This window comes from Ochotona princeps, chromosome 7 (genome assembly GCF_030435755.1).
Source record: "Ochotona princeps isolate mOchPri1 chromosome 7, mOchPri1.hap1, whole genome shotgun sequence".
Taxonomy (NCBI): domain Eukaryota; kingdom Metazoa; phylum Chordata; class Mammalia; order Lagomorpha; family Ochotonidae; genus Ochotona; species Ochotona princeps.
In genome coordinates this window covers 75245110-75389288 of record NC_080838.1, presented here as the reverse complement: position 1 = coordinate 75389288, position 144179 = coordinate 75245110, and the positions used below count along the sequence as shown (strand labels likewise).

The window sequence follows — 144179 nt, the reverse complement described above, 5'->3', positions numbered from 1 at the left end:
GTAACTCTAGGAAAGTAAAAATATAAAAGAACAAAGTTCTACAGCATTTTATTCAAATTAATGGTGCCAAGCAAGCTAAAATATTCATGTGTTCATAGCGTATTAATTACTGACGTACTATGGTAATTACTCAGTGTTAAACTGGGCAGCCAGTCATTTTAATTACTTTAGTAAAGAGGGGATATATTGTATAAGTGTTATCCTTTGAACAGTAAACTTGCAATATCTCAATATCTATGGGAAAATAAACAAAGGAGAATTTTTTTATAGACTTGGATTAATTTGAGCTTTGCTTCCCATCCTGTTGTCCTCTGAATTTATTATCAGTGACACATAATTGTCAATAATCTCAGTCTAGAAGCCAACTAATAACACAGCCTCCTTTCCTGATATATCTTTAAGGGCATTTAATTAGAACATTATGATGCAATAAAAAAACAAATGGAAACACTCAAAGTCACTTGAGAACTTCTCTCATGATGTCTTTTCATATAACACTTTCCTGAGAACTAAAGTCTATCCCATTGACTTCAGATCAAGTGGGTTTTAGTAATTAAAGACAATAGCAAGTCAAATCTAGTATCAAAGAATAATGGCGATCAATAAAATTGTTCTTGAGTTAAAGTGGTTCTATAATATTGTCAGTTCTACAGTAGTACCCAAGATAATGCATGACTGTGAGATAGTTTGCTTTAAAATTATGCAATTTGAAACATTTTTTCATAGAATTGCTTTATACTATGTTTCTTTGTTCTATGATATTTGTTTCTTTTTATTATTTTATTGTGATTTTTTTCTCTTATACACTAATATCCTTGTGTTAGGAATGTCGTTTTATTAGCTTATTGACAATCATATTTATACAAATGTTGTATTTGTTATATTTTTAGTGGATCTTCATTTCCAGGAACTCCATTCAAATCCCCTACTTGCATGGTAAGCTGGCAATCACACTGAATCATCACTGCTACCTCTTTGGATGTGGAGCCAAGCATCAAAAATAGACACCTAAGACAGGATACAGGTTCTTAACAGGTGTCTCCACCAATGGAACAAAATCCTGAATCTGAAGAGTATGTTATACATACTCTTCAGTTCTTTCTACTACATAGTACTTTCTACTTTCTACTATATTTTGATGATGTGGATCAGAATGAATGCTTCATGATTTTTTTGACATTTCAATTGTGTGAATGCACACAGCAGAAACCATACTTTAAATTTTGACTTTTTGCATTTTCTAGGCCTAGCAATATAGGACATGACTCTGCATCATATGGTGCTTTCATAGGCTGATGCATCTTTTCTGAGCATGTCTAAGACAGGCACTTCCAAGCCATCATTTTATATACATCAGATATGTTAAAATCATTTTCAATGTATCATATTTCCAACATGAAATGGCTTTATTGTATATAGAAGCATTTGCAATTACAGAGAATAAAGATAAATATTGCAATATAGCAACTTCAAATAGAACTATAATGGTGAAAGCAAAAACATGAACTATATGTGATAATTATAATTTTTATCTCTATGTATAAGCCTAACATAAAGTTCTTATCTATTATCCCTACACACACACACACAAACACACACACATTATTTCATGCAACTTGGACCTCAGCTTGAGTTCCAGTCATAACAGATGAGAATAATAAATACAGTATTCAGTTAGAATTTACCCCATTGAGAACCTATTGCTATTCTTTCAGTGATGAACAGTGACAGATTTTTTTTTTTCATTAAGAAAAGCAAAGTAATTTGTTGGAATTTTTTGTCTGCAACACCATCAGTTAACAAATGAACTGTGCTGTCAAGCTGGATCATTTATTTGACATGCATGACCAATGGATTTTTTATCATTGCAAGAGCCGTTGTATAAATTTGATACATAAAATGTCAAACAGGTTTTGCAAAGAGCTGTTTTTATCTTTCAGTGGTTATACTGGATTGGATTTACCATAACTATAATATACACATAATATACAGTTATACCAGGACTTCCGTAAGCTGTCCTTGAGATAAAATTAACAGCCAGCTGCTGCCTACAGTCTTGATACTATAGCTACTTTCCATGCCCACTTTTCCACTGCCAATCTGATAAGCTTTGCATTGTTTATCTCATTGCCGTAAGATCCTAATGCCCTTTCTCAACGTAATTAGTGTCCTCTTCCAATGACAAAATTCATTGCTTATAGTTCTTCTTCCTGTGGTGAAAAAATTGCAGAGATGTTTATGTGATTATATTTTCCTGATACAGGCAGTTTTCGTTGACTTTGCAAAGGCAGCGTTCTTCAGCTCTGCTCCAGCGATATAAATAAAGAATAATGAAAACTTTCACATTTTGTCTCAACCAGCAGGAAACGACGCTCAAACCCTGAGGGTGGACTGGGAATGCCGGGCTGCTAGCCCCTGGGCTGCTGGCCCAAGAAACACAAGGACACAAGTACTTGGTGGAAGAGAGTGCCCCCTGCCCTTTATTTTACTCCTCATATATATACCTTCTTCTCTAGGGGAGGAGGGAGAGGGGACGGGTTTTCTGGAACTAATTATCCTCATTGAAACAGGGAAGGAACTTATCATCTATATTGAAACAGGGGAGGAACTAGTTATTTGAACAGGAACAAGGGTAGAGGTTCTGCTCTGCTTGCCTTGCACGGATATTCTGGTTGCAATATCCTGCTTGCTGTGGCCCTGCTTGCCCAAGGTAGGTCTTGCAATGCAACAGGTTGTCAGGTAGGCCAACTCTAAAGCCCGTAAGTCTGTGGCTCCTAACAACATTTAATGTTACTAAAATTTTCTGGTATTTCATTCTCTCCGGATATCATCAGCATACAGTATGGCATCTCAACAGATTTAAAACTCAACCAACAAGAATTGTCCTTGCAAACTGTCAGCTGAAATTACAATTGCAGGTTTATTTTTAATTCAGCTAATCTGGATAAACACACATGATAAGAAGAATATTCTGTATACTGAATGTATTGTAATTTAACCCTTTATAAGACCAGAATGATATTGTCCCTTGTTAGAATACCTGGCTCTGTCTTCTGACTCCGTGCTGCTGCTCATGTGGACTCTGAGTGGCACTAGGTGATTATCGAAGATCCTGAGAGCCTCTTAGTAGCACTGGAGACCTGGGCACTGAGTTGTCCAATCCCAGCTTGTGTCATACAATGTGCTTATGCCTGACCTTGTCCTATTTAGGACTTTGTGAGTATTTGAGGATTAAATTTTTAGACTAAGTCAGCAGGAAACAGCTTGCTTACTCTTTCAAATAAATTTACATAATATTTCCAGAAAAAATAAAAGAAGCACTCACCCAGATCATCTGTAACTATAGACTTTATAGTCATAAGCACAAGTTATGAGAAAAAACATTTTGAACACTTACTGCCCCATTTGAAAAACAGAGTTATAGGGAGGATGAGAGAATTTGAGAAGTACCTTCCATCTACTCGTACACTAACAGAATGGCCAGAAAATCAGAACTGGGAAATCATGAGGTCAAGAGTTTCATCTCATTCCCATGTGGCAAGGTGGCAAGGTGGCAAGGGCCCAAGCACAAAATTAACTGGGAAATTTATCCAAACCATAAAGTACAGGAAATAAAACACAAAATAGATGAAGGGCATGACATTTAACTATGAATCTTCTGAATAGCGTAAGAATCAACAGAGTGAAGAGATATCAACCAGAGAAAATCTGTGTAATTATCCGTCTGACAGGGGGCTGCTAAAACATGAAAAAGACAAAGACACACATCACTGACAAGGATGTAGAGAAAGAGAAATTATGTACACTATTAAGGGGAATACAAATTAACGCAGATATTTGGCAAATGATATGGAACACCCTCAAAATAAATAAATAAACCCTCAAAATAAACTATCATCCAATCCAGCATTCCTACTACTAGGTCTGTACTTAACAAAAATTAAATCCATCGGTCAGAGAGATACTGGTACTCCCCTGGAATGTCACGGGATTATTATGCCTAGATGCCAAGAATTAGAATCATCTATGCATTGATAAACTAATGACTGAATGAAGAAAACATGATTTATACACACATTATGAAGCCCAAAAAGAAGGAGTGAAGTGTTATAACTCACAACATGGATGGAGTTAGACACCATCATATGAAGTCATGGAATTCAAGCACAAAACCAAAGATGAGTGCTGTATTGTCTTATATGTGAAATGTGATAACTGAATCTGGCAGGAATTGTAGTTGACAGAGCGTAGGAAGAGAGACAATTGGGTACATGGTACTTATTAGGTTCTAGGTGATATTTACCTGTAACTAAGTCCTGATATTGTATTGGATGATAATAGGGTCACTATAAATAATGATAATATCTTGCATGTTTCTCTAAAAGTAAATTGGAGGAACCTGTTTTGACTGATTGCCTCCAAAAAATTGAAAGTGTGAAATGTCTGCAGAAGTGTGTCTATCCTAATTGGATGCTGTACAATCTGTACATGTATCGAAACATCATATGTTATCTCCTAAATACGTGTAATTATGATGTTCCTGTTAAAATGAAATAAATGAAAACAGTATAAAGCAGAAACAAAATCTTCAGGAACATGAACACTAAATGGTTCAGTAAATTAGGTGTATGATATAAAATTTGTTTCTTTAGTTATATTTAGCTTATTTTAAAAAATCAAACAGCTAAATGTGATATATCCTAAGGTTGGAAACTATGTTTTACATATTTATTTGAAGAGTGGTTATATCTGTAACAGAGATGCCACCAAATTTAACATTTTTATTAATTTGATTTTATACATTTGAGTAATTACTTGCTATGTTTGCATATTCTCCTAGTAGAACTCCCATGTTACAGGAAGTTAAACCAACAATACCAGGGAACTATGTTATAACATATTCTATCAAAATACCATTCTCCTTTTCAAATCCATGTTTTTCATTAAGCAATATTTCTGTCATCTAAGTATTTAAAGCAAAACCAAGCGAAAAATAACAACAGTAAAGAAAAAACCTGATTCGTGATTCTAGCAAAAGGCACCAGAGTATAATATTTTCACGCAAATGATGATGTAAAATCACACACACACAAATACCCTCTGACCTCAAGTAACAAAACCAAAACCAACAGGAAATGTGCGGCTGAAGTTTCTCGCAGCTCAGCAGAGAAAGGTGATGTCAGGTTACAGTGACTTCTCTGGTACCTGAGTGCTTGACCACGATTTTTCCAAACTCACCTTCACTCCCAGCTCCTCAGTGATGTCTTCTTTGAACTTTGCCTCAGGAAAGTATTACGATATTTCATGTTGTTCAAAGTACTTATAATCTGAGATTGCCTAATTAATCTCATAATTATTGTATCTACACAAAGATGTTGATGTTTAGAGAGTATGACTGATTGCAGGCAACAGATCTAAAATTTATCAGTGTGCTCTTTGTGTACAAAATCTCTAGTGTCAAATGAACAATTAATAGCTAAACAAGTTGGAATGAAATTAATAAATGCAAGCTATAAAATGCCACTTGTTTGAAGATAAAACTGTTTCAAAATAATATCTAATGTTAGCTGCTGTAAGTAAATAATATTTATTATCTCATTCAATTTTTACAATGGCCAAATAAGTGAGGAACAATTGATATTCTCACTTTATCTATTCAGAAATGGAATGATAACTTTAAGATGTTATTCAAAGTCACGATTTGTCTGAAGTCAAAGGCAATAATAGCTTGAATTTTGATTTAGATAGATTTTTTTAGCCATTTCCTATTACTTTTTTCTCAGTTCACTATCAATAGGATGCATTTTGAAAACATTAAGTAATATTCTAGATTATGTGGAAATAAATCAGAATGCAATAAACAGAATAAAAAAGTCAGATAAGGAATGGTCAAATTTGGATTCAATGACCAAATGTTTTCAAAATAGGGCTGTGTAATGTGATGTAGTGAGCTAACTGCTGTTTGATCCACCAGGGGCTAACATGGCTGTCCTAGTCAGAGTTCCAGGTTGCTCTACTTGCAATTCAGGTTTGGGGTATGCTCCAGCATCCATCTGGGGTACCTGGATATAAGTGCCTGGCCCCTGATCTTAACCTAGCCCAGCACTGGCCTTTGTGGCCATTTGGGGGTGAATCAGCAAATGGAAAATTTTTCTCTCTCTCCCTTTTATTCTAATTCTGCCTTTCATATCAATAGAATAAATCTTTATGAAGACTAAAGGAGAAATTATTTTAATGACATATAACCATAAAGATTGAGTACTTGAAAATACATCAAATTCCATGCAGTAAAAATGCATTATTCATCAAGACATGAAGTGAATATAAGAGAAGCAAATTAAAAAGCAAAATCTTTATTGTGTTGACACATAATTTTGCTGAACTTGGTAGATTTTAGAATAATCTATACTGGCTTATAACTCTAACAAGGCCTTTGTCAACAGTTGAGGTGCAGAACAGTTTTAGGAGGGGTGTGCAGAGAAATCCTCCATCCCCTAGTGAGGGGTAACCAATCGTTGTGTTCTATCTAATAAGGTATATGTGACTTAATTTGAACTGTGGTAATGCAACAAGGTGGAGGAATCCACCGTGGGAGGAGGGTACAGGGAGGGGATGGGGGAATCCCAGAGCCCATGAAACTGTGTCACATAATGCAATATAATAAATAATTTTTTTAAAAAAGCAAAATCTTTTTGGGCTCATCAGTGAATGGCTCTAGTTAGCAAAACAGCACTGGGTCTTGAGCACTCAAAATGAATATACTTTGTACTTCTAAGCAGCTGTATTGGTAGAGCTAAGTTTCTCTACTTTGCCTTGTGTTGCCATGGTGATCCTAGATAATTTGAAAAATGAAATTGTTCTTATACCCAAGAATATTGTACAGCTGAAGGGTCTCCAAAGAGGTAATAAAAATGTGTACTATGAAAAATATAAAAGGGTTCAAAAATATTACCTTCAAACTACAATTTTTCACTTTATTTGACCATAAACATTCAGAAGTACTCTTGTGTATTTGACAGATGATATTGTTGGATTAAGAAAGGGCCCATTTGTTTTGACAATTTTTTCTTCCAAACTACTTTCACTTCTGAGGGGAAAGAGTTTACAATGTGGCTGCTAGGTGGTAGTAGGATTGTATATGGGAAGGAGCATAATTTAAATGGGAATGAGCCTAATTGAATGTGGACATCACAAAATGAGAATTAACTGTTTAAAAAGAGAAAACTGGGCCCGGCGGCGTGGCCTATCGGCTAAAGTCCTCACCTTGAACGTGCCGGGATCCCATATGGGAGCTGGTTCTAATCCCGGCAGCTGCACTTCCTATCCAGCTCTCTGCCTGTGGCCTGGAAAAGCAGTCGAGGACGGCCCAATGCATTGGGACCCTGCACCCGCGTGGGAGACCTGGAAGAGGTTCCTGGTTCCCGGCTTCGGATCGGCGCACACCGGCCGTTGTGGCTCACTTGGGGAGTGAATCATTAGACGGCAGATCTTCCTCTCTGCCTCTCCTCCTCTCTGTATATCTGACTTTGTAATAAAATAAATAAATCTTTAAAAAAATAAAAAAATAAAAAGAGAAAACTAAAATAGCTTGATCTTTGTTCATGATCGGATTATTTAGGTTGAGCAGTTGAATGTTCAGAACAAGACAATTTTTGGTTTCATGGATTTGATAGTCGCAGCCTCTTTTAGTGACAAAAAATAAGATTAGATTTTGATGAACTTTTTCTAGATACTTTTAGTGGTTAGTAGTCTTGTATAAACAATCCGTGGAAATACTTGTGAGGTCTCAGGAGTTCTGTTTAGGAATGAATCGTTAAAGGAAGATTTGCATGCATACTTGCCCCAGGAGGGAACTGAAGTAATACCGTTACTATCCTTCTATCGGGAAACAAGTCAGTCATGATCCCTCAGCCCCTGCAAGGATAGGTAGGCTTGGTCATTCTAGGAAAGATGGTCTTATCAATGTCTCTTAGTGAAAATATTGACACATAATCCTGTAATGAAGACAGCACAGCAATTGTTTGTAAGTGCCATTCCTAAAACTCTTTAATCTAAAACTGTCCTACCAAGTTCATTGCTTTATAACTATTATGCCTGTGCGACTTTTGGTATTAGTATAAGAAAATGAAGTTCTTCACTTGACAGTTAGCTCAGACAATGTTATAGTAAAAAAGTCCAGTAGGTGATAAGTAATAGAATTTAGGAGCATTTTTTGCATGTCTTAAGAAGACATGTTTATATTGCACTTCTTTCTTAAAATTCCTGTCATATAAAAGGGGGAGCAGGTGGAATTTGTTTTCCTGTATCTAGCCTGCTTCATACAAAATGATTTTCTCTCCCAGTTGCTCTAATTTCCATGCAAATGACAGAATCTCATATATATTTGTGTGTATATATATTTGTGTGTATATATTTATGTGCCAAAATTAAGAATCCTTTTACTTTTATTATGTAACTATTTTGTTTCAACACACATGGGGGCTTTCCACATGACAGATTCTCTCAAAGGCTTCCCATCGAGAAGTTTGTGCTAATGTCACTACTTGTTATGGAGAATACAGAAGCTCACATAGCATTGCTCCTGATTACACTAAGTGCCAACATGGATGCTAATTCCACGTTTCCTAACATCAATAGCCATATAGTTAGTCATATTATTGAGCTTCCTTGATTTTCTGTATGTAAAATGTAAAATGCTAGTTCTTTTCAAAATCTACCAAAATATTCTAATTACTGGTTACAAAATGTGTTTAGTTAGTTCGTCAATTTTCACTACTTATTGAAATTGTATAAGTTTCATGAAAACTCAAAATTTAATGTAGGATAGAATGCATGTTACCGTAACATTTATTTAAAGCTGCAATTTCATAACCACAATAGTTATTTTGGTTATGCATTGCTTATGCCAGCAGTTATCTTTGGTTACCAATAGTTGAGGAAACTATGAGGATTATTTTCTAGTGTTCCTGTCACAGACCTATCTTACATAAAAGTCTGCCTATCTTTAAAAACTTGACTTTGAGCTTTTCATCCAATATTTTTTTTTCCAGCTGTTGTAACTCATTGAGGAAGCTCTTGACACTAGAATTCTCTCAGGAGTCAAATGCCTGACTTAAAAATGACACAGTATTACACAGAGTAAAATAGTTTTTCAGATAAATGACATTTATGCATATCTCAGCATAAATGCATTGTTCTAAAGCTTTAAATAAGAACATCAGAAATGCTGTGAGAATATTATAGAGTAATTGTGAAGCATTTTAAGCTACATTATTTTAATTAAATACAATTTTATTGATTGCCATATTCACTTAGCTTTGTATCTACAGATTATTTATTAAATATTGCCCAATTAGAACTTCATTTCAGAGGAACGCTGTGTAAAATGTGTGAAAAACGTTTAAGTTTTTAAATATGAGTTTTGGTGTATCTCATTTTGTTTCTTACTGCTTTATTTTATTATTTTATGATACAGTTCCATAGACCCTGGGACTTAAATTCCTCTCTCCCAAACTTCTCCATCCCCACACAAACTAATTTTCTCTATATCTTTACAATAGTATTCCCCCTTCATAAATAGTTATAAGTTCATCATCAAGCTATTTAAATGTAACCTGACATTGTGGGTATAGACAATGGCAGAGAGTCTAGCATGTTATCGTCAAGATATATTTAACAGTTTCAATGGGATTACAACTTTGATTTGGAAACAGAGGTGCATACTGTATTGTATTTTTATATCTGGATGTGATAGTCTCTAAAATAGTTATTATGCATCCCCTTAAATGTAAAATCATGAAATAAAATCAACAACAGGAAGAAAAATAGAAAATTTACAAGTTAAATAGCTGAAAAAATAAAAAGAAAATTAAAAAATCTTGAAAAAAATAATTTTACTGTAGGACCTATATTTCACTGAACAAATTAATTTAAAAAATTTTGAAGACATGAAAATAAAACCAAAAGTATCACCTATGAGATGTAGCAAAAACACTGTTGAAAGGGATATTATTAACCTCAGGTACTTAAAATATATCAAAGTATCTCAAACATATAATGTAATAATGTATCTCAAGGACTTATTAAAACAAAAATGCAAGAAGCAATAAAAGATAAATATCATGGCAGGAATAAACGGAATTCAAACTAGAAAAGTACAAATAGCAATAAAAGCCTTTTTTTAAGAACATCAGCAAAACAGACTTTTAGTCAGACTAGCAAAGAAAAGCAACAGAGATAAACCAAGTAAAAATAGAGGAGAAAAAGAAAACATTAAAAACTAGTAAGATCTTGGTCGATGGATTCTTTGAGCATTATGTGCCATTATTCATCACTTTCAATGTTTTTCATGTCTTATATCTTATCTAAGATTATGTAAGGTCTCCACACCTGCTCGTTTCTCTTTTCCATTAGCCTGGAATAACTTTCTCCTTCCTTTTAGTCTCTGAATATCTTTGTTATTGAGATGTGTCTCCTAAAGACAACAGATAGATAGATCTTGTTGTCACAGCTCTGCTAATCTACGACTCCTGATTGATGAGTTTAACCCATTTACATTCAGAATTTATACCAATAAGTAGTAATTTGATCCTGTCATTTTAGCAATGGGTTGTTAATCGTTTGATTTACTCTTCTGTTATTTGATAGGGACAATTTCCACATTTGCTTTTGATTTTCCTAGGTGCTGTACCTTTTCTTTGTCAATAGAACATCTTTAAGTATCATTTGTAGGGCAGGTCTGGAAGAAGCAAATACTTTGAGCTTTTCTTTGGTTTAGAAGAATTTTCTTTCATTTTCAAAGACAATGAATGATGGATACATTTTTTTTAACCTTTTAGAATCTGGAATATGTCACTCCATTCTCATCTGTGGAATTTCAGCCGTGAGCTTCCTCCATATGTTAATTGATTTATTTAATGTGCATATTTAAGGATCTTTGTTCTGTATTCAACTAAAGAGAGCTTGATTATCATGTGTCATCACTAAGATCACTTTTGGTCAACCAGATTTGGAGTTTTGTGCCCCTCCTGCATTTTGTTTCCCAATTCTTTCTCCTAATTACAAAAATGTGCCTTTATTATTTCACTGAATACAATTTTAAATTCAGCTTTTCTTTTTGTGCCTTCTGGAACTCCCATAACCCTTATATTCAGCCTTTTAATAGTGTCACTTAATTCTTGAATAATTTCTTAGGTTGATCAGTTCCTCTTCCTGCCTTTTGATTCTCCCCACCCACGTTGTAGAAGGAAATGTCATCCAGTTCTGAATGTAGGTGGGCCCAGTGACGTGGGCCAGGAGAGCCAGACCCCTCCAGACCCCTACCCCTGGGATTCATGGATTCAACACCCACTGTGCAGGTGGGCCCAAGGACCTGGTCCAGGATACCCAGGTCCTGGCAGAATCCCCACTCTTGGGGATCATGGACTTGACACCCACTATGTATGTGGGTCCTACAACCTGGCCCAGGTCATCGTTTGCTTGTCCAACGTTCTGTTCTCCATTCTCTGCTATAGTACTAGATGTTCTTTGTACCAAATGGGCTACCATGCCCTCTATGTGTACAGTATTGAAGGTATAGCTTCCCCTTTTCCCCACTCTTTTTCCCTCCCCAATTTCCATTTCCACCATTTCATACTGTAATAGTAATAGAGTCAGTAATATCAGTCTGTAATTCTCTTTTTCTGTTGTGTTCTATCCGACTTTAGAATGAAAGTGAAGTCGGTTTCATAGAGTTTGAAAGAATACCTCTCTTTCTATTATTCTGAGGAGATTGTGGAGGATGAGGTATGTGCTTGGTTGGATTTGGTTGGATTTAGCAACAAATACCTCCAGTCCAGGGATGATATTTTGTTAGGAAAGATCAAATTCCTGATTCAATCTCATTCTTTTTTATAATTATATTTGTATTTCTAATTACCTCGAAATTCATTTTTTGTAAATTGTGTATGTCCAGAAACTTATCATTTTCTTCCAGTTCATTCAGTTTTGTTTGCAGATAGTTGCTTATAATTAATTCTGATTACTTTATGTATATCTTAGTGATCTGCTGTTATACTTTCTGTTTTTTTTTTCTTCTTTGCAACTTTATTTTAGGTAGAACAGGATTTTGAAAAGCATGTCCTAATATCACATCCAATATCAGGAATAGTCATATAAAATACAATGAATGAATTTCCTGGACATATTCCCAAAGTTGACCACATCTTTCACATTCACACTTAGGAACGCTGCTTTGAGGGGTGGCACTCAGTGCTGGGCAGGATTCTTACACACACGTTAAACTGTAGGCAGAAATCTAGAACAGCAAGTGACTGAAGCTTAACATAAGGCTGGGAATACTCAACACAATGCTCAATCTGAAATTCAGGTTAATTCAGGTAACTACACCCTGGGCAAGTATGAAGTGCTCTCATGAGTAGGAGCATTGATGTGGATGCAAGATTCTAAGCTAGTCTATTAAAAAAAGCATGCCTAAGGTTCACAAATTTCAAATGAAATCTCAAATGAAATGTTTTCAATGCTAAACAATCTAGAAAGCACAGTGAATTTAGCAAACACAATGATGTGATAAAATCACAGTAAGATCTCCAGAGAATGGCACCAACCTTTTGCTTGGAAGATATCCTGATTATAGACTGTATCTGGAAATGAAAAGTACTGAAAGGCTATAATGAAATGCCAGGTTTGAGCAAAAAGAAAATATCATCAACTTTAAGAACATGACTGAATTCTCTTAATGAAACAGAACATGTGAATCATTCAATGATAAAAAATTAACTGAGATATGGCCAAGTTGTGGGGTTGGGTTGCACATCTGAAAAGCCAGTTTAGGTTGAGGAACAAAAGTCTTCAAAAGTTTGAATGATGAGAGGACCTTTCTATTTCTCTGCACGGAGGAGGGAGGGTAACATTTGGCCAATTCCTCCTTGAGCAATAGCAGCCATTCTCAGATCCACAGGCCAGCATAGTTTCCATGGAGATTAAAAGAGTTAGGTAGGCCCCCCAGCACAAAGAGTTTTATCTCTGGCCAGTTGTAGCAGTGGGTGTACAGGGAACTTGGCAGTAGGTCCACAGGTACGTTTGAGTATCCCGGGGGGTATCCTGGCTGATCCAGCCCCTGCTACAGATGAGTTCTAGTATTCTGCTCCCAGAACTTGTGGAAGAGCCCTGACCGATCTCACGGATGTCCTCTAGGAATTTCAGGGCACGGACATCATAGAAGAGCAGGGAGCCATTCTAGGTTCCAAAGGTGATAATGTGCTGGTAGAAGCTCAGTGAGGACACACTGTTGCCAAATTCCCTGCCATGCAACAGCCAGCACTTGTATTGTGGCTGGTGTGGATGCAGTAGAAAAACATAGGTACTGAAACCCATAGCATACAGGGAGAACTCATCGCAGTAGGTCATGCGTGCACTTGTTATATAGTAGGGCAATCTGAAGGAGAACAGCTTGGACAGGTTGCTCTGAGGTTTCCAGAGGTGGAAGTAGCCATCCAGGGAAACTGATCCCAGCTCCTGGTTCCTGCTGCTGAAGGCCAGGGCACAGACGTGGTGGTGACTGGGAAGAGGGCTGTATATAGAGGTATCAACCGCATCTGCTGGATGGATGTGGCCATACATTTGAACGTCGCTGTTATTGTTCCAAGCAATGTTATCATGGAAAAGTTCAGGGTCCAAATGCCATAAACCCAGGGTGCCATCATGGGAGCCGCTCACTACCACATTGTCACTCACCCGGGCAATGGCATTGATTCCCTTGTGGCCTTGGATGTCACCCGGGCACACAGGGTCCATGGTGGGCAGTTGGTACACGGCCAGGCTATTGGGGTTCTCGCCTCCTGTGGCCAGAAGTGTCTTGGAGGGATTCAGCTCAATGGCATGGATGCCAGAGCCAGGCAGGCTCCCGGCTGGTGCAGGCTCTCTGTCCACCATCAGGGGGCAGTGCGTGATCTGGCCCGAGTACACGTCCAGCCTGAACAGCTTGTTGCACTTGGTGCCACACACCACCTCTCTGCTATTCAGCCATTGCGAGGCAAACACTGTTTCATTTGTTTAATCTCTGACTTTACTATGTCTTTGTTCTTGTATTTACAGTTCTGTTATTGAGCTGTCAATTTGCTTGATTTATTTTTGAAGGAACCAGCTCTTTGATTCATTGATTGTTAGTATTGATTTTTTGTTCTCTATTTGGTTCATTTTTATCTTACTTTGATTATTTATTTTTTCCTGTAAATCTCTGAATGCTTTTTAAGGATTTATTTGTTTTTACTGGAAACGCAAATTTGCAGAGAGTAGGAGAGACAGAAATATCTTCAATTCACTGGTCTACTCCCAAAGTGGCCAAAATGGCCACAGCTGAGCTAATCTGAAGCCAAGAGCCAGGAACTTCTTCTGGGTCTGCCACATGAGTGCAGGGTCCCAAGGTTTTGGGCCATCCTAAATTGCTTCTTAGGTTACACACAGAGAACGTCATGGGAAGTAGAGCATTTAGGATATAAATCAGCACCCATATGTGATTCTGGTATATGCAAATTAAGGATTTAACCACTGAGCCATCATGCCAGGCCCGATCTTTGGATCATTTCTGTTGCTTTTTCAGCTCCTTCAAATATATAGTAAGCTCATTTAACAGGTACATTTCTGGTTTCTTGACACAAGCACTGATTTCAATGAAGATTCCGTTTATCACTGCCTTGCCTGTGCCCCACAGTTTGATACACTGTGTTGATGCCTTCATCTTTTGCAAGAAAATTTTTAATTTATTTTTGGATTTTTTTCTATGACCCATTGTTTATTCTATAGCACATTGTCTGGTTTCCAAGCATTTGCATGTTTTCTTGATTGCTTTTTAGTTTTATTTATACCATCTGGTCCCCAATCTGAGATGTACAAATTGATTTAGAATTTTGAGAAAATTGATAAGACTTGTTTTGTGGCCTCTGATGTGATCAGTCCTGGAAAAGTGTACGCATACTGATGAAAAGAAAATTTCACTGTTGTCATAGTCAAAACTCTGCCATATTGCAACCAGGGACAGTGCTAGGGTGCTGGGTTGCAGACTGCACCCTGTTCCTGTGTGCATCTGCAGGGGCTCCACGGCTTTGATTTGGTTCACAAATGGACAGGACACACACTTTTCTAGGACATGCAATTCTATGGCTTGATTCATCCCCTTCATTCTTGGTGGTCTTTCTTTTTAACCTGTCTACCAGTAAGGCTCTGACTGCCACTGGAGTATCTGTTCTCTGCAGTTCTGCTCCACTGTCTCAATTGCTTTTCCATACCCACAGGTCCCTAGGTAGCTCTTTGACATTGGCCTGCCCACTTCTATTACCAAGAATCTTTTCCTTTCTGCATCTCCTTTCTTGTGTGTTTTAACATGTCCTCACCCTATTCTGCAATCTTGCTCTCCTATATGTCTTTCAGAAAATAAAATTCATTTGCTTTTATAGAAATAGCAAAATGTCAGCTTAATCTATTGCATAATTTGCAATGTAGCAAGGTTAAAAATTAGCAGTTATTTAAATTATGATATTAATACAATGAACTTCCAGTATCATATTTAATAGTTAAAGAGCTTAGAGGTCAACATCCATAGCTACTAAAATAAACTGAGCAAAATAATATTAGACTAGGGCAGACCAAGGCAGCTGACTAGAAGTACCTAAAACACATGCAAACCCCAGAAAATGAGCAAAACCATGAAAAGACAGCTGTATTTGTATTAGATTGCGTGGAAGAGAAAGCTTCAATATAGAAGGCATGTGATGAAGAATCTGTGTTGCAAGAAGACTAAGTGAAGTCACAAGAGAGAACAATGCATTCTTCTGCCACATCAGCTTTCTGGAAGAACAAACCCAGAGCAACCAGACAACACTTTCCCCTGGAAAAGAACAATACAAGGAGAAAGCTTTCAGTAGCATTCAATAATGCCTGAGTCATCTTGAGTCTGTCTGGGAAATCCTACAATTGATTCCAGGTCTTAGCTTAGCTAACAAACTACCTGACCCCAACCAATTATAATCTCCAACAGAAGGAACACAAATTTGACCTTGCCCAGTCGCCCAGGTTTTAGTCCTGTTCTGAGAGCCAATTGTCTTTGTATCACTTTATTCTTAAATGATACAGCATGTGACTATGTGGTATACAGTTATAATGGCCCCAATAACTCAGATAAAATGGGGAAAACTTCTTCTTCCCATTGAAGCTATGTGGGGATGCCTGTCATTCCATACCCACATGACTGCATCACCTGATTCTAATTACAGAGCCCAGGCACAGGCTCTTAGAGTTGCAAGGATCACTTTCCATCAAAAGTACAAAGTCACACATCTCTGGTAGTATTAAGACAGTCCATTCTATCACACAGTGTGGTGGCCATGGTCAATGATAATGCATTGTGTATTCCAAAACAGCTGAAGGAGAGACTTTTCTTTGTCCTTATCCTCAAAGAGTGACCAATGTTTGAAAGGATAACTGTGTAAGAATTACGATTGAATCATGACATGATGAATTCATGAGCTGAAACATGGCATTGTGTCATTTTGTAGTTCTTTGTATATTCTGGAGATTAGCCCTCTATCACCTACATAGTGCGTGAAGATCTTTTCCCATTCTGTGGGTTGCTTTTTTACCTTGTTGATTATTTCCCTTGCTGTACAGAAGCTTCTTAGTTAGATGAGGTCCGATTTGTTTATTCTGGTCTTGATTTCTATTGCCTTTGGTGTCCTTTTTAGGAATTCGGGACCTACCCCTAGATCTTGCAGAGTATTTCCAACATTTTCTTCCAAAAGTTTGAAGGTTTCTGGATGTAGGTTTAGATCTGTTATCCATTTAGATTTGATCTTAGTGTATGGTGAGAGATGTGGGTCTATCTTTTTGTTTCTGCAGGCTATCAACCAGTTGTCCCAACGGCATTTATTGAACAGACCTTCCCATTTGTCTGGATTGTCATTTGTCTTTTTGTCAAAGATTATTTGGCTGTATCTGTGTGGGTTCCCTTCTGGTGTTTCTATTCTGCTCCATTGATATTCCTCTCTATCTTTGTGCCAGTACCACGCTGTTTTGATAACCACTGCCCTATAGTATGTACAGAGGTCCGGAACTGTGATTCCCCCTGCTAACTTCCTATTCTTCAGGATGGTTCTGGCTATCCGTGGTTTTTTGTGTTTCCAGATGAACCTTTGGATCATTGTTTCCAGTTCCATGAAGAATGTTTTGGGCAATTTGATTGGGATTGCGTTGAATGTATATATTGCTTTTGGCAGTATAGACATTTTAATGATATTGATTTTACCCATCCAGGAGCATGGGATGTTACTCCATCTTTTGAGGTCTTGTTCAATTTCTTTTTTAAGTAGTTTGTAGTTTTCTTCAAATAGGTCTCCTACATTTTTGGTTAGATTTATCCCCAGATACTTCATACTTTTCTCTGTTATTTTGAATGGTATCTTGCTGGTTAAGTCTTTTTCCATCTTGGGGCTATTAGCATACACTATGGCTGTTGATTTTTGTTCATTAATTTTGTACCCTGCCACTCTACCAAACTCTCGTACAAGTTCTAGCAGTCTCTGTATTGAGTCTCTTGGCTCTTCTACATAAAGAAGCATATCATCTGCGTATAGTGAAAGCTTGACTTCTTCGTTTCCCATTTGGACTCCTCTGATTTCTTTTTCTTGTCTTATGGCCTCAGCGAGTACCTCGAGGACTATGTTGAATAGTAGTGGAGAAAGTGGACATCCCTGTCTTGTTCCAGATCTCAGTGGGAAAGGTTCCAGTTTTTCTCCATTCAGTATGATGCTGGCATTGGGTTTTTCATATATTGCTTTAATTATGTTGTGGATTTTTCCATCTATGCCTACATTGGTTAGGGTTTTAGCAGGAAGTGGTGTTGGATTTTGTCGAAAGCTTTTTCTGCGTCTATTGATACTATGATGTGATTCTTGTTTTTCAGTTTTTGGATGTGGTGTATCACATTTATGGATTTTTGAATGTTGAACCATCCCTGCATTCCAGGGATGAATCCTACTTGATCCAGATGAATGATCTGTCTGATGTGTTTTTGAATTCTATTGGCTAGGATTTTGTTGAGAATCTTAGCATCAATGTTCATCAAAGAGATAGGTCTGTAGTTTTCCTTCTCTGTTGGTTCTCTGTCGGGTTTTGGGATTAGGCTGATGTTAGCTTCATAGAATGAGTTTGGAAGGGTTGCTTCCTTTTCTATTGTTTTGAAGAGTTTGTAGAGGATTGGGGTTAGTTCTGTTCGGAATGTTTTGTAGAATTCTGTAGTGAAGCCGTCTGGGCCTGGGCTTTGCTTTGTTGGGAGGTCTTTAATCACTGATTCAATCTCTGCTTCAGTTATGGGTTTGTTCAGGTCGTTTGTTGCCTCTGGGCTAAGTTTTGGCAGGTTGTGTGAGTCTAAGAACTTTTCCATTTCTTGGTGGTCTTCTGATTTGTTGGAGTACAGTGCTTTGTAGTAATTTCTAATTATGTTCTTAATGGTTGTAATGTCTGTTGTTATGTTGCCTTTTTCATCTTTGATGCTGTTAATTCTTGCTTTCTCTTGTTTTTTTCTTTGTCAGTCGGGCCAGTGGGGTGTCTATCTTGTTTATCTTCTCAAAAAACCAGCTTTTTGATTCATTGATTTTGTGTATAGTTTTTTTTTTTATTTCTATCTGATTGATTTCCTCCCTTGTTTTGATGATTTCTTGTTTCCTATTGTGTGTGGGGCTCTTCTGCTGTTGTTTTTCCAATTCCTGGAGGTGTGTGTGTTTAGTTCCTGTGTTTGGTGCCTCTCTTGGGCCTTCACATGAGCTCCAATTGCGATGAGTTTACCCCGTAGCACTGCTTTGGCAGTGTCCCACAAATTTTGGAATGTTGTGTCATAGTTTTCATTGGTTTCCATAAATTTCTTGATCTCATCTTTAATTTCTTCTCTGATCCATTGTTCGTTTAATAGCATATTGTTCAGCCTCCAAGAGTTTCTGTATTTCCTGGAGCATTTTGAATTGCTGATTTCCAATTTCATTCCTTGGTGGTCTGAGAGGGTACATGGTATTATCCCTATCTTTTTGAAGTTATTTAGATTTGCTTTGTGTCCTATCATGTGGTCGGTCCTGGAGAAGGTGCCATGCACTGCTGAAAAAAATGTATAATCTGTGGCCTTAGGATAAAAAGTTCTATAAATGTCTACCAAGTCCAGTTGTTCTATTGTTTGTATGAGCTCTGTTGTTTCTTTGTTGAGTTTTTGTTTTGTTGATCTGTCTATTGTTGTTAGCAGGGTGTTAAGATCACCCACTATTATTGTGTGCATATCTATGTCTCCCCTTAAGTCTGTAAGTAATTGCTTCACGTAGCTAGGTGCGTTTGAATTTGGTGCATATATGTTCACAATGGTAATTACTTCCTGATGGATCAGTCCCTTCACCAATATATAATGTCCTTCCCTGTCCTTTTTGATGTGTGTCAGATTGAAGTCCACATCATCTGAAGTTAGGACAGCTACCCCAGCCTTTTTTTCTCGTCCATTGGCATGAAATATCCTTTTCCATCCCTTCACTTTCAGTTTCTTAGCGTCTTTTCTGGTTAGATGTGTCTCTTATAGGCAACAGATACTTGGGTCCTGTTTGATAATCCATTCTGTTAATCTGTGCCTTTTGATTGGTGAGTTTAGGCCATTTGTGTTAAGAGGTAAAATTGAGAGGTTGTGATTTTGCCGTGCCATACTTGTTTTTGTGGGTGTTGATATCTGTGTAATTGCCCTTACTTGTGTGGACTTTAGTGGCGAGACCTTCCTGTTTGCCATCTTTGCTTATGATTTGCCTCCTTTTTTTCTGGATTCAGTGCATTTCTAAGGAGATTTTGTAGAGCTGGTTTTGTGCTGGCATATTCTTCTAATTTCTCTTTGCTATGAAAGTGTCTGATTTCGTTCTCAAATACGAATGAGATCTTTGCTGGGTACAATATTCTTGGTTGACAGTTGTTCTGATTCAGGATTTGGAAGATCTTTGTCCATTCTCTTCTTGCTTGTAAAGTCTCTTCAGAGAAGTCAGCAGTGATTCTGATTGGTTTTCCCCGGTATGTGATCTTTTCTCTGCTTCGTACTTGCATCAGGATTCTTTCTTTGTCTTCGTTGGAGTGGAACTTGAGCACCATATGTCTGGGTGAAGATCGCTTTGGGTCATATCTGCTGGGAGTCCTCTGACCGTCCTGGATTTGGGCTGGGTTCATGCTCCAAGTGTTTTGGAAGTTTTCCTGTATAATTTCGTCGAGCACCATTTGCATTCCTGACTCTCTTTCCGCTCCTTCAGGAAGGCCAATAATCCTAATATTCAATTTTCTGAGGTTGTCTTTCATTTCTTGTATGTTCTTATTGGCTTTGTTCAGACTTGTCTCCAGCTGTTTAATGAGCTAGGTATGTTCATTTTGTGTGTCTTTCCTTTCAGAGATCCTCTCTTCTGCTGTATTTATTCTGTTGGTTAGGCTCTCAATTTTGTGCTCTAAGTCAAGGATTTTACTTTTCATTTGTTGTATTTCTGTAACTATGTGGTTCTTGAATTCTTTGAAGTCCTCCCAATTCTTCTCATTGTCTCTGACATATTTTAACATTATTTTTTTGAATTCCTTGTCTGGTAGATCTTCCATATCTTCATCTCGCATCTCCGAAATAGACATTGGCTTTTGATCCTTTATTGGTGGGGTGTTGGCTCTCTCATCTGGATCATTACCTTTTCTGGTATTTCTTCTCATTGTGTTAGTGTTTCTTTTTTGAGAGACCTAGGCACCAGCGTGCTGAGGGGTCTCCAAGCGCTATCCCATAGAGATCGGAGCCTGCAGGCGTGGAGTAGCAGGGTGCGGGAATTTTCAAGGCACTTTTGGTGCGTCTCCAGTACACTGGACCTCAGGGTACCACTTCCAAGGCCCAGCGGATTCAAAGCGCACTCTCAGCTTGTCCCCTACACGTGTGCGACCACAGGGCGTGGGGGAATGAAGGCACTCTCTGTGCGTGCCCCCTGTGCACGGGATCACAGGGCACGGAGGATTCTAGGTGCTTTCTCGGTGTGTTCCCAGTGCCAGGGACTGCAGGGCGTGGAGGTTCCAGGTGCTCTCTGGGAAAGCCTCTTGCACACGGGTCTGCAGTGCCCTCCTGGTGCGTCTCCCAAGCATGGGACTATAGGGCGTGGGGTGTTCCAGGTGCTCTCTGGAAGTGCCTCCTGCGCAGGTCCACCCACCCCAGCAGTGTAGGACCGCCCACCCCAGCACTCACACGGGACGGCTCAGCCCGGAGGCGTTCTTGGGTTCCTGTGGGATAGCACCGCCTAGCTGTGTGCCAGTCCACAAGGCAAGGGGGAGTATTCAGTGTGCCTTTTGCATGGCATTTTGTCATATGAAACTTTGAACTTAACACATCAATTCAAAAACCCACATTTTATAAATTTTACAAAAATGAGAACTCTGCATTTTTTTGGGAGGCTGCCTGGAACCTGGGATTGAAGAACGAAATGCCACTTTGAAATCTGAAGAGAAAGTCAGATTTAGAGATAGACAGATAAGTGAGTTTGATCAAGAAATTGATTTCCTGGAGTCACAAAAATATAAATAAATTGTAATTTTAATAAATTATTCTGGGCTCAGAATGAATCAGCAGGAGGGTGATAAAGTCTTAAAAGTCACAGAAAAATGATAATTATCATGTTTTTATATGTTTTGCCACCTGAAAATCCACCAGATAGTCTGACAAAAATCCCTGCAATGATATTTACAGGAGAGATGAACAATAATCAGAACACATACCCAGAATTTCCTGATTTCAAAAATGGACATATGCAGGCTTTATATCAGCTGGCAGATGAAACTCCTGCTCCCATAGAATCTTCCACTCTTGTGTCTTTTTTTTTAAGATTTATTTATTTTTATTACAAAGTCAGATATACAGAGAGAGGAGGAGAGACAGAAAAGAAGATCTTCCATCCGATGATTCACTCCCCAAGTGAGCCGCAATGGGCCGGTGCTGTGCCTATCCGAAGCCGGGAACCAGAAACCTCTTCCAGGTCTCCCACGCGGGTGCAGGGTCCCGAAGCTTTGGGCCGTCCTTGACTGCTTTCCCAGGCCACAAGCAGGGAGCTGGATGGGAAGTGGAGCCGCCGGGATTAGAACCGGCACCCATATGGGATCCCGGGGCATTCAAGAAGAGGACTTTAGCCAATAGGCCACGTCGCTGGACCCCACTCTTGTGTCTTAACCAAGGGTGTTGGATGGCACAGCTATCATTGCTCATGGACTGAACAAATTTGACAATTTTGGGGAACCCTTGAAATAAGGTAGAAACAAGGCTCCAGAAGGAAAATGAGATGCCTCTACTGATGAAGTTCAGTCCTCAAGATCGAGACTCTCTGAACAGTGGCATTCAACTTGACAGTTAGGAAGCACTGGGCGAGGCACCGAAAGCATGCCTTGGTAACAGCAGTGAGCGCAGCTGAAGGATCCAGGACTGACTCTCTTGGAGGAGTGGCATCAATGAGCAAACCACAGTGTTAAGAGTAGTTGGGAAGGCAGGCAGTGCTCTTCCGCCGCCTGCTAAGGTGCAGGGCTTAGGGAACGTCACACTTCTCTTGAGAAAGAATGTAGGTAAGATCAGAATGAAATTAAACATCATGAGTAACTATTGAAAGAAACATAATAACAGCTCATATTTCTATATGAAACAAAAAATGGAGAAAAATAAAGATGGTGCAAACACAAGCAGCGAACACATTACTTGCCAAATCCCTCTGTAAGAAATCTTAGTTTCTCCGGGTAGAAGAACATCATCTTTCAGAAGAATTGTTACACAAATATTACAGAATTAGAGAAAGAATAAAAGAAGATAGAATAATCTTTTTTAATTTATTAATTACTATCTGACTCATTTTTACAAGTAACATAATTAAATAATTTGCTGTCAACAACATGTCAAAGGAAAAGTGATTGAATTAAGAAATATATTTGTAAGGAATCAGTGAAGCTAAGCATAGACTACTCAAGAACATGTATTGTAAATTACACATTATACAATAATCATTATTCACATTATTTTCTCCAGGTAATAGACATTTCAGAACTGATTGTATGAGGGCACAATTACGCTAATGCCAAAATAAAAGACACTGCAAGGAAAAAGTTAAAACCATAGACCAATAAGCTTCATGAAAGCAGACGCAAAACCCTCAAAAATACTTACAAAAAGAAAGGGCACCATGATTATGAAAGATGCAGTCCATCTTTAAAAGGTTAAAGTTCAGAATCAATCAGCTATCTGTCATGCCAGCAGAGGAAAATGAGGACTTATACAAGATTGTTCATTGATCCATAAGAAGTACTTAAGCAAACCCAACATTCTTTGTGGGGGAAAAAACTGTCTTGCAGGTGAACCCCATCAGTTTGATAATGAAGAGCTGTTGAAAATTTGTAGCTTTCCTTGTACCTAACAGGGGATTCTAAGAATTTTGTGCTTTGTATTGTGTATTTTGATGTTCTGTTATTTGAGGAACAGCCATTCAACAGCTTTATGTCCTGTCTGATGGCTTGTCTATCACAAAAATGTCATTCATTAGGTCTAAGATTTTGTATTTTGGTTGTTGTTAAATTTACATTACCATAAAAGTTATTCATTTTTAAAATTGATGTTTGTATTATTTTTTTCTATTTTTATTTATTCTAATTAGTTTGTAAATAACTTCACATTTTACAATTTGGAAACAATTTTCTTGAAATATTTGTTTTTTACTACTGCATTTCATGTAACCATTGATAAGTCAGAACTCAAGTGTGTCTTTTCATTTATGGCTACTTATATCCACTAATTTCAAAAATAAATCAAACATGTCCCTAATGAAGTTATGATTTATATACTCCAGTTAACATTATGATTTATTAAACCCAGATGACTCCAGATAACCTTTCATGACTGAGTATTGAAGTCATTTAAGTAACAGAAAGAAAACCAATAAAAATCAGGCCTGGTGCAATAGCCTAGTGACTAAAGTCCTCACGTAGCATCAGGATCCCATATAGGCTCTGTTTCTCATCCATGCACCACTCCTTTTCGCATCCAGCTCCCTGCTTGTAGCCTGGGGAAGTAGCCGTGGATAGCCCAAAGCCTTGGGACCCTGCCCACCCACATGGGAGACCCGGAAGATGCTTCATGCCCCTGGCTTCAGCTTGGCTCAGCTCCAGCCATTGAGGCTACTTGGGGAGTGAATCATCTGACAGAAGATCTTCCTCTCTGTCTCTCCTCCTCTCTGTATATCTGCCTTTCCAATAAAAATAAATTAATCTTAAAAAAAACAAAAAGTCAATAAAAATGACAAAGAAAAATGAAGAAAACATGATGGAAATGATACTGCGTCTGTCATCTTTTGTTCATGATTTATAAAACAAATGGGAAGTATTACAATTGCTTCTCAGTCTTTCGCCTAAGATCCAGTGAAACATCACTCCTAACATAGTAATGTTAGGGTGAAGAGCAGCTTGATGCACTTTTCCACAGCTGTGGGGTTTATGAGGTTTCTGCTCTAGCTTTGCCTCTGTCATGAGTGTATACTCAGATTACAGTTGACTTCCCCAAGCTTTGTCCCCTTTTGTGATGCTTGGCATACTTGTTCAATTATTTTTCCATTTAAGTGATCTTATGTAATTTCACTATTTGAAGTTTTTAGGTAATAAACATAAAATAAATGAATACAGTTCTAATGTGGTATAAGATTTTAATAAATCCTGGATACTCTGTGATCATCTACAATAAGTGCAAAGGAGACCAAAATAGTGAATAGAAGCAATGCTAAGTGGGCGCGTTGTTGTGGGCAGCCATCACTGGAGGTCAGGAGCGTGGGGAACACTGCACCCTTAACAAACCTTCAAAGGCCTTGGCAAACTGAGACCCTGCTTTGATCTGATGGCAGACAGGCAGCCTGGGTCTGGATGTTCATATCCTGTTTTCCTCAGCTTGGGTGGTCCCCGCCTTGCAGTAGAGAAATGACAGAACCAAACAGAGGTGGCTGGGATTAGGTCAGGCTTGCAGATTGCTTTTGGCAGGAAGGACTGTATCTAAAACTGACCTGTAAATTGATTGGTGGTATGGGGGTGGGGGCTAATCAGGGCACTGTTCCTGATGCTCTGGACTTCCTGTTTATCATGGTGTCTGTGTCACTATCAGACTCAATAAACGGATTGGTTGGCTGTCTCCTGGTCCTCTCTTTTCTCTCCTTTCTCTGATGGTCTTCTGGAGGCCTTCATCACCTCACTTTGGGATCTTCCAGAATTGTCTAAAGCAGCCTCACATCATTTTGTCAAGTCTATGTTTAAATGCAAACAAACAAACAAACAAACAAACCAAAAACAAAACAAAAAAACCTGTGTGGGAAGTCACGCTTGTATTTGCTCCATCAAATGTAGGGGAAAAATATTTCTTGCCACAAAATGAATTAAGTTAGTGCCATTTTTCAGTCATGCATGTGATCTATTTTGATAGAAAATATCCATATAATGTTAAATTGTATAGACATGTCACTTTTCTGACCCCAACATAAGTATCTTAACCAAGTTGAAAATCATTTTATTATAGAATGAATAACCTAATAGCCATTTGAGTTTCAACAATTATTTCTGAATTAACTTTGGTAATTATGTAATTTTGGCACAAAATTAGTGAAAATGTAGGTCAATGCAAAAGTGACAAAATAAAATTTCCCCTCAATTAAAAAATACCATAAAATGAATAATACAGTTGAAATATGGCTCATATTCACTGAATCTGAACTAGTTTGCTTATCACTTCTAGTAAACAAGGCATTTTCCAACTGCTGCAGCAATAATTCCTATGTCATGAATTTTGACAAGTAGCTAGACTTGTAGAAGTGTTTCTTGATAATACTACATTTTCTCCTCTAGGGAGTAATAAGTTTTAAATTGTAAAGCTGATCTCAGCAAAGTCTACCACTTTGATCTTTGTTAGGTTGTGTTTTGAAAATTAATGGGACAGCTACATATGAAATCAAAATCAATTTGCTATTTTCTACACCAGGGCAAAAATGAGTTATCCAATCTAAATTAAACAGCACTGTAACAGCACTAATCTCATCTCACGATTTTTTTTTTTTGATAAACTGTTCGTGCTTCGTATTGTAGTTTGTGATGTCAAAAGGACTCACCAGTAAAGTTTCATCTTATGCTGGAAAGATTTCATTCCTTATTTTTCTGTATCTGACATCTTGCTTCTCAATGAAGACATGACTAATTGATTTAAGGTTTATTTTGCCTTCAAGAAATATTACTGCCTTAGAGAATCTAGAAATGACAATGGGAAGCAGAATCAAACAAGGACAAAGTTGAGGCTATTTAACAAAACTCAGGAAATTATGTGACATTCAAGTAAACTAAAACAGTTGCCTTTATTATCACTAAAGTGTAATCATTTTTTATCCAAGATAAAGTAGATTTCACCATTACTACTGGTGTTTGGCAAGAGTTGTTAATCAGTTATTTAAAAATGCACTGTTTATACCATCTGCTGTAACATCTGTTTTAAAAATATATAGCTCCAAAGAGATTCAACAGAAAATAAGCATTCCACATATATATTATAAAAACTAAAAACAAATGCTTTTGAAATAACAAACACTGGTATTTTAGGATTGTTGCCAATTTTTTATCTCTATTTTATGAAATTGCAGGAATAAACATAAAAATTGAAACTCACTTGTTTATTATGATTCATTGGTGAAGCTGGATTTTTTAAGTTGTCTAATCATTTTTTAATGTTTTCTGCAAGTATCAGCGGAGTCCTGCTTTTACTCTGCTCAACTGTCATACTCCATGATTGATTTCCAAATACATCCTTCTAATTGTGGTCTTGTATTGCATTTCTTTTTGTTCAAAAAAAGCAAATATCCTTATTTATTTAAAAGGCAGAAAAACAGAGGAGGGCAGAGAGGCAGAGAGAGAAAGTCACTTTTCATCCTCTAGTGTACTAGGCAAATGGCTACATTGGTCAGGGCTAAACCAGGCTGAAGCCAGGAGTCAGGAGCTTCTCCCAGGTCTCCCACGAGGGAATAGAGACCCAAAGACTTGGGCAAACCTTCACTGCCTCCACAGACCCATTAGAAGTGAAACAACCAGGCTTGGAAGCCACGCTGATGTTAGGCATCAGAGCTTCAGGTGGTGACACTCCCAGCTGTGCATCAGCACCAGTTTTCCTGATGTCTAAACAGTTTTGTGTATCCTCAGGGCCAAACAGGTCTTCATTTAGTAACAATAAATATGTGATCACTACATCCAACTAGCACAGTTCATTCATATCACAAGGTACTATTTCAAGGTTCTTATGCTCAATGCCCTTATTCCCATTAGCTACATGTAAATTTCTACATAATATGAATCACTCTTTATTTTCATTTGCTTTCTCAACTTTCAAATAAATGCCAAGGAATATGCTCAAACATTATTTAGTATCTACATCCAAGAACAAAGTTAATTTTTTGTAAGCCTTCTGCCCCCTTCAACATTCCCTAAGATATTTTTCACTTGCTCTTCTTTCTTCTGTACATCTGATGACATTCATGTTCTTTGTTTTGGAGAAAGTTAGCCAGCACCCTTTATTTACTCATTATCTGTCGCTGTCCCGCAGCGATGGACTTGGTGCACGGAGCCGATAATAACACACGTGGACCCTGACTGATGGTCAAAAGCCGAGGTTTATTAGTAGCATCAGACTTTATACTCTGAGGGTCATATAGGATAAGGGAGGAAGTGCTGAGCTTATCAACAAAACCATTAATGCTTGTTTGGAACTCCTTTTGTCTTGTATATTCCACCAGGTGTTCTCATATACATATGCAGATGATATCCAATAAGGTATACAAAAGGTAGCCATTTGGTTATTCTCCTCCAAATATTATCCAACCAACTGTAGTCCTGTGCTCACTGACCTTTTCGGGTCACAATGTCCTCCTACAATTATCCACCACTGGTCATTATGTATTTATCTTTCACTCTTCCACAGATGTGCCTAAAAGCATTTTAACCCACACTGACAGTACCCTGCTGATGCCTCACGAAATAGCAGAACTCTGGAATTAACTCAGCCGTGACGGAGTAGAATGAAAGCTGTAGAGTACCATATACTAGAAATGTAAGGGTTAATGATGGTTTGCTTATAAAGGAGATCATTTCAAAATTGAAGCAACGATTTTTATAAGGCAGATAATTTTCTGCATGACTTAAGACTGGAACCCCCCTCTCTGAGACCGCATAAAAATGTGAAACACACATCCTGAACAAGTGAGTCTTCCATAGCTAATCCATTAATACTGGACTATAAACTGCAGGCTCTTGATGACTAATCCTCAGACTTTTTGCCACTGATGTGTTTTACTATTATGAGTCTCTACTTTGTCACTCAGGTTCATCCCATCTTCCCCTCAAAATTTACACTCCGTGTTCCCATTTCCCTGTTCCTTCCGTTCTCTCCTGGGAACACTTTCCTTACTCTTCAGTAATTCCAAGTGTTAGCTGCATTTCCCTCTTTCCCTCCCTCCCTCCTAGCATCTGCCTTGGAAGTTGAGTATAAATCATATTTATTCTTCAATACTTCTTTCAAAACATTGCAATATGAAATCTTAAGAGCTAAAGTAGAAAATATTTAAGCAGTATAGATGTTGCTATGGTATGCTACTATGCTGTAGAAATGAATATTTCTGTCTCGGATTAACATTGCACAAAATTAACTGTGAAATAATCTGCATATTACCAAATTATAACATAATCTTAGGAAGCAGTCTTAAAAATAGAGATATTCAAAACTACAAAAATACTCTATAATAGCAGTGATTGTCAAAAAGAAGGCCAAATGAGAAATTTTCATTTCCTGCATTTGGGTTCCTCAATGGCTTCAAGAATTTGTACCCAAAGTAAGCTTTAGGAGGTATAGTGGCTCCTTTTATTAGTAGTAAAAATCTTTCAATAATACTGATGTCCCAACCAAATACCAAGGAATTTAAGTCTAAAGAGTAAATGGCTCCCAAATTAAACATCAGTTTACAATGTGTGGTTCTCTTGGAGGTCTAATAGGCAAATTTTGATAAAATGCAGAAGGTAAATTGGAAAAGTAGATAAGATTTATGTGTCTGTAAAACTGATTATGGAAATAAGCTCACAGGATTCCATTAAGAAACAACACCTGCTTCTGTTTAAGTTCTGTTCTACAAGAAAATAAATTTAATCTACTAATCCTATACCATGAATTTGTATGAAATGCAATTCTGTAAATTCGATAGAATGTGTTAACTGAAATTTTCATATCTTGTATTTCTTCTGGAAGTGAATGTATTCTTGGTATAATATTCAACAAAATAATTTCATAAAGTTTTATTAAAAATTAGAGCTACCATCAATCTGTTTTTATTTTGAAAAATAGTTTAAATTAAAACATGGGATTATTTTTTTCATGATAACTTACAGAACTGCATGCCACATAAATGGAAAAAGGATGCAGTGCAATGGCTCATGGGCACCAGTTCATATTCCACCTGCCTCCTTCCTATCAGTTCTGCTGTTTGTGGTCTGAAAAAGCACTAGTGGATGGCCCAAAGCTTTGGAACACCGTGGCTCTTGTCTTTGGTTTGGCTCAGCTATGGCCACTGCGGCCACATGGGGAGCAAACCATTGGACTGAAAATCTTTCTCTCTGTAAATCTGTTTTTCTAATAAAAATAAATAAACTGAAACAAATAGAAACAGAAAAAAGGAAGGTGGGCATGCTGTGCAGTAGTTTTGCAATGCAGGAAGAACATGCATATCATAGGTCAGAAGGTAGGTATTTGAGTCCCAGTGCAATCTCCAGTTCCAGACTCCAGATTGCTGATAGTACACACCAAAGCAGCCCATGATGACTCCAATAGTTGGTGCCCACCACCATTGTGGAAGACTGTCATCGGATTTTATGCTCTCCAAATGTTGCAGGCAATTGCTGAATAAATCCGAAGATGGAAGATCTCTGTCTCTTTCTGTGCGGGCTTTCAAATAAATAAAAATAAATGGAAAGAATAAAGCAAAACATCCAAAAATTTAGTTTATAAGTCTGATTTTTTAGTCATAAAAGGAATTGATTCTACCTAAATAAATATAAGCAGGTTGGTATGCTTTGAACAAGTCCCATTAAAAACTCAAGTGTTGTAAACCTGATGGAAGTAACAGGTGGCCAGGAGAAGGGAGTTCCTGCCTTTCAAGCATGAGCTGGTTGGTGGTGTGATAAAGCATCTGAGGGCGAAGAACTTTGCCTTTAGCCTTTTCATTCTCTGCACCTTCAGGACCACAGCGACTCAGCATTCTCAGCACTGGAGCTGTCCTTTGCCAAGCAGAGATTCCTCCAATCAGCATCTTCACCTCGCGCTTTGCAAACCTTTAGAAATAAATTTATGCACTTTATAAGATTGCTAGTCTATGGTATTTTACTTATAAGAACACATTTTGGACTACGACACTAATAGAGCTATTGGTAAAACCTATAAACTCTAAGAAGAAATCTAGGATTCTGGGGAACAGAAAATTATACTTCTTATAGAATTTTAAGAACTAAAGGAGAACTTCTTTTGATGTGTGTTGGAATGCAACTACTACATAAAAGTGTGTAAGTGTAGCACTGGTTTTTGATTTAGAACTTTTACAAAGTAACACATTGTAATATTCTATAAAAATAGATGCAATTTTGGAAAGTAATTTTCTTCATCACAAATGTACTTTTTCAGGTAGAATAAAATATTAGGCTTAATCTTTCATCAAGTTCTTCTGATGACAATTTGTCGTATTGGTTCATTTACAATATTTTGCAAGCACATTTGTATAAGACTTATTTAAATTGAACTGGCAGGTTTACAGAGCTGAGTGACAAAGAAAAGGAACTTCTATCTTCCGGGCCACTCCCCAAGTGACCGTGTCACCAGAGCTGAACTGAGCCAAAGCTAGGAGCCAGGAGCTTCTTCTCGATCTTCCACCTGGATACAGCATCCCATGGCTTTGAGCCATCCTCTAATTTCTCAGGCCATAGTTAGAGAGCTGAATGGGCAGTGGAGCATTCAGGGCACAAACTGGCACCCATATGACATGCTGGAACTCACAGGCAGAAGATTAGCCAACTGAGCCATAGTATCAGCCTCACATACATATTCTTAATACCCAAACATATATGTTAAGGAACAATTGCAATGAATTTCCTGCAGCCACAATCCAATGCTGCTATTTGGCATACTTTGCAATAGGTGATCCTTAAATCACACACCCATGCCAATGTAAGCTCTTGCTGTATTTGATGAGTTATTTATTCTGAATTATATTTAAGAAATAAAATTTCTATTCTAATTCTGAGGTAAAATTTAGAACACAAAATGACAAAACCTTTGGGGGGAATCCCAAATAAAATAAAATTTAAAAAAAGACAAAACCATGCACTTAGCTGGCTCCTTTAGCATCTGCTGTGAAAATAACTGAATCCCTTTTCCCATATTAGGTGCCCAAACATGTGACCAAAGACAGCTGTGTCTGCATGTGTGCAGTGCAACCATCCCTTAGAACCAGGGCCGGGGCCATGACATACTAGGCTAATCCTGCACCTGAGGTGCAGCATTCCATGTTTCCAGTTCATATCCTAGCTGCTCCACTTTCTGATTCAGCTCCATGTTTATGGTCTAGAAAAGCAGTAGAGGATGGTCCATCTCCTTGGGCCATTAACCCATGTAGGAGATCAAGAACAGGCTCCTAAACTCTGGCTTCGGAGGCTCTGGCAATTGAAGTCATTTGAGGAGTGAACCAGCAGATGGAACATCTCTCTTATTTATATATTATCTTCTTTATATTTTGTTTTACATTGAACAATATAATTATCATTTTTCTATATTAAATAAAATGTTTACTTAATATATATAATAAGTGGGAATTTTCTCTTGCGTGAATTTGCCATTTTAATTTTGTTTTCCTAGCATTGGTTATTAAACCTGTTTTCTTGTCACTGTTTTACTTTCAAACAGGTATAGAAATTTGCATTGTGATTGAAACACTGCTTAGGACTCGAACCCAAGCCAGAGGACTTGTGCCTTGGTTCAGTCTTGGGCTGAGTCCTAACATCCTGGCAAGGCTTGAAAAGCAGCAGATCACAGTTATGTAATGAGGCCCATCTCAGCTAAGAACTGGAATGAGTTCCCACCTACTGCCTTGGACTGGGCCTTGCACAAGCTCTTCTAGTCATTTGGGGGGGTGAGCTTGTGACCCCCAGTCCTCTTCCTCCAGCTGTACCCCTCCTCTTGTTCTGACCCCCACTATACCTCTTTCCCTCATTTCTCTCCCCTCTCCCTCCCTCTCTCTCTGTCTCAGCCTCTCTCATTCTTTGAGTCTATATTATCATTTCTTTATCCTTTATTATGGCTCTCTGAATTTAAGTGGATAAAATAGATGAATGAGTACTTTAAAAGTACAAAAATAATTTCAGGCCATCTGGGAGCAAGTTTGGATTTTCTTTTTTTTTTTTTTTGGTTTTTATGCATATTGCTATGATAATTCTTTTTTTTATAAATTATTTATTATTTTTATTTCATTAATTACATTCTATTATGTGACACAGTTACATAGGTACTTGGGTTCTCCCCACCCCTCCTAAACCCTCCCACCATGGTGGATTCCTCCACCTTGTTGCATAACCACAGCTCAAGTTCAGTTGAGATTCCCCCATTGCAAGAGTATACCAAACATAGAGTCCAGCATCTTATTGTCCAGTCAAGTTCAACGTCTTCTTAGGTATACCCTCTCTGGTCTGAAGACAGAGCCAGCAGAGTATCATCCCAGTCAATTGAAAACTCCAACATACCATCAGCAAAAATAGTTTGGATTTTCTAAATGAGCAGTGCTTTCCCTTAAAAAATTTCAAAAGAAAATGCACAATAGGTGATTAATATTGTTCAATATTGCTATTTCTAATGGATTTTATGATTAGTAAAGGAAAAGCATGAAATGGTTTGACCATGAATATTCTGGATTCAGGCATATGGTGCTCCACTGAGCAACTAACTAAACTGAATTGAACTGAGTAGCTTAATATGGGTAACTCCTTATAACTCCCTAAGTGTTTCCTCTGAGTGAGAAAATATTGTTCAATAACACAAACATGTATGTAAAAGAAAATATTTTCTTATCTAGTGACATGATGTTTAATACTTACCCTTCAAATGTGTATAAGAGGTATAGACAAAACTGTTGAAAAGGATAGAGTTAAATTAGATTTGTTTGTCAAAGACACTAACCTTTGAATATTTTGGTTTTGTTAGAAGGTAAGGATGATTCCTGAATTAGCCGGTGCTGAAGTGCCTATAATTGAGATCTGCAGTCATGATGATATATGGCTTAACTCAAGCAGAATGCAAGTGCTTGGATGGATTATTATAACTTTAACATTAAGAACACAGAAATAATTAAAGCAAAGGAAACAGAATTGTATCCCAGGGCCTGGCAGGATAGACTAGCGGCTAAATCCTCGCTTTGCATTCGTTGAGATCCCAAATGTGTGTTTGTGTCCTGGTTGCTCCACTTTCCACCTAGCTTTTCCTTATGGCCTGGGAAAGCAGTGGAGGGTGGCCCAAAGCCTTAGGACCCTGCACCCGTGTGGGAAGCCCCAGAGAAACTCCTGGCTCCTGGCTCTGGATCCTCTCAGCTCCGGCTGTTTCAGCCATTTGGGAAGAGAAGCAGCAGACAGAAGATGATCATTTTCTTTCTCCCTCTCTCTTTCTCTCTCTCTTGCTCTGTAAATCTGCCTTTCCAGTCAAAATAAATAAATACATTTAAAAAAAAAAAAGTATTTCAGCACTAAAAGTTCAAAACAAAAATTTTCATTCCTACGAGAAGTTATTATAACTGCTAAATAACTCTGTGTGTGTTGCACATGTTATTAAGTATTTACATGGATAGCTTTACATTTAATAAAGTCTTATGATGTGGTGCTTATTAGTCCATGATATCAATGAGAAATTTGGAGAATAAAGTTCATTAACTTGATCCAGAGTCACAAGGCCTGCTACAAGGCTCAACTCTTCTCTTTCTCCAATCCAGGATTCTAAACACTAAGGAAAAGCCCAGGAGAAATAAGCTTACACTTGTGTGTTTTTTGTGTTGAATGATTTAGCAGATCTTGATGAGTTGTCAACATAGTTTTAGCAAATATTCTAATTGCAATATTTTTACCTTAGGCTAAGGGAAAAGTTACAAAAATCATTAAAAGAAAAAGAAAATGAGGTTTTTCTCAATACCTACTTGAGCTTTCTTTGCTTAAAAATTTAAAAGATGTTATTTAACAAAAGGACAACACTTCAGTTTTATTTCTTATGTAATTAGATTTAATAAAGGAAATTTGATTCTTATTGTACACATTAGTCATGCGAACCTACAGTCATTATTTTTCCTTAACCTGATTACCCTTGTTCATAGGTTTTACAAGGAAATGATGTTAAATCAAAGCCTTAACAAGTTGGAACATTTTTGCCATTAAAGCCTTGATGTTGTACATTTATACTTGCTTGCAAAACTCAGGGGAAAAGTATGATTTTCATATTTTTGCATTTAGCTTATAATGCAAACTATTTTTGTAGAAAAAAACTGCCATACAATGAAATTGATGCTTGTACAATTTCTGTTAATGCTGTATTCAAAATATTCATGACGTGAAGAATACTAGCTAATAAGAAAAAGATGTAAGAGAACAATCCCTGGGAAAGAAAGAAATCAAAAACTAACTTCCTTATCTATCTATAAATGATGGCTGAACTGTTGTATCCTCTTGCTTGTGATAAAAGGAGAGGTCGTTTTGTGCACATCTTCTGACAGAATGAGGACAATCATGTTATCCCTGATTGGCTGAATAATGTCCCTCGGCATTTTCTGCACTGATGCAACTCAGCGACGACAGCCTTGTTCGCTGTTCATCCTGACCTTGCTTTTCTTTTCTTACTGGAACACTCACAAACAGACTTAAAGTGATCACTGTAATTGAAGCGCTTAAAATGAAGCTCTTAAAATGTTTGCTGATAAATCATGGAAGGGTGACATAATTCTCATTGCATTTCTCCTTACATTTCATCTTTAAGTGTCCCATATCATTGAGGAAGGGAATATGGGGAGAGAGAAAAGGAAGAGAGGAAAGATTCCCTAAAGCTAAAAAACTCTAGCATGGAAAGTAATAATTTTAAAGATATGTATTTCATGTTACTACTTTTATAAAATTAATTATTGAAGAACGAGTTTCAACTGTGAAATTTAACTTGTCTGTTTTTTGAAAGACAGGCCGAATTTGTTTCAAGGGTAGCATTACAGAGAAAGAAAGGGAAGGACAGGAAGAGTGAGGGAGAGAGAGAGGATCTCACATCTGCTGGTTCACTCGCCTGATGGCTGTGAAAGTTGGAGCTCAGTCAATCAGAAGTCAAGAAAAGTGAGGCTCTCTCCAGTTTCCCACATGGGTGCAAGGACCCAAGGAGTTAAGTCGTCCTCTGACACTTTGCCAGGCCAATAGCAAGGAGTTGGATTGGAAGTGGAGCAGCAGGAAATCCACCTGCTGCCCACATGGAATGCTGCCACCTCAAGAACAAGGCTTTACCAACCAAGTCACGGCACTAGCTCCTTGGATCTAACTATAATGCAATGTTTACAATACTGATATATTTTGCTTATACTATCATCCACTTTTTTTTAAAGAGAGAGAGAGAGAAAGAGAGGGAGAGAGAGATCTTCCATTTGCTCCTCCCAAATGCCTAGTCTTCAGCAGGAACTGGGTAGGTTCAAGAAGCCAGGATATTCTTCTGGGTTTCCCATATGGGTGCAGGGCCCAAGGACTTGTCTATCTTTTGCATCTTTACCAGACGCAAAATCTGGAGCTGGATCAGAAGTGTAGCCAGGGAGACTTGGACCAACACCTTTGTGGGAAGCTGAAACTACCGGTGGCTGCTTCACCACTCCAGCTTTCTTTCATTTTTATTTTTTTTATAAAGATTTATTTATTTTTGTTACAAAGTCAGATATACAGAGAGGAGGCGAGGCAGAGAGGAAGATCTTCCATCCGATGATTCACTCTCCAAGTGAGCCGCAACGGGCCGGTGCGCGCCGATCCGGAGCCAGGAACCAGGAACCTCCTCCAGGTCTCCCACGCGGGTGCAGGGTCCCAAAGCATTGGGCCGTCCTCAACTGCTTTCCCAGGCCATAGGCAGGGAGCTGGATGGGAAGTGGAGCTGCTGGGATTAGAACCGGCGCCCATATGGGATCCCAGCGCATTCCAGGCGAGGACTTAAGCCGCTAGGCCACGCCACCGAGCCCTCCAGTTATCTTTCAATTTAACATTTTATTTTTCTTTGCTTTATCATTGTATTTAGACAAGAATTGTTGTTGGCCCCATATAACTGGATCCTCAATTATACCCAACTGATTATCTCTACTTTTAATTGGATTTTTCTTTTGCATCTAATATTCATATTGTTAGGGTTGGTGTAAGCCTCCTGCCTTACTATTTTATGGTATATGCCACTTATAATTTATTAAATTGTTACAAAATATGGACAACTAAAATAGCACAAGAAACAGAAGTATACATTGAATTTATGGTCATTTAATCGGTTGAAGGCCAAACAATTTATAGTCAGTTTAACAAGATTAGCAGGAAACAATAACTAGTTTTTACTAATGTTAGTTAATTGACCTATGATAGCATCACAAAAGATGAGCAATAACAAGTTGACCTTGTATTGTTATATTGATACTAGGAACAAAAAACAAATATTTAGGATCTTACTATTAAGGAATATAAGCTAAATGTTTTCTATATTTATCATATGTAACATGCCGTATGACACATTTCACGTTTTCATTCATTAGAGCACCCGTGTTTTAGATTGCCCAGGAGAATATAGACTATAATTTTTATGCTAAGCCTTGATTAGTTAGGTAGTATGATTTTATTAGCCTTTATTGAACTTTGTTTGAGATCATTTCACATTGAATTCTCATTTTTATCTCAAAATTTAATTTTCTGTATTGTTTTTACTGCATATAAGAGAAATTTTAGCTGAGAAATTAAATTTATTTAAAGTCCCAGTCTTATAGGTAGCATTTTACAAGCCTGGGTGTTGACAGAAATATTTAAAAAGCTGTGCATACGAATTTGAAAGAACTTTACATTGTATCCTTGAGTTGTAACAATACTGGAGGCAATAATGGAAGTTATCGTTGCTGATATGTGTATGTCACATGGTAAGATATCCGCTTTTCCCCACGTGTGCCCATGAATATACAACAGTGACATTGGGAAAAAGAATAGCTAACACTAAACTGCAAATTAGGGACTGAAAATGTGCTTTCTTAGTATTTTTATTGTTATTGTCATTTTCCATTGTATAGTTTTGTAGGTATAGAGATTCCCCTGTCTACCGCCTCTTTTTTCTCTCCTCATTATACTAGCGTAACTATTTTCTTGCATGTTATTACATAGTATAGTCCTTCAGTAACGTCACAGTCCATCACTCTGCCATTTAAGTATATCATGGCATTGTATGTATAAGCAATGGAAGAAAGTCCAGCACCTGTTGGCAACATGTATTTAGCAGTTCCATTGGGAGGCCTCCTTTCATTCAGATGTCAGGACGCATACTAAAATGTATCTTCACTTCCCAGTATGTTGTTAGTCTCCATGTTACAGTTTACATATCAAAAAATACGTATATACGTGTTTGTCCATATGTTCATTTGTTTCCTATTTTGCATGGATTTTTGCCTTATGTCAGAGAGAACAAAAGATAGTTGTCCTTTTAAGATTGACTTATTTCACTGACCATAACGGTCTCCAGTTGAAACCAATTTTTGAAAGTGATAGAATTTCATTCTTTTTAATGGCTGAGTATTATTCCTTAGAGAAGACATACTGCTGCTTCTTTATCCATTCCTCTTTTGACAGGAATTCTTAGACTTTATTTTAACTGTCAGTTGCATCCATGTTAATTGTTTGCTTCTAGGTTCATTTTTTTAAATGATTTATTTTATTGAATGTAGATTTTACAGAGAGAAAGACACAGAAGGACAGATCTTCATTCTGCTTGTTTACTCACCAAATGGCCACATGGAGCAGAGCTGTGTCAGTCTGAAGCCAGGAACCCAGAGCCTTCTCCAGAGCATCCATGTGGGTATTGGGTCCCAAGCAGCTGAACGATCCTCCACTGCTATCCCAGACAACTAGAGGGAGATGACTAAGAATTGGAGCAGCTGGGACGTGGACCAAAGCCCATATGGGATGCTGGCACTTGTAAGTGGAAGAGTAGCTAATTAAACCGTTTTGCTGGCCCTTGGTACCTTGCTATCTAAAGTTCTATCCTTGTATATGCCGGGATCCCATATGGGCACCTGTACATTATCTGGCTGTTACATTTCCCATCCAGTTCCCTGCTTTTGGCTTGAGAAAACAGAAGCAGACAGTCCAAAGCCTTGGGACCCTGCACCTTCATGCAAGACCTGGAAGAAGCTCCTGGCTCCTGGCTTCAGATCCACTCAGCTCTGGTTGTTGTGGATACTTGGAGAGTGAATCAGAGAACTGAAGATCTTTGTGTTTCTCCTTCTCTCTGTGGATCTGTCTTTACAAAAAAAAACAAATAAATAAATCTCTAAAAACATATACATATTATGATTTTATATAATATATGCTTGGGTGCTATCTAAATATAATATAGATATGTGTATATATATATATATCATTTTGATGTGTGAAATTATGATCTATTAATGAAATAATTAATTTTCACAGTCAGATACAAAAAAAGCAAACGAATTCACTGTCGTTCCTATCATATGAAACAGTTCTTAGTTGCAAAAATATATTTACACATTTTTGATCACAGCGAAAGTTTATTTGCACTGTGGTACAGCAAGTTGCTCTGTATTCTTCATGTGACAGTTGGATAATTTTACATAAAAGGAATTCATGGACCTATATGTGTTTTCTTAAAATTTAATTCTAGCTTTGCCAAAATAATAACTAGGTGAAGACCCATAATATACTAAGAACCTACGTATATGTGTTATTTTACTTTTTTTTAATTTGTTTTTTATTTTATCTGAAAGGGAAACAAAGTAATACAGAGGGATATATGGAGAAAAATCTTGCATCCGCCAACTGCTTGTCAAATGCTCACTCCAGCCAGCGTCTGGCCAGGCTAACGTCAGAAGGCTGAAACTGCATCCAGTCTCTCCACTGTGACAGCAGACCCAGGTTTTCAGGCCTCCTCCGCAGCCTCCCAGTGCATGCATTAGCAGGACACTGGCAGGTGCAGCAGCATTGTAATTCTGCTTGAAGAACTCTCAGGCAGCAGCGTAACTGATGCACCAAACACCCAACCCTGAATTCTCACTATTTGTCATTTCATCTTGTGGATGTATGCATACATGCATCTATTTTTTAGATTTCATTTAAAATATGCAAATAGTGGAAACTGAATCAAACAATATTCTTCATATCATCAACATGTTTTGTGAGTAGCATATATGGAGAAAAATGCTGAGACTCTGTGGGCAAAGGCTGATTTGCTGTCTTATATGCTGAAAAAAAAATTAAAGCTTTAACAAAAACCACACAATAAAATTTTTATAGTGTATTTAGGTTTATTATATTTATTTAATAGGTCGACATACAGAGAGAATAAGTAAAGAAAAATTTTTCAGGCCCTGTGCAGTGGTTTAGCGGCTAAAGTCCTCACCTTGCATATGCCAGGATCCCATATGGACAGCAGTTCGAATCCCAGCAACCCAGCTTCCCATCCAGCTTCCGGCAGTCACTTGGGGAATGAATGAATGGACAGAAGATCTTCCTCTCTGTATATCTGAGTTTCTAGTAAAAATAAAATAAATCTTTAAAAAAATCTTTTTGTTCATCCATTGGTTTATTCCTGAAATGGCCCCAACAGCTAGGGGTGGGGAGGGCCGAAGTGAGAAGCCATGAGAGTCTTCCAGGTTTCTCGTTAATGTGCAGGGACCCAAGGACAGAGTGTATAGCAAGAAGCTGGAATGCAAATGGTGATCAGGACATGAACGGACATCCATATCGGATGCTAAAACCACATACACTGCAACACCAGCTCCAGTGTAACGGAATGTTGTGTGTCTTAAGCTAAATGTTTTTATAAAACAGTTACAAAATGAAAGTTTGTGGTGAGGCTTTCTGTAAGTGAAAGGTAACTTATTATGCACAACAGAAAGCTTTTTTTTAAAGCTATTGTGTGCACTGTTAACAGTGGGGAACAGTAACAGCCTGCGCCGTCACACTGACCTCCCTGTCCTTCACTCTCACTGGAAGCAGCTTCCAGATCTGCTGGCTCCACCCAAGGCCCAGGCAATTGCACGATTCTTTCCTTCTGTATTGTGTTTCTTTGATCATTTAGAAACACAAATGCTTTACTTGTAACTGCCTACCATATTGGTTACAGTAAGACTCAGATGTGTGTGTATTATTATTATTATTTTCTAATAGCGACAAGCAATATCACACAGTCCAGGAGTGGAACAGGCTTTCCCAGTAGATTTGTGTAAATGTACCTCATGACACTCACTCAGGATAGTCACCTCATCAGGCCTCTCCCAGGTTGCACTCCCATCATTAAGAAGCAAGTTACTGTTCTTGCCCAAAACTTAACTTTACAAATTGCAAACTGGATCTATACAGAAGTTATACACTTACAGAGAAGACATCAAAAGACAGAGAGAATACAGGCCAAAGTCATGCTTGTGTTTGCTCTTTCGTCTAAGGTAATGCATCACTTCCAGTTTTATCTGAGACAGAAAAAAAAAAAATTTCTCATACCATAAGGTTTTCTGGCAAAAGAATAGAAGACAGAATTTGGCTAAACATAAGCCATTGGTAATGAGTCCACAGGTTCTGGAATGAAAAATCTAATATGTGAAGAATACTATGCTTATAGAGGCTGTGAAATCTAACTGACCTGTGAAATGGGAACACAGGATGTTTATAAAAATAAGGAGAATGGAGTCAGGTAGCATGACCTAGTGGCTAATGTCCTCGCCTTGAATGCACCAGCATCCCAATATGGGCACCGGTTCTAATCCCGGAAGCTCCACTTCCCATCCAGCTCCCTGCTTGTGGCCTGGGAAAGCAGTCGAGCACGGCCCAATGCATTGGGATCCTGCACCCGCGTGGGAGACCTGGAAGAGGTTCCTGGTTCCTGGCTCCGGATCGGCACAGCACCAGCCGCTGTGGTCACATGGAGAGTGAACCATCGGGCGGAAGATCTTCCTCTCTGTCTCTCCTCCTCTCTGTGTATCTGACTTTGTAATAAAAATGAATAAATATTTACAAAAAAAATTCTGACTAAAATTTGGCAACAACAACAACAAAAAGGCACCAGTACAGCCATCCACTAATTAGGTGACATAAAGGCCCCCAGGTGCAGCTCTGTTGATCTCTCTTCTCCTTCCGGTTCTCCACCTGCTTCCTCCTCCTTCCACCTCGCCTTCCCACCTCCTCCATCCCATCCCTGCCCCACTGAAATAAACCTTCTATAGCACCTCGTGTTTTCGGCTCACGGTACAAGAACCAGGTTGCGGGAATTAGCTGCGCATAATAACGTAAGAACTAGAACTTTGTTTCAAATAATTAACAATGACTACTTCAGTAACAGAGAAATCGACCGTACCTTGCTCCTTACCACTGCTTGCTGATTTCTTCAGTTACTATGCTTGTATGTGGCTGCTTTGCTCTAGCCACATTCATCTTCCAGTGAGCAGTGCTGCTACAGACAAGGGGATTGGCGTTCGCCCTATCCTCTGCTTCAAACACCCTGCTCAGTCCCTCGCATCTTTTGAAATAACATACATTTCACTGAGTCGAGACTCATGGTGTTAGTACTTTAAATGTAATCCATCAATTGTACCACAGAAGCAAGTATTAATGAGGCCCAGTATTACACTTTGTTTTGTACAACTGATCACTCCTAATTTTTGTTTATTTACTTTAAAATGAATGCATTAGTCATTATATAGGCTATTCTTTGTTTGTGAAAAAAAAATATTGATCTATTGGAGCCCACATTTTTCAGTTCTATTCATTTACATATCCTAGGCATATGCACCAGGGCCCAAATGTATCTGGTATGCGTGTGTATTTCCTTACTAAGTCTACCCACAGTGCACAACACAATGGGTCTAAGGCATTCATCTATTTAAAGCGCATTCTGCTGTTCATGAGGCTGACAGCAGAGTGATGAGATGAGTAGAGGTTGCTCACTCCTATTTCAGAAGGGTCCCCTTCTGAAATGCTTAGTGTATCTGAGAATGCACTGTGTCAAAGCCTGAGATTCAATCCAGGTATGCCATTTCTGTCACAGACATTCCTGCAGTCTCTGCAAGAGCAGGTAGCTGCATTTGGAGCAGAGCTAAGAACTAAACTCAGTTACTCCAAGCTGAGTTGCGGGTATGTTAATCAATGTTTTTAATCGCTTAGGCCCACCCCGATACATTTGTTTCAAGCATAAAAAATGTAGTGAAATTGGAAGCTGACTGTTACATTAATAAAATTCTGCAAATTCAAATGACTGACATTAAACCATACATTCTGATCACAATAGATTTGAATATTAAAATTAATAAGCAGTGATCAAAGTGGGCATCCTTGTCTAGTTCCAGATCTTACTGGAATAGCTCTAAAAGTCTCAGTAGGATTCTTGGATTGACACATCCCCGGGGCAAAGTGTTGAGAAATCAGTGGCACATGAAACAGAAGCTGAAGAAGCCCTGTGGAAATGAAATTTAGCCTTTTTCACTTTCTTTTTATTTATGGAACAGGAACAAATTCCATGTCTTTCACGTAGGCAGTTTTAGGAGCACATACCTGTCCTCCCCCCTCCCTCTCTTTAGCACTCTCTGTTCCTTTTTCATTTTTGTCTTTACATTTCTACAATTGTATACTTTTGATTTTCTTTATAAATCAAAGATCAGCCCTCCACTAAAGAAGAGTTCAACAAGTAGTGGGGAAAAAAAAGACCCTAACACTCAAGAGAGTAGACCCGGGCTATAAACAATAATCAAATCTCAAAATGTCAAATTCATTTATAGTGCATTATACTTTAAAATATATTTTGCCCTTACTAATATAACACATAGGAATTGAAAACATGAAGGTAAGTGAAACTAGTGTTCAAAGAGCTTAAATCATTTGTTACCATTTTTATCTTGGAGCTTTCACCTCTTTCAGGGAATGGACTCTCAAATTTATGTGGCTGCTCTTGGAGGAAAACAAATTTCTGTGACATTCCTGAAACGCTTGTAATTGTAACCACAGGCATTTTCTTTCATTAAGGCTTAGCATTCAGTGGCTGTTGCTGTGTGTTGCAGCACAGTAAGTAATGCTGACAACCAGCTGTTCTTTTCTTATAGCAAACTGTTTAAAGTACCTTAGTTGGCTTAAACCACACACTTTGTTTATGCCATTCAAACAAGTAAAATACTCAACCACACATAATCGTAACGTAACTTGCGAGTACTATGGTGTACTGCTTTGAATGGAGAATTACATTTTCTTTACAAAATCCATTCTTTTTATTTAGAAGTGAAAATTGTATGGAAATTTTATATCACCATTAAACTTTTTTTTACATCGAACTCTGTATGGTGAAAAGGATTTTCTTTCCTCTTATGATAAATCATTATTTTCAAAACTCTTTCAGCTGTAGTTATTGATTTCCCACATACACTGAACACACATTTTAGATATTAAAATGGAATCAGTCTTTTTCCTAATTGAATAATGGCATTATCCATTTTGAATTTGATGAAGGCAGCATCAAATTGTATCTTCCACTGATGGTAGATTTCAACATTCTTAAATTCCCTAAAGGTGTATGCACATTTGACATAGGTATCAGTAGATAATAAATGGAGCCACGAGCCAAAATAAAATTAGAACTACTGCTGCAAAATTAAAAGTAAAACTACTATGTTTTATTACATCATATAATAAAAACAACATCAATTTTGAATTTGTATTTTTGTGACTTTTACGCTAAAAAAAAAATGGTTTCTGGATTGAGTGTCTTTAAATCTTAGGGAAGCAAATCACTTATACATGACTTGCAGAAATGGAGTTGACACCCCGGCCTGCAGCTTCTTCCACACTTTCTGGTGGCTGTCGAGGGCTTTCAGGGAAAGAATAGGCAAATGGAACTCTCCACGATTATCTCTCATTCCCTGCCTTTTGGATTTTAAAAAGTCAAATTTCACAAGGAGTTTCAAATCAGCTATTTCAAATTCACAAACGCAATTCCTTTTTTTTTTTTTAAAGATTGATTTTTATTACAAAATCGGAGAGACAGAGAGGAAGATCTTCCATCTGATGTTTCACTCCCCAAGTGAGCCACAACGGGCCGGTGCGCGCCAATCGGATGCCAGGAACCAGGAACCTCTTCCAGGTCTCCCACGCAGGTGCAGGGTCCCAAAGCTTTCGGCCGTCCTCAACTGCTTTCCCAGGCCACAAGCAGGGAGCTGGATGGGAAGTGGAGCAGCCGGGATTAGAACCAGCGCCCATATGGGATCCCGGGGCGTTCAAGGCGAGGACTTTAGCAGCTAGGCCACGCCGCCGGGCCCAAACGCATTTCCTTTTTAATGGACACATCCTTCCTTCTTCAAATTAGGAAAAAAATATGAGGCACAAAATTTGTGCAGAGATAACTTCCCAGGCACTCTTTTTTATCTTTTTAAAATTCATATAAAGGGAGCAGATTTTATGTATTTAATATAGACAGTGTTAATATCATAATAATATTTCCACACCTACCTTTCTCCTTTATTTTTATTTTTCATTTAATTTTTACAACGTCCTACTATAAAAACCTTGTATACTAGAGATATCTAAGATCTTCGACTTGCTAGAAGATTCAAGTGAAAATATAATTAATTAAAATAGGTGCAAAATATTTAGTGCTGTAAATTTCTCAGAAAAGTAAGCTTGAAGTATAACAAAATTTTAAAGATTTATTTATAATTATATAAAATACAGATATGTTGATTTACTAGGTTTATTTTCTATGTCTCTACCTTGGAGATGGATGAGATCCAACAGTTTTAAAAACCAATATATTGTCTTCTTCAATTATTTTGATTTAAATATAATTTTTAGTTTAATACAATAGTAATGAAATATTAAATCATAAGAAAAGACATGGAAACAAAGTACGTTAAATGCACATTATTGGTCTTAAGACAAGTATCTCATTTATAAATAATTTAATGAGTAGAGAAAGGAAGAATTAGTCAAATGAAGGATCAGTAAAAACTACTGAACCTGAGTAATGGCGAGTAAGAAAACGTAAAAGTGATTAAACATTCAGCGGTCCACGGGGCCATATCAATGCTCACCAGTATTTTCACTGCACTGTAGTGCTCCAGAGCCGCTTATTTCCAACAAGGGAAAAGCTTTGGAGACAAATACGTCTCCAATATGGTAATGGAGAATGCTTGCTTTTATTGTTATATTTAAAGACTGGAAGACAAAAGTTTTGAATTTTACCTTAAACTATTCTAGGTGTGTTGTGGAATGTAAGAGACAATTAGTTCATCATATGGATCCAGATACTTAGCTGCTGACAACCGAGGATGATGCTCGCGCCATGTTTTGTTACATCTATGGTTGATCTTACACTGAGATCATCGTCATTATTTCTAGTTTGTTAAAAGTTTCTGTCAAACTTAATTCATGGCTTCTCATTTATGGAAATGTATAGCGATGGAGTACTGGCGACTATCATATCCAGATGTAGGGGTACAATGCAACATGCATCCCTGCTTTCAAACAAAAGATAGACTCCCAGTGCAGCTCCTGGAAATGTGAAGACAACTGGATGCTGGACTGTCTGACATTGTCTGTACCAGCAATGTCAGGGCACACTTAAATAAGAGACTGATGGAATTAGGATTCCTTATAAAGATTATACTATTTTAGCAACTTGGGGAAACTGTTGGGAGTGGGTGTTTTGGTATGGTGTTGGGGAATCCCAGTCTATATGAAATTGTACTACAAAATTCAAAAATTCAAAATAAAAAATTATATTAAAAATAAGTTTCCATCCCAAAAGCATGTTGAGTAATGCCAAATCTACTTTCCACGTCAGTGTTTAATTATGTGTTATGGTCTTCTCTGTGTTTAGACACCATTCTGCTGAATTGAGGTAATTTGTTCACACCTTTTCTGCACTCAGCATATTCATTTATTTGAGTATACATCATATAACTGTTTTAGTGTGTGCTACCATAGAATTTATATTTAACAATATGGTGTTATTTCCCAATAATTTTTTACTCCAGGTAAACTTTAAAGGTCTATAAAATCTCTGCTCATTTACAATTCCAACACCACCAACTCATCTCCATTTTGTTTCTAAAATCACAGAGTAATAATTTTTGATGTGTCAGTCTCTTAAATTCTGTAGAAAACAAAATATGGAATTACAAACCCAAATTAAGTAATACCAGCTTTGTGAGTAATGATTTTGCAACCAGTATATGTTTTTAAAACCATGTACAAGAAAAAGAGTCACCATCCAGTGCTATCATTAAGTATGTACTGAATAACTGCCTATTTACGCTTATTAAAATTTTCATTTCTTTTCATGACTTTAGGTTACTTTCTAGCATCTTTTCCTTTTAGCCTCATACAGTATAATATTTATTACAGGACAATTCTTCTGGTAACAAATGTTTTTTTTATCATGAAATACTGTAATTTCCCTTTTAAAGGGGCACTTAATGTATAGGCAGAGTGATAAAGAGGGACCATTCCCCAAAATATCCTTGGCAACCTGTGCTGGGTCAGCCTGAATACAAAAGCATCAACTCCATGCTAGTTCCCCACATGAGTGACAGTGGCCCAAGTATGTGTTCCATTATCCTCCATTATCTACTGCCTTCCCGGGCACATTGGCAGGAAGCTGTATCAGAAGCAGAGGAGCTGGGACTGGGACTTGGACTAACACTCTGATAAGGGGAACAGTTATCCCAAGCGGCAGCTTGTGCCACTGTACCCCATCACAAAATCTGAATACTTTCTCTCTCGCTTTTTAGAAACAGAATTATGTTTTGCTTGTTTGTTTGATTTTTGCATGGAAGGGAGAGATGCACAGGGAGAGAGAGAGAGTGAGAGAGAGAGAGACAGAAGTATCTTTTATCCAGTGGTGTACTCCACAAATGGCAACAAATAGCAAGAGCAAATCTAATCCAATTTGAAGCCAGGAATCAGAAGCTTCCTCTGGGTCACCCAGGCAGGTGCAAGAATCCAAGGATTTGAAATGTTGTCTTCCCAGGCCACAGGCAGATAGCTAGATCAGAAGTAGACACAGACAGGCCCATCCTATGGATGCCAGCTCTTCTCCCCCACTTATTTTTTAATTTTTATTCTTTAAGAGACAGTTCCATAGGCACAGGGATTTCCCCCTCCAACCTTCAACCCACACTCCCAGGGTTTTCTCCCATAGTATTACAATAATATATTCCTTGAGCAACAGTCACAAGTCCATCATTCTACTATTTAAGTGAATCATGACATTGTAGGTACAGGGAATGATAGGAAGTCCAACATCCTATTATCAACATACATTCAACAGTTTCATTGGGAGACCTCCTTTTGTTTGAAAGTAGAGATGCATACTGCAACATATCTTCACTTCCAGAACTACTAGTCTCTGTTATACAGTTCATGCATGAGAACATATGTATATACATGTTTACCTATGCATCTATTGATCTTGTACTTTGTATGAGATTTCCTTACATCAGAAAGGACATTGGAGGTTGGCTTTAGAGATTGACTTATTTCATTGACCAGAATGGTCTTAAGTTTGGACTATTTTGAGCAAGTAATAGAATTTCATTTCAGAGGATTACAGATCACTTTCTCCTATGCAGATTTCACTTCCTTTGAACTTATTCCCAGAAGTGGGAAAACTGGGTCCTACGATATATTGACTTTCAATTGTCTTAGCACTCCCCATACTGACTTCTATAGTGACTGTGCTAGCTCACATTCCCACCAACAATGGATTAGCATACCTTTTCCCCAATATGAATGCCAGCAGGTGTTGTTAGTAGAGTTCTAAATATAGGCCAACCTCACTGAAGTTAGGCGGAACATCCATGTGGTTTAATTTGTATTTCTCTGATAGATAGGGAGCCTGAGCATTTTTGATATGTCTATTAAACATTCAAATTTGTTCTTTTGAAAAACACCTGCTTGTTTTCTTGTTTTCTTTGTGTTTTCTTCACAGGGTTTTTAGTTTTGTTGTCACAGAGTTTCTGAAATTGTAAATCCTGAATATTAGTCCGCTATCTGTTGTGTAGTGTGCAAAGATTTTGTACAAGTTTGTGGGTTGTTTCTTCATTTTGGGTGCTAATTGTGGTACAGTAAGTTAGCACACTGCTTGGGATGCCCACATATCATAATGAAGTGCCAGGTTTTACTGCTTGCTACTCTGCTTTCCATTCAGTTTCCTGGCAATTCATATCCTAGGCAGCAGCTGTGATACCCCGGGGACGTGGTTTCCTGCTGCCTCCGTGCCGGCCTGGCTGAAGTTCTAGGCTCCCAATTTCGATCTGACACTGATCTACCTGCTACAGGCATTCCAACAGTGAACTAGCCAAGAGAGGAACCCTGTTCTCTTCCTGTCACTCTGTAATAAATGTTACTATGGGACTTTTGTAGCTCAGAAAAACATTCTTATTTAAAGAAAGAACAAATCCATGCAGGCCTTTAAATTCTGCAATGCACTGTTTTTTTTCAATACAGCAAATATTACTTCCACCTTTCTATTTTTATCATCACCCTTCTGGAAACCAATCAAACCTGTATTACCATGAAGTACAGGGTTAAATGATCTCAAGCAATATGCAATACAAATAAATCACTAGAAATTAAATTTGTGAAACATAGATTTAGTATATTTTTAAAGACTTATGCATTTCTATTTTTAGCACTGACTTACAGATAAGGAAGAGAGTAAGAGAGAATTTTCTATCCTCTGGTTCATTCCTCAAAAGGCCATAAGGACCGGAACTGAGGTAGTCTGAATCCCTGGAGGAGTCTGGAGCTATCTCGGGGTCTGGTATGTGGGTACAGAAGTAGATCAAGGACTGGAGTCATCTTCCCCTGTTTTCTCATGTGCATTGCTGGGAACTGAATAGGAAGTGGAACAGCAAGGACTCAAACTGGCACCCATATGGGATTCCAGCACTGCAGGGAGAATCTTAAACTACTACTCCACAGTGCTGGCCCCAATTTAGTATTTTAATTTTCACATGACTACTTTCTGAATGTAACTGTTGACCTTTCAATTGTATTGGTGTTTGATTTTTACCTAAACAATGCATTACTTTCCCATTTCAGTGCCACAAATATTTATTAGTGTTTGGCAAACATTATCAAACTGGTGAGTAGGTCCATAGCCCATTAGTTTACTTAATTCATCAACAGCCCCTCAAGTGACTGCTTTCCTTCATTCATTTGCATTTCTTCCCTGCCCAGTGATTGCTTTCTCTTTAGCACCAGCAGTTTGTACATTTTATAAGCCAACTAGATATTTGGCAGCTCTGAGAAAAAGAATATCATTTTCATTTGCTACGTATTTCTGACAAAAAAATGATGTTCTGCATGCTCCTCGGGGGCCAGCTTGTCACCAGATTTTATCATGCATTATTCACAAAAAATAGTGTAGAAGCTGTGTGATCATCCATTTTACTCACTCTAACAATGTCAAAAACTTAACACATTTTCTCACATGATATACATTTATAGTTCTCAGAACATAAAATGTCTTGCTTTTCTCAGCATTTCCCAGTCGGCTGTTGTACGTGCTTGGATTTAGTGTCCTTACCTGAACTGAGTTCATGCAGATGGAAATGATTGCTTCTCCCATCACCAATCGGATGACGGCCCAACTGTCAGTCGTGCAAAATTGTGCCTTTCCTCTTCTAGCATTTGCCAATAAAAATAAGTCATCTGATTTATACTATTACAGAATAAAAACTCATTGTACATTGGCAACCTGCCATGCAAAGTTCACAAAGAAGTGGAAAAATGAAAGAAGCACTCCGAGTGAAATCATTCAAATATGTTGTCTGTATATTGATGCTTTGTATCCTTTGGACATATGATTCATCACCATAGAAACAGGAGTATAGACTAACTCTTGGCTTCACAGAATTCATGAGACACAATCTGGTTAAGGCACGTCCTACAAATTATATTTAATATGATATCTGTTATTTGAACTGTCATGGAAAGTATATTAAAAATAATTATAATAAATACATATAACCTGGGAGAAATTAAGAGGAAAAGAAAAGGATCAGGATACGGGGCCCTTAAGAAAGAAGTGGGCAATTTACAATCTGCAAAGATTGTTTAAAAACTTGATGAGTTTTTGTCTTATTGGGAATAAGCACACACACAGAGTTCACTTTGGTAACATCTAGTGAACTTGGATTACACAATTCCTTTATGGGACATTTCAAATATAAAAATTGGCCCTTCAGGCTACTGTTTAGTCATTTTGTTACTATCCAAGCTATAATCTTTACTGCAACTTTGATTTATGTTAATTGAGTTGGAACTACTTAATAAATAAAAAACGAAAAGTAATTACAATCAATGTCTTAAAATCTGAGATACATATATATACAGTATATATATATGTACTGTAATGACACATTTTATTGTAATCAGAGGTTTAGGGAATCAACTGCTTGGAAGGAATAATAACTAAATAGCAAAATATATAGTATGCATACCAGGAAGATTATTTGATTTCATTTTTTACATTTCATTGCCTTTTTCACGAGGAAAAAAAATGGACAGCAATGATTTTGCAAGCTTCATAAAAAATATGTGCATTCAAATTCTAACAATGCACAAAGGGATTAAGTAGCAAACTACTGTCTGGACCAAGAGAAAGCACAGTAAGGGGTAGTGAGAAAGATATGGAAATGTTCTGATTGATACAACTGCCCAAAGTATGCAGGATAAAACCTAACCAAGATCCGCTGTCATCACAGTTTTCCAGTGTACACTAAGTTCTCGATTTCCTGCACAGAGTTTTCAAACCAGTGTGGTAGAATATTCTAAGAAATGGGAAGTAGCCAGGTAATGATATAGATTCAATGTATTTGAAGTACCATCTACCCATGGAAATAAATGGGAAAATATAGTTTCGCTATGCCACAAACTACAAGGTCATTATCACTGAACACTGAACAGTAGCTAACGATGGTACTTAAGAAGATTTGGGAAATTTTTTGAAAGAATGAATTCATGGGAACTGATATATCATCACATAAAAAAATTTCAATATATTTTGGGTATAGTTTACATTATTAAAAAAAATCATGAATATTTTTAACCAAAAAAGATCACATTCTTTTCTAGGAACCAATTCACTGCATTAAAATTTCCAAGTCACATAGTATTTAAAGTCTAAATTCATAAGGATGGTATTTAGTAAACTTTAAATCAAGTTAATCAGTATTAACTTAAATACTTATTCAAAAAGTATTCATTTCATATCCCCACAATATTTAATGCTTTATAACAGATGTAAAGGAAAAACTGAACTGTTATCAGGTTTAGCTATAAGATAAATTTATTTGAGCAAATTACAGTGTCTGTGTCTTACAATAGGAAGACCTCAGTTTTATGCAGGCAAACTAACCTGCATTTAGGGATAGTGAATGAGAACATGTAAACTATTATTTTAAGTCTAGATACTCTTTATATCATTGACTCATGTTCTCTGTTTAGTTCTGATATTGACTATATTTAAACGTATTTTATGTGAAACTGATTATTTTGTAGTTATTTGTCTCCTCCTTCATGGTAATTACCTCTGATATGCAGGCAGAAGAAATGAAACCCTACAATTGGTTCTAGGCATTCAGTGGTGAGAATAATCTCCAAAATGCATATTGAAATGTTCTCTAGGTTTATTTGTGCATGTATCTATTTTTATCCACAGAAATTCACAGACTATCTGCCACAGTGTAATAAAGGATATAGCCATTTTAAAATGAGACAAATTAATAATGTCATCAAAGATGAATAACGGTGATGACCAAATGTCATGCTCTACACCCTGAATTAAAGAGTGATTCATGATGACAACCGTTTGGCAAACAATCCGAAATAGATACCACAGGCATACACAACAAGCATATCGCAAAAGTCAGAAAAATATATTCTTATTTATCAAATTGGCCTGGTTGGATAGACATTATTATTCCTTATTGATATCTATGAAGCATATTTATATAACGTTTGTTTCCATATTTGAAAGGCAGAAAGAAAAGGAACTAAAGGGATTTTTCATTTGCTCACTACTAAGGGCCCACAGAACACAGAGCGTGGTGAAGCTGAAGGGAGTAAGTTGAAACTTGATCTGGGGTTCCCTTGGAGGAGCCAGTGCCTCAGACATCTGACTTCTCACTTGCTGTCTATGAGGTTGTGAATTAGCAAGATGCTGGGCTTCAAGCAGAGGAGATGGAACTCAAGTTAGGAACTTTAGCTCGGCACTGCAATATGGAAAATGAAGCATCCCATAGTTATCTTAACAGCTGAACCATAGTCACAAACCTTATCAAACTAAATGTTATCCTTAAATACTGAATGCTTTTGTCACTTTCTTTTCAAGTCTCTCAAATGACTCATCTCTAGTAGAATTATTTAGGAACTCGATGTTTGTTAAAATGCAAGTAACAAGTACAAGTCGCCTGCATTTTAATTAGATCACATCTAAAATTTGCAGAAAAAACAACAGTCAAAAGCCAAACGCAAAACACTAATCTGGGAAAAAATTAAAAATTAGAATATTTCTTTAGTAAGAGTTTCATACACCATGTCATGGTTTTTATGACACCAGAATTTTTGACTGTCTTTTCCAAGAGAAGCAACATAACATATGTCTTTCACACTCTTCAGAAAAAATATGATTACAAATTAGTTTTGTAAGTCCTTATGAGTATCTTTGTTAAAATCACATGTATCAGGCACCATTAGCAAACTATAGCTTATAAAAATCCCATTTCAGCAGGTACTATTGTCTCTGGAATTGCTTTTGTTCATTTATGCTACCAAAGTTCCTCAGAAGGCAGATTAATTATAGGTTTTAATATGCACCTTGTGAGAACTAACTTGTAAGCAGCCTTTAGATTAAATGAGTTATAATTATTATCATTATGCAAAAACTGCATAAATGACTTTAAATGTACTTCTAATGCAACGTTTGCTAAAACCACATCTGATATCCTGCATTAACTACAGGATTTTCTAATTTTAAAAAATAATAATGTAGAAAATCTTCCCATTATTGATTCATAGATATTTTTTATAAGATTTGATGTTCACAATAATTGAGCTGACATGCTTCAAATATTAACAAATACTGACAGAATATTAGCTACTTAAATTTGAACTTAAATATTTTGAAAATGTGATTTATTATTGGGAGTTTAATGCTATTAATACGGGCACGGCACTGTAGCATTGCAGCTAAAGTCCTTGCTTTACACGTACCAGGATCACATATGGGTGCTTGTTCGTATCCCAGTGGCCCCACTTTCCATCCAGCTCCCCGCTTTGTGGCCGGGGAAAGGAGTTGGGGATGCCCCAAAGCCTTGGGACCCTGCACTCACGTGGGAGACCTGGAAGAGGCTCCAAGCTCCTGGTTTCAGATTGGCTCAGCTCCACGGCAGGTTGGGGATTAAATTAATGTACGGAAGATCTTCCTCTCTGTCTCTTCTCCTCTCTGTATATTTGACTTGGCAATAAAAATAAATAAACCTTTTACAAATAACATTAATAGAAGATATGCAAATAAATTAAAGGATAATACAATCGTATTAGTTGTGAATCTATCAAATAGTACTTTCACAGAAAAATAAGAATGAAATGTACTTTTTAAATATAAAAAAAGTATTATTTGATGTTCCTGTGTTAAGAAGTGATATTTCTTAAACTGAATCTCTGTGCATGTAGCCTTTCTGTGGGTGGATATGAGTCAGAGAACAGAGGCTGTTTAACACAGAAACTCTATTGAAAAATGAGACACAGCTGATGTGCCTGATACACAAGTGATTCAGTTACAAGGAAGAGACTCCATGCTATTCAAGGAAACAGGTCATAGTGCAGCCTGGCATTCGGTTCTTCTTTTTGTTTGGTTTCTTTTTCTCTCTATCCACATACTTTCGGTAATAAACAGTGAGATAAAATTTACTATTTTTGAAAAAAAATTATTCACGTACTTGTCTATTTGAGCAGAATACAGAGAGAAGGAGAGAGACAATGAGAGAGAATCTTTGATCAGTTATTTCACTCTACAAATTGCTACAGTGGCCAAAGGTAGGCTTTGCCAGAATGAAGAGTCACGAGCACCACCCTAGTCCCCCACAAAGGCCAAAGCCCAAATATGTCAGTCTGAGCCTCTTCAGGCACATTAGCAGCAAGTTGGGTCTGCAACTGCTGGATCCCATGCCAGCACTCCAATATAGGAAGCTGGTGGACAACAAGCAGGGAATGACTCGCTGCGTCATGACACAAGATACAGGATGAAGCATTTCAAACCAGCATATATGTAGTTTCACTATCAGAGTAAGAGAGTTTATCTGAGACCCATTCCCCACCCTAGGGAAGTCTCCCTTCTGTAGTTTTATCCACTTGGAAGTTCTCTGAGCTGATTTATCCACAAGTGAACAGCTGATAGCCAACAAACAACAAGCATGCCAAGGCAGAACATCATTTGTGATTATGTCATTGAACATGAGTTTGAGTCTATGAGTTTCTCTGAAGAAGTATAACCACACATGGTTTATTTTTTCATTGTTAGAGCTGTATTTTTTTTTTGCTTAATTTTGGTGAATGGTAATGTTAAAAAATATAATAGAGAGGGAAACCAGAGAAACTACAAAGCAAAAATGATCTTAGTGAAGAGTAATTATGCAAATCAGAATCAAGATTCCACAATTTTTAAACAAGTAAGTGCAAGTTGACATACGTCATTAACCGTGTATATCTCTTATGGTTTAAGAATTAAAGGAATGGAATACGTATAAAACTCATGAGTGCATATATTTTAATTGACTCAGCTCTTATAAAGTAGTATTTAAAATTTTAATATTTAATATTGCCCTCCTTTCTAATTAAAGTATTTGGAATATTCCAACAAGGCTTTAGTTACTGTTTAGAAATGAATTGATTTGTATATTGCAAGAATGCAACTTTTCATTTAATCTTGGTTCAAAATTTGCAGTCTCCTACTGGGAAAGGAAAGAGTTGGAATTTTTGAGTGCACAGTGTGTTGACAACAGTTTGATATAAATTGTGTGTCGTTAGGCACAGTTATTAATCAGTACCTTTAAAGAACTTTTAATCATTTACCAATTATGAAATCAGCAACAGTAAAAATAAAACAAAAATCCCAGAAAGTACCAGAAAATAATCAGAGGCCAAAATATATTTCCAAACAACAACCACCAAGTGGGGGTGATTTAATTAGAACAAGCATGTGCTTGTGATAACAGTAAATGTAAGGCAGCTTTCAGGCATGTAACAGAGTTGTCACCGTTGTAAATGTCATGTTTTAAAGCAGATATGTTCAAAGGTATATCTAACATAAAGTTTAGTTCAGAAACTAAGTGAGAAAATAAGCAGAATTTTCATTATGACTTAAGTTTCCGCTCCCTGTTAAACGTGCAAACTCCTCAAAAGTAAGTTATGAAAGAACCGCCCTTTTCTGTCTCATCACATGTGCGTTACATCCCATTTGCTGTTCCATTTACACACCCAACAATGCACTGGGCATGAAATCTACAATGTGTAGTAAATCTGCATAGTGATGTATCTGGTTTCTATGTCTGATGACAGGATTAAACTCCTTCCCCAAATGATGTGACTTCTTGCCCCACCCTATGCAGCTCTTGTCAGAGATTCATACATTCCTCATTGAATTTGATATGAACTGAATCTGACATCAGAACTGAATTATGGGGTTTATGACTCACTGGTGTCTCTAACCCTTACTCGATATAAATGTCACTTTTCTTAAATGTCACATATAATATAAGTTTATAACTTAAGAATGTAAGTATTCTATTTGCAGGGGAGAAATCTGAACCTTTGATAGATTATCATGCAACATGTGATTTTAGGCAACAGTTTTTATCACAGCAGTTTTACAACTAATAGTATATACATATATATGTTTACTACATCTAAATTTTTCATTAATACTTTTCATTTTTCATTAATACTTTTGTTTTCTATGAATATTATCAACTTATGGCACCCTAATCAAATGATGACTTCTGAAACTCACAATGTTTTGTTTTAACTTAATATTTTAATGTTCAGTGCTCTAAATTGACTCTAACAATTTCCTTCCCTACTGCACCAGACACACACACACATGCATATGTATATATATAATCTGTGTTGTGTTCAATGCAGTTTCTAAAAAAAAAAAAGCACAAAACCCCATAAGCTGAAATTCATTTGCCTGGATATGTGCCAAAGACACATAGTTGAATGTGTAAGATTATTTGATTGAAGTATAGGTGAGGTGGTCACAGAAGGTGACTGGGAACTCGCATTTACTTTTAACATGTTGGTTACTCATTACTATGTCAATTAATTCCATAATGATGTAAATTTTTGCTGATGGTATGTTGGAGCTTTCAATTGACTGGGATGATGCTCTGCTGGCTCTGTCTTCAGACCAGAGAGGGTATACCTAAGAAGCCGTTGGACTTGACTGGACAATAAGATGCTGGACTCTATGTTTGGTATACGCTTGCAATGGGGGAATCTCAACTGAACTTGAGCTGTGGTTATGCAACAAGGTGGAGGAATCCACCATGGTGGGAGGGTTTGGGAGGGGTGGGGAGAACCCAAGTATCTATGTAATTGTGTCACATAATACAATGTAATTACTGAAGTTAAATAATAAATATATAAAAAAAAAAAAAGATTATTTGATCTGTTAATTTAATACTCTCTGCTTCCAACATCTACCCCTGGGCCCTGAAGCCAGGAACTTAGAACTCAGTTTGATCTCCCAAGCTGGCCAAGACCCAAATACTTAAGCCATTCCCTGATACTTCCAGAATGCACATTAGACTAAAGCTAAAAAGTAACAAGAGGGAGCATTTGAACATGAGTAACCTGATACAGGACAGACTGTTCTGTAGACCGCTAGGCTAAACACTGGCATTTTAAAATGTAAAAACAAAGCTAAAAACTGTTTGCATTATAAATGTTCAGAATTCAAACATGCATTCTTTTTTACCCATTCCATATAATCCGCTTGAATATATATGTATTTCAAGATAATTTCTATTTTTCATTACTTCATGTGAATTTTTGTAAGTTCTAATGATCTGTATACTTACTCAGCAAAATAATTGTTAATTATAAATTACTGGAACATAGCAGTTAGCTAATTTTAACAATCTCTGATTTGATTAATTATAGATTGTCTTTTTCTGATTTAATACCATTGATTTTCTTACAATATGAATGGAATTATTGCTGATTTCCTATGCATAAATGAACTGAATTTCTTCAGATAAAGTTGATGTTTCTTTTTTGCCCACAGAGACATCTGGATGCTCATCAGAAGTGTGAAAATTCCCACTAAAAACAACAAACAAACAAACAAACAAAAAGAAACCAGAAATAGTTATTTTATCTTTCTTACTTTTTTATTGTGCACAATGAAGTTAAAAATAACCAGCACCATATATGTTCAACTAGTATTTCATGCATTATTAAATATGAAACAATATATGGTTAGTTTAAGTAAAATGCATGTTTCTCTATCACACTGTCACCATATATTTCAAAAGAATGTTTTAGTCTTTGAACTTTTCCACACATCCCTCTCACTCCTAACACACAGTAGGTAAGCTATATAAATTATCGTTTAGTTTTTCTTCCAAGAATAAGGAGTGGATGGAATGACTGTTGTTTATATCTCTTTTGCTACACATTACTACACCAGTCAACTTTCTGGAACATGATAAAATGTCAGTGTTCCAGCTGAACTTTGCCATCCAACAGTCCTTGGCAGACCTTCATGCACTGTGGGCTATAGGCATAGCAAGGTTCAGGGGCTGTGTGTTGTTACTACAATACCGTCTTAGCCAAACACTGCTGCTTAGTGCAGACAGTTGGAACTCATGGTTAACTTGGTTAAGAAGCAGTGACATAAAGAAAAATAGAAAGGATAGTTTAAGAAATGTTAATATTAAAAGACCAACCTGATTCTTAAAATGAAAGAATAATTTTTATCAGCATGCAAATGATGGTGTTGAGGTCACTTATTCTGATAAACTATTTCACCTAAAGGAACATTTACTGTAATTGTCAAGAAAACTAGGTCTTACCTGGCAATGTTTGTGTCATGACTGTGAAACTAATCCATGATCCAATCTGTTATATTAAAACACAAGTGAACAGATGTGACTGATCTACTGAAGTGATAGGTAGAAATCAATTGCCAAGAAATAATTTTGTGTTTGTATTCGACTCTAAAATAAGCAACCTTAAGGTAATATCATATTGATAATGAAGTGGAGGACATTGTTCTAATAGCTTTAATATAATTACAATTTTGAAATATTTCAAAATATTTTCTCTGAAGACTTCAAACTATTTTAAAATTTAGATTGGCTATACATAAATATTCCATTTTCATAACATTTGGTTGGAATGATCCATTTTTCTATGACAATAAGCCTTGATTAAATATGTATGTATACATATATATGAGCATATACACAATATATATGTCATTTTGTGTGTGTATTTTAATTTTTTTTTTAGTTTTTTATGACGCAGTCGCTTAGGCCGAGGGATTCCCTTTCCACCCACTCCACTCACCATTTACTCCACACTATCAGAGGAGTGTAGCCCTTCAGCAACAGTCACAAGTGCGGCATTCTGTTCTTTACTTGTGACATTGGCATGGTAAGCATAAACAAGGGTAGAAAGTCCAGCATTCAATCATCAAGATATATTAACAGCTTCATTGGGAGTCCCTCTTTAATTCAGAGGTAGACATCAATAGGCACATGGATAAACGTGTATATACATATATTTATCTGGAGGAACTATTTAATGGAAACAAGTATACAGTGCAGTAGAACTGCATCACAATATATACGTTTATTGCTTATGCCTAATACCTAAGTGTGTTATCATACATACCAATTTATAATGCATGCAGTTATGCATGTACACATTTTTGTAGGTGATCTAATAATTTTTCAGTAACTTGCATCAAAATAGTGTACCTCATAAGTGTAGTTAGGACATGAAACCAGGAAAAACATCCACGTCAAGGGGTTATAATTCGGACTTGGGAAAGTAGCATTATTTCCTTCAAGAAAGGAGAAGAAAATGTCAATGATGCTGCACATTGCAAATTTGATCCCATGCTTATTATCTAATACTAAATTCCTAAGAACATTATATACCACATGAAATGTCATAGAACATTTATAGCAACCTATTTCACAAATTACTAGGAGGAAACCCAATTTCAAATGTTATGACCTTTGGACTCAATAGAGTAGCTGTCATTTTCTTACCGCGTCTATAGTTATGCTACCATAAAATTGAAAAATACAGAAATATAATCAATTTGTAAGATCTTACATAAACTATATATACATAATATATTGTATATCATAGTAATTGCAGAAGTAATGAAATTATAAAATGCATTGTAACAATATCATGCTTCTTGATATTTTCCCTCAATATCAAGACTTATTTACTTGGTGCAGGTTATTAGGTATCTCAAATCTCCTTTTGTATTACTCTAGTGCAAGTCTTAAGGGAATTTTACGAGGATATCATTTACATAAGAAAAGTGTTAAAGTGTCTTATAAGAGGATTTCACTGAACATGCATGAATTAATTCTGCCTCGCAATCAGGTTTGTTATTTACAGCTTTCAAAATTCTTGCCATATTGTCACATGAATTTTGTTCATTATTTTTACCTTCCAAAATTTTTTCATAAGCCATTTTGGAAAATAAATGTTTAACAATCTCAAGCTGAACTTTGTGCTATGACATTTGGAAAAGTACACATGAACTGGTTTATTCTCCATAGCAAGATTTAATCAGAGAACAAATCAACTAATTTCTTTCCATCATAACTCTAAAGTTATAACAAAATGTCAACTTTCTGTGTTTCACAGTTCTATTGTTGAAATACCAAAATAAAAAGTATGTGAAGTATCGTGCCAATTTTATGTCCTATTTTTTTCAAATGGGGATAAAAACATATGTTGTCAATATTACTGATCATATCAGTACATATATGTAAGAACATGTATGCAGTGTCCACCTGGCTGCAATCACTAATCTGCAGAGGTGGAAGATGCACACAAGTGTTCTGAGCTAACTGAATCTTATGAATGTTCAAACCCTGAAATCGGTAGAATTAGCAAAGACTCACAAATCCACATTTCTTCCAGATGCAAGCTCTAGACTAAGCGACACAAATATCCTGTGTTGCAGAAAATGTATAGAGTTACTGAATTAAATATATGTAGTTGCTACTAGCGGTAATGAGATAGACCCTTAGATGTTAGCAGCTTGCTAATTATATTGCCTGTGGTATATTTTCTCAACCTGTTCTCAGGCTGAGACAGTCCTGTTTAGGATCTTTCCCAACAGTTCTCCTAGTATCTATGTAAACATTTACATTACAACATCATTTATTTGAGGTTGCCTGTACCTAGTTTAGGCTCACAAGCTTGGAATTCACTCCCCCACCACCTGGTTGTTCCATCCTGCCCACTGTGACTCTCACCTGTCCCCTGAGAGGGGGGATATTGCATTGTTGTGTAACCACTCCCTTCACAAACCCCTATAAAGGCTATGATAAGCAAGGGGTTGCTGTCTTGGTTGTGTGCTTCTGTTGCTCTGGCACTCCAACTCTCGGTCTCCCCATTACCCCTGAGAACAGGTATATCCTGAGCATGGCTCTTGTGTGTCTGTATTCCTCACCCTCCGTTCACTGCTTGGGTGGGGCAATGAAGATAGCAATGCTAAGATGCTTTGTATTTCTAACTTGTGTATTATCAGGAAATCCAGAAGAGGTGAGGCCTAGCAGTGTTGGAATGTGGGCAGAGAAGCCAGGGAAAGATAAATGTCTGAAGCTTTGTAACTGTGTCCAGGTTACTTGTTGAATGACTCTTAGGATAACATATTGTTGGGGAAACTTAGACATAGGTCTTCAGCTTAACAGATGGACTTCAGGGTAATGACCATTTGTTCCTCTTTGGGTTACATTTGATTGGATTGCCATATAGATTTGTGATTTCTAGTGGGGTCTGTTCTTAAGCTTGGTTAATAAAGTCTCCTTCATAAACCTTAGACATTTCTGGTGTGATCTCACTCACACCCTGCAAACAGATCATTTTTTAAGCAAAAGATAATCTTTTGGAAAGATTTACAGTATTGGAACCTGAGGAAGAACATGGGAATACGGAACAAGGAGAGGAAGTCAGTGAAAGAGGCACTGCCTTCATCGGATTGCTTTTATCTGTCCAGTGGAGCAGCTAGACAGTGAGTGGTGTCCCCTCAGGAGGAGGTGACTAGTAGCAATTGGAATTAATGGTTTCCTTTTCTCCATCAGGCTGAAGACAGTAGCGGGTACAACATTTTATTGTCATAAGCTGTAACCAGTGGCAAATTTGGAAGAAATTGAATGCAAGTCATGCATTAGTTAAATCTTAAGAGACCCAATCATTATCAAATCTTCCTTCAAAACAACTGCAACAAAATGTATTGCAATCTGACTTGAATTAGAGGTAAGCATAATGTCCGGCAGGTTTCCTATTGTTAGAGAAACATCTTATTTTGCAGTTTGGAAATTTGCTTTAGGCATTATAATTAAGAACAAAAAGCCCAAACATTCAGAGTTCAAGGTACAAAATTCCAGTGGGCTCAAATCCTAGTAGAAATTTGGACCTTATAATCAGTTGGACTATAAATACTATAATTGTCATGGGGTAAAATAAAAAGAAAAAGTGGTAGCGTTATAGCAAGTCCCAAAGAACAGTCACAATGTTGAATGCTGCAGGGTTCATGCCATTTCTGGTAGAGAATTATTTCTCTTTTGAAAAAGTATATTCACAGTGGCTCAACTGGGTAATCTTTCTCTTGCAAGTGCTGGGAACCCATACAGGTGCCGTTTGTGTCCTTGCTGCTCTACAACCCATCCAGCTCCTGCTTGTGACCTGGAAAAGCAATGGAGGAAAGCCTTGGGATGCTGCACCTAAGTGGGAGACTTGGATGAAGCTCCTAGCTCCTGGCTTCAGATCACTTCAACTCTATTTGTTGTGGCAATTTGGAAAGAGACCCAGTGGATGGATGATATTTCTCCCTGTATCTTCTTTTTGCTAATTTTGCTTTCCAATAAAAATAAATAAATCTTTTAAAAATTAAGTGAAAGTATCAAATTTTACTGAAGAACAGAACCCAGCTGGGGGCTATCAACTGACCATGTTGATGCTGTGTATTCAGTTGAGTTAAACTGGTTGCAACAAACCTAAAAGTTTAGGTGAGGAACTCACATTGTGGTGTAGTGAGTAGAGCCATTGTCTTTGGCTTTGGCATCCCATGTTGGTTCAGCTCATGTACTGGTTGCTCTGCCTTCACTCCAGCTCACATACTATACCTTGGGAAGACAATGGCCAATGTAATAGGGTCCCAGCCATCTGTGTGGGAGACCTGGATATGCTTTGTGGCTCCTGGAACAATCTATTGTGTGAGCCAATGAATAATCCAGTGTGAAATGAAAGTGCTGTATTGGGAGTCAAATATAAGTAGGACAATAATCTATAAGCAAACTGTATTAGCACTGATCCCATATACTCATGCCATGCGCCACCATGAAAACAGTGTGTTTCCTTTAGCTCAACATATCTGGCCAACTTTTTTGAAGGCCAACTGACAAAGAAAGAAAAGCCATAGTTTGATTAAAGTGTGAATTGTATACTGTGTAGATCCAGCTAAATGTGCTTGATGGCTGTATTACCATGACGTTAGAGATTTACACACCAAAGTAATTATAATAAGTAGGGTAATATTTTAATGGCTAGTTTCTAGAGCTAAAAAACATTGTGTCTGAAGTCAAAATGTACATAAAATAAAAGACGTAGAGGTAAATGAACCAAAACAAACAAGCTGACTTTCTTGGTTTTAGGTGTGGCCACGAATACATGAGTAAATATAAAGAATGAGCATATTCCTGTTCTACATTGATGCTCAGAATTAAGCAGGTGGAACAGAAACAGCAATAAGCATCATTTGATTTCATCAGCTTTACTTCTTATTCATTAGTTTATTTTTTCATCTTTTAAAGGAGTGCTTGGAATTTGTGTGGATAGTGTGCGTGTGTATGCTGGCATTGTTACAGAGAAATCATTACCCAGGAATATAATTTAGTTTAAACATTTTTGACTTCACATGGAAAAATGTGTGATATATAATCTTACATGTTTTCAAATATTGAATAATCCCTATCAAAACCGTTGATGTTAGGTTTTTTGAACTGTATCTTTACGTAATTCATTTTAGAGAAGAAAAAGAGGCGAAGGAACTGACCTGTGTGATTGGGATGAGCCAACATTACATTGATGAAATGATTCCCAGCTTCACAAATCTGCAAAAGATTTGACCATTTTTATTATATCTGCATCCCTCAAAATATGTTCTTGAAAAATATAAAGTGCAAATAATATGCTGATTATCAAGACCCAATGTACATTTTTACTCTAGTTATGAGGAGACAAAATTAGCAATGATGTATTTAGGTTATACAGTAAATCAAATAATTAGTCTCATAATAATTTTACTCCATTTGATAATGAGATTCAATTTACCTGGTTAGGTAGTATTTATCATCTGAATTGCAATTGTTCCTATGGGCAACTTTTCTAGTCATAGAGAAAAACTTAAGATTTTTCAGGGCAGACTTGCTATGGGACTGTATACTCTTATTCCATTAATTTTCAATTGTTTCATGTAAGTTTAGGAAAGCTGTTTCAAGCAATGACACTAGTCATTTGTGCTATCCAAATGCTTGGTCACAGGAACTCTACCAGTGTGCCTGTGGGTAGGCTTCTCAGCCTGCCATGTGCTGGGACTAATCATGTTGTCAGCCTACAATATGTGCCCTGCCAAATTGAGACATATCTGTTGTCTGTCACATGTACCTTATTTGACTCAAAATAAAGCTATCCACAGTGTAGTTAGCTGCTCTTCAAATGTGCGTTTCACAGACAAGCAGTTATATTGTAATTTCATTAGATCAAGTCTTTTCAGTGTGTTTGATAGAGAAAACACTAATTGCACTGAAACATATTTGGAGCTTCAGAAACTAGGCCATTGTGAATTTTACAGAAAAATAATTATACTCAGAAATTATGAAACATGTTTCCAGTACAGAGATGCAAAATTTATTATCAATTTAATAGTCTCCTAATGAATTTTGAAATGTGGTAAGACTAGTTATAACTCCCATCCAAAACACTGGTTTAGGACTCTGAGTGAATTCAGTGAAGGTTTCCATACGACTGACTTAGGTAACTTCTCTGACATCAAGGCCAAACTTAGAAAATATCAGTTCATACAGTTCAACATATGATTCTGCCACTGGTTCAACTTTAGAATTACACTTGTTGTTAAGCACTGGAATGCTTCCCAGCATAAAATGTACCTTTTTCCTGGATTGATTCTTGTGTAAAATGAATGCTTTCATTTGACTTCTTAACAGTTAATAAAACCACTTAATCAAATTAAGTTTAGGATAACAGTTAGCACTGGGCTTGGTTTTATACTACAGCTTGAATTGTCTAGGCTAATAAAACTGTACGGTGCTGACAATTTCATGTGACCCATTAGTAAAACAAATGACAGGAACACTGTGCACAAGTATACTGAAGGAACACAACAAAAATATTGAAAAGAAGCCATAGTTTCAATGTATTAAGAAAGAAATCATATCTAAAGCTATGAACAAGTGGTGGCACCATTTTTGTTATTACAATTTTGCAACAAATAAATTTTAAAATGTCTTTCTAATACTTAAGAAAACTTCAGCAATTCTAATTTTTTATGCAGTTTAACTGGAAAAAATCCATCTTTCTAAACACACACACACACACATGCACACACTAGTTAAATAACCCACAGGCATTGTCTAAACTGCCTTTGTTTCAAGAACAGAAAAGCCTTAGGGCCAGTGTTCTAACTCAATTGGTAAAGCCAGCATTTCCATCTTGTTTCCGGTCAAGATAGTTGAGAAAGAAGCACAATATTTCGCAAGTTCTTGGCCCTTGCATTGAGGTGGGAGATCTCCAGGAAACTCCTGGCTCTTGTCTTATGATGCTCCCAGCTCTGCTTGTTGTGGGCATTTGGGTACTGAACCAGCAGATGCAAGACCTCTCTCACTTTTTTCTCAGTTCATCCCTTTCTTTCTGTAACTGTGACTTTCAAACAAATAAAATAGATGTTAAAACAACAACAAAAAGAACAAGATGGCCTGGATTTTAAAAATAACATGTAGCAATTGAAAAACAATATAAATATATTCAACATACTGAACATTTAAAAATTCAACATGTGCACCATGGGATGGCACAACTGACTAATCCTCCCCTTGCACGTACAGGGCTCCCATCAGGGTGTCAGTTCATGTCCTGGCTGGTCCACAACCTATCCAGACCCTTGCTTGTGGCAGAGGATGGCCCAAAGTTTGTGACCCTGTACTTACATGGGAAACCTGGAAAAAGCTCCTGGCTCCTGGTTTCTAATCAGCTCAGCTCTCGCCATTGCAAACAACAGATGGATAATCTGTCTCTCCTCTTTCTAAATATGAACTTCCAATAAAAATTTTAAAAATTTTAATAAGAAATTCAGTATATAAAAATAATGTTTGGGGCCCGGCGTGGCCTAGCGGCTAAAGTCCTCGCCTTGAAAGCCCCGGGATCCCATATGGGCGACGGTTCTAATCCCGGCAGCTCCACTTCCCATCCAGCTCCCTGCTTGTGGCCTGGGAAAGCAGTTGAGGATGGCCCAATGCATTGGGACACTGCACCCGCGTGGGAGACCCGGAAGAGGTTCCAGGTTCCCGGCATCGGATCGGCGCGCATCGGCCCGTTGCGGCTCACTTGGGGAGTGAATCATCGGATGGAAGATCTTCCTCTCTGTCTCTCCTCCTCTCTGTATATCTGGCTGTAATAAAATGAATAAATCTTTAAAAAAAAAATAATGTTTGTGTTTAATCTCCGTATTTAGAAGAATTGTTAGGTATAATCCTTTTGAATAAATACGAATAGGGAATAATGGGCTTTGAATTTATCCATTTGTATTTGGAGATTTTTATGCGGCATCAGGTAAATTAAAATATTCATGTGTGTTTATTTCATGTCACCAGTTATGAGCTTTACCACTCTTTGTTACTAACATCCATTTGAATAAAAACATTTTAATGATAATGATTCAATCATTTATTCCTTTCTTCAGTTATTATGTGGACAAATATGAAGTATTTAATTGCCCACCAAAATAATTCAAAAAAGAAAATTGCTCTTATATAAAAGTGAATTTTTTTCTTAAACGCTTTAATCAGAAATATAATTACAACTGTGTTACACAGAATCCACTTTGTCTCTGATCTTTGACACTTCAATTTCATTTGTAATCGGCTTTGTTAAACATTGAACAATACACTGTGGGTATGTGTGTCATGTTAATAAACCACAAGAACACTGAATAATCTACTTAAGAGACACATCATGAACAATATTCAGTGTTACACATTTTTATCAAAGTTTCCTCTCTTAAGTCCCAGAGCACCCAAACTGAAAGACGTGACTGCATTAAGTAGGATCTGGATTTAGTCATTAAAGACACTAGGTGTTCACAGCTAGGAGTTTTACATTAGGCAGTGTATGGTTAGCCTGAGCATATACCAAAATTCAGTGATGAAGAATAAGATTCAGGCAGGTGGTGCACAACCGCCCACTCTCACGACTTGAACATTGCTCTTCTTCACAAAATATGTCACGTTAAACATCTCTTCCATAAATAATGAAATTAATGAGATTAACAAAACATGGTAATGTGAGATTTGTAGGCATAGTCAGGCTATACCAATTTCTTTTAGTAAACCCTTTAGATTTCCATAATAGTAGCCATTTAATCCTTATTCTATGATCTTAAATTTGTACAGGAATGAAACTACCTCTACATATAACTTTTCTCACAGTTCCATATACATGTTTATTATAACCATCATTACTAACTTTTTGCAGATGCAATATCTTCTGAGAAATGAGCAAGAAATGAGGAATTGTAATAATTGAAATTAAGTATAAGATCTAGTAAAATAATTCTGAACCTTATACTTTGTTTTGAGCTTCAGCTAGTTTTATTTCTTTGTTTATTTTAATAATAACAGAAATAATAAGATCAGTGATAGAAATATTAGGGTATAGCATCCAATGTGAGGCACAAATAATGAACTTACCAATTATGTGTTTTACATACACCAACACACACACGTGGATGCATGTGCAGACACAACCAGTTTTATGTGATAGTACTTCAAATGTCATAAGATACTTTGAAAAAATAGACATTTTGTTTCAAAAAACATTTTTTAGAAATGTTTGTACCAAATAAGAATTACATTTTAATTTCAATTCCACAAACTGAATTACTTTCATATATTAATGAAAGCTTTCATTTTCAAAAGTGAAAAATGGTAAGACAAAAATAAAAGTTCAGACACTGTGTGTGTATATGTGTTTATGTATTTATATGTGTGTTTATATATTTGTCTTGTATTATGTGAAAAATAAATCATAATTATTTTATAATTTTTGCATGAAAAGTATGACTGCATAAACTTTGTTATAGGAGTTCATATTCTTATTCAATAAAGTGGAACTCCTAGCATTCAATTTCTGTGTTGATTTGATGTTTACAATATTTCATTTATATGTTTGTGGCCCACTTCTTCAGCACAATTATGGAAATATCTGAATTATTATAAGATTTAAGGCTAGTATACAAATATGCTTACATGGTACAAGAATAATATCACACATTATTTTTAAAACAATTTGTGTACACTAGTAAATGGGGATTGCAATATTATTTCTTACATTTCTCTGAAGTTTTATTTTTTTCACTTAGGCTTTAATCACTACAATTTATACTTATTAAACAATTGTATTTTTATGACCTAACGAAACCATAAAATTGACCATTTTAATCATGAGAGAAACATGAGTCTCTTTGGTTGAAAATCAAAAGTAATTTTAATAATTTATAATTAAATGAAGATAACTATTCTGTTAATGTTTTGCATCACTGATTTTCCATATAGCTTTTGAATTGTTTTTTTAAAAAGAACTAGTAAATTGAAATAATATTAGGTGAAATGGTTGATTCCAACATGTTACGACCAATACTAGATTCTTCAGGAAATTGAAGGGGACATTATAATTACTAATAACTATGCAGCATTGTAGATTGGCTCCTACACACGTGTGGGAGACCCGGAAGAGACTCTGGGCTCCTGGTTTTGGATTGGCTTAGCTCTAGCCATTGTGGCCGCTTGGGGAGTGATTCAACAGTTGGATGATTTCTTCTCTGTCTCTCCTCCTCTCTGTATATCTGACTTTCCAGTTAAAAAAAGAAAAAACAAAAAAGGAAAGGAAAAGAAAGCTTCTGTTGTGGTAAGATGCTCATTATATACAGACTTCCTAACCATAGTTGTTTCTAGACATCAATTGTGAATTGGAGAAGAAAAGTGGAGGGAAGAAATGGGAACTTGTGCATAAAACACAATTTATCTTCAAATTGTGGTTTGCTCTTTGCTGTCAGTTTTTAGACAAGTTTAGATCCAAACAATGAAGACAGACAAGAAAATATGAAGAATCTAAACTATAGAACAGTGTCATAGTATTTACAGCAAATAAACAAAAATGCATCTGCAGTTTGTGGTTGAACTTATTTTGATATCAATGTAAATTTCCCAACTGTTGATACAACTTAATTTCTCCTGTGGGTTTTTGCTGAGTGTGTTAGAAGTATTAAAAATGAACTAAGCACAGAAAGATAGCATATAATAAAAACCCTTCTTAGAATATAGTATAGAATGGTAAAATTTACCAAAATCAGATTTCACACCTACCAAAAACCTTAATTTAATTTTGGAACATATCATGTGTACATTGTATTTATTTTGCTTATAATATAATTATATATTGTTTTTTACTATATTAGGAAACTCAGAGTAGCTAAATGATTACATTTGTAAATGACTCAAAGTGGGTGATTCATATGTAAGTGAATATTACCTCTAACCATATTCATTGTGGTTTGGATATCTTATCTTGTTGATGATAAGCCTGTTCAACAAATAACAGAAGTAAAACCAAGTTGAAAAGAATAAAAATGTCCTCCTCCTTATATGAAACACTGCAAACCAACAAATAAAAATAGAAGGTTTTGTAAATGCATTCAAGTAGTTAAAAAAATAACTCTTGCACTGAGGAAGGTCTGTGTGACTGAGTTGTACATAATACACGATAAAGCCAGTGATTTCTCCTTTGTTCCTTTGTGCAGTAATTGGTTCTATGATGTCCTATTAGTTTAATACATGGCAACGTAAACTTATTAGGTTGCGTCTAAGTAGCTTATTTTTTCCAAAAATGTACACAAATATTATTCATGATGAAATTCAAACATACATGTGGTATGAAATGTATCAATGGAAGCAATGAAACTTTAATTACAGAATTGTAAGTTTGTAATGAATTTTTGACCTCTTCCATACCGTGCATTTTATGCAAACAGCATAAAATATAGCATTATGATATTCTGTAATTGAACCAGTTTCCTGTAGCTAACATCCCAATATTTATCTAGGAAAGTCTAATGTATCAGAAGCAAATACAAAATTTGTGCCAAAGTGGTTTATGGATGTTTTTCCCTTAGATGTTTCCATGATGCTAATTGTGTGGATAATAGAAAAGATTCACTGAAAATAAATTTTCAAATATTTACTATATTTCAATAAATTTTAATCAGCCTTTCTGTATGACTATAGTATTCTGCTTACTTAAAAGGCAAAGAGCTAACAACTTGATTATATGAAGTTATTTATTTCCATTTATAGCATGATGTACTTTTATAACAAAACAGATATGTATTCAAATTCAATCAGATTTATATTCTTAAGTTCAAAAGTGGAGAAAAATAATATGTGCTTAATATGATACATACCAGAAAGTTGATAGCAGATACTGTTATTTGCTTGTTTCCAAGTGCTAGAGAATAAAGTAAGATGTTAAACCAAACCTCACACACAGGATTATCACACAACATATAAAAGAAAGAATAGTTTCTGAGAGTTGAATATAGTTGAATAGTTTCTGAGATTTTATATAGTGCAAGGTAATGTATAAATGTATAGCTGTTAGAACCTTCTTCATAAAGCAACACTTTTTGGTAAATGGTAAACAATGTCGCTGGAACATATCTCTGCATCATTCATTAAAATTTTACTTTAGGGGGCAAGGTGCAGTGCCTTAATGACTAAAGTACTCGCCTTGAACACTCTGGGATCTCATACGGCTGCAGGTTCTAATCCCAGCAGCCCCACTTCCCATCCAGCTCCCTGCTTGTGGCAGGGGAACGCACTGGAGGATGACCCAAAACCTTGGGACCCTGCAACCACATGGGAGACCCTAAAGAAGCTCCTGGCTCCTGGCCTCACATTGGAGCAGAACCTGCGGTTGCGATCACTTGGGGAGTGACTCATAGGACTGAAGATTTTCCTCTCTGTCTCTCCTTTCTGTATATCTGACTTTGCAATAAAAATAAATAATACCTCTTAAAAAAAGAAATGGCAAAGTACAACAAATGATCTCTTATGATATATATGTTAGACACACTTATCGGAGGCTTTTTTTTCTAAATTTGAGGGTAAAAAACATAGTTTGTAGCATTCCTGATTTGTGGGTAAAGCGCCACTTATGACCCATTTTTGCACAACGAAGTAACAAATGTGTGGAGTTCTAGACAAGGAGCCACAAAGCATGGAAGGCTACTCTGTACATGATTTAGAAAGTGGTGACAACATGGAATGAAGTGCCTTCTAACAAGGTATTTTAAAAGAAAGACATTATTTTGTAATGTAAAGCCTAATAATTGATTTAAACTATCATAATTCAAAGAGAGCTTTTTTAATCCTACTATTAAACAAGATACTTACATTATGATCTGTACAAAAGTTAATTCACAAGGGATCAATATCTCAACCTAAGAGTTGAAATTGTGAAGTAACTAGAAAAAAACAGAGTAAATGCTGCAGGACATTGATTTGGGCAGAATTCTTGGGTTATGTATCACATATTTATGGGGCACATGTATGCATGTGTTAACATCCAACCAAGTTTACTGCAATTATCATTCCTTGAGGTTAGCACTACCTTGACGTGAAAGCTTACAATAACCAAACCTCCAGGATTTTTTAGAATAAGGAATATACACTATATTAACATTATTTATGGTAAGAACCCCATAAACTGTTACTCAGGTACACCTGCAACTTGGTACTCATCAATTATTTGTTATTTGTTTTGTGATCTGGCCCCAAACGGTCTGGTAACTACTTTTACAATTTTGATTTTGATTAAATCATCTGTTTGTTCAAGTCCAAACACGCGTGAGATGATGTGTTATTTATCTTTGCATGTGTAGCTTTTTTTCACACTACTTAATGGCCTACAATTGCACCTATAATGTTTCAAATCACAAGATTATTTAGCTTTTTGTTGCTGAGTATTATTCTGTTTAGTACATGATGGTTACCACGGTAACCAGAGAGAGGAGTCCGCTTGGAGCCCAGTGTGTCACTCTGACCTCTGGCTACAACTCAGAAGGGACAGCGGAATTCTAGGGCGTGCCTCAGACAACGGGCTCACTCCTGTACCAATGACGGAAACCAGCCAATTTTCCTCAACAAATAAGGGCTGAAGCAACCCCCACTTCAGCTTCCATGTCAAGGGGGTTTAAAATTTCCTGGCATGTCTCTTCCTGGCTCTTCTTGCTCTGAAGCTCCCTGCTTCCTGTCTGTGTCGGCTACACAAGGAAGGGAAGTCCATGACCAAAACTCCCTGGATTGAAGGCCATCTAAATTATTTTTTATGTCTGGCTGATATGTTCCTTCCCTGGTGGCCGGCAAATCTTACAGTACATATACTAATTATTTTATTAAGGCTGTCACCATTTCTGGATGGCTGTGAGTACTCTTGCAATACCTTTGGAAGTATGGGATGGCTCTCTGTCATTTACTTTCCAACCCACAATGATCCAGTTGCTTCTTTCTCCATATCCAAGACAGCAGTTGTGATTTATTGCTTCTGACAACGGTCAAGTTTAACTGAATAGGGGAATGTCACAGGGTGCTTTTGACTAGCATTTACCTAATCATTATGAATGTCAAGCATTTTTTCCATGAATTTGTTGGCCTTTTGTACCTTTCAAAAATAATACCTGTTTAGACATACCCCTCAGCGCTGATTGGATTAGTTGTGGTGTCGTCATTTGAATTTCCAGCATATTTTGGATATTTATACCTCTTCAAAAGCATAGTTTCACCATTTGTTTCTGCATGGTGTAGACTGTCTTTTCAGGCTCTTTATTGATTTGGTACGTGAATGCTGCTTAATTTGATGCAATCTTACCACATCCTAATTTCCTGTGATTTGGGGTTTTGAATCAGAAAATGTTTGCACTTCCCAATACCCTGAAGTATTGTTCTTACGTTATCACCTAGTACTTTCAAAGGTTCAGATACCTACAACATTAGGATAGTTAATGTGCTTAAAATTATATTCCATACATTGAGAGTTTATTTCATCTATATTTACATATGTAGTTTTATCTTTAATATCATTATAACTATGCAGGATTTTTTCAGAAAAAATGAATAAAATCACTATTCTTTACTCAAGTATGCATTTAGCACCTTTGTTATCATTAATTTGCTGTAGAAGTACATCTTTATCTCAAGGGTTGCTGTTCCCTTCTGTTCATTTGTGCACTTGCTCTAGTGTAAATGGCATGTTGTTTTAATCACTGTAATACTGTAATATATTTTTAAAGTCATGTAGTGTAATATCTCTTGATTCACACTTTATGCTCAATCTAATTGAGTAGAGGCTATTTTATGATTCATCACAAATTATAGCAGTTTTTGTTTTGTGTTATTTTTGTTTCTTTTTAATTCTGTGAAAAATATGCTTGGCATTATAAACCTATGAACTTAAAAACAGTTTTGGGAACTATGTACATTTTAATGATATTGATTTTTCCAACCCATGATCAGGGGATGTGCTTCTATTTGATTTTTGTTATCTTTAACTTCTTCCATCAATAATTTACAATTTTTATTGCAAAGATATTGCATTTCTTTGGTTAGATGTATTCAAGGTTTCATTTTTGTTGCTACTGGGAATTGTGCTCTTAATCTAGCATTCAGATTATTTACTGTTGGTGAATAGCATTGTTGCTGATTTGTATATATTTACACTGTAAATTGCAACCCACTGAATTTACTACTTATAATAGCTTTTTCTTAAGAGTCTTTGGGGTTTTCTGTTTAAATGTATGCTACCTTCAAACAATGGTAACTTCATTTCCTTCTTTCCAAATGAGATGCCATTTACTGCTTTCTCTTGCCAGATATTTCCCAGTGGGCTTCCTAGAGTTTTATTGAATGAAAATGCTGATAGTTGTCATTCTTGTTTCATGCCAGAAAATACTTAAAATCTCTCTCACATCATACAAGACAAGCTATTGGTTTGATATATGGAGTTTTTTCTGTATTAAAATATGTTCTTTCCTCACAATAATTTCTTCCGAGTTTTTAATCATGTAAGAATATTTAATTTCATCAAATATTTTCAGCTACAACTTTAAATAATTATATGATTATTTTCAACATCATTCTGTTGATGATGTGTGTTTGAGTCATCGAGTTGCACGTAAGTTGCACATTAAGCCATCCTTAAATTCCAACCAATTATGTGAATTGATATTTTAAAAGTGTTGTTTAATCTAAATTGTTCATATTTTGTTAAGGTTTGTTTTCTTGTAAGTTCATTGAAGACAATTTTCTGTAACTTTCTACATTGTTGCTGGGTTATGGTCTTGTTTTGGTATCAAAACAATGCTCGTCTCAATGAATTAAATTGTATGTATCCCTTCTCATTCCATACTCTGGAAAAAAAATAAGGGATATTCAGTCTGTAGTTTTGCTTACATGTTGGAAAATGTAGCAGTTAAGCTACCTGTTTCTAGGCATCATTAGCCACTATGTGCTTCACAAACACAGAGTTGAAGAGCTCGTTGCAATTTTAGACTTGCTGCAACTACAATTAATATATCCTAGCAACCAAAATCTGAACCATGGTATCCAGGGCTGGTATTTTGTATTTAATTACAATAACTAAAATCTTTATGCATCAATCATGCAAATCAATGTTGTCCATGCAAAAAAATCAAACTTAATATTATATGCTCCATACATTTTCAAGGAAATTTCTTTCTTTAAAAAAATCTATTGATTTTTATTGGAAAGATTGACTTGCAGAGAGAAAGAGAGGCAGGGTTGAAGGGGAGATCATCCGTCCGCTAACTCTCTTCCCAAATGTCCACAAGGGCCTGTCTGGACTGAGCAGATCTGAAGCCAGGAGCCAGGAGTTTCCTCTGAGTCTCTTACGTGGGGGAAGTATCCCGAGGCCTTGGACCATTCTCTGTTGCTTTCCTAAGCCATAAGTGAGGAACTGCATTGGAAGTTGAGTACCTGCACTTTCATGATATGTCGGTGCTCTCAGAGAGGAATTGGCAGTTAAGCCATCTCACTGACCCAGGAATTTTGTTTCTACTTCAATCATTTTCATTTTAAAGGTCTTGATCACATTGCCATTTTTAGAGTCTGATTTTTTAAAATCCAATTTTCAAACTTCTGATCAATTGATAATGTTATCTCTCATAAAATAAAGAATGGATTTTCAGTTTGAAAATTGCTATGCTTACAATAAGTGTTGCTTATACACTTACAAAATCAATCCCCAATTTTATTATGTACACAAATGTCAGTATAGCTTTTTCCATAAACCTCTCTTCTTGAGTAAAGAAAACGAATGCCACTTAATGTTGTAAAATTAGTAAAAACATTTTACAGTGCAATATTTTTCTAAAACAGAGAAATTTCTGTTCAAGCAGTTAGTTGTCACTACTTAGTAACTACTTAGTAAACATTCTGAACTCTTTAACTTAAAGTTTGGAAGAATCATTGTTTTGAAAATTAATTCCTCAGTTCACTGACCAAATGAAATCCTTGACTTACTTCAATCCAGAGCTTCAAAATTGTAGTTCTATCACAGCAAATTAAACAAATTTATTCTTAAAGACTTGACCAAAAGCTTGAATGAACTTTTCATTCCCATCAGTCTTAAATTTTAAAGAGCCAGAAATCACCATGAAAATAGTTTTTAACTGATTTGGAAAAGAAACACCGTCATTATTATCTTGTGCAATGTCTGATTTGTGCGCTGTAGTTACAGTGAGCATGAGAGCAGCCACATGAAATGAGGCGGTGCTCGGATTGATTAGGCTTTCCGACTCAAGGCTAGATTCTGAATAATTACTTATTCAAATGTGCTTTCCATGCAACCGTTCATTTGAGTGAAGCAGGACTAAGACATTTAGTAAATGAATTTGCAATAGAAATGGATACATCATGGAGCCAAGGTAGTTTCTATTTTTCATTGAACAGTACCTGACATTGTTACTGTTTATTATCTATTTGCTAAATACATGATAATTGCTTGTACTGATTATATAGCTATATTCCTTAGAACTTATTCTTTCTGATTTTACCATGTGACTGTTTTAAAGTTTTCATCAGGTAATATTTTTCCTGGAGTTTCTGTTGAGAAAAAAAAAATGAATCAAAATGCCTAAATCACAGTTAGTCTTTTAAGTATACATAACAATTTCTTAGAGAAAGCTATGAAAAAAGTTTAAAGTTATGTTTACGTATTTATTAATTTAAATATGACAGGGTGTCCATCATTCCTGTATGGTTGACAACACGTCTGACATTCTTAATTAGGTGTGGGTTAGAAAAGAAAAATTCCTACTTACATGGTGGTGTATATCGTGGGTGATTAATGTAGTACGCAATCCAAGATGTGAATCCCCAATAAAATCCACAACCCTCCAGATAAAACAAAACAAAACATACAAAAAATGGGAAATTGCAATACAAATAACAATTTTATTTACTGTTGCATTTTCTATGAAAACTTGTATAAATTGTCTAAGATAAACAGAATCCTTCTAGCAAAGTAGCATTTTTTTTTAAATAAAAGATTTATTTTATTTATTTTAAAGGCAATGTTACAGAAAAGGGGGAAGACAGCGAGAGATCTTCTATCTTCTGGTTCACTTTCCAAACGGCTGCAACACCCAGGGCTGAGCCAGGCTGAAGCCACGAGCTTCCTCTGAGTTTGGCATGTGGGTTCAGGGGACTAAGGACTGTGCCATCTTCTGCTTCTTTGCCAGGAGCACCAGCAGGGAGCTAGATTAGAGGTGGAGCAGCAGGATCTAAACTGGTGCTCACGGGGAATGCTGGTGTAGGCTAACTCACAGGGCCACAATACAGTCATTTTTAAGATTTCACCCAGTAATACCTGATTTTCTTTCACAAGAACAAACACAAGAAGACTACATTAGATTTGTTTGTCATTTGATAGCCAAAAGGGCAAAGATCTCACTTGGCGCTTACCTTGCTTTTTCTTTTTTTTTTTTATTATTTATTATTTTTAATTCATTAATTACATTGTATTATGTAACACAGTTTCATAGGTACTTGGGTTCTCCCCACCCCTCCTCAAACCCTCCCACCATGGTGGATTCCTCCACCTTGTTGCATAACCACAGCTCAAGTTCAGTTGAGATTCCCCCATTGCAAGCGTATACCAGACATAGAGTCCAGCATCTTAGCAAAGTAGCATTTTAAAGAGCTCTTTTACAATTGCTTGTGAGATGCATTTGATCTTTGCAATATAAGTCAAATGTAACAGCATATCTTAGAGAATTTTGTAAAAGATGAATTTTTCTATCAAATAGAAATAAAATAGTAAAATAATAAACCCTCTGTTGTGCAAATACTGTATTAACAATTTTCTTGTGAATAAATAGAGTTATGAATTATTTCAGCATTATGAGTAGCAAAACCCCAAGTTTGGATCAGCTCAGCTCTGGTGGTGTGGCTAGTTGGGGTAGTGAACCAGTGGTTAAAAGCTTTACTCTCTGCCTTTATTCTCTTTGTAAAATCTACATTTCATAGAAAAATAAATGAATCCTCCTTTTAAAGGACATGTCCTGAATTTTGCTATTTTAAACTAGCATGCTGTGCTTGCTCCTGCAGCACACACACTGAACTATCATGATGACGCTGTACTAAGTAATACATTTTGCTATTTCTTTCCAAAAAAAATGAATATCTGAATGATCCTGTAACTTAGTATTCTAAAGTTTGCTGTTTTTTTAATCAAAATTACAATCATAAAATAACTGCCATGTAGACATTTTTAGAAAATATGTATTTCCCAAAACAAGGGAATGGTTTATAAAAACATAACTTCTTTTGACAATGAGTCTTGAAAAGAAAACTAAATAAATTAAATTTACAATTAAAATTTTAAAAATGAAATGTGATGCTGCCATTTATACATGTGCTTGATTGTTGTGTGATGTTGGATAATGTTTACATTCACCATTGTGAATAAACCAAGACAATGACTGAATAAACCAACACCTGGTGCTGTGGGGTACGAGCGAGATCACACCAGGAATGTCTAAGGTTTGTTAAGGAGTCTTTATTAACCAAGCTTGGTGATACTAGAGCATACTAGAAATAGCAATTCCCAAGTCCATACAGCAATCCAACCAATCATAATCCAACCAAACGTAATCCAAAGAGGAACAAATGGTCATTATCCTTAAGTCCATCCGTTAAGCTGAAGACCTATGTCCCAGCTTCCCCAACAATAAAAGTTATCCTAAGATACATGCAATGAATAACCTGGACACACTTACAAAGCTACAGACATTCATCTTTCCCTGGCTTCTCTGCCAACATTACTACTGCTAGGCCTCACCTCTCCTGGAACTCCTGATAGCACACAAACCAAAAACAACATTACTATATCCATTGTCCAATCTGAGCAGTACACAGGGACAATGCTCAGTGGATTACCTGTCCTGGGTCAGCCAAGAGTCGAGATGCCAGAGTAACGGAAGCACCTGACCAGAAGCAGAGATAGCCCCGGCTTCATAGGCCTTTTAAATGGGCTTGTGAGGGGAGTAGTTACACAACAATGTAATACCATCCCGTCTCAGTTGATAGGTAAGTCACAGATGGGCAGGAGCAAATACCTTGTGATGTGAGCTAAGGGGTTGATTAGTGCTCATTGGAATTGACAGGGGCAGGAACTGGGCTTGTAGCTAAAAACACCTAGATCAATTGGACTTATCTGCATCCAATATCCTGGCTAAATTAGGATGTGGGGAGTTTGGTTGAGGATGGAATTAACATTCCATTGCTGTTAGGAACCACCTTCAGGACAGAGGGTAGGGGACACAGCCAAATTTCATTTGCCAACTGTCAATAGGTGCTGGCTGTCACTGGCTGCACCCCATAACACTGAAAATCTTTTTACTGTTTTTTAATTTAATGAAAGATTTTAATGATACACAGATGATTGCATGTTGGAATGCCCATTTGTGAAAGTCTTCCTCTTAATGTGGAAATTAGGAATATGAGTTAAGAAGACCTATCCCTCAAATCAAGAAGTTCCTAGAACTGGCAAGGTTGTCCTCATATGTTTGATTATCATAAATATTTCTGTTGGCTAAAGGCAGTTCCAATGAGTTAATCTACCAAGGAAAAAGAAATTCAGAAGCAAATTTTCATGATATACTGGTTCAGTGGAATTGAAAAGAAAAATAAGATTGAGGGGACACATGCCAATAAATGTCTCAAAATGGTGCAACATATGCAATGTTTCAGAAGGTGAAACACAATAATTCCTACCTTTATCAAATTTTTCAAAGGTGTATGTCCTGCAGACACTTTGTGAACGAATAAAGTTTCCAAAAGATAGCGGATATAGTGTATACAATGGCAGAAACAAGCCAGGCTGGAACAACAATAGCAAAAACACACATAAGAAACACTTTTTCAAATTTCAGCCTGGTTTGGGTATAAGACAGTGACGATACCTCCAGTATACTATACTTCTATTAATTTGGAAGTGTTTCCAGGGCTCAAATATGTTTACTACTCTCTACTAGATATTTTCTAAATTTACTTAATAACAAATATAATTGTGATGACTGACTATGCAAATTTACTTTTGATGATTACCTGCAATGTTGCATACGGCCAGTCATAAACAGGCTCGTATCACGCCAGAAGCAGCTACAGATATAATCTTTACAAATGTGCTCATATCCAATTGCTGCAACATTTAAGTAGACAATTTATGAGTTGAAGCATAACCAAAACCTGCCTGGAATGTGTTTGACATTTTGTGATAATCATAATAACTTTCTTAATTGTCTAGTTGTCCTTTAACGAATAATAAAATTGAGAAAGTTTGAATTTCATTTTCTATGAGGTAATGCAGCTTTCAGTGCATTGTTGCTTTATTTGTTTAGTTTCTGCCTACACAATAGATACTTTTTCATCTTGTGGGGGTGTTCTGGGTTAATATCTATGTTCATATGTTTAGATAACTAGGGCTCTGTGAACTCTATTATGCATAACACTTACTGTACGACAGGGTGACGAGCTCTCCTAGAAGTCTCCTTCATGTCGTAGATGTAAGCTAGCCTCAGATAAAAGAGGAGATATAGGAGCAGAGGTCCTGTGTATTCCACCAAAAACACCTGCAAAGAAGGAGGTGATTTAAAATAAAGGGAATAATAGGGAATTTGTTTAAAGTTTTCTTTATGAGTGACCCACAACAGGGATTAGTGAAATGAGTAGGTGAATATGTGTAGGTGCTGCAACAAAGAATGCATCTTCCTGCTAGGGGTCAGGGAGAAAAGCAAGTATATGTGCATTAATCAAGAAAAGAACAAAATACTGAATATAGTGGCTGTAGTGTCACTACAGGATAACTCAGACTCTGTTGGAGTAAACACCTAACATTGTTTTTATGTTTCCCACCACAATGCATAGTTCGCATTTTATGCAAATTCTCCATGTCACTGTGTTAAATGAACCTGAGCACCTGCTTCTCCATTGTCTCATCTTGTTTCTTTTTTTCTTTCCTTGAGTCTCTGATTTCTAATTCTATTAACTTGTATCTGATTTAAACTGAAATAATCCAATCTTTTTTACTGGAATTAGGTCCTTTCCTTCTAAGTAATCTCGGAGTGTCGTTAGAAAAATTCACTTTTGAATGCTAGACTCAGGATCAACCATCCGAGAGGAGAGGGAGATCTGATCTGCAGAGTGAATAAAAAGATTGGAAAGATAATTGCTAACATGACCATATGATTACAGAAAGATAAATTATCTGACTGGATTCCTATTAGTTTTTATATAAGTGTCCGTATTTGCTTTATCTACATGCGAAAGCCAGAAGAAAGTTACATTGGAATATTCAGACAGAAAAGGATAATAACTTACTTCTGAAGGATCAGAAAGAAAACTTAATGAGAAGAGAGATTAATTTGACTGTCATTAACTATTTAGCTTTGTCTTAACCTGCTTTCATTATATTTTGAATCAGGAATCTTGAATCTTTATATGTTCTCAAATAGATGTTACATATTATCGATATATATTGATTACGAATCATGTTTGCATTTCTAGTAATAAGGTTGTATAGCTTAAGGTCTAAAATATATGACCTACATGCTTGATTTTGTACATATGTATATAAATATATTTACATATTTACATATGCAGAATATCATATATATGGGCTGTTTAGTTAGAAATTCTGCCTTTGAGTAATATATTCTCTCTCATAAGCAAGGACATCCTTTCTGTGAAACTAAGCATCACACTGCATCTGCTCATTTAAATATAAAAGCATCTGACCAGGAAGGATATGGAATCTACTATATGCCTACTTATTCAGAATAAAGGAGAGTGTTTTTCACTTTGGAATATTAAATCTTATAGCCTACTTGATACTTGGAGAATTACTTCAGTGAATAATTACTTCAGTAGAACAATGGTTCAAAAGAATTATTCTAGGCTGTATGATCTCATGGAGTCATATTTGAGCAAATCATCTGGAAATATTTCCAGAATGAAAAATGTGGGGAATAGCTAGCTTGAACCAGTGTTACCCTTTATTAATCTAATAAAAGTCTACCACCAATATGAAGGTACTTTGGGTCAGAGGAAATTAAGTTGCACTAATGTGCATCATCACTTACTAATGATTGTGAAGAGTCTAATAGCATGTAGACCTGTCTCTTATCACAGCTATTGTTCATGCTGAGACACGGAAATGAAAACGACATTAAGACATAAAAGATACCTTTTTAAAGCCCTGGAGAATGACATTACATTTGGACAATGCATCTATCCAAAGAAATCCACTTTCATGTGGATAGAAGAAATGGAAGAGGCATTTCATTAAACTTAAAACCTGATTAAAAAATAGTTCCAGAGTAAGACAAACAAGGTTTGTATGGCTAAACATTAATAAGTCTAAATGAAGCAAAGTTATGTTTAATATTTTAGGACACAACATTTTTGAGAAAACTGATAAAATTTTACTTTTGATCTTGTTAAAGAGTATAAAGTAGTCTTCAAAATATTCATAGTAGGTGTGCATTTTAATAATAATTTTTTAAATTCTAAGAATATTATGCATGATGAGTACTAATTTGGTTGCAAAAGTCTTGTTATAAAATGAGTTTAATTGCAATGTAATGTGTATCTTTTTAGCATTTGCTAGGACTGACTCATTTTAGCTATGGGATGGGTGAACTATACAGTTGATTTAAAAATACCTAGGTTATTTTCATCATCCTTTTTGTCACATACATGACTTTTCCTATCAAATAAGCTGTCATTTTCCAGTACAGTTGTCATAGAATTCCAGCATAGCACTTTATCCCCCTAGTTCTTATCCAAGTGGTACAGATGGAATTTCTAATGAACTCATAGTTACTGCAGTTCACTCTGAAATAATTTCTAGAAACAGAACCCTCTTTTCATCAAAAATGCAGACTAGGACCTTTAAACACTTTAACTTTTGAGGATCAAACAATCTGTATAAAATCTCTTGTACAGAGATCTGTACTTAACACCATATTACCAACATTATTTATATGATACATCAATAGGTTGTTTTCTGAGAATCTCAGTTTACTTTAGAAAATTCCAAGCTGAGTCAATGCTTATTACAACAAGTTAGACCAGAAAGCCTCATGATTTTTATAGACTATGTAAGGAAAGAAACACTAAAGTAGAATTAAATATTTAAAAATATGAAGCATTATGTTTCAAAAGGAGAGTCTGTGGTGGGTTCCTGCCTGCAATGAGAGATGTCAGCCGAGCAAGCAACAGCCCCACCGGACCACCTGGCTATGAGTCCCAGTTAACTCCAGACTCAGGCCTCATGCTCATGTGCAGCCCGGGAAGCAGGTGGGGGTCCAGTAGCAGAGATCCTGGGGTGTGCACAGTGTGTGCCTCGCTTTAGATTCAAGTATGATCATTGTGTGTATTTCCAGACTGAACCAACTGAAGGATACAACCTCAGTCTTCCTCCACTTCGGTAGAAAAAATAAACAAAAGCATGAGGAGGAAAATACAGTTATAATGCTCTTAGACTAATTAATAAATCCAAACAGAGTTTTTTTTGGAGAGTAAAACAGTGTATAAATTAGCTTTTATGTGTATTATTTTAATTCAGTAAGTATAAAATAAATACTTGAATCCCTGAGTGATAATATTTACTGTGACTACTTTCAAAGATGAAAAATGTTCTGAAAAGGAACTATCAAGCAAAGGGAGATAAATGTAATAAGGAAATAAAATGATATTTTCACGGTTTTAATAACACCTGTATTCATATAAGGAATTCAGGTCAATTCAAAAAGCAGAATGCACTTTTCTTTGTGTATTAATGTGTAAATCACTTACAGCTATAGTTATTCAATGTATTTAGTATCTAATTCATGATCAGTGTTAAGATTCACAAGATGTGTTAAGATTTGCAAGATAATGCCAAGTATTTTTGTTTTTTAATCTTCTGTGTTTTTTAAGATGTATACCTTATTTTTTCCAAACCCTTGAAACTTCTATGCATTTGTGAAGCAGAAAGCAAAACAAAAGCAAAAAAAGTTTAAAAATTCTGCTAGCTGAAAGAATTCTTCAGTTTCAGCATTTTTGATATAGTCTTCTCTCTCCTTCACTCTCTCTCTTTCTCTCTGTGTCTGTCGCTGTTTTTAAATCGATTATTTTATGTTCCCTCTTTCCAGGTCAAGAGTGTTATTAATTGATCTTTACAATACCAGACGGAAAGAGTCTGACAGGCAATAATGGAAAATGCTGGAGTCCCCAGTCACAGCCTGAACTCACACAAAACTGTGACCTGTGGGTTTTGTATCTCCCATTCTTCAGTTCCTGAATAGAACTCTTTCCACTGAGGATAGTAAGATAAAAATAAATATTTAAGCAAAACTCAGAACAATATTTTCACTGTTTTTTATTTCATGAACATAGTCTGTAGGAAGGCAAATTATTAAAAGAAAAAATGAGATATGAATACTGAATTTCAAATTGAGACTTACAGTTGTCCAACCGACTTGTTGACCTAGATCAGTAAAATACAATGTGACGATAGAGGAGGCTGCGACACTTTCAATGGTGACATAGTCCTTCAAAAATGGTCCACCTATCATAAGCGCAATAAGAAAACACCCTTTTAATGCCATTAAGGCATGATGACAAAGAACTTCTTAACATAAAATCAGTGAAATCCAAGTTTTATATTTTACCACATGTGGAATTGTCCATCAGTATACAATAAGAAAAGTGAAAAATCTGCTCAGTAACTATTTAAATATATAATGATGTTCACTGCTAAGTAATTGAAGTTCTGGCTACCATTACGTACTACTGTTCCTGGGAAAAATGTATAAGTATTCACACCTTGAAATCTTTGGCTATTAAATTGTATGTACTATGATAGTAGTATTTACAACTATGACTAATGGAGCATGCAGAAGGTACCCATATTATATATATATTTATAGATAATTTGACATAACACTAGAATGATTTGTTTTTGTTTGATCTCCCTTTCCAGTATAACACTATCGCTTATGGGGAGGAAATTAAAATTAGATTTAATTAAAGTGACCACTTTTAATACTAAACTCTCTTTTCTCTCACTAAGGAAACTAAATTGTTTTTCAAATCCGTCATCACCTTTATATCAAAGCTTACTCAAAACTCTACTGTACTCACACTGTACCTAAGTTAAATCAGTTAAATAAGTATGAGGAGCAAATGAGATTTCATCTTCACTAATAAACCTGAACCAGTGGAGTGGACAGACATTTCTCAGTCCCTTATGGTGCCTTTCATCAAGAAGTTAGACGTGATTTTAGTGGCTGTAGCATTCTGAATCTTCTTTGTGTAAGAGTTGAGTTTAGAAATAATGCCAATGTGCTATTGTGTCATGTAGGGCAGTACTAGGGGGAAGAACGTATTGGTGCCTGACACGCACTAAGCCCTGTGGCAGCAAAATCATATAAGACAATGATTTTGCTTCTTGAAATTATAGTCAGATGTGAAATTTTCTTGAATAATTGATAAATTGGAAATCATCAGAAAAGTATGTTGTCTAGGGGTGTCAAGGAATTCTATGAGACAACCATAATATTTTCAAGAGCTTTATGGAAATCATCAAACACTGTATACTATATGTGAGAAAGGATAGTTTAGCAGCAGAAGCACTACAAAACAAAACATTCAGTTCTTCATTATGTAGGAAATGCATTGATTGTAAATCCTTAATAGATACTTCTTCAAGTCTTGCTGTTTATTACTTTAGTCTTAAATTCTCACTCTATGCAAATTGTGTATTATACTATAGTGCACATCCAAGGTTAGTATTGCTTTGATTTAGTGTATCAAAGCAGAGTAACAATAATTTTTGATAAAATTTATTTTCAAAAACTGTTTTCTTTAAAATCAAGTTTGGAATTTAAAAAAATAAGCTTAATGATTAATATGATATTTCATGTACAAATTCACTAATATTTCTCCAAACATCCATTCTGCTTTATAGGAATAAAAATGAAAGAATGGTGCTTACCACATTCTACCTGCAGGCCAACACGAGAAGGGCACCACTGGGGACCTATCCAAAGGAAATTAACATTCAATTGTCAGGAAAAATGTAAAATAAATTCACAAATTTAATAATTCCCATTTTAGGACAGATTTGAATTACAGAATAAACAAAATGACAATATGGTATCAAACATACTGGCTAACTTTGACAGGTTAACTTTACCATTGATCAGCTGTGGTAAAGCATAAAAGAAAATATGCTTTGAGAATTGCGATTTTCTGCTTTTTTCAGGGTTTGATGCCGTGATAGAGTGGGTTAGTGTATCACTTGGGATACTCATAGCCTATTTCTCAGTATATGGGATCAAAGCACATGTCTGCTTGCAACGTAGCCTCATGTTAATAAACACGGAACCAGCAGAAGATGGTATAAATATTTGAATTCTGGTCACCCATGAGGAACAGCAGGATGGGAACCCACATTCTTGCTTTTGGCTTGACCCACACCCAGCTTCTGTGAGCTTTTGGCCAGTGAATGAGCAGACAAAAGTTCTATCTTGTCTCCTAACATTCTGCCTTCAGATAAAGAAGCAAATCGTCCTTAAAAATAAAGTAGGGGCCCTGGCATGGTAGCCTAGCAGCAGAAGTCCTCACCTTGCAGATGCCGGGATCCCATAAGGGCATTGGTTTATGTCCCAGCTACTCCACTTCCCGGCCATCTCCCTGCTTATGGTCTGGGAAAGCAGTTGTGCATGACCCAAAGTCGTGGCACCTGCACCCGCATGGGAGACCTGGAAGATGCTCCTGGCTTAAGATTGGCTTAGCTCCTGCCGTTGCGGCCACTTGGCGAGTGAATCTTCGCATGAAAGATCTTCATCTATGTTTCTGCTCCTCTCTGTATATCTGTATATACATTTATCTGTATATCATTTTAGATAATATTTTAGATGTCTTTAATACGGTAAATGCCAAAGCAAAGTGATTCTTATTCCAAACAAATCAGACTGTCTATGAGCTATGAGTGAATAATGGCATTTTTGCTGTTTTGTTACTTGAGAGGATTATTTGTAAGAATGAAGTTAGACAACTGCAACAGAGCTCCAGGAATATGGAAAGCATCTGATGTCATCCAAGACATTTGAACTTCATTTGAGTAAATACTATGTTATTCTCAAAAAGACCTGAATTTCTTTCTTTGGCAAATTGGAAGTGTTCTTACCACTTTGTATTAGCATCCTGTATAAGGGATGTCCTGTTATAATTCAAAAACATTTATTTAAATGAGCTAAATTTCACCAACAACCTATTGAAAATTACCAAATAATAGAAATGAATATATAATCTTTTACAATACTGTATCCTCATTTTAATGATAAAAACTTTGTTTAAATGATATATATGTACATGAACAATCAGGCATCAAATAAACAGAAAGGTACTAAAATAATGGAACCTAACTAAATATGCACAAAAAGTGCAGAATAATTTAAAGTTATTTAATGGCGTTAAAATATGAAGGATAGATGTCAAATAATCGCTAAATACTTGAATAAAAAAATCACAACTGAAAATCAGAAGGCCCTTGCCTTATCAAAGAAAACTTAATGATATCAATGCTACAATAAACTTAAAGTAAGGTCATAAAATCATATAAAAGAAACATTTCATTCAAAAGAGAAAAACTCCAGTTCACAAAATCAACTCCATTTAATCAAAAATGACTTTCTAAAATGACCCCCAAGAAACTTCATTGAAAAACAATTATGGGCATTATAGTAAGTACATTTTTAAGGTCAAATTATGAGCATGACAGTAAGTACATTTTAAGGCCACCCATGCACTAATTTTAAAGTATAACAATGAACCAAGACTGTAATGTGAGCAAATTAAAGGAACTACATGCATGAAATAAAATAAAGGAATTGATTTCCTGGAAAATAATGATAATAGAATCTTTGTCCTTAATGAAACCAAATCAAAGTTTCATCAATGCATTTACTCTCAAAGATAACAGATAAGAGGACAATCACAGAAAATGTCAAATATTATTGCTCTTAAAACCTTGTTTTTCATGAAATCACTCTGAATGAAACATTGTAGTTTTTTAAAAAGAGATTTAAGAGATAATGAAAACAATTTCCAAAGACCTGAAAAAATGCTGAGAGGAATCTACACAGGATTATTCAAAAGTGCAGCCTCAGGGTTAATTGGTAGGAAGAAGATTTTGTGCATAGTGAGAATTACATTAAAATTAAAAATAGAAAATAATTGGTTGCCTCTAATGCATGTGTGTAAAGTGTATATGAAAAGGATAATGGAGCATAGATTCCCATATTTGATGTAAGATGAGCTTCAACTTTAAGGCTATATGTCCTTTACAAAAAGTATCCTAAACTGTTTGATAATTAATGCTCAAAAATATTTCCTTTATTTCTCTCATCTTAATAATATACATTCAACATTGACTAAAGTATATTATATCGAAAATAAATGGCTGATGAGATTAGCATGTGCGAAGATACTTTTATGTATAGAATATTCATATCTAAATAAAATATGCACATGAGGATTCATATATTTTACCAAAGGAAAAAATCTTTTGCAGTTTTGCTTCATACAAACTGCTAACCTTGACTCCACATGCCTTCTCAGAATTCTCCAATTGACTTCTTTGCACCATTGGTGTGTCATTTCCAAAAACTTCCTTAGCATAAAAATCCATTTCAAAACAGCCCTTTGATGTCTTACTTTAATATAAACTAATTTATCTCAAAATATATTCTTGCAACTATAATTTTACTCATCTCTTCAGATATTATGGGGAGAATAATGTCTTGTCAATTTAATAGTTGTGTTTGAAAACTTCAAAGTACATTTCACTGAAAAGCTTTACAATTGATTTCAGATAAACCAGCCTGTCGAAAGATACGCTCAACTACCAACTTCATTCTTTCTTTAGTTTTTAATGCTTTTATTAATATGAAGATAACAGATTTTATACATTCTGTAGATATAATTCCAAGGAGACAATCACAGATTCTTCACACTCCTGTTCCCTGTAATTCTCTTCCTGCTCCGTCTTTTCCTCCTCAGTTTTTGCAGACATAATGCTAATCCACTCTGTATTAAAAAATATATTTCTCTATTAATCACAATATTCAACAAGTGAAGAGTAGAAACATCACAGTTTCACAATAATATGAATAAGGGCTACAAAATCAGTCATATCCACAAATTAATATTTCATTCTATGCATCTTATTCATTCTTACCACCATGTATCAGAGATAGCATATGACATTTGCCCATTGAGGCTAGCCTATGTCTTTAAAGATAATGGTTTCCAGTTGCATATATTTTGTTGCAAAGATATAGATTATTTTCTTGACTGCATAGTATTCCACAGCAGATCTACACCACATTTAACCAGCCGTCAACTGATAAACATCTGAGTTGATTTCCTATCAAGGGTGTAGGTAATTAAGACACAACAAGCCTGAACTCTTTCATAGGCAATTTCATCACTTGAAAACATAAGGAAAGCTTTCTCCCTCTTAAAAGAATCAGAAAAATTGACACATACATTTTAAAGGGTAAATTTAGTCTTAAAGGAAAACAATTTACAGAATTACGAGAATATATATGTTATGAACAATGAGGGACATTTCCTTTCCCCTTCATTTGTCATAGATATATCCAAATTAGCATATTCAAAAGTGACTGTTTCAGATCACTTCAGTAGCTTCTGCTTTGGTCCGTTTCTTAGCTTCCTCAAAATCAGTGTTAGGTGTGGAACACACAGATGATTAATAACTGCTCACTTTTCCCCTAAGAAAGAGCTATCAGAAAACAAGATGTATCCTCATTGTATTTATATAAATGAGGTGTAAGAAACAATTTAGGCAACAAAATTGCAATAAAATATTTAGATTTTGATTGTGGAGGAAGTTACCATTTTAGCATTCATTTCTTCCAAACTATATAGATTATCCAAAAGTATTTCACATTTATTTTAAAATAGAAAAGTGATCACAACTCTAGTAGAGTAAGGCTACAAATTAACACAAGCACTATAGTCAACCAATAACAAAACAAAAAATTATACTTAAGCATAGCAATAAATTCTTAAAATTTTCCCTGTTATTTTCCTAGGACATTTCAACATTTTCCCAAGGTTAGAAGAGTACTTTAGAAATTCTTCCCAGTTATTTTTAATAGAATCTTTCCCAGAACTGAGAAGCCTAAATTACTCAAATGGTGAATCATTCACACATGTCAGGATTCAGAGACAAGCCAGAAAAAATTTTAAGCATTACTCATAATGCATAGATTACAATTAACGTTTTGCAAGAACCAGATTTTTTTGTGGTATATATTTTGCTCTGTAAACAGAACTATTATTTCTAAAGACAGAGACAGAAAGAAAAAAATTGGGAGAGACACAGAGAGAGTGTATTTTAACACACATAGGATGCTATTGTAATTGATTTGATATATGCTTTGCCTGTAAATGGTAGCTAAAATACCTGGAAGTTTTTATCTTTCTACACATCCTACTCCTTTCAGTAGCATTTATTATCACTACGAGGCATAGACATTGCAAGTAGATGAGAAGTAGCTTCTTATGGTCTGACTACCTCTCATGTCCTCAAGTATCATGTTGATGAAGAAAATAGCAGCAAAATCACGTGTATCTTATCTCTACACTTGATGCAAACAGCTCCGTACCACAGATCTATTATGTATGATGTCTCCTTTCAGAAAAGATGTCCAGATGCAGGTGGCAAATTAAAGATCTTTGTGTGTCTCAAAAAATTATTAAATTTCAAAATTTATATTTATAGTATTTTAATATGAGCACAAACTATCTGGCATATAAAGATAAACCATGCATGACTACTTATCTTAAGGAAATTGAAGTGCAACAGTAAGGAGAGCTCATAAGATGTGATTGAAAAATAATATGAAAAGAGACAGAGAAAAGGAAAAAAAGAAAAATAATATGAAAGTGCTTGGATAGTACTAAGTCAAAATTAAGCTGAATACAATTAATATATACAGGATCAGAATAATTTAGATAGCTCCATACTTCAGTTTGATACCTAAGATAGAAATGAATGGATAAGATGTAAGAATACATCCGTTTGTGAAAATGAAACCTAAGGTAAGCTAAGTGTGATGCAAAAAATTGTTGCAATTCATGCATCAATAAATATTCAAAAACTTCATGGAGATGTTTGTTATAAGGATGATATGCAGCATAGATGTAGAAACAACATAGTGCAGTAAGATGCTCCAGAGATCATCTCCTTGCAGAGGTGACAATTTTTACAATTACTCACACCGTACATAAACCATCTTTTTAAGAGCTAAGGAATCCAGGAGAAAGAGTGTAGTGTGTGGCTTTAGTAAACTACAGAAAATGCAGGGAGGGAACTTCTGTGTCATTCTCTCAGAATTTCAAAAATGTAGGTCTGTAATTGCCACATAAAAAATCAAGAGGGATTTAAACCTAACTTTTAGACTTGAAAAGCTGCTATTTTCATACAGTGCTCTCAGAAGAAGCCTGTAGCCAATTCTTTCTGAAATATCAACTGCATATTTGGGAGACATACAGTATTTTTAATCTTTTACTTATTTCATTATCATTTTATGATACAGTTCCACAGGCTCCTGGGATTTCCCTTATCCCCTCATCAATTCCTTCCCCCTCCGAGTTCCCCTGTATCAATACTACAGTTCTTCATACGCAGTCATATATCCATCATTGTGGGCATGGACAATGGCAGAGAGTCCAGCATCCTATTGTCAAGATATAGTAATCAGTTTTATTGGAAGTCCATCTTTGTCTGGAAGTAGAGACGCATACTGCATTGTATCCACACACATCTGGATATGTTAGTCTCCATTTCACAATTATTGTACATCCCCTTAAATGAAAAGCCACAATACAAAATCAACAATAGGAGGAAAAATAGAAATTTACAATGCCATGAAGTTAAATAGCATGTTACTAGATATGAGAGTTTCCATTACACAGCTACTATACATCCACTTAAATGAAGAGCCACAAAACAAAATTAACAATGAGAAAATAAATCAGCACCATGAAACTAAATAACATGCTGCTGAATGACTAATGTGTCACTGAAGAATTGTAGAAGAAAATCAAGAATCTGTGAGATTAATTGGCACTCCTTTATATGTCAGATTTTTTTCATGTGCACATTTAAGGATCTTTTTCTTATGTTCAATTGAATAAAGCTTGATTATCATGTGTCGTGGTGAAGATCGCTTTTGATCAAGCCTGTTGGGAGTTCTGTGCCCCTTCTGGAGCTTGTTTCCCAATTCTTTCTCTAGATTAGGGAAATTTTCCATTATTATTTCATTAAACATATCTGTAAAACCAGTTTCTTTTCTGCACCTTCTGGGACTACCATAACTCTTATAATTGGCATATTAATAGTGTCTTTCAATCCTTGAATACCTTTTTTGGCCTGATCCAGCTCTGCTTCCAACTTTTTGTTTGCTTCCCCGTGGTGACAGAAAATATCATCTAATTCTCAGATTCTTTCTTCTGCTTGCTTCATTTCTATTTTGGAGGCTCTCCACTGTACTTTTAATTTGCTTCACTATATTATTCATTTCTAATGTATCAGCTTTCATTTGATTTATTTCCAGTGTGACATATTCCTTAAATTCCTTGAATGCCTGCTTTACATGCTTCTCATTGTTGAGAAGAAGCTTTATAACAAGTGTTTTGAATTCTGTATCTCCCGTTTTCTCGATGTCTTCTTCAGTGAACTCTGAGATTGGCAAAGCGCTTTTCTCCTTTGCAGAAGAGTCTTCAGTAATCTTCATTTTGCCTTTGTCTTTCTTTCTTTCTTTCTTTTTCTTTTTTTTTTTTTTTTTTTTTTGCTCTTGATCATTGTACTTCTGGTTAGTAAAGTCTTCTCTTTGGGGCAGATTTCTAAGCTGTGTCACCCACAGGTCTACAGTTCGATTTTACTTCTTGCAATTGGTACATGGCTCTTTGTTTTCATTCAGTTGTGCCACTGCTTCCAACAAGTTCCTGGTCTGGGTTCTTATGTTAGATTTACACCATGGTCTCCATAGCCCCAGCTCCTGGCTATCCAATCTCTACCACCTGTAATATCATGCTGAGCTGCGCTATTGTGTGTGCAACCTTTCCCCCACTTCCAGTTGGAGCAGCTCCCAGGATTAGGGAGACACCAGGTGTCCTGTATAGCTAGGTTGTTGGTGGGGCTGATCTTGCTAGAAACTGTTAGTCATTAGATCTGAGGGCCACAAGGAACTATTTTGACCCATATGATCCCATTGTCGATATTATTTTCCTATGGGACCAGTGCGATCCACTGACATATATTATTAATGTGGTCTCCGGTGCCAAAACAATACTACATTGAGTAAACACATTGAGATGTGTTCCATCTATAGATGAAATTTTGCCCCTAAATGACATAAGCTAAAGATAACAGGCAAATTACTCTATACAGTTTCTGGAATGAAAGAAAACTGGATTAAATCATTGAGAGTATTAAAAAAATGGTTTTATCCAATGAATATAATAAAGTTTCAAAAAGTGATCAGGCATCAGATGTAGATATCAACCTAAGCAACACTAAAAATGTAAGGTAGATTTAAAAATCTAAAGTGGACCGTAGCATCCAGTGGATTCTGGAGAGATTTCATCATGATTGGAGTGGCGGGATTGAGAGTAGTTCAAGACTGTTGAACTATCAAAACCTCTTGAGAACTTCATGGCTTTGTATATTTCGATTTTTCTTCCTGTTGTTGATTTTGTAGTTTGGTTTTTCCACTTTCAACCACATTGTCACAAATGACCATCTTAATGTATCAAGTTATTCCATTTTGTACACATGTCACTTTTTGAGTTCTGTATCTCTATTCTGTTCCCCAAGTCTAAATAACATTTGGACAAATAACCTAATTTATGACAGATGATTTCCTGCAATAGTGAAGTATCATAAGTAATGCAGTTAAAACTATGTTCTCATTTTTCAAGTCAGTTTAGAGAGCATTCTATTGTGTTGTATTTCATTCGTTTCCAAAACGAACAAAAAAATTCCTAGGGAGATGAGAATACTACACTACATCACTACAAGTTTCCATATATCACTTTGTTTTCCATTACCCCTCACACAATCCTTCCATAATCCTGACATGAATGTAGGTGCCAAATGAAAGCAGGGGGGAGGGTAACTGTAGCCTGGTATCTCACTTTGGCATCAATACTCCTGATACCTGATCTTGAAAGTTGGATTCCTATCAGCAAGATCATCCTTTTATGAAGATAAGGAATGTGCAGTTACTTTTCATGTTCTGTTGACTACTTCTCAGGGAATTCTAGTTGTCACCCTACTGTTCCATATTCAAATATAAATAGAAAATAAATGATTTTTACTAAAAATAGATTGGCAGCTACCATTTGCTGCATCTATAATTCAGCACTTATTGAAGCTCAAATATCATGAGTGCAACCATCTAGATTCTTAGTGATGACAAAAATTCTCCAAGGTGCATCAACATGTCATAAAGCATGAATAAGAATAAACTTGACATTACACAACAGAGTTTTAATGCTCTGTCATAATGAGAAACAAAATTCTGAAGAGAGAATCAACTTCACTTTTTGCCAGAATTATTATTTATGACAATCTTTTTACATCAATTTTGACAGGAAAATGGTCACACGTTTAACTATTTGACATCCCAATCATTTGTAATCAATCCTTTATTATACACGTAAATAAAGTTCTGACCTCATGTACGAACATCCAAAGACATGAGCAGACACAGTGTGAAGAGGTTTGCTTTCAGTGCCTGGGAGAGTTATATGCATTATTTAATTTTATTTTTGTTTATATTGAATTCACCGGAAAATACAAGTTTAAGTAAGAATTACAATTGCAGTAAAGGCCTTTCATTGAGACATATAAGAGAACACAGGACAAAATTTCATTATTGTCTATATAATTTAACTGAATTTAAAATTAGGAAGCATTAAAGAGATATTATAAGAAATTTTTAGGGACCAAGCATGCAGCATACTGTTGCCTGTGAAGTCAACATATTTGGGCACTGGCTTATAGACTGGCTGCTCTACTTAAGATTCAGCTTCTTACTAACATACCATAAAAAGTATCAGAAAATAATCCACATTTAGGCCCCTGTATTCAAAATGGTGGTGCTCATAGAATTGCTGGCTCCTGGATTCAACCAGATTCAGCCTTAGCCATCGGGGAATCAAGGAAAATCTAAAAAGTGTTATGTCTCTCATTTTCTCACTCTCTCATTCTTGCTCCCTCTGTGTATCACTCCATTTGGATAGCACTGACTTTTCAGTAAGTAAGTTTTTAAGAGAAACAATATTTTAATAAAATACTAATTTGAGATTAAATATACGTATTTCACTGCAGGATGAGATAAATTTGAAATGTTTTCTTCTTGAAACTTTACTTTTTACTTTCAGTTATTAGTTTTACTCTGGTAGTAATACACAATTTAGTTTTTTGTATTGTTTTATATTTACTTTGTAAAACCTACAAAATAAATACAAAATACCTAGGTGAACTATACAATAGTACTGCAATAACATTTTATGCTTTGAATGAATGATATAAAGTGAAAGAGATAATTTTGAAAAAGAAAAACCTAAGAGAGTCAGTTAAAATCAAAACGTTATGTTACTGTATAAATAAATAATTACTAAAAATAAATCATTGAGCCTTCATACAGTTACTAAAACTAATAATACTACTGTCATATTTTATAGATTTAGTGAATACCAGTAAAAATAGACATGACATCCTCTCAGATCTAGACAAAATGAGACTATAATTCTTGTGTAAAAACAGGACAGCCTAAATAACTAACGCAATATTTTAAAAAGCGGCAAAATAAAGCTGGGATAACATGGCACCAGACTTCAGGTTGTCCTACAGAGCAGTTGTAATCAAAATAGCCAGGTCCTTGCAAGAATCAGAGCTGAAGATCAATACAGCAAGCCAGAAATCCACAGACTGAATCCACACACCTACAACCATACAATTTTTTTGTCAACTAAACTTTAATCAACCCAGGGAGAAATGATAGTATCTTCAACAAATGGTGCTGGGAAAAATGGATCTCCATGTGCAAAATTATGAAACAAGCGCCTTACCTTACACCTGAGACAAAAAGCAATAAACAATGGATGAATCAAGGATCTGAAGCTATGATGGGAAACCATCAAGTTACTGCAGGAAAATATCAGGGCACACAGCAAAGTCTAAGTGCAGGCTAAGACTTATCCCAAGGACACAAGTGATTAAAAAAATGAACAAGTAGATTACAGTTGTCAAAAGAACAAATTCAAACGACTAAGGAATGTATGAAAAAAATACTAGACATTCCTAGACATAAGTGAAATGCAGTTACAAGCCACGATTTAGATAGCAGCTGGTCCATGTCAGAATGGCAATTACCCAGAAGACCGAAAGGAACAAATGCCGACTTGAGGAAGAGGAGAAAGGGGGATCTTACAGACTGTTGGCAGGCATACAAAGGAGCACAGTTGCTGTGGAAAACAGCACACAGATCTCTTCAAAACTAGACATAGACTTGCACTGTATACCATAAGACACTAGCACTCCATGAGACACCTGCTTCATTGTGTTTATAGAACCATATTTTATAACAGCCAAAATATAGAATCATCAGGTTGTCCATCATCAGATGACTGGATAGAAAAAATGTAGTATTTATATATAATAGAATTTTTTTCAGCTGTGCCAATAATGGAATTCTACAATTTACATCAAAATAGAGATGACTGGAAACCATTAATCCAGACACAGAAAGACAAATACTACATGTAATGAAAGGAGGTAAGATTTAAATAAATACATACATATTTATGTATGAGACTCTTTAAAATCCTATAAAATACAAAGGAGATGGGCACTAAAAAAAAGATAAAACACAATGTACCAGGCTCACTCAGTTCTGCCACACAACACTTACATGACTCTCCCATATCGAACTCTAGCTGAGGTCTGCTGTTCTCCCTCACATACTCACAAGGGCCTTCTTTTTAATATCAGTTCTCAGCATTCAATATCCAATGATCATATTATAAAACATGGCTACTATAAACACAAATAAGTCCTGACATTTTCAGCAAAACAAATCTGGGAGCTGTTAAATTAAGTAATGTGTACATAGAAAGACATACAAGCATGTTCTCTCTTCTACAGCAAATTTACAAAAAACGTTGATCTAAACTGGACAAAAGGAAATGGTTGATCTGAAGAAAAGGAAATGATGCATGGAGTAGCGAGTACCAAAACATAGTAGGATCGAATTGTCAAGTTCTGGGACTCACAATACAGCGTACCGGGTACTGTTCACAACCATTTGTTACATACTCTGTAAAGACCCGGAAGGCAGGGCCAGTGGACTCCAAAGGCATTCACAAACACAGCAAAGCAGATGGAGAGCCTCATTGCCTGGCCTAATCACTCACTTCTTTATTCATGTGTTGCAATGTTGCATCACACCCACAAAAAGGTACAACTACTACATGAAAGTCAAAACTTTGTTTACATAGTTTAAAAAATAGAAAAGAAAGTATCAACTTTAAGTATGCCAAATAGTAATGCTTCTAAATAAATCATAACAATTATTGATGAGGTGAATTCAGCTCCTAATAAAATTAAATATACTGAATACTCAATTTTTATGTGAGAGAAATCTGACCAGTACAAACACTTGTAATTTAATTTTTGCTTTATGTTTTGCTTAAACATATGGAAAGACTTCATATAAGTTAATGTCTGATTTATAGCAAGTTTTGGTATGAAATGAAGGAAGTCCAAATATGACTAGAAACAGATTCATCAAAATGTTTAAAACTATTTTAAATAAAGAATCAATTACAGTTACATGAAACTATGATTAATAGTGTTCCTGAGGTAATGAATAAGACATTGGTCTCATACAATTATTTCAGCATATTAAACTCATTATTAGATAAAAGCCACTTTCAAGCATCCCGTAAACAAAAAATTCTAAACACAGATAAAACTTACATGCTTTGTGAAATTTTTGTTTAATATCGTGAATAGTGGCTGCTTGCGTCACCTGAAAGAGAAACAAAGCAGAAGATTGTCAATTTGTTTTTCTATGCTTGTTTTACATGCTTTAATATATTTAAGGCACAAGTTATTAGAAAGTAATAATCCGTCTATCACTTCCCTTCTCTGATTTTCACAAACCTCAAATTTATAAAAATCACCAACATTGTAAACTTTGTTGATGTATTTGTATATTTAGCGGTACTTGTGTTACGGGATGAGTTCATCCAAATTTCATATCTAATGCGTTCTCTTTAACTTTATACAAATATCTTATTCTGTTTTCAAAATGCGAGAGGCTTTTAATTAATATAACTAAATGCACAAGAAATTAAAAAACAAACATGCTAGGAATGTGTAATGGGACTGATATATACAATAGTAAAAAAACATTTACTACACAAAATATTTGACAAAAATTGTATAAAACATCCAAAATAATGTAAATCAAATCTCAAATATTAAAAATACACTAAAATGTATGTGAGGTTTTGTTTTATATTCTTAAATGTGTAATGGTTTGACAAAATAGTTGATCCAATTCAAAATTATGTTTCAAGAAAGAATTTAAGAAGCTTTTATGCATTTAAACAGGACAATTTTATTAATTATTATTTTATTTTTATTGCAAAGTCAGATATATACAGAGAGGAGGAGAGACAGAAAGAAATATCTTTTGTCCAATGATTCACTCCCCAAGTGACCACAATGTCCCGTGCTGTACCGATCCAAAGCCAGGAGCCAGAAACTTCCTCCAGGTCTCCCATGTGGGTGCAGGATCCCAAAGCATTGGGCCGTCCTCGACTGCTTTCCCAGGCCACACGCAGGGAATTGGATGGGAAGTGGGGCTACTGGGATTAGAACTGGCGCCAATATGGGATCCCAGCACGTTTAAGGTGAGGACTTTAGCTGCTAGGCCACCACACCAGGCCCTAAACAGGACAATTATTTAGTCTATTAGTTCTATTTAGGCACATGAAGTCAAATTTTAAACGTTTTTGTTTGTTTTATGTAGCATTAGAGAGAAACAGAGACAGAGCGATGTTATATGCCCTGGTTCACTCTCCAAATGTCCTTAACAGCTGGGGCTAGGCCAACTTAAACCAGGACCCTAGAACTCCCACTCTTATGGCAGAGCCCCAAATATTCTAGCCTCTTTCTGTTACTTTACAAGACACACTAGTAAAAGGAGCTGGGTTGTAAATGGAACCGCACGAGGTGAACCTGTGTTCTTATAGCAATGTCACCGTCAGAGGGTTAGCTCCTGTGGAACAAGTGCTGGCTTCCCATCAGAGCATATTTTGATATCTTGCTCTGTTCCTCTTAAAATTACCATATGGGCCCAGCACTATAGCCTAGTTTCTAATCCTCTCCTTGCATGTGCAAGGATCCTGTATGTCCTGGCTGCTCCACTTCATATCCAGCTCCTGCCCAGGGATTGGGAAAGCAGTAGAGAACAGCCTAAAGCACTGGGACCCTGTGGGAGACCCAGAGGAGTCTCCTGGCTGCTGGCTCTGCAGTTGCGGCCACTTGGGGAGTGAATCAGCACACAGAAGATCTTTCTGTTTCTCCTTCTCTCTGTAAGTCTACTTTTCCAATAAAAATTAATAAATTAAAAAAATTTATTAAAAAAATTGATAAATTACTTCTGAGTCCCTTTGCTGGCTTCTGGAAAATTCAAACATCATTCAAAACGCATGTTATTATAAAGAAAATATAGTCATTTTCTCTGAATATACATTGAGTATCGATAAAGTGTTATGAGCTAAATACACATATGCATGCATGTTTGATATTCAATTTTCTGACTGGCTATTTTACAAGTGTTGAGTAAAAATGCAGGAAAGGTTCACAAGTGATGATCACTTGGGTAGTTCTTAATATTACTGTGGTGTTCAATACTCATTATCAAAAAATGATAACAATATATATACCTATATATTTTACCGGATTCTAGCTCCTGGTCTGCGGCGCCATGACCCAAGTGTACAGTACTATTCAGATCTTTATTTAATTTTTTTTATACAGACTGCTTTTGTTTGGGAAAGCTCTAAAGTTTTAGTTCATTAATATTAATTCCCACTTGTGTTATGCTACAACTGATGAAGTAATCATTAAGTATTCTGTGTGCATAAAGTTTCCACACATTTTAGGATGTTTCTTTTTTTCTGAAATATGAAGTAAGTGAAAAATTACTTAGGCAAGGATTAGGTTTTAACACACTTGCACTTATCTTTTCATTCTGATTTTCACTAATGATCTTGATGTTTCAATTACATTTTAACACTGTGTCTTTAAAAATACTGCTCATGGTTTATCTCAGTACTTAATTCAGGATTTCTGTTTACTGCTTCTTCTCAATGACATGGCCTAAAAACAGGATGCACGTGCCCAAAGAAATAAACATTTGTGAGGGCTCTGACAGTGATGAGACAATAATTTTGAAGATCCATCTTCCTTTAGGTATGACTTGACATTTATGAAGGTAAAAACCATCTTGTGTATAAGCACTGATTGATGAATTGGTGAGTGTCCCAAGGATATAATTTAACATTCCTTTGGATTAGTTTCAAAATGTTGTATGTAGCGTAGTATATAATAAATTTCAAATTAAATTTTCTACTAGTCAAAAACAAAACTAAGAGTGAAAATCTTACATGAAAGGTCAGAGATTAAGGCTGATTAATCTCATGAGCAAAATCTTCAACAAGCACATTTTCATGGAAATCTGTATGCTTTTTTACAAACTAGAAAAAATTAAATGGTATATGCATTTTTTCCTGAAATATTGTTTTAAAAGACTAAAATGATGCTAATTCATTCATCTTTTATTTGTTTAAAATTGTTTTTTTAATCTCCAAAAATTTGTCCTTCTGAAATAATCTTCTGAAAACCTTCAGAAGAAAGAGCTAAGCACTAAATTATTTTGATGTTTGTTCAGTTGGCCCTGAGATTGTGTTCACTCTGTTCTTTCTGTGCTTTTCCTGCTCTTGGAAAGCAGGGGCGAAAAGGGGGCAGCCAAGCTTGGAGAGCCTCCTGATTTTCTAGGGGGTGGCTCAGTGGCCTCAACTGGGAGCTTGCCAAGTTCTGTGCAGAACTGAGTCCTGAAGGTCTTACTACATAATGTAAGGAACATGTCAGCATTTCAATAATCATTCATTTTCCTAAATCACAAAGAAGTTTGCAGATGGTAAACCCCCAAGTCCTCTTCATTACATACTGTTCACTTTTGAGGAAATTAATCTTGGAGTAACCCAGTAGACAAGGCAAATGATGCTCATTAGTTGAACCAAAATTCACTTCTGAGGTTTAACTGATTGCAATGTATACCTGATGAATTGTTGTTCTACTACACTATGTTTAACATGACAAAGTTCTTCTGCATCAAGACAAGTAATTACAGATTTGACTGAGCTCAGCACTAGGAACGTGTGTTTCACAAGTTTCTAAAACTGTTGCATTTTGAATCTGTCTCTAAGCCCCTTAGGAACTCTTAAAAATGGCAGCTGCATGCAAAGTACCGGTGATCCTTCTTGGCGATATGAAAATCAAACATTGAAGAAAACAATAAACACTGTGAAGGAAAGAAGTCTGTCGAGAAGTAAAAATGTAGAGAGAAAACAGAGAAAAGTTAAACTGGATGCATGATTGGAAAATACAGGTAGAAACAAACACACTTGTGCGTACACACACGCTAAAACACAATCCCCGTTAGACTTCATGTCATTGCCAAAAGCTTTAATTCACTTGCTAATATTCCACACACAAGGAGAAGTGGCCTAGAGAATGTAATTGAAGGATTCTAATTCATAAAAATACAAAAGCAACCTCTGAGCATCATTTTGATACCAAGTTAAAATAAAGGTCAGTTGAGTGACTCAGGCCACACGGGATGGAAAGCTTCAACTTAACTTGATTCTACAACAGAATCTTTCTCTGTTTTGTTTTGTTTTTAAGAATGATTCCAAGTTTGTAGCTGTAGTAAACAGAAAGTGCAACGATATTTATTGTTTCCTAACACAGTTTCCTCCAATGTCAACATTTATCTTGCCAAGGGTGAGTATATTACACTCGCAGCTGCACTGACTTATTACACCATCCAGCACCCACAGTTTACATCAAAATCCATCTTGGTGTCATCCGTTCTGAGTTTCAACACATTTATGATGAAATGTGCTCATCCATATAGTATCGCAGAGTTCTTTCACTCCTAGAAATTGTCTTCTCTCCATCTGCTCTTCACCTCCACCGTTTCCTCCACTCAAAGTATCTCTCTCAGAATTGTATACATGGAGAGTTATAAACTAGGCTGTTTTTATTCGGATTGTTTCCCTGCCTTTGAAGGGATTCAGTTGAATCTGTCGATCTGGGTAGGAAGTGGAGCTGCCGGGACAAAGCTGTCAACCACATAGGATCCCTGAGATTTAAGGAGAGGATTTAGTCACTAACCCACAGCATATGTAAATATATCTATGCAAGGTCACAGATTTAAATATTTCTGCAAACATCCTCCTTAATTTATGTATAATTTAGAAGTGTGCTCTTTAAGGATTAAGTATTTTGTTTCAAATTTAAGCTGTCAATTTAACTTCACTGCTGTCTGAGAAGAGACAAGAAATGTTTTCTGTCTTTTCAACTGTATTAACACGTGTAGTATGGTCAAGATGATGTTCAAGCTTTTGAAATTTATATTATGTTTACAAAAGTGAGGATATTAATTCTGTGGTATAATGAATTTTTTTCTCCTGCTAGAATTTTAAAAAATTTTGAATGAATGTTAAAATATAATCATATGTGATAACATACACACAAATTGAAAATGTACATGTTGACACTGTGATTAAAAGCCTAGGCATGAGCTGTTAATCCTATCAATGAAAGCGACGGCAAAAATGTCTGTATATCTTATCAAAGAACGTGGAGTTGGTACTCCGCTTGAGCTCTGGTACCCTGCTAATATTAAATCGGGAGGGCACAGCAGTAATGGCTCAAGTAACTACGTCCTTCTCACCATGTTGGAGGCTTGGATTGAGTTCTCAACTTGGAACCATTGTGAGCATTGAAGGAGGGAACCAGTGGATGGAATGAGCTATTAATCTGCCCGTCTCTTTTTTCCCCTCTCAAATATGTAACTAAGTCACAAATGCAATGCAATATTGTGAAATCTATTTAGAATTGTTTTCTTCACAGATATTTGACATCACTATTCAAAATATTTCCTCTGAAATCAAGCATCAGATATTTTAGTGTACCCAGCATGTGTTCTCTTGGAATGGTTCTTGGACACTGAATTATGTGACAAATTATTTTAGCAGATCATTTCTAATATTTCTCATGATTTCCTTTTTAGGTGATGGTGGTTGAAATTAGACTTTTAATTAGAAATTAGACTTTTAAAGGTTTGGTGTTTCCAAAACAAATGAAAAAGCGTGCCACTTCAAACCTGAAGTTTTGCAAGCTGCAAGTTTTCGTTAGTCTTCTGGAAGTTACTGATTTCTACCGTGATGGGTTTATAGTCTTCAAGCTGCTACAGTGTATTTCTCAGACCTCTCCACTTTCTGTTCCAGGGGACACATAACTAAACACTTCAGATTATTTAAATATGGACATATGATAACAGATGTTCACTGAGATGTTGGGTCTCCTATGGTTAAACTGGATGAACACTAGCAGATGAATTTTAATTTTTTTTCAATCAAAATCAGCCTATGCCACTGTCAAAATTTATAATTATTCAAACTCTTGCTGTTTCTCCAAGGGAATGCCTTTCGGTTATGACAGTTCATGTTTGTCATATTGATTCCAGATGTGGTCCTGTTGTCTGCTTGTCCTGTGGAATATGAGAGGAAGCTGCAGCTGCAGCATCCCAGTAGAAGCTTTAAGAATCACAACTCAGTTCATCATCTCACTGTAGACTTTCCTTGGAAATTAACGGCATTAAGGACAGGAGCTGACCAGTGATTCCTTTCCAGAACAAACAGGTCTGTGTCAAGTAAGGATTCTTCCACACCGAGCATACTGAGAATGTCTTAATGTTTGTATTGTGTATAATTGATGACTTGACATCATTATATAGTTTAGGCTAAAATATATTTGTCCTATTCCATACATATGTATATGTAAAAAGTGTTATATTCTTTTTACTGACTGCATCAAAGCTTTTGATATGAATGAATCACATACTTTATAGCACTGGTAGAAATTTCAAATATATTTTAAAAATGAGAAAGTCATTTCAAACTTGGAATCATGTATTTATAATATGCAAAACTTACTTCTAGTCTTATGTGACACTATTTAACATCTAAAACATGCAAAATGAGTTTCATTGAGAAATAATTAGTGAGAAAAACCAACTGTGAAAAGCTCCTGTTACTCATGAGTTGACATCAAACCACAGAGGCAGAGACTGTAATTATTTCTGCATCATTAGTTCATTGACCTCCTAAGTGCTCCCTCATATTGCAGCTCACTAAAAGTGATGGATTTACTTTTCATATTTAACTGTGCATGTTGCATGTTTGCAGAAAGATTTATCCCTGGAAATTAGATAAGTTTATAATACATTTCATCTTAAGAAAATGTCATCTTCAAGGTGTCTGATTCTGTAAAAGTCTTGGTCATGAAAAAATTTGTAAATCATGAACAAATACATTATACTACTTCGGGAGTCCTGTGTAAAAAGTAAAGAATTATCCGTCTAGGAAGCTGATCTCATTCAGTCCAATAACTTTGAGTGTATCCTACTTTTACGCCCTGAAAGTTGTGTGCACAGATCCCAATTTCCACACAATTTTCTTCTTTTATATTTTATTTTATCTTTATTGCAAAATCAGATACAAACAGAGAAGGAGAGACAAAGAGAAAGATCCTCCATCCGATGATTCACTCCGCAAGTGATCGCAACAGCCAGAGCTGAGCTGATCCAAAGCCAGGAGACAGGAGCTTCTTCCAGGTCTCCCACATGGGTGCAGGGTCCCAAGGCTTTAGACCATTCCCAACTGTCTTCCCAGGCCTGTAGCAGGGAGCTAGATGGGAAGTAGGGCCACTGGGACCATAACCAGCACCCATATGGGATCCTGGCACATGCTAGGCAAGGACCTCAGACGCTAGATCATTGAGCCAGGTCCTCCACACAATTATTTTTAAAATACCTTCTTAATACTACAATACCAACTTTTGATAGCTAAAATCTTGCATACCACTGAATGTTTAAAATATCAACATAGATAAGTACCAGGAATCTTACCTTTAAGTATTCAGAATTGAGTTCTGCATACATCACACAGAAAATTATTTTGAGTTTGTCAATGACAAACTCAGCTATATTAAGGTTAAAATCAGCTGTATTATGACCAGATAGTATTTAAGAAATCTCTTGGCCTACCACAATAGCACAGTATCTAAATCATCTGCTTGCATCATCTGGATGTCGATTAATGTTCAGACTGTTCCACTTCACATCCACTCTTGCGCCAATTGAGGATGATGGCCCGAACCTCGGGACCCTGCACCCACATGGGGGACCCGGAAGATGGTTCTGGCTCCTGGCTTTGGGTTGGCTTAGTTCCTATTGTGGCCACTTGAGCAGTGAATCAGCTAATGGAAGCTCTTTCTCTCTGTATGTCCTTTGCTCTGTAAAACTTCCTTTCCAATAAAAATAAATCTTAAAAAAATCTCAATTCTATACTTTCATTTTCAAATGAATTTAAGTATTATCTCCCACTGTGGTCCTTTTATATTCAATATCACATACCATAAATCCTGATATTTATGTGCTACATTAATACATAGTGGGAGTCTTAGCATGTTGAGATATCAATGGCATTTTATTCAATAAACTGGCCAAATTACCTTATATAAAAATATTAAATCAATTAGTTATGTTTGTGAATTATTATGTTCCTCCCATCACCAACAAAACCTGCTTTACGTATTGACCATAAGATCATCATTTATTTTCTGTTTTTTTCTAAGACATATTTTTTTTTCTATTTTTATTGCAAAGTCAGATATACAGAAAGGAAGAGAGAAAACAGAGAGAAAGATCTTCTGTCCAATAATTCACTGCTCAAGTGACTGCAATGGCCGGAGCTGCACCGATCCAGAGCCTGGAGCCAGGAAACTTTTCTAGATCTCCCAAATGCGTATAGAGTCCCAATGCTTCGGGCTGTCCTCAACTGCTTTCCCAGGCCATAAACAGGGAGCTGGATGGGAAGTGGGGCAGCCAGGACTATAATTGGTACCCATATGGGATCCTAGTGCATTCAAGAGCTTTGCTCCTTGGCCACCACACTGGGCCTAAATTATTATTATTATTATTATTATTTATATTCAAGTCCTTGACTCAGGCAGCCTAACCTCTGTTCCTGATGACACAGAAAAAGTAACGATCATTAATGATAACAGCATTATTCCATTTTCTCCAACTAACTTTTTAAAAGAAATTAAATAGTCTCTTTTAGAATTATAAGTATTAATCTTCAGCAGTCATAGCATAGGGTTAAAAATAAATAATCATTGAATTTTTATTAACTCTATATACTTCATTGCAAAAGAAGAAATCAGTAAGTATAACGAGCAATGTTAAAAAAAACATACTGATAAGGAACTTTTCATCTGTTCTTGTAGTCAGACTGCATCCAAACATAAACGTTATACACTATTAGGCAACTGAATGTTGTACAACTTGTATCAGAAATCCCCATGTTTGACACATATTACAGATTATTTTCCATTGCTTCAATAAAGATCCAAGTGTTTAATCAGAGAAATGAGTTTGCTAGCTAGTTTGAGTCATAATTAAAATACTTATCTCACATTGTTTTAAATGAATGTGTGGCAAAAACAGCTTTAGGGAATATTAATAATAATGTTAGCAGTAATACTTAATATCATTAAGTATTTAATGAGTCTAGTGCTACTGCAGAATCTTTCCCTTTTTTAAGTAATTAAATGTGCACATCATCTAGATGGCTTAAAACATATTCTTAATCCCTTTTACAGATAAAAGTACAATGACTTATCTTATGAAAGAGTTTGTCAATGTTGCACAACTAACACACTTAGAAATAGTATTAGAACAGAAAGATCTTCATGCCAAAGCATATACCTACCCTCCCAGCTACTCTCGATGGAGGGAATGTAATAAATATGGGAGATCTATCCAGTGTTTACTATATATCAGGCAATACTTTAGAATCTGTGCAAATAAATGCTTATTCAAGATAAACAACATTGTATAAAATGCAGCATTTGTTTGCTTGAAGATATGAAGAAATGAAAATCACAGAATATGACAGTTGTCCTAAATTTACCAGTATTTAGGTTTATAAACATCTTTATATTTTAGTCTATTGCATTAAATAGTCAAGGAATGACAGACAATTTTTTAAGATATAGAAATTGTTTACCAACAATTTATTAAGAAGACATTATGTTTGATAAATTTCAAAAACACTGATTGAAAAATAAAAGTAAATGGATTATGTCTCCCTTGTATAAACACAAAGAAAATGTATTTGACTTTTATCTTCGCTTTTAAATGAAGTGTATTTTATTTAGCAGCCTGTAGCTCTCATTGTGACTGTTCTTACAGTTAATGCTCCTATCCAAACAAAAATAGCTTCTAAGATAAAGTTTATCAAGAATTCTAGACTCAGAGGTGTTAGAATGCTATCATCTGCAAAAACACAGGGAGTAGCAACCCAGCCAATCATTGCCTCGGGACATCGCACTAAAGTCCTGATTGAATTACATTTGGATTATAACAGGTTTTTCTTAAATGAGATTTCTAAGAAGCAAATAAAACATCCTTATCCAATGGCATGTAGGCCAATATTGACAAATAAAACTTTCATTTACAAAGCCAGTATTGCATCCAGTATTTTTCCACAAAAATTTGCTAATTACACTAGTGCTTCATTTTTAAAAAGTCAAACAATAATTACATTCAGAAACACCCAAACATAAAGCAATGTGAAATGTTGATTCTAGGGGCACTAAAAATGGAATAAGAAAATTAAAAAGTCAGTTTTAAAAAGGACAGTTTGGGCCCTGCCGCGTGGCCTAGCGGCTAAAGTCCTCGCCTTGAAAGCCCCGGGATCCCATATGGGCGCCGGTTCTGATCCCGGCAGCTCCACTTCCCATCCAGCTCCCTGCTTGTGGCCTGGGAAAGCAGTTGAGGACGGCCCAATGCATTGGGACACTGCACCTGCGTGGGAGACCTGGAAGAGGTTCCAGGTTCCCAGCTTCGGATTGGCGTGCATCAGCCCGTTGCAGCTCACTTGGGGAGTGAAACATCAGGTGGAAGATCTTCCTCTCTGTCTCTCCTCATCTGTGTATATCTGGCTGTAATAAAATGAATAAATCTTTAAAAAAAAAAAAAGACAGTTTACCAATTAATTTAACGTGTTTTTTAAAACATCAATGTAAAAGGATGAGTTTGAAAGAAGGCAGAGATAACACACCTCTGATTTAGGAGTAATGTCAATTTTCAAACATGATATGTATGATCTAGGCTGAACAGGCACTTTAAAAACTATTTGCCTAAGAGAAATGCAAGCTCTGATAGGAAAATGGGTGTGTTTCCATAGGTTTTTGTTGCCATAGACAGGTAGGCTCAGGTTAGCCATGTAAATTTCAGTGAGTAAACAGGGATTGACAAGTATTTGTGACTGTCAGTTTAAAAACCTGGCAGTAAAACCTAACGTAGTGATGGTGTGCAGTCTGACATGCTTGCAAGTTTGCAACTCTTCCGTGGGTTCAAATTTCACCTTCTCCGTATTTTCTAACTCTCCAGAGGTGTTTCTGGAGCAGCGCACCTCCAGGAAAATCATGAAAGGTCAAGGATGTAAGGCGTTCAGGAGAGACAATTTCTAATTTAAGAGATTGCCCTTTACTGTTAGAGATAGCCCCAAGGTGATCCTTCAGTGTGCTGAGACTGTACAGCTGAAAAAGGTTTCCAAAGCCGGAAAGAAAATGGCGATTCCCTTAGCACCTTATTTTAATTTGCATTTCATTATCTTATATTGAAAATATTGCAAGTGATTTTTTTCATTATAACTCTACAAGCCTCTAAATGGAAAAAAAAAAAAAAAAAAAAGACCTTTGGTTGGTTTGTTTTTTCTGATGGAGTCCACAAGGTCTATTACACCGCAGAGCACCTGGGAGATTTCTAAGCTATGCTGAAATTAAAAAAAAAAAAAAAAAATAGAAACACCAGAAAGAGAATGACAGGATGGGAAGGAGATTGAAGAGAAAGAAACAGTGTTCTAGGATTACGGCCCTGGAAATGTCTCTTACGGGTATTGGCTGATCAACTGAATGTATTTCACAAATAATGTAACCAAGAAATGCTTCCCCGTATAGCTTGTGTCCTTGATCTGTATATTTGCAGATGGTACAGTTTCCACAGAGAAGGATGATGAGATGGGAACGAATATGCATCTATGTTAGACCCCCCATATTTATGTCTAACTTAAGCTTGTGTGCAACTTTGATGTTTTCACTATAAAAAATATGGAAAAAAATACGTATTTGCCCACTCCTATACCCTAATAATGTAAATTTAAGGTATCAAAAGGTACAAATTTGTGGCTAGAAACACATGTCATGAATAAATTAAAGTCATTTTCTCCTATAAAGATGTGTCCACTAACTACTTTTTTCCTCTTAAGAAGACCTTTTTTCCTCTGAATATTTAAAGCTATATAAAATATGAATTAGTAAACATTATTTATTTCTCAGCATGGTCTTAAATTATTTATATTTGTTGAATGCTGATTTTACCATGAAAAATTATAACTGGGAAAGCTGCCTTTGGATTACATGGGGAAGAAAGGGTATGAAAAAGAACAGTGGAAAGCAGTGTGGTATTCGAGCAGTCAGTCACGTGGCAGGAGCAAGTTAGCTGATATTGTTGGTAGTCCTCTGTCAAGCTTCCAGAAGCACTTGTAAAGTGACAGTCTGAAAAGGAATTATTTCATGTGACTTTCATTTAGTTTCTGAATTTGGAAATCAAAATGCAAAAATGGGGTAATGATTAGAATACAGGCTATATGTTATTTTTGCTTATGCTATTCCATCATGAAAGAGATAAGGAGTTTTTGAAACAATGATATAAACAAACAAATAAACAAATAAAAGAACCTGGATTGATGACTTAGTGGCTAAAGCCACACCTAGCAAGAATTGTGATCCCATATGGTGCCAGTTCTTATCTTAGATGCTGAACTTTCCATCCAGCTCTCTGCTTATGGCCTGGGAAAGTAGTAGAGTGTAGTCCAAAGCCTTAGGACCTTGAACCAATGCAGGAGACCATAAGAAGTTTCTGGTTCCAGGCTTTGGATCAGCTCAACTGCAGCTGATGCAGCCACTTGGGGAGTGAACCAATGGATATAAGATCTTCGTCACTCCTTCTCTCTGAACAATCAACCATAGCAATGAAAATAAATAAATCTTAAAACTAAGAATACTTTCATCAAGATCATTTTGAAAAATTTTTGACGGGTATATTTTCAGGTTTACATGTAAGGATATGTTTTAACATTTGGAGAAACATTAGCCAGTGTGAAGCAGAGAGGACACATTCCAGAAAATGTGAAAGGACAGAATGACAGCATAGGGGCTTGGAAACTGACAGACACAGGAAAACAGCAGACACAATGGTGTGGTGTTGTAGTAACCAGATACCCCAGCATCATTCACTGAGCAGCGATCTGAATTCTACTGGCAGCCAGAACTCCACCAGCAACGAGGTGGGAAGGAGATTTCACCAGGAGCTCAGGAAGTTAACACAAAGTACTCCACATTCTGCTGGTTTGTTTAATTTGATCAGGAGCAGAGACAAGAGTTGGATGGGAAGTGGAGCTGCCGGGATTAGAACCGGGGCCTATATGGGATCCTGGTGCTTGCAAGGAGAGGACTTTAGCTGCTGGGCCGTTCTCGACTGCTTTTCCAGACCACAGGCAGGAGGCTGGATTGGATGCGGCCCTGCCATAAGTGTTTTATTGTGGAAATTTCTCATAAAAAGTAGCATTTAGCCAGTTCTTACAATAAGATCATTTATGTCAATCAAATATAAGAGGAAATGAATAAGTGTGTTGTCCATCGCCAAAACTGGTTAACTGTGAGTGTGACTAAGCCTCTTCAAAGCCTGGGCAGATATCACAATATCATTTTACCCTCACATGTGGAAATCCTGAGCACGGTCATCAAGGATTGGCAGAAATACCTCGCTATTCTTAGAATGCTTTTCCAACTAAACCTGGTTACCAGATTAAACTCTTTGGAAACAGAATGGGAAAATATGAGAACAAAATCCTTCCTTGATTTGAGGGAACTTAGCCTACTTGCTTCCACAAGACATACAGCCCTTCTCATTCACTGTAAGCATACTGTTTCATTCAGTCTGCTCCTGTTCTGCAATATCCCATCATGTACTCATGTGCACGGTCAAGAGCCTTCTTTACAGATGTAGCTTCTTGCTCTTTGACAAGACAGTGATACATCCAGGGATGCTCTTTATGCCCTGCCCAGGCAAGGCATTGCTCTGGCTTCCAAATTTCCTAGTACTCCTTTTAGCCGAATAATCATTTGATTCTCATCTTCTTAACTAAAGTTTTAATTAGTGAAATCTTTCTCCAAACTCAGTATTATTTGTGATTAAGTCTTGTATGTTGTTTTCCATACATGTTCATTTTATCTAAAATGCAATTGATCAATTAGGCTTATGAATTTTAAGGTGAGTTACTACATTTCATATTAAACCCTATGCATTCTGAAGTATGTTAGTCAACCCAAAATGAGCTATTGTGTAAAGTATATAATAAAGATGCCATAATCTACTCGTATCGACGAATCAAGGATGTATTTATCACTTCACTTTTGGTTCCTGAATACAGAAAGTTTATCTATATCTTACCTTTTAAATGAGCATTCCCTGCTCTTCACTGTTTTTGCTGAACTTTATTTGATAGTAGATACCTTATTTAACTGAATAATATAATCTACCTAATTTTGTTATTTAAATTGAATTTTTTCATGACATATAGCCAGATCTACTTACAAAGATAACTTACTAAGAAAACTCAATTTACTTAGTTTTCATTGGTCTAAAATTAGCATCCTGCTTTAAACTACTTTGTATACTTATAAATCATTCAAAATTATTTTGCCTTTTCCAGCAAGAAAACAAACTGGAGAATGGGATGAATTGAAGGAACTGAATAAGACATGTTCTGATTCCTAATTCAAGATACATTCATGGAGACAGGAGTTTAGTTCAGCAGTTGGAATCCCGCCACATCTCATGTCAGAGAGACTAGGATCAAACACAAGCTCTGCTTGTCATGCCTGCTTCCTACGAAAGCATATTCAGGCTGTTGATTATGGTCCATGCGAAAAAAACGGAATCCTCCTGTCAGCAGTTTGGCCCAGCAACTGACGTTATGAGCATTCTTTGGAGCCTGCCTATGGCCTGGGAAAGCAGTAGAGGACATCCCAAAGCCTTGGGACCCTGAACTCATGTGGGAGACTCAGGAAAAGCTGCTGGCTCCTGGTTTTAGATTAACTCAGCTCCTGCCATTGTGACCAGGGGGAGTGAACCAGTGGACAGAAGATGTTTGCCTCTCCTTCCAAGTCTACTTTTCCAATTATGAAAGTAAGGAAGGAAGTAAATAAGTAAGTAAGTAAATAAATAAATAAATACATTTTTAAAAACAACAACATACAGAGCCCAAGAAGCTAGGTCATCAAATATTGATTCATCAAGTATGTTAGAGCGACCTGGATCACATGTGAAGTAGCCAAGCCTCAAATGATCCCTCACATGAGATGACGGAACCACAGTTGACAACTTAATCTGCTGTGTCACAGTGCAGGCCCCTTAAGTGCTAATTCACATGTGATGAGGTATTTGTAAAACACGATTGAAATATTTTACTGGAACAAGCATAAAACCAATCCTCCAAGTTGCTGTGCTAATTTACATTTTTTCCTGCTATTGCATTATATAAAAGGTGTGATACTTACACAACTTTTAGTAGATAAGTAATGAATGCTTGTAGGGAACGATTACTCCCACTTGAAAGATTGTTTTCTGAATTGAATCGCACAGTACGAATTGGATTTGAACATACTGTGAGTAGAAGACACTGCAGGCAGAGGAGTCCAATTTGTATCAAACTCAAAGAATGGATGTTGGAAAACAGATTGTACGGTTGGGGGCTGGGAAGAGTATGCAAGCTGGAACACAGAGGAGGAAAGCAGTCCTGAGACTGTGCATTGGGGATGGCAATTTTACAGCCCGTGGTGCCCCATCCTGTGCCAGAGAGTTTGGGTTTGACCCAACCACTCAAGGTTTCCACTTTCTGCTAGCATATACTCTGGAAAGCAACAGGTGGTGCTTCAATCCATCTCTGCCAACCAGAGGGCAAACCCAGAGCAACAGTCAGGCGTCTTGTTTCCAATGGCCTAGTCCCAGCTATTCTAGCCATTTGAGAAGTGAATTAGTACATAGGTATTATCGTCTTAGCTTTCTTTACCTTTATTTCACATAAAGTACGGCAAATAAAATAGCAAAACATTTTGTAAAGAACATGGATTGAATTATTTAGCAGGTATTTAATAGACTGAAGATCAAAAACTTTTGGAAAATTTCTTTTCCTAAATTCTGTTATCTAAAACACAACACTACACACAAATAACATTGTAACAAACTCAAATTTGCTATCTCAAATTGTTCTTCATATCTAAGACAGATTAGATCTGCACTTGCCTCTTGCAGATATCTCTGCCTACAGTAGTAGAATAAATTCTGCAGTCAACACTGTAACAGTTAATACAAAAGATGCTTAAGCAGTGTTTGTAGTTCTCAACTATACTTAACACCGCCAATCATCCTTCTCATTCAAATTATACTGCTTAAGCTTGTATGATGTGACATTGCTCCAATTTCTTCTTTTCCCAGGCATACTCTTCTTATTTTCCTCTTTATTTTTTATCAATTAAATTTTAAGAAGATCCATTTGATATTTTGAAGTTTCATAGCCATCATGGTTGTATATTTTCTTTTTTTTTTTTCAGCACTTCAATCTTTATAAGCATTATCTTTTTGCACTCAGTGCTTACAAAAGCCATCAGTTAAACCCTGGGATTATCAGTCAAGGCAGCACCCCGACAACATGCTGCTACGCTCCTTCCCTTTTCTTTTGGCCACCAACCAATAGTTCTTATTGTTTTACCACATAGCAACTGATGATACGATCATATTCTCTGTTTCTGTTCGTGCAATTCCTTACCCAGAAAATGGAAAAAAAAACATTATTTCTGAGTGAAAATCTTTCTGATTCCATAGAATGGGTTATCTCCATACTGCTTTGTTACAATTTAAATTTATAAATAGCTTTGTATTTAACTTTCTTCTATGCTTGATTTTGGCCAAAAAAAAATTGTAAAAGCAATGAGAATAGGCACTACCTTTTTTTTTAGTTATGTTACTCCAAACATATAAGAACATTAGGAAAATATAACAGTATATTAGTACATAATTGCAATATTCTAAAACACCAGTGGAGAGATCTGGGAAATCAATGAAACGTATATACGGACTGTTTTGTTGATAATGCCATCTTATAAAAATACATTTGCTTATTTAGACATAATAAATCGAGTACTACTAGGAAAAAGTGATACCATGTTGGTATCTAAGCCAAAATATCTCTTACATAATGACATATATATTCTCACAAATTATTTCCATGCATTCAACATACTTATTTGAAAGGGCAAGAGCAAGAGAGGGAGCGTCCCATATACAGATTCACATCTCCCACAGAAGTACGAGAGACCCAAGTGCTCAAAACATTGACTTCCATTTGCACTGGAGCATTAGAAACAAACTGAATTGAAAGCAGAGCAGCGTGGTCACAAACCCAGGTGGTACCATGTCAAATAACTGATGTTAATTGGTAGATCAAAAGTTCAGGTGCCATGATGAGAGATTTAAATGGAAAATAGAGCCTTGGTTTAAATGAACACAAATAATAGTCTGTAACTGTGGGTTTTAAAATTGTATTTAGTTTTATTTGAACAAGAGAAGGTTCCCAGTTCTGTTATTACCCTGGCAGTACTTGAGCAAAAAGTTATAATCAAGAACCATCCCAGGCAATGGAGTGTAAAAGCAAAGCATCCCAAACATTAGCTTGAAAGCTGTTATAAATATTAGTCCCTACATTGCTCAATAAAATATTTTAAAATTTTTAGTTGAAAGGCAAGTTTACAGAGAAAGGAGACACACACAAACATGCACAGATAGTGAGAATGAAAGAAAGAGGCAGATTGTATCTTCCTTCCATCTGTTAATCTCTCTCTCTCTCTCTCTCTCTCTCTCTCTCTCTCTCTCTCTCTCTCTTTCAAATGGCCACAACATCTGGAGCTGGGCTAGTCTAAAACCAGGATCCTGGTTCTTCTCTGAGGTCCCCCATGTGGATGCAGAGACCCAAGAATTTGGACTACTCTCCATTGTTTTCTCATGTACAGTAACAGTAAGAAGTATCTGAATGAGAGCAGCTGAGTCTTGAACACATGTCCATAGGGGACACTGGAACTGCAGGTGGAGGCTTAATGCACTATGCTAACAGCACTGGCCCAATTTACATTGCTTTTGAAAATGTTATATGTGCTTTTCTGTAGTATATCTATTTTATTTCTTCCACTGCACTGATACGCAATGGTTAAATCTTCATTTATATTACATGAAATGTGTAACAGACACATTTCCTGTATCATGTGTTCATGTATTATGGATAACACAGGGATGGCCCCCACATGTATGTGAAGCAAACTTCATAGTCTCAAGTCCTAAATTTGGGCTTTTGATCCATCTTGTATGGAATTATTAATGTAATCAGAGTTAGGAATCTAATTTCAGTTTATATATGTGCACCCAGTTTTGCTAGCACTGTTTAATAAGCAGAATGTATCTGCAATCTTGTCAAACATCAGTTCAGTGTGAAATGTGGTACACTAAGCTATGTGACAGTGTTTATATCGGCACCAAGTTGTTCTTATTACTGTAGTCTTAAAGTATGCTCTGAAGTCAGGTATTATGAGGCCTCCAGATTAATTTTTATTTTCTCAGAATGACTTCAGGTATCGTGGTTCTTTTATGACTACATGTGAACTCTAGAATTGCTAATTCCTATTTCTGCTAAATGATTGATATTTTATGGAAATTTATTGAATTCGTAGATTGCTTTAGGCAACATAGACACTTTGTTGGTGTTTATCAGAAATGCAAAACTCAGAGTCTGGTCAAACTTTGATTATGCTATTAAAAATATTATAAACTCCAAGCCACAGGTGCAGGTTGGAGGACGCAGCACAGGCCCTTCCCGGATGCTGGGTTCATAGTTCTTCCAATGTGACACCTGCCATTCACCTCAGTGTCTTCCACTGCTCATTTTAACCCATGATTCCATTACCCTTCTGCTGATGCTCATCGCCTCTCTCCCAACACCACTAGAGGTGCCAGTCCAACTGATACACGCTGAGGCAGGTAGCTGAGCTAGAGCCAGGAGCCGGAAGCCACAGCTGCTCACTCTATGCAACCTTATGCACCTGCCTGTCAGCCAATTAAGCCCTTGCCCCAGGGCACAGAGCACATAACCATCACCATGTACCCTTTCTTCTTCCTATCTCATACAACACGCTGGCAATCATGAGGGGCAGGCTCGCACTTTCTCTTGCTCTCACTCATTCCCTCACACTCTCTCCTCCATCTAACTACGGTTGTGATGCTGGGCACAATGAATGGGGATTCCTTACGGTTTCTTTAAATCAGTGACTCAAAGTGTGTCTAGTGAGGCAGATGCTGAGCAGCTAGTGCAAAGAAGAAATGAGAGAATGCTGTATTTCCATGGAATGTAGTACAATCTAATCTGAAGCATTTGGATCAATGTCTTTTGAAATTGTATTTCCTTGTAATGGACCCTCAGCTGTGTACACTTTATTTAAATTTTGTAAATAATGTAATAAAATAGTAGAATCATTTGCATGGGACATTAGTCATCACCTTTGCAATGATATATAATAAAGCAGTTTGTTATTTTCAAAAAAAATATTATAAACTAATAGTTTTAATGAACCATGACTACTTTTCCAAGTTTTTTTGGATATTAATGAAATTGGCATTTTTAGTTTTATTATTGCTTTAACACTTGCTATACTCCTGCTGAAATATGGTCTTTTTACTTTTTCATTCTCAAATCCTTATTTAGCAGAACATTGAGCTTTATATTATTACATTAATAAAAATACGTTGTATTTTTCAAAAGGGAAAGAAAGAAGCAATAGAGAGAAAATGCTGGAGCAAGAACAGGAAACACCATTATATTCTTATAATTGTATCTATGAATAGCAGTAAATCTGATCAGAAAACTTAATTGCAAGCTTTACTATCTATGTAGCATTTTACCAGATATTTATAGTTTATAAAAACCATGCACCAAGTATGAGTCTTGGGGATCAACATTTCAATAACTTTTCTAAGCTTTAATGTGTATGAATGAGCCATGAAAAATCGAAACCAAATATGCATAACTCCAGAGTATATGGTATTTTGATTATATTGCTTTACAGCACAGTAAATCTCCAGAGTATTTTTTAATAGTCTGAATATATTCAATACATTTAACGTGACTTCATTCCACATGCACTAATTTGTTTTACAAAGACAACCCCATAAACAACATCAGTATTTTCTGTGTACACGTATTTGAAGCACTAGGAAGGAACCTCGAAGCAAAAACTTTAAATGTATCCAGAAGATTTTTCCTCCCATCTCATCACTAGGAAATATTTTAGAGAGTTATAAAATAAAAACAAGATTTAAAAAAATCTGAATCTACTGACAAGTTTTAGAAATCTGAACACATCAAATTGTACCTCATCTACTCTTGACCAGACTGAGCTGTGAGTTATAAAAAGAGTCCAGAGTTAATCCCCTGGTTAGCCTGCTGAATTTCTGCAAAATTGCCACTTGACATGCAAATACCAGGACTCTCTCAGCTTACATGTGAAATTCATAACAACAATCTTTATCTCTAAACAAGATGGCTTTCCAAATTATTTGGCAATATTAATTAGCACCAACAAATGAAAAAAATCCCTGTCTTACCACCAAGTAAAATCTGAAAAGCAGACACTTTAAATGTGTGAGAGAGATAATTGAGATTAATTTCTGATTGCTTAACTTTCCTTTCCAATCACGGCCTTGTTTGCCCTGATTTAATTGCACTTCTATACATCCCGACTTTTGATAATTAGTTATATAAGTAACTTACCTGTCTTATTTATATCTATTTTAAAAAATGTTCCAAAATTTTACCAATATTCTTAATAAAAACAAAGTATACCATCAATATAGTTGATACTTCAATATCTCTTTTACATGCTACATTTTCACCATTTATTTGTTGTCCCAGTGAGCTATAGGAGTGTGAATGCTTTAAGTTGCATGCTTATGATTTTGGATCATGTAAGAGCTATCATTCAGCTTTGTGAATTTTAAAATTCTAATATTGGTTAAACTGTTCAAGCATCAGACCACGCGTGGTGTAATAGGCACTAAATACGAGCTATCTATGATGCTTTGTAATTTAAAGAAATTTCTAGTTTCATCTACTTTATACTTACTTTACGTCATTGATTTGATTTAATTTTCGAAACAATAGCACACAGCTTATTAAACATTACTGGATCGCAAAATAAATGAAGAAATATGTCATTTCATTAAATTTAAACATGTTTCTTATGGATGTGTTTGGAAACTGGTAAAAACTGGAAATATTTGGAAACTTATTCATGCATTTCATGCATATGTATCTAAATTATACACATTGGTCATGGTTTGCTTTTCTAACCAATGAATTTGTTTCTTATTTTCCCTTAATCAAACATATATAAAGCTGAATACACGTTTGTAGCAGATTCAACATAGCATACTTCTCAGCAACTTGAGGACTGCTGTTATAACAAACTTTTTATAAAAAAGTGAAACAGTCATTTTTAAATCAACTAAACCAGGTCAAAACCACATGTTAAATTTGTCCGATTGTATCATATGTAGTAAGAATTACTATTATCAATATTTATGGCTAATGATTTCTATTTAATATAAGCCTATTAAGCTCTTTGATAATTTGCCTATATATCAAATATTGAAGAGAAATACTTAATTTATTTTTTACGTAGGATGGAAAAGTGAGCACTTAAAATTTTGCTTAAGGGCAACGGAAAAAGTCAACACCCAAACCACACTATTTTATGAATATCCCGGTTCTTAGTCTAAATACTGAATTATTTCTCCTGAAGTAATGTATAAGGCATCTACACTGTAAATCATAAAATTAACGCTAATAGGAATATATTCTGACAGTCCTTCAACACTTAGTCAAATGGAAGTTATCCTTACAACACACAAGAGGAATTTAACAAATAAATGATACTCACCTTATCCACAATGCATATCTGTGTTCTTGTCTGAGCATCAAGTATTTCTATTTCGAAGTGAGTACTTTTTGAATGTTTGACCGCACGAGTTGACCTCAGAGGGCCTGCCGACAGTATGAGTTGAGACAAGGAGTGAAAATCTCTCTCCTCACTCTTCAGGATGGACCGTGTAACTCCTTGGAAAAACAGTTGCCTCTTGCGTTCTGAAGCAAGGGATCTGTTCATTTTGAACACTGTGCGAATGAGCAGGGGCTACACTGGCAAGTGTGTTCCATCGTCACCAGTTAAATACTGCCTGTGGAGCCCACAGAGGTCAAGTGGCATGCCGTTCTCAGAGTTCAGTTTTATTTTTGCAGGCTCACACACAATGATGGATCTTATTTCTATATATAAAACTTTATCATGGATTTCTGATATTTAGACGATTTACACTCATTTAAACTATTTGCTGCATTCTCCCTTTATCTCTGCTTCTGCTTGTTAATATAAACATTCCTGACATTCCAAAGCTATGAAAGGGCAAACGAGTGCTTTTATTATCTCTGAATTCTGGATATGCTGTTCTTCCCACAGAGATACTACAATACATTTGTACCTAGACACATTTAACATTAGCATATTGTTACCTAATAATTAATAATAAGAAGAAAAAGACCTAGCAGGTGACACATGTTAAATGTTCTCTAGGATCTCCATTTCAGTATATGATTAAACGAGAGCATGCAATGCTGAATTCAATATGAGTGCAGGTTTGTGTCCTAGCTGCTGTACTTCCGACCAATTCTCTGCTAATGACCTGGGAACAGAGAGTGGAGCAGGACGCACGTCACAGGGCCCCTACTGTCCATGGGGGAAACCTGGAAGAAGCACTTGTCTCCAGGCATCGACCTGTCCCAATTCTGCCACTGCAGCCATCTGGGTGTGAACCTATGCTTAGGATATCTCTGTCTCTATCTTTGTTAAACTTTCTCTCTTGCTTTGACTTTCAAATAAATAGACTAATGTTTAAAAAAGGAAAAATAATCTCTCAAGTATTAATTGCTTATGCATATTTACGCATGTATTTATCTGTGTATGTATATTTATTTAAAGAATCCTAAAACAAGAAATATTTTATCACTATTAATTCAACATTCAAGATATTTTAATAATTAGACAAGACGAAACAGTAAATTCTTCACCTCTTACAGGAAATAAAAACTGGGCAAACTTTGAGGGTATAACATGCAGAAATCAGTTTGAAACTGCAAAAACATGATTTAAAGATTATTTAATATTTTAGTGTATTACGTATTTTAGAAAAATAGTTGAATTGACACCTAAAATGAGTGTTAAAGGTTGTTTTCCTTTCACACTAAGTTATTAAAATACAAATAATCTCAGGAGGGAGAATAAGGTGATCAATAACAGAGAAAATGAACTTTTCAAAGAAATTTCAAAGACTTTTTTATACTCATGATTAAGAAATAGTTGGAAAAATAGCAAAATATTTTGCCACTGATTTAAAATGAAATTAAAGGAAAATGCTGTAGTTACTGGGTTTCATAAAAACCCGAAAAGAAAATTGATGACAATTTTACAAAGGAACACCTACGTTGTCTTTAAGAAGCTACTGTTTATAATAATAAAGAAATAAATTAATTTTTATAAATTTTATAAAGAAATCTAAAATGTGTTATTTTCTTCACCTTTTGCACTGGAGATTGATTTGCACGTTGTTCAGTTGTCATTTTCGTATTGTGAACTTTCATTATACTCCATTATTAGTATTCCCAAACTAAAATGTAGAGATATGTGTGTGTGTGTATGTGTGTGTGTGTGTATGTTTTTATGAGGTGCGAGTATTTGAGTGTGCATGTCTGTTGTGAAATCCTGGCACCAAGCTGTTCAGAGCTCTCAGTATGGAATCATTTTTAATTCCCATTCTTCCTCATCCCACTCCCAATCCATCACAATTCCAGAAGACAATCTGCTCACAACTACTTCCCAAACATTGGTCCTGATTTTATAACCTTTTCAAATGTTCATCTCCCTGGCCCAGCATTAACTTACCTATACTCTTTTAATGGCGAATAGCATGATCTGTATTCATTTTTAATTTATTCATTAATTACATTGTATTATGTGACACGGTTTCATAGGTACTGGGATTCTCCCCACCCCTCCCCAAACCCTCCCACCATGGTGGATTCCTCTACCTTGTTGCATAACCACAGTTCAAGTTCAGTTGAGATTCTTTCATTGCAAGCATATACCAAACCTAGAGTCCAGCATCTTATTGTCCAGTCAAGTTCAACGGCTTCTTAGGTAGATCTGTATTCAAATTGAATTGAATTATCATGAATTGAGACAAGGGAATGAAATTTTAGGATATCATTGCTCTTATCATCATGTCTTTCATATCACTACTTCATATCACTGGCGAAATGTGTTCGCTTTTTGTTTCAGTTTGTTCTCCACCTGAGACGTGACTTCTGCTCAGCCAATATAAAAATTAAGAAACTTGTTCTAAAGGAAACTTATCTTACGCAAAAATTCAGCATAAAGAACATACTTTTCATTTATTACTTTGCAGTACTACTAACATACAGTTGTCTCTGCTATTAACATCTTGCATAATGTGGTATATTTTCTTTACAATTGAAAGGTAGATTTGTATTTTTAAACAAAGAAATACTAGTTTTGAAGGTCAGTCTTTGAATGTATACTTTTGAATTTTGACAAATGCACAATGTTTTGTAACCATCTTGGCAATTTTACACAGAAGTTTCAATGACCTAATTATGCCCCATGCTCTGTCTTCATCTCTCTGAGCCTCAGGGACTGACCCACCTTTTTATTGTCTTTGTTTTTTTGGTGTCCAGGATGACACTAACTGAGATTATAAAATGTTGTTTAGACTGCCTTCTTTAACTTACCCAAATATGTTTAAATCTCTCTGTTTCAGCAAAGCCTTAGAACCTATTGAATGCTTTATTGCTGAATGAAACTCCATATAGCACATGGTTCATATAACTTTTATCCATTGCGTTGCTGAAGGATAAGTTGGCTATTACTATAAAGATTCACATGCAGTTTGTCTAACTAAAATTGTAGATGTATTTGGGTAAGTGAGCAGCATTCTTACCGTTCCACACTCTCACCGCCAGTTGGAGTTGTCATTATTTTAAATTTTAGCCATTCTAATCTGTTTGTCTTGGTTTGTCACTCTTTTCATATGATATTACTTTAGGATTTGCATGGCTGAGTATATTTTAATATGTGTTTATGCCACTAATCTAGTTTCTATTCAATTAACACATTTTTTTTACTGCTAACGCTTATGGAAATACTGCATGTGGAGACTGGGCAGCTGTAACTTATTTTTCTTTTTAAACATTTTGTTAGTGATTCAGAGTTCTTTGCTTATCAGCTCATTTTGTTTTTAATGAATGATACATGTATTTTTCAAATTTCAATGTAGATTTACTAATAGTTTTTCAAATGTAAAACTAGCTGCATTCCTATCATTACGTAAGTGTTTCTTAGATACACCATGGGATAACAGCACCATTTTCTAGACGTAGTTTTCATCAACTGTTTAGTCAATTAATGGAATCTGTGATCATCTATAAAGGTGTAGAACATTTAATCGATGACTGTCTCATCAACTAAATCATAAATTCCCTAAAGCAGAGGTCAGCTCTAATCTTAGCCATCACACTATATTTAAGGCAGAGTGCAATTCGTGGCATGCCTCAACAGGGCTTGATGAATGAATAAATCATCACCCGGTTGAATTTTCCACTCAAGTTGAGAAACTTATTATTGACATCACCAAAGGATAGCAGCTCAAGTTTAAAAGCACATGAGGGCCTCATGATCAAAACAAAACAAAACAAAACAAAACAAAACAAACAAAACACATCTGCTTTTACTGTGTGCAAGATGCCAATCAAGTCAGTGTTGGAACGCATTGAACCTTGGGCTGGGTGAATGAAGGACTGAAAACAGACTGGAATCAAACTTAGTGTCACAGATATTTTGTGTCAATGTTGAGATAAAAATAGTTTAGTAATAGGTAAAAATAGCAGATTCCATAAAATGAGGAATTAGTAGTCTACCAAGTATTTTTGTGCTTGGACTTAGGAGACAGCATCATTTAATGGAAAAAGTCTTGCTCTTGATCGTTATGCAATCTTACACTTGGTTTTCTCTGGCAGAGTTTATAAAGTTAAGAAATGATAAGAATTTTTCCTAAATGATAGACAATTCATATAAAGCAAATAGAAGGTTTCTGAAAAAAAAGCAGAAAAATTTAACCTATGCATTCAATTAATTTATCACTTTTGATATGAAAATAGTGTCAACTGAATTCTTTTAATCCATAACACTAAAATATTCACATAATTTCTTTTTTTACCTTCCTAAACATGAAAGTTTAAATTGTTATAGAACAAGAAAAATGAAGTTAGTCCATCTCACCCACACACCTAACTACAAAAGATTTTCACCAAGGTAGACTGCTGAAAAAATCTGCGACATTATTATTCTGTTTCACTATGAAGGGATTTTTTTTTATTAGTATTCTCAAGTTGTCCTACTTTTAGTGTTACCATTGATAAATGAAATGGGCTCTGGAAATGTCTCCAGGAAAAGAACTAAAAGGAATGAAAATCAATAAAAATCAACTTTAATGTTTTTGCGCAATAGAGCCGGATCATACCTGAAATAACCATCCATAAGAATTAATACAGAATTAATCTCTTCTTATTATACACATTGGCTACCACACTAGAAAATCAGGGTAGCTCTTATGTAGAAGCAAAAGCTTAAAAATTAACATCCAGAGGAAGAGAGTCTTGTTTACCTCTGCCTGTGTGTGTTTTACTGTTAGATAAGTTGACTAATCTCCCTGAACATTGACTGACTAGCTTATTAAAGGACAATATTTCCAACTTGCTCTCTAAAGGCGCATTTAACTACAACTATCAGTTCAATGTTTACCAGTTTATTTATTATTTAAAATCATTTATCAGAAATGAAGTAGAAATAATATACATTAATTCTTCAGGAGAAGATTGAAGTATGCATTTTTTAATGCACTGTGAAATCCTATCACCTGATCATTAATTAACAAATCACATTAGGGTAGTATGTTTTTTATGACACCAAGATGGTAGCAAAATTAAATTTTCTTAAAGTTCAACCATTGGGCTGAGATTTAATATTTTTGGTAAAACTTATGTATGTATGTATTTCTGCTTGTTTGTGTGTTTCAGAGACACGTACATAGAAAAGGAGAAAAACAGGCTAAGAAAGATCTACTCACTGATATATTTCTCCCAAGCACTGAATTTGAGCCAAACTGGAAGCAGGAGTTTGGAACAAATTTGGGTCTCCAACATGGAAAGCAGGAACTCAGCTGCCTTGATCCTTCACCTGCGTCCTCCAGGATCCGCATTAGCAGGAATCTGGGATCATAAGTGGATCTGCACAGGCACTTTAATAGAATGTCACAAGTCGCCTGTTAATTGAATCAAAGCACTCCCTATTTTTTTAGACTACTGAAGAATACTGTCTTGTATTGTGTGCTTGAATGTTAAGTTTACTGACAAACATTTATAGAAGATTTAGGTATATAGATAAGAGACAAAACCTTCTTTACAGTTTGGAGCAGGTTACATGCAACAGCCATCCCTTAAGTTTGTGGATCGTCAGAAATACGGTACAATGGCTTAGACACTACTGGAGAAATTCGATCCCAAATAAAGAGGACTAGGATCCAAGTCCTGCTCCACTACTAGCTTCCTGATTCTGTACACCATGAAAGGCAGCAATCAGATCTTCACCTGTACCACACAGAGTTGGCATTTTCAGGAATTCCTAACTGGAAGCAAGGACTCAAACTCAGGCACACTAATGTTGGACACAAGCATCCAATTCATTGAACCCAATAATTGTCCTACACTGTAGTTGTATTGATTGTTATCTTGTGTTACAACTTCCTAAGATTGGCATACTGCTTTCACGTTAGGTTTACTTTGTTGCATAAGATTTGTATTGTTTCACAGATGTTTAAGCAGTACATCTGTACTGCAGCGATGTACAGCCCGCATATTTATAGTCAATGCTTATGTGAGGCTTACTGTGGCCGAGACAACAACTCTAGTTTTTAATTCACTTAAAAGCCCTTTTATGTAATTATCATTCCAGACTCAGAAACAAATTTCAAAGACTTTAAGCAATTTAACCAAAGCAACACAGTCAAAAAGCAATGTGACTGGTCATAGACCAGGCCCAATTATTCACTTAGCAGCATGACCTTTCAAATCCATACACATAAACATAGCTCTAATACACAAGGGAGGTTTCAAAAGATTATGCAAAATTTGTAGTATATTTCACTATCCTTTTCCATGAACTTCTTGGAATATCTTCTACATGGCTGTCTACTGTTACCATCAAAGCTGAAAATCATGCAACACAGAAGCACGCATATGTGACGACGATGTCATAAAAGTTTCAAAATCACGAAAACCTGGCTTCACATTTTTGAATAACAGATTTGCCAGGAATGCCTCACACACAATAGCAGCCATGGGTGAGTAAGTGTGTGTAGGTGAGTGAGTGTGTGTCTCTGTGTGATGCATTAGAAAGTGAGAGTAGGGCCTGGCAGCATGGCCTAGCAGCTAAAATCCTCACCTTGAACATGCCGGGATCCCATATGGATGCTGGTTCTAATCCCGGCAGTTCCACCTCCCATCCAGCTCCCTGCTTGTGGCCTGGGAAAGCAGTCGAGGACGGCCCAAAGCCTTGTGGGAAACCTGGAAGAGGTTCCTGGTTCCCAGCTTCGGATCGGCGCAGCACCGACCATTGCAGTCACTTGGGGAGTGAATCATCAGACAGATGATCTTCCGTCTGTCTCTCCTCCTCTCTGTATATCTGACTTTGTAATAAAAATTAAATAAATCTTAAAAAAAAGAAAGTGAGAGTAAACAGTGCCATTTTTGTGGGTAACCACTCAATGAAATTGTAAAACATGATTCTTATGGATGTGAATGTAGACTTTTGCATATCTGGCTCTAATCCACTCTTAAGTTGCAGTATGGGTCGATTTCCCTGCCATTCCTACACTACAAGAACTGGTGGTTTTCTATGAGCCATAGTTGCATGTTACACTCAGAAGCATCTCATTTTCTGAAATATTTGACAGTACCATTAGATCGCGGTGTTTACTGGATAAGGACATTAAACCCTGCTCCACTAAAGAGTGATTTGGTGTAGCATTTTATTTTATCGTTTGGTAGCTTGCAGTATTATGCAGCTTTTCTGTCTAAAACTGTACTTTTTAATTTTGACATTTATTTTAGCTAAGGTATTTTTAAAATAGCAAACCACAACACCTAGCACAAAGTATGACACACATTCAGTAAAGTTTAGTGAATAAGTTGTGAAGTGATGATACAAAAATATATTTAAAGAATAAATAAAAAGATGTGGACAAAATGAAACACTATGTTAATAAATGTGGTACACCGCATTCTTGATTAGAATGTGTGTTTGGTTTGCGGGAACTAGAGCACCAGTCTTGAATAGTCAGCCCCGTTCTGTGCTCTCTCTGCCTCCTGACGATTGACTGACAACATGCAAGTGAAGAAGGATCGTGTATTTGGAAGGTATAAAATTCAGATATTCTCTCATCTCTGTTATCTTTACCAAATCGCACCAATAATGAAGAATGAGAAGACATTCTTTCAGCAGAAGGCAAACTAATACAGAATATTATCATCATAAGGACAGCATTTTGGTCCAGGCCTGGTAACCTAGTGGCTAAGGTCCTCGCTTTCATGTGCCAGGATCCAAATGGGTGCCAGTCCATGTACCAGTAGCCCCTCTTCCCTTCCAGTCCCCTACCTGTGACCTGGAAAGCAGGGCAGGATGGCCCAAAGCCTTGGGATCCTACACTTGTATAGGAGACCCAGAAAAGGCTCTGGGCTCCTGGCTTTTGATCGGTGCTGCTCTGGCCATTGTGGACACTTGAGGAATAATTCAGAGGATGAAAGATCTTCCTCTCTGTCTCTCCTCCTCTCTGTTTATATACCTTTGCGATAAAAATAGAGGAATCTTAAAAAAAAGACAACTTTTTTGCAATGTTATATAGACTTTTTTCATATATATATATATAGATATAGATATATAATTTCATTTTATAACATCGTTTCATAGGCTCTGATGTTCCCCCATCCCCTTCTTGTGCCCTACCCCCATGGTGGATTCCTCCACCTTGTTGCAGTATTACAGCTCAAATTAAGTCAAGATTCTTTCTTTGAATACATATATACCAAGCATAGAGTCCAGCATCTTATTGTCCAGATAAATTCAACAGTTTCTTGGGGAGACCATCTCTGGTCTGAAGGCATAGCTGGCAGAATATTGTTCCTACCAATTAAAAGCCATAACTTAACATCAACAACAGTTTCCAACATAATGGGGTTAATTAGCATTGGTTTGAGTGACTGATATGCTGGAAAATGCTGGTTCTTAACCACATCCTGTGCTACTTCATTGACATTTCAATTATAGTTTGTATACAACTGGCTTCTATCTACCTTAAAATGACTATAGGATACTGTTCAGCTGTCTCATGTTTATTTTCATTTTAGTATTTAGCAGTTTATAGTGTTGAAGCATAATTTTTACTGAACTTGGCAGATTTTAGGATAGTCTGAACTGGCTTATAGTTTTAACAAGGCATATGACACTAGTTGAGGCATAGAACACTGTTGGGAGGGGTGTGCAGAGAAATCCTCCATACCCTAGTTAGGAGTAATTTATTTTTGTGTCCTACCTAGTAAGGTATGTGTGAGTCCCCACTGATCATTTCCTGTCTAGTTCTAAGCATTCCTTGTTGTTCTCTGTCTATTCTAATTTTTTGTTGTTGTTTGTTTTGTTTTGCTTTGCTTTGTTTTGTTTTGGGGGGAGCTCCAGGGTGACCCTGACATCATTGCAAGAGAAGGTGGGGATCCAGTGTTGGAATTAAGTAAGGACCAGAGAAAGCTCCTCTCCATAGTCTCAAAGGGAGTTGATTGTTCTTCTGTTTCTGTAGACTGCTCAGGGCTCCTGGCTGTTGTTCCAGTGATATTGGGCTCTGGGAAGAGGGATTTGGACTTCTTCTATCCCATGTGGGAGTTTCAAATGGGAGTGGATGACGTCAGAGTACTTAGTCTCCGAAGGCACTCCAATTCCCCGTGGTCTCCCTGGCAGTTGGGATGTAGTCCTTGGTGCCCATACTGATAGTCCTTGGTGAGGATCCGGAAGTATCCAGGTTTCGGATACAAGCCTCCTCTTGTCCACCTGCTCCACTCTGGGATCCCCCCTGCTCTGTGCATATGACCTCCTGTTATTTTTTTTTTATTTTAAAGATTTATTTTATTTTTATTACAAAGTCAGATATACTGAGAGGAGGAGAAATAGAGAGGAAGTGGAGCTGCCGGGATTAGAACCAGCAGCTATATGGGATCAAGGCGAGGACCTTAGCCACTAGGCCACACTGCATGACCTCCTGTTAAGAGGTTGTCAGGATCGCTCTTGATACCCCCTATGTCTTTGTAGTTTTATTATTGTCTAATGCTGATTCGAGTCTGTTGTCTATAAGTTACCTGTTATGTTCTTGATAGGTTGTGCTTTATGTTTGCCTCACACATTCTAGGGAGATGGAATATTTCTCTGCTCTTCCTCCCTATTGCCAAGAAGCATAGGGTCTTAAAAGTGCATTAGGTTTTACGGTTCTTTGATGTGGATCATGAGCAGTCTGCCTTACACTGATTGTTGGTTCATTAATTACATCACAATATGTTGCTGCATGAGATACAAGTTGTTAGAGGTTGAAATAATATTACATTTTGCAGGCATCATTTTTCAGATTGACAGCATTTCAACTTAAATTAAGGCAAACATGTGGTATCTAATCTTTTGGGATTGACTCATTTCCTTTAGCATAATGGTTTCCAGTTGGGCCCATTTGGCCACAAAGTTTCGTTTTTTTTAATAGCTGAGTAGTATTCCATGGAGTAGATGAACCATAGCTTTCTTATCCAGTATTCTGTTGATGGGCATTTTGGTTGATTCCAAGTTTTTGCAATTATTGTTTGTGCTGCTATGAAGATAGGGGTGCATGTAGGTTTCTCGTGGAGCAGATGTTTTGGATATATTCCTAGGAGTGCTATTTGTGTCCCACCTAGTAAGGTATATGTGGATCCACACTGACCATTTCCTCTCTGGTTCGTTGTATTTTTCATTCGGGAAGCAGAGAATGAAGTAATGGGGCCATTCCCCTGTGCCTCTTGTTCACGTTGCCGGAGACCTGGATCAGAAGCAGAAAAGCCACAACTCGAACCAGTGCTCCAACCCGGAATGCTGGGATTGCTGATAACAGCTTCGCTCAGTGCACCATGTTGGCCCAAGTAAGATGTCAGGGAGAAAAGTAGAGGAGTCCAAGAAAAGTCACTGCAGTTTACATTAAATTTGATGTGGAAGAAAATGCATGGTTGATGCATTTGTGTAACAGCATGAAGAAAGTATATTAGTGGGCAACGAATTCTCAAGAAGTAATGTGAATTTAAATATAGTTTCTGCATTATAGTAAAAAAAAGTCATTAACTAACTATAAAATCACATCTCAATCTTATCTAAACACACCTCACTTGGATAAACAACACAAGGGTCATCGCAAAAATAACGTAAGGAAACTTGATTTCTTCTAATATTCTTGTATGTTTTCATTCACATTTCCTTTCCTGCACATGTGTTTTCATTAAATGCCATTTTGCTTTTCATTTTTCTTGCCAAGATTCCTAACACTTTCTTCATGTGTCTTCTTTCTTCTGCCTCATAGCACAGCCAGATGTGGGTACTATCAATTAGCTCCCTCTGCTGGTTAGGCATGGTAAAGTCGATGTTCCAATTACATCTGCAGAATGAAGGCACTGTGACTCACAGCACCTGCATCTTTCATGTGAAGATGTAAATAAGCTCCAAACTGTTTGCCTTCCTTGTCATCATGCATTTCAAAAGCCACTTTCTCCCAAAACGGATCGCTTTATACCACTCTAGGAAGTAAACGCGAAGGTAACACACCATGACACTGTCCCTGCAGCAGCCTCGAACTTACGCTTTTCGCTCTTGTCCCTCTGTCTGCCACATCATGCTGCCCTTGCTGCATCAGTGGCAACATTCCAAGCATCTCTTCTCTCCAGTTCGCACTTTTACTCACCCTTCCTGCAGTGTCCTCAGTTTCTGCAGATTGTATTCTTTTTCATTACTTTTTGCATCTCTATGTAAATATCACTTATCAAGAAACACATGTGATACCGCCTCATCTCCATGAGCATATTTTCACAAGCTGTGTCATTCTTTCCTTTATTTTTTTTACTACATAACATTACTTGACACGTTGTGGTGGACAGTATTTCACAAAATAGTGCACAAATGAAATTAAAATTTGTTCATTTTGGTGCAGTTTCTTACATTCTATGTACTCCTTTGCTAAGATGTGTCATCCATAAACCTTGTGAAGACCTTGTGTACTCTGAAGGCTTTACAACAATGTTATCCATAATTCCCATTTTGAATGGTTCTCCGTATTATCACTCTATTTGTTGTTCATTTTCTTGCAGGAAAAATAGCTGTATTTGGTGTCCTCAAACACAACATTACATTTTCTCTTTTATTTCCAGAAACACTCCTCAGATTTCTCTCCAAGGAACACTCACTCTTTTTGAGCTTCTGTTTACATGTGATTATTACACAAGTTTGTTGTATTACCCTGATCTTTAGGCTATTACAATGTATTTTATATTCATTACCCAATGACACAAACTGGAGAGAAAGGATCCTTAGGAGGTACTTAGGTTATGAGTTATTTTTTTTCCTACAGATTAAAATGTGTCATGAGTATGATTCTGTTATACAAATAAGCTTTCCTTGGTACACTTGCTCTATCTCACAGTGCAATTCATGCACCGTAGTATGAGGCAGTAAGGAGGCTTTCGCTATGTGCTGACCAGATGTCAACCAGAACCATGCCCTGGGACTCCCCAGCCTTAAAACTGTGAGCTAAATGAGTCTCTGTTCATGATGGATGTCCATATACCAAAAATCATCAGAGAACAGACCAAAAAGATGCCCTATGTAAAATGATTAGACAGTTCCAAGATGCCATCACCATGTTAATATTTTTTTCACATTTCAACTGAATATGATATCCCAAATGGAAAGGGCGTGATTTATTTGGGGGCTTATTCTATGTGCTGCGCTAGGCAGTAAAAGCCTGTCACAACCAGGAGGCATTACTCGGCCCACTCAAGTCGAAGCAGGTCTTTTTCTGATCCAGTTTCCTGCAAACGCACCTGGGAAGGCATTACTGGAAGGGTTAATTGCATAACCCCTGCAACCCACGCGGCGAGCCAGGATGGAGTTCTCTGTCCCAGCCCCTTGCCATTTTAACCATGCAAAAGTGAACCAGAGGATGGAAGATTCCTCTATTGTTAGTTTTGTCTGTCTTCCTCTTTCTCTGTCACTCTTTTTTACATAAATAATTCAAGCTAATATCAACTACTAAGAGTTTTTTGAACTAAGAAACAGACACTACAAAGCTAAACACTTGGAGCTAAACGTCAGTTTTCAACCTGTGAAATTACTTGGCATGTGGATTGGGTAAGGAAAGGTAAAATAATGTCCCATCCATTATTTAAAACTTGTTTGTGAGGTTAAACGCTTGAACTGTAAAACTTTCCTTTAAAAGTTAATTTGAAATAGTTCTTGGAATTAATCAAATTAAAGACTAGTATTATTTTAGTGCAAGAAATTCTGAAATCCATACATGCAGAATCTTCACACAGTGCATAGGAGACGGTTGCTACCAACAAACTGTTATCAGATTATTACTAGATATGGATCTCAACACTCAAAAAATAAGCATCTTGTATTCAATTTTCCAATGGAAATTTTGAATTTTCTGAATTACGTATGTGTTCTTAGTGTAGAATGTGCATATAAGGAAATATCAGCATTGGGAAGACACTGAAGTCTGCCACTGTTTCTCTTTGTTTTGTTTCACTGCTGAACAGGTAAGGAGCACACTTAACTTTTGCTCCCCAGAAGCAAGCTTAACTGCTAATCTCAACAGAATCCATAAATCTTCATGCAAGGATACAGGATATATTGCTTAGGAAGCTATGTGATCCTAGAAAAGCATGATTTCAAATACAAATCCAGGACAAATTTTTTTTTTTCAAAAGATGTTCAAATTCAGCCTCCATTTCTCAAGGAGCCACAGATTTTTAGTAATGTCTGTGAATATACGTAAATTGTATTGTGAAGCTATGCTAAAAATATTGTCTGGTATCTTTAGTAGCAACACAACTGGAACATATTGCTAAAATCATAAACCTTCTTGGCATTTCTTTCTAATCATCAGATATTAAAAGACGTTGTCAAATAGATTATACAAGCCAAAGTCAGCTGTATACAAGAACGGTGAAAGAATTCTTTAAGACACTTCCGTTGACCTTCTTATGTTAGTGCTTAGCCATGTGAATTTTGTACATTTTGTGTGTCATAAATTGAAAATAAAAATCCCAGTAAATAGAACAAAAATACAGGCCCTCACGAAGCTCATGATCCTCTCAGAGAAATTTGAGCTTTGCCTAATTATCAACAAAACAGTATCACCTACTTATAAATGCTTCTTGCAAGTGCTTCTTGGGTAAAACAAGAAGTGGTTCCTTACACTTCACAGCCCGTTTCCAGAATTCTGTAGAAAAACTTATATTTCCAGATTGTCTCAGGGTGACTGCCTCAACTTCATTTCTGATATAGTTTGCTTGAATTAATCCCACTACTTTTAGTTTTGATGAATATATGTGGTATTTTCTTACTTTTGTTCTTTCTCAATCAATATGACTTGTGTAGTTGACTTAAAATGAGTTGTACAGAGAAATCAATGATGTTTTTATTAGAATATTACATGGAATTACATTTACAATAAAACACTGGTTTTCTGCAGATTAGAATTGGAGAAAACTGACTGTATTTTCCTGAAGTGTCCAGAAGTTAAAAGAATAATCCACCTAGACCTAGCTAATCTACCAATATGATCCTTCCCAACAAATCAGAAATAGATGGGCAGTTTTTGCTTTCATTTTTTAAGTGAAAGAGCCGGACTAGTCTTGATGCCAACACAAGTGTTTATTGGAAAATAAGCTTGACTGTCAGTATCACCATTTTTCATCCTTGTGAATTATACAAGGTAATACTGCTCACACAGTCTCAACCACATTCATGCCAAGAAAGTCAGAAACACATCACATATTGGTGTTCAACCTGGTGGCCATTGTTTAGCAGACAATAAGTCTTTCATCTTGAAAACTGAGCAAGATCTTGTCTAGGTTAATGTGATTTCAAAAAGCCAAGGTGGATGAACATTTTAATGAATAACATCTGACGAAAAGAATGAGCTTCTTCATCTTTAAATCTATGAGAAATTCCATTTCATATCAAATAGAAATTAAAAATATGTATACAGGGCAAAGGGACTTCTGTTTCATTTCACTCTCATTGATTAATAGATTTCTCATTTTTGCCACAAGCTAGTAGAAAGGCTACAATCTATGTGAGTAATTAATTGGGTCTACTTGTTATTTGCCTATCTCACAGGAAGGAATAATGACATCTAAGTTTAGATTGGATAAATAGTGTTCTGTTATCATCTTGGTAATACTTTCCTACTATTTTCAGTTCAATTAACATGCAAATGAAAGTAGCCTTTGTAACAGCACTGCAAACAGATTTTATTGCAAAACAGCAAAGCAGCATTGAATCCCTACATTGTTCATGTAATTCTTGCATCTTACAAAAGATAAAGATATTGCTAGATCAGCTTAATGCAGATCTAACACATCAATAAAAAGTCCTGTTCATTTACAAACGTTGTAATACAGAAATAATCTTATCATTCATAGGATAAATGGAACCTTCTTAAGAAAACAATGATATTCTTGTAGAACATAAGATAGAAAAAGAATTTACTGAGCTGATTTCAAAGACATGCTTTCTTAAAGACAATACATTTATGGAGAAGTTTTCACAATAAGTTAGTTATTTACTAACATTTGCAAAAGTGGGTCATCACATGAACATTCAAACATTTTATCTTTAAGGTTTGGAAGTTATAAAAATGCTTTTATAATTAATATTCCTGAACATTAAATATTTCCAATTTTCTAAACCAGAAAAGTAGCTTTGCTAATGTTCTTAAGAACGAACACAATGGGGGTCCAAGGCAGCAGCCTAGTGGCTAAAGTTCTAGCATTAAATGCATCAGAATTCCATATGGGCGCCGGTTCTAATCTCAGCGGCATCACTTCCCATCCAGCTCTCTGCTTGTGGCCTGGGGAAGCAGCTGAGGATGGCCCAAAGCCTTGGGACCCTGCACCCTGACTCCTGACTTCAGACCAGCGCAGTTGCACTCACTTAGGGAGTGAATCAGAGGATAGAAGATCTTTCTCTCTGTCTCTCCTTCTCTTTATATATCTGCCTTTGTGATAAAATAAATAAATGAATATTTAAAAAAAAAAGAATGGGACCAGGGTTGTTGTGCAGAGAGATAAGCTACAGCTCTGACTCCAGCATCCAGTAGAAGATCCAGTCAATCTCAGCTGCTCACTAATATTCCAGTTCCACAGCAAAAAATCTGGAAAAGCTGTGAAATATGGCCCAAGGACCTGGGTTCTGGTCATCTAGGTGGACATCCGGATGAAGTTTCTGGCTCCTGGTTCAACTAGGCACAGCCCTGACTGTTAGGGGCATTTGAGGAATAAGCCAAGTCATCCAGCCAAGTCATCCAGCCAAGTCATCCAAGTCATCTTTCTCTCCACCACTCTACATTTCAATTACATAAATAAATGCTTAGAAAGCAAAGACAGAATGAACACACATTTCTATTTTTAAAATCCTTCGGGTTACCTGAGATACACAGAGACACATACTTACTTTTATAGTAGGATGAAGGTACCCAAGAATGTGATTTCCGTATATTCTTTGGACAAAGGATCAAACCAGTTATACGAACAAATACAGAAGTAAACATTGTGATAAACGCTCTTGAATAACAATTGAAATAAGAGAAATCTGGAATGCTTTCATTTCTCATCCATGTTACCAAGTTATAAGCCCTCAATAGCTGTATTTTAAATGCATGAGTAGGTGACCCAACACACCACTTGTGCCTCCAATCCAGCTACTTCTTAAAGCATTTGAGAAGGCAGCAGAAAATGGCCCAAGAACCTGAGTTTCTGTGACTGAAATTTGTGGAGATCTTAATGAAGATTCAGACTCCTGCCATCAGCAAAACAAAAAACATGGAGGAGGAATGTCAAAGAGTAAGAAAACAGATGAAACTATGCTAATCCAAAAATATGGAATAACTAGAAAGCCATTATTAAACTAGGATTCAAATAATTTGAAATGCTTATAAATATAGCACCAATAAAAAGAATATTTTAAGATGATTATGTAAGGTAGCTCAGAGATCTACTGTTGGAGCAAGTACAATGGTTCAACAGGCTAATCTTCTACCTGCAAGTGCCAGCATCACATGTGGTTACCTGGTCATGTACCAACTGCTTCAGTTTCCATCCAGAACCCCACTGGTGACCTAAAGAAGCAGTGGAGCATGGCACAATGCTCCGCAAGTGGGAGACTCAGTAGAAGCTCCTGGAACCTGGCTTCAGATCAGGTCATCTCCATCTGTTGCTGTCATTAGGGAATGAACCAGCAGATGGAAGATGTTTCTCTCTGTCTCTCCTTCTCTAAATGTATCTGCCTTCCAATAAAAAAAAATAATTTTGGGAAAAAATATGGAAATATATATATTATGAATATATCATGAAAATTTACACAATGAAATTTGTAACCAACTTGGCATAACCTGATAAAATATTTGCAAAAATCAATGCTCAATTCTACTTTTTGTTAATGTCATGAGGAAATTCTTACATATTCATGTCAGAAGAACTGGCTGTAGATACTGACCTCAATTGTGGGTTTGGTATGGAGTGTTTCAAAACAAGAAAATGATAAATGAATTATGGTTAATGTCATGGGATATTACTGAGCCATGAAGCCAAATGAATTGAAACAACCCAAACCGAAAAAGATGAATATTGCAATCATATGTCCAGTCAAGCCAGAACAAAGTGAAACACACAGGAACATTTAAAAATACAAGGCATACAATATATACTAAATAGTAATACTTTTTATGTTTTTACTAGTTTCAATATTACTTTAAACATTATATAAACTTACAAACTCACTGAATTGCAGAACATGAAATGTTTGTTTTGTGAATATATTACATAATCTTTACAAGCTGGAACTTTAGAATGATTTAGTAGAATATGCTTGCCAATAAAGATAAACGCCTTTGGCATTCTGCTGGAACTTCAAATAATTATTGCAATACCATGCACTTAACTAGAAATTGTAATTAATAAGACATGACATTTTCCAGATTTTCTTGTTAAATCAACACAGGCATAATGGAAAGACAGTTGGCCATTTGTATCTGTGAATTCCACATTTGTGGATTTAAGTGTATATCAAAAACATCTGAGCGATAATCACATGTACATTGTTCAGGCACAGACCTTTCTCTTACCATTATTCTCTAATCGACATAGTTAAGGGACCAGCATTGTTGTACAGCGATTTCATCTTCTGCCCATGTGCCTGTGTCCCATATAAGCACCAGTTCCTATCTCCCCCGCTTCATTTCTGATCCAACTCCCTGTTAATGTGCCTGAGAAGACAAGAAGATGACCCAGAACCCAAATGGAGCTCCCAAATCTGACTCTTGTAGCTTTTCGGAAAGAGAAATAAAAAATAGAATCAACCTGCATACCTCCCCAACCCCTGGCTCCCCATCTGTCTGTGTGTGTGTGTGTCCCCATCTATTACTTAGCCTTTTAAATAAATAATATCCAATATAATTTTTCAGATGGAAACTTTTTAGAGAGAAATTCATCAGAAAGCAAGCAGACAAAGAATTACACTATTTATAGAAACAGTGAAAATAAAAAGCTACCAATCTATGAAATAAACTTTCACAGATATGTGTATTTATTTTCTCCAATATAAAGTTTGTAATAAGATCAGCTTCTCCAGAAAATTCAGATTTGATACTCATTTATGCTAATTTCACAATAGGAAACATGTTTTAATTTCCCAGGGAGAAAGACTTTTATTTTGCTAGCCTACCTGAGATATAACTCTAATTTGGTGCCCTCAAAATATCCAATGTAGAATTCAGCGCATTTAACTTAAAATATAAAGTGACTGCAGGTGGCATGTGCTATAAAATATCCCATTAATAGTCAATAAAGCTGGCAACAGTCATTGCTTACTACCTGAAAGCTAGTAGGTTTCAAATTGTAGAAGTCATTTGTCACACTCCAGTTAGCATATCTATAACTTTCCAGCAAGAAACACCATCTTCAAGCAGTTATTTTAATGGGTGAAAGATTACATGCTAGAATAAGAGGTAATGGAAAGCAAAGTAAAAGGCAATTATATAAAAAAAAAAGGCAATTATATCCTGACTCTTCAGGCAGAAATGGAGATCACCGGGAGGATTTGTGTTTTACGAAATTAGTTTATTTAAGACAAGGTATAAAATAATAGAAAAATAAATAACAATCCAGTAAATGCAAACCCAGTTTCTATGTATCTGAGGATTAAGACTCTGCAATGGGAAAGAGTACTTATTACAATTAATCTTATCCATTATGTAGTAAATGAAACAGTGACTGTTAAGATTAACTGAAGGAAATCTACAATTTATACAGAAATGTAAGTTGCATTACTTGTTTGTGCTAGAAAAATGTGCTAATTTAACATACACATTGAATCTACTACTGTTGATCTTATTCAGAAATAATTGCTATAATATTTAAATAATTATTGAAATTATATACAAGTTGGCCTCTTAAAAGACATAAAATGGGGTAGAAAAAAATTGTACTTTAGAGCACAACAAAGTGGAGAAAAAGAAATTAATAACCAGTCACTATTTTTTGTTCTGAGGGTAATTGAAAATATTTTCAGGAGACCTACTGTAACAAAATTATCACCCAATCATGAAAAACAAAGCCAAACCATTTGAAAGCAATCAGTGGAATACTAGTGTATGCACTGACCTTGAGTGATAAATATTTAGTCATGTTGAGGCAGTAAGCTTTGAAAACATTGCTCAGATTAAAAATAGGTAAATTACTTAAAATAACTTGCTTGGGTAGATAGGGGAAATTTAATGGGTTCTTCATTTTGAATATTAGATCTCCAAATATTTAAGTGTATAGTATTATGTGTCAAAATAGTTTTTGCAGTAAATACATCCAGTTTAATTTCATTTTTATGAGTTTTTCACAACTCTAACTCCTGTTTATTTTCATCAATTCCAGCCCGTGAGATTGGCTTTTTTTTAAATAAAAGATTTATTTATTTTTATTAGGCAGCGGTTTTACAGTGAGAGAAAGACCTAGCGTGAGTTTTTTCACCTGCTGATTCACTCCCTGAAAGATTGCAATGGCCCAAGATGAGAGGATCTGAAGCTAGGAGTCAGGGGATATTTGTGATTCGCCCAGGTAGGTGCAGGGTCCCAAGCACTCCTGCCGCTTTGCCGGGCAACTAGCAGGGAGCTGGACTGGGAACGGTGGAGAACTGTAGTAGTGAGCAAGTGAAAATGACTCACAGAAAAACATTGACATGAAGGAAATAAAACTCCTGTACATGCGGGTAGAATTGGAAGCCAACACCTCTGGAGGAACACTGAAGCTAGTCGTGCCAAAAAGCCAACCAAATCCAGTATTTTAAAAATTGCATGACAAAATCTCATGGCTATGTTTCTCTCAGAAATTACCCCTATCACATACTAGCAATACAACTCCCCTTTCACATTTTCTAATTATCATGTGAAAACTACTTTTTTAGTCCAAAAAAACTTTTGTCTTAAGATTTCTGCACTAAGTTGGTGGCTTTCAAATTCACAGACTGAACCCTGCTTACTGATTGTTAATGAAACAATGGGTTTTAAATGGTGTAAAGGAGATAACTGGCTTTAATTTTTGTCACACATATCTTTAAAACTAAGATTTATTTATGTTATTTGGAAAGTCATATATATATGGAGAGGAAGAGAAACAGAAAGGAAAATCTTCCACCCGCTGGTTCACTCCCCAAGTGGCTGCAATGCTCAGAGTTGAACTGATCTGAAGCAAGGAACCTGGATCTCCTCTGGGTCTCCAGAATGGGTGCAGAATCCCAACGCCTTGGGTCATCCTGGACTGCTTTCCCTGGCCACAAGCAGGGAGCTGGAAGGGACTAGAACTGGCACCTATATGGGATTCTGATACGTGCAAGGCAAGGACATTAGCTGCTAGGCTACCGTACTAGGCCCTGTCACCCATATCCTGAAAAATGGCTTAAAAATTTTATGTTGATGCAACTGAATGGCAAGGATGATTGTGAAATTCATGGTTTATTAAAAAAACAAACAAAAAAAAATTTATGTTTAACGGTAGTTAAGGAATTCAACTTCATTAATTTCTGTGATACGCACAGGTTTGCTTAATTTATGTGGTATATTTTCCCTTAAAGCACTTATATAATATCACCTTTATGCTTTGATATACTCCTCTGCCTGCTGGAAACTCTTAACCTTCACAATGATGCTACGTATGTCCTATTGCAAATGCTGGTACCTTTCCTATGGAACTAAACACCAAGAACAGAAGTTGAAATAAATGAAGGAGGATCCAGCAAGATAGTGGAGCACCGATAGGCCTGGCTACTGTGTCACGTTAATATGTTGACTCTATGCACAACTAAGATTATTTGTGAAATAGGAGGCAGTTACTGCTTCATTTCTGTCCTCCGAATGCTACACGAAACTTTTGACATATCTCATCTTGAAAGCTAACATTCTAAGAGGAAGAGAAGGTCACCTGAGCAAACTGGTTATTGCAAAGCAAGCATAGCCAACTCAAAAGCCATCACTTTATTTCTAGATATTTCTGTTTGAATCTCAAAGTCAACTATTTTACTAATCTCAGTTTCATTAATTTCAGTATTCTATTTGATTTACAGATTGGAATTCATTAAGATGCTTCTGTTGTTATTTTACGTGGAGCACAGACAACTTTTTCACTTTGAAACTACTGGATGTATCTTGACTAACATTTATCAGGTCAAGATGGGAAGTACAATGTTTAGATAAGCATGAAAAGAATGATGATCATTAGTTTTCTTGATTGGAGGGAAAAATAAAGAAAACTATCTCCTTTCTAGTACAAAGAACAAAGTTAAATAGAAGAGAATCTGATACGCTAAATTTAATGTAGCAGAAAGCTTATTATTCAGATTTCAAATGATCTGTAAAATAATGCCAAAATTGCACTGCTTCTTAAATTCATAATATTCGCTGATTCACTTATGCCATTTTGATCATTGAAGTTTTTTCAAAAGCAGATAACAAAGAATGCATTTCGGGAATTTTCATTTACAGTCAATTGCCGAATATTATTGGTTCCATGGTTTCAAAGTATGTCTTGAAGAAAACATCTGCTATTAACTAAGTAATTAATTTTTTAAAAGTAGGTGATAGATACGAAGGTTTCCTACAGAAATAGCAATTTTTGGTGCTCCAGTTTTTTGTATGCCTATATTAGAAGAAAAAGAGTAAGTCAAGATTAACGTAAAGTAATCTCTTATTGGAGAATTTTTTTACTTTTTAAAAAAAAATTCATAGAATTTTAGCAATTTTGGCAATCAGATCTGAATATCAGTATCAATGTTGAAAAGAGCCAAAATTCTTTCTAGGGTGTAGAAGATGAAGTCATACCCTATAATTGCCAGTAGAAATTTCCAGTATTAATCCGCATTGCAAAATTTCCAGTGTATAGTTGGCAATGCTGAAAAGGGTTCTAGTATGAGCTCAGAGAGCAAATTTAGCTTGTGCCTGGGTAATCAGTTGCTACGATTGATTCTATTTTTGTCTTGTCACCTCTTCTCTGACCTCCACTGCCCTGAAATGTCCTGTCAACACCTTGCCCCATCTCACTGCTGAGTGCTCTGGATCCGTTGAGGTAAAGATGTCCTCTGTTGACCTCAACTAGACACAGACTGAAATGGCTGTGATAAAGAACCAGGCAAACTCTTAGTCTCAGTCACAGAAATTCACGTTTGATTTTCATAGAAGTCAGGAAACATATATGTAAGCTACCCAGCAAATATCTGAAAAGCAATATAAGTTCCTAAAGTAGGTTTTTACTATTTTGTAGGAAAAACTAAGAAAAAAACTTCATTAGGAATTCTGTAATTTCCAGTTGCTACTTCACTCAGTAGTTTTTATAACACAAACTTTGAAATTCTGTAGTCATCAGGTTTGGAAATTGATGAAATTGTCCTGCTGTTTCAGTGAAATTATTTTTATATTCCAGTGAAATGTATTTAATGAATCATATGCTCTAACTGATTATATATTTCGCACAGAAATCCAATTAAGTGTTATTGGCAAGTTACATGAAAAGCTATTATTTAAAATATTTTTATGGGGCCTGGCACGATAGCATAGCGTTTAAGTCCTTGCCTTGCATGCACCAGGATCCCATATGGTCCAGCGGTCCCACTTCCTATCCAGCTCCCTGCTTGTGGCCTCGGATAGTAGTCAAGGACGGCCCAAAGCCTTGGGACCCCATTGCCTCATCTGCCCCACCCCTGTGGGAACAGTACTTCAAAATCTTGATAGTTAGTTACTGAATCCAGGAGATTGCAACGTAAACTATATGAGCCTATCACGCTAGATGAGGTTTCTTGTTCTTGGTGAGGAATGTCTGTAGATTGTAAGGCGCTAAGCACATAACTGATCTTTCAGTGTATCAAAATAAGCTGTACTACAGGCACAACCCCACACAAATCTATTTAGTCATTGACAAATATTCTCTGGGAGAGACAGACAGGTCACATGAATCTTCAAGGATTCTTATATTAATGCACGTTTATCACCTGCATAACGATTCTCTCTTGGTTACAGCCTATGACATGGGATTACCATGTTCTGCATCCCAAACTATTGAATTGGATGTTCAACTCCTTGAATCCATATTATATCCACAAAATTATGTTTTATTACAGTTACAATTTTTTGTTCAGAATTGTTGAATGAAGATCCCCATTAATTGTAAAGGTACAATAATATAATAGTACTTAACCAAACAGAATATATGAAAGGAAGAAGGATGCCTTGACTCTTAATGTTATATCATTTTCTTGCAGTTATTTCTAACTCCAGGTCTCCGTTTAATAGTTAACTGAAGCTGAATACAAATTTTGAATAGACTTCACTATAAGGAACTCCAAGTGGTTCTTCTCGAGGTACTTAAAATCCTTTATGGTCTAAGAAATTATACATTTAAGAATCTAGTATGAGTGTTTGTCCAGCATTAGTCATTCCAGGAAGATTTCTCTTAATCTGTACCTAAACAGAATTTTACAAAATTCCCCAAGAGAATGGTTAGCAAGTAACCTTAACTTCCATAATCAACACACTAATACAGAGCTAAGCTTAGGAGTATCACAATGAAACAGTTAAATGTGCATCAACAGTATGCTACCAGATTTTTTACTTTTGCCTATACCCCTAAAGCCACCATACACTAGAATAACATAAGCTTAAGCTTATAACTGTCAGTAAAGGAGTACTTTATTGTAATAATATGGGGGAAGGGTGGGAGGAGACAAAGGGGAAAGGAAGAGTAAGGAGAGGAAGGAATCCCTACATCTACAAAACCACATGAACAATACAAAAATGTAAAAATCCAGTGTATAAATTTGAGTTTGCAAAGCAAATTAATATTCATTTAGAAAACATGCATAATAAAGTTTATCCATATACATATAAAAGAAATCACTGTGATCCATAGTTTCGACGCCAATAAAGGAACACTAAACATGAGTGTAAATTGCTCTCTTTTAACTTTTGATTTGGAAACATACTATTTCATTTTTGAAAATAAATGTACTATCATAAAAAGATTTTAAGACTTAAAGATTTTAAGATTTAATTTTTGATTTGCAAATATACTATTTCACTTTTGGAAATAAATGTACTATCCATAAAAAGATTTTAAGATTTAAAGATTTGATACCTGAAAATAGTTTTCATGGTGACATCAGTTGTGAGAAGCAATGATGATAGAAATATATTATAGATGTAGAATGCTCATAACACATGTACTATATCAGTGAAATGCAAAACAAATGTAAGTAAAAAGATATGTAAATTGATGTCTACAATCAACCGATTTTTGATAAAGGCACTGTTAAGAATGATTATTAGAGAAGGGATAGCCATCAGAATGATTCTTGGAGAACTTGAAATCTGTATGCAGGATTGTGAGGCCATACTTTTTATCACTGTGTAAGATTAAACTTAAAATATAAGAGCTAAAATTATAAAACCAGGTTCATGGGGGTAGTACTGAATGATAATAAAATGAGTAAGAATTTATATGATGATAATATAAAACCAAAATAAACAATAGAAACCTAGCAAACTAAGCAGCTTCCATACAGCTAAGTAAAACAATTGATTTACCAGAAGGGTATGAGGCAGTCAGCAAGGACACCATTCCTGCCAGGACAACAGGTCAACAAAGTCAACCTGGGCCAGGGGCACATAAGTGTATGCAAGATGTGCCACTGGAAGTAGACGAGAGAGGAGCTTGATGAACTCATTTGTCAGGTTGCAGTTTCTGCCAGTAAGCACAAGAACCAAGGCATGGAGCATCTGAAACCAGACCAGGTTATCGTACCTGCCGGCACACATGTGG

General features: G+C 36.2%; 1 protein-coding gene and 1 pseudogene across 1 annotated transcript; both read right to left on the bottom strand.

The window, feature by feature from the left end:
- Positions 1 to 12812: 12812 nt before the first annotated feature.
- Positions 12813 to 14435, bottom strand: LOC131480727 (DDB1- and CUL4-associated factor 12-like protein 2; annotated as a pseudogene).
- Positions 14436 to 52516: 38081 nt separating this feature from the next.
- Positions 52517 to 120980, bottom strand: TECRL (trans-2,3-enoyl-CoA reductase like). The gene is made up of 14 exons (XM_012928623.2): positions 120939 to 120980; positions 119251 to 119502; positions 97693 to 97744; positions 85603 to 85647; positions 84071 to 84174; positions 80079 to 80194; positions 79338 to 79443; positions 76382 to 76454; positions 70448 to 70491; positions 63752 to 63809; positions 59421 to 59506; positions 58512 to 58557; positions 57636 to 57759; positions 52517 to 52646 (listed from the first exon to the last, which is right to left on the bottom strand). Exons 1-14 carry the CDS (start codon positions 120978 to 120980, stop codon positions 52622 to 52624), a joined length of 1173 nt encoding a protein of 390 aa, XP_012784077.2. The 3' UTR covers positions 52517 to 52621.
- Between the last annotated feature and the right edge of the window lie 23199 nt (positions 120981 to 144179).

Coding starts and splice junctions, on each gene's coding strand:
- TECRL (XM_012928623.2), bottom strand. CDS start 120,980: ATGACAACTGAACAACGTGCAAATCAATCTCCAGTGCAAAAG. Junction 80,195..84,070: donor AACAAGTCGGTTGGACAACT/GTAAGTCTCAAT, acceptor CCTTCTTTGCAG/GTGTTTTTGGTGGAATACAC. Junction 59,507..63,751: donor GGCTCATCCCAATCACACAG/GTCAGTTCCTTC, acceptor CCTTTCTTGAAG/GAAATAATGCTACTTTCCCA.